The 144,179-nt window shown below is 32.4% G+C and overlaps 3 protein-coding genes across 6 annotated transcripts in view; 1 reads left to right on the top strand and 2 right to left on the bottom strand.

Annotated features, from left to right (window-relative positions):
- Positions 1 to 1,433: 1,433 nt before the first annotated feature.
- LOC143249641 (uncharacterized) lies at positions 1,434 to 60,437 on the top strand. Of its 4 annotated transcripts, none has more exons than XM_076499876.1 (11): positions 1,434 to 1,568; positions 35,263 to 35,506; positions 36,287 to 36,340; positions 36,890 to 37,002; positions 37,558 to 37,625; positions 39,074 to 39,240; positions 41,694 to 42,167; positions 44,714 to 44,896; positions 46,827 to 46,934; positions 56,178 to 56,294; positions 57,404 to 60,437. In XM_076499876.1, exons 1-11 carry the CDS (start codon positions 1,536 to 1,538, stop codon positions 57,574 to 57,576), a joined length of 1,734 nt encoding a protein of 577 aa, XP_076355991.1. In that variant the 5' UTR covers positions 1,434 to 1,535; the 3' UTR covers positions 57,577 to 60,437. The 4 variants fall into 4 exon arrangements, with proteins under 4 accessions (XP_076355991.1, XP_076355992.1, XP_076355994.1 ...); XM_076499877.1 differs by lacking the exon at positions 1,434 to 1,568 and adding an exon at positions 6,560 to 7,410; XM_076499879.1 differs by lacking the exon at positions 1,434 to 1,568 and adding an exon at positions 11,542 to 11,647.
- Positions 60,438 to 60,910: 473 nt separating this feature from the next.
- Positions 60,911 to 116,660, bottom strand: LOC143249640 (ATP-dependent 6-phosphofructokinase-like). The gene is made up of 20 exons (XM_076499875.1): positions 116,532 to 116,660; positions 115,895 to 116,038; positions 101,025 to 101,176; positions 99,089 to 99,278; positions 98,715 to 98,880; positions 97,083 to 97,127; positions 96,300 to 96,408; positions 93,003 to 93,098; positions 90,729 to 90,821; positions 90,506 to 90,631; positions 90,043 to 90,107; positions 85,597 to 85,684; positions 76,664 to 76,810; positions 75,885 to 75,955; positions 75,513 to 75,600; positions 71,265 to 71,417; positions 69,694 to 69,920; positions 65,934 to 66,045; positions 65,213 to 65,421; positions 60,911 to 64,921 (listed from the first exon to the last, which is right to left on the bottom strand). The coding sequence occupies exons 2-20, from the start codon at positions 116,028 to 116,030 to the stop codon at positions 64,756 to 64,758; spliced, it is 2,439 nt and encodes an 812-aa protein (XP_076355990.1). The 5' UTR covers positions 116,031 to 116,038; positions 116,532 to 116,660; the 3' UTR covers positions 60,911 to 64,755.
- A 27,138-nt stretch (positions 116,661 to 143,798) lies between these two features.
- The window catches only part of LOC143249642 (chromatin accessibility complex protein 1-like), a 5,345-nt gene continuing 4,964 nt past the window's right edge, over positions 143,799 to 144,179 (bottom strand). Inside the window, exon 3 of the mRNA XM_076499880.1 lies at positions 143,799 to 144,179. This exon is cut by the window's right edge and continues 271 nt beyond it. The gene's annotated coding sequence lies outside the window, so the exon portion shown is untranslated.

Raw genomic sequence — 144,179 nt, forward strand, 5'->3', positions numbered from 1 at the left:
TTATTCTTACGCCAACTAGAGAATTTTTGTAGAATGTTCAATATTCATACTGATGTGTTAGAAAGGTTTGTTTTTATTATTTATTTATTTATTTAGATAACTTTTTTAATATAACACAACAAAATAGTTTATTTCATGGGTTTTATGGTACTGAATTGTAATCAAAAGCAAAATAAGATTCACCAAGTTGTGTTTCAGCTAATCATTATGCCTATTTATTAAACTAAACTACGAATAGGCTCACCATTACTAGCATTGTAGAGTCACTGTTTGAATTAAAATGTTTAAAGTGTTGAATAAATATTATTTTCGTATTTTAACATGTCTGTTACCTACATGGCTTTAAAATATACAGGAAAATAAATACTTATTACTACCAAATATATTTTATCCTTTGTACAATAAAAAAAAAGTTGAAAATTTGTGTCGTAACGTCCGCACTATTGTTTTTCTTCTTTCCGACCTAGAATACAGCGAAAAGGCTCAAGGGTGCTTATTTAAGCATCTTTCAGAGTTCACACGTACATTTGTTCTCCATAACATTTCATTCTTATGCGTAGTTTTTGTTAAAAAATGTGATGATTAAAGAATTACTTCGAGACTGATGAAAAAAGTGAAGAATAGGTGCGGAGATACAGACAAATTCGTTTCAGTTAAATTCTATAATTTTCATTAATCATTCAACAACGGTTTTTGTCATTTTAGTATATGAATTATTGTTCTTCACACAACAACAAGACAGTAGAAGAGTTTTCTGTTTTGCTCACTCTCTTAAGAATCACAGAAAACAGAAAGAATTAGTTTACGTCTAGTAATAATTTTTACACGCGAAAATTATATCCATACCGTTACGTCAGTCAGTGTGAACTCTTTTGTTACTTCTAATATTTAGTCATTCACAAAGCCGTCACTAGGTGCTTAAAAGATTCCGGACTGACCAATAGGCATGGAATTTTGGGCGTTTCAGTGTGATATGGATTACGGTTTCAATTCTGATTTTTCGAGACACGAACTGAGTATTCAGTATTCTGAAACGTTAACCGCACTATATCTGCTAAACGTTATCTATCTTTCTTATAGTAATAAGTTCATTTTAAAGATGTTAAGAATTACTTAAAGACCTAAATACAAACATGAAATGCTCAAATTAATATTTACACGCGTTTAAAACTACTACTGCTCAATTACTGAGGTCGTTTTTTTTTTTTTTTTCAAGGACGAATTAATTGAACGAAATAACTAGTTTAACTCTTCTGAAGTCTTGTTCCGGGCCGGAACTTCTGGCGTTTTAGTGATTTAAACAGCACACGTGATTACAAACAGACGTGAAGCAGTACGGAGAATGATAGCTGTGTACAGTTATGATACACGTTTGTTTTGTTTGTTTCACCGATTCAGGATACTCATATTCTAAACTACATTTATATAAAGGTATTAGTGCTTCGTTTATTTTCGATAAAGAATATCAACGATATTTTATACCCAAGAAAAACGGATGTATAGATAGAAAACAAACAAACGCACTGGTGTACAATATGGTTACCCCCCTATTTTGCTGGCATGTAGAGGTAAGTACCCGAGGTTAGCGCACTCTACAGGTGGCGAGCGTGGTAAACAGCAGATGGTATGCTGAGAAGTAGTTAGTTGTCTTTGTTATTTGCCTTCTTTCAAATATTTGATTACATGGGAGGAATCACTACCGCAGACAAGAATTTGTCCCAGTTCTAATTCAGCACGTTGTTGTGTTACGGGATCGACTCAATTGCTGAAATGGAAAAGTCGAGAAAGTTTTTGTATTGAATTTAGCGCCATCTCCCAATAATTACTAAGTAATGTGTGACACGTTATAATATTTTGAAAAGTCCAGCTATTACAGAAGATCTACACATTTTGAGTGTTAAATAATTCCTTGACATCTACATAGATTTATATTGTTTGCCCATTGTTCTCATTCGTAAGGTAGACGTAAAACAATTGTGAACGTATTTGATTACATACAGAATTTTTCTAGTGTTGCAGACAGAGCTATCCGTGAATAACTATACCTAGTTTTGAAATGATTAACTAGAGCAGATATCTTCAGATTTTGTTTAGTGTTAGCGCCGTTTCAGACATTCTGAATCTGCGCAATCCCAACCTCTTCGAAACGGTATTTCAACGGCCTATTTGTTTTGTTTGCTACATATTACTCCCCTACTCCCATGCGACTCCAGTTTTAAGAACCACTGAACAAGAGAGAAGACAGCTATTTAACAGTATCAACAGCTTACTCTTGGACTGTTCTTGTCTGGCCAAATAGTGGGATTTAACCGTTACTCCTATTGCGCACTCACGACCCCTAAGTGCGGAAGAGTTTATGCGGCAATGGGACGCGGGCCACGAACACTCAGATTCACCATCTAAACAACCTAACTGCTAAGCAACACCAGGCTCAATTTATTCAGTTTTTTATTTCTCGCAGAAGGTATTTGTACATAATTAATTATCTAGTTTAAAAATACTGTATATTTAAATACATTTAAGAATAACACAAAATTAGTATGTTATTAAACAACGCATATTTACTTGGCAATCTATATATTTTATTGCTGTATTTTATAACAAAAGTAAAACAGCTGTTTTGTTGGAAGTAGCAGTAATATTTCGTTTATAAATTATAAACTCCATCTAAAATTAATCCTTCACTTTTTATTTAAAAAACAACAGTCTGTTATTTCAACCGAAACACGTTCCGGCATGGCCAGGTGGTTAGGGCGCTCGGCTCTTAATTTGAGGGTGTGGGCTCGAATCCCCGTCTTTATCAGCCGTGGGTGCGTTGTGATGTAACAATTAATCCCACTATTCATTATTAATAGAGTAGCCCAAGAGTTGGCAGTGTGTGGTGATGACTAGCTGCCTTCCCTTACACTTTTAAATTAGGGACGGCTAGCGTAGATAGCCCTCGTCTAGCTTTGAGCGAAATTCAAAAACAAACAAACAAACAACGGAGAAACATTTATTACTAACCACAGTTTACAAAAGTTGAAATGTTTGTTCCCGATTTGTGATCACCTTGATTTTATGATAGTAGTTTCGAGGGTATTATGGTTTCTCTGTCAGAAGGATTTTGAAATGTTTGTCGTTCGATGAGTTGTTGTTTACAGTTTAGTGTGTGTTTTGCTGTTTGTGTTAAGTTTACACTTTTGATGTGGATTCTCTCTCCTGGTGTCCTGGCTATCAAAGACCTGTGTGTTCTTATTCGTGACCCAAGCGTTCGTACTGAATACTCAATTCAGCCTTGTAAATAATTGATTCGATCTTTGAAAGAAAAAAGTTTTTAAGATGCACTAGATTCTAAAAACAGAATTGTATCTCAGAACCTAAAAACAGAGTTGGGTTTTAACTGTCTTTCTCTCTTTTTTTTTTTTTTAAATGAACGACATATTTCCTAGATAAGATAATACTAGGGCTAACTTCTTTTGTTGTATACATTGTCGCTGTTGGAAGGTAGAATAGTTTCATTCATCTGGGCGTTTATCATTGTGTAGACCAGACTGGGTGTGTGTGAGTGAAGGAAGGGGGTTAGGGATTGGAATTATTGCACAAATATTCTTCAAGTCGAAACAGTTCTTGGTTCAACACTTCTCTCTTCTTAGCCCTACTGTACTTTCGATTTCTAGCACGTTGACTAAGTTTTTTATTAAATATAGATGCAACATAACTATTTAAATGAGAAAACAGCCCCGTAAAAATTGGATACTTTTGTTAACCACAATTTAGGAAGTAGCACTGAGTAATATCTACTTTTTGTGCTTAGTCATGCTAGGTTATAGATCCTCTAATAATTTTCGCATGCCTTAGTCAGCATGTTTGTCCATCTCGAGCGTGATTTTAGTCGCAAGGATTTGCCCACCCTGAAACGCTTTTGGGCGAAACCTAAGCCTTACAGAGAGAGTGATCAACATAAAACAAAGGCGGTTCACCATCTACCAGTACATCTTTTGAAATGCGACTCCTTAAATAATAGTCGGTGGTTTTATGTTACGTTGAAAACTTGATACAGCTTTGTGTGAGATAAATAATGGTTTTCATTATTATGTCTTATGGTAAACTGGATTTATTAACTTACACTTGCTCTAGGATTGGAAATAAAGCGTCGTCTCATGTGTTGCCCCTCGCAACATGTCAAAAGAATTACCTTTTGAAATAGGTTGTGAAAAGTACACAGACAGATAAATTGATAGGACACACAATGATTGATATTTTAATAGAATTAGTTTTTTTAAATTTTCAATACAACAATAGACACAGTACACATTTTTACCCACATACACACAAAACTTTCTGAACTCAGCATAAATGTTTAAAGGTTACTGATGCGTGAATTTTGTGACTAATTTTACTTACACTTTAGATGCTAAAAATTGCGAATTTTGTGTGGAACGTTAAAGATGGTTTGTTTGTTTTTAATTTAGTGCAAAGCTACACTAGGGCTATCTGCGCTAGCCGTCCCTAATTTAGCAGTGTAAAACAAGAGAGAAGGTAGCTAGTCATCACCACCCACCGCCAACTGTTGGGTTACTCCTTTACCAACAAATAGTGGGATTGACGTCACATTATAACGCCCCCACGGCTGAAAGGGCGAACATGTTTAGTGTGACAGGGATTCGAACGCGCGACCCTCAGATTACGAGTCGACCGCCTTAACCACCTGGCCATGCCGGGCCTTCGTTAAAGGTTAGAGATAGTGGTACATAAATAGAAAATTTTTACATATTCGGGACAGTGTGCGAGCCCTTATATATCTTCAACTAAATAAATAGCCAGGTTGACTTACAGATAGACAGACACATCTAATGAATAACTTTCTTTGAAAGCTTTAAAAACAGTTAATACTGATTTACCTGAACGTAAAGTTTGTCAACTTTCGACTCGGATCATATCTAACTGCACCTGCAGGTAATTATACTCACGCTATGTGATTTCCTACGCAGATGCTAATATCTTGGAAGCATACACCTGTTTTCATATAGATGTAAATATAACCATATATTAATCTTATTGTCTACTCCGAGGTCAAGCTTCAAATTATGCTGGCAAGATGTTAGGGAAGAATGTAGGTCATGTTAGATGTACTGTCAAAATAAATTGCATAAATTTGCTTACCTCACTCATTTGTTTTCGAGCTTTCTTTATTTATTTTACATTAAGTTTTTCTTTTCTATTTTATCTAACAGTTTACTTTTTGTCATTTGTTACCTCCTCTCCCCATTTAAATGTACGTTTTCTTTCCTTTTTAACCCACAATTATAATTTTATTCATTTGTGTAGGATGGTCCGGCATGGCGTGCGACTCGTAATCAGAGGATCGCGGGTTCGCATCTCTGAAGCACCAATCATGCTCGTTTTTTCAGCCGTGAGGGCGTTATAATGTTACGGTCAATCCCACTATTCGTTGGTAAAAGAGTAGCCCAAGAGTTGACGGTGGGTGGTGATGACTAGCTCTCTTCCCTCTAGTCTTACACTGCTAAATTAGGGACAGCTAGCGCAGATAGCCCTCGAGTAGCTTTGCGCGAAATTCAAAAAACAAAACAAAAACATTTGTGTAAGCTGTGAGACAAAGTAGTTTTGTTTATTTACTTGAAGCTGAGCACAAAACAACACAATGGGCTATCTGTGATCTGCCCACTACGGGAATCGAAATCCGGATTCTAAGGTTGTATGGTTGCAGACATACCGCTGCGCCACTGAGGGGGGGGGGGAGACTAAGCAGGAAAAATAACTTTCTTATATGGTTGTAAGATTCAGATAAAACTGGCAGATAAAATATTTGTGTTTTAAAGCTTAAAGAAATAGTCTAATCTTGTTTCTTCAATGTTATTTGACTTCTGTTAACAGTACGTGTTTTTAACCCATAATTTTAACTGTACAAGTGAACACTTCGTCGTTTCATGTATGTTGCCATTCGATAGTGTTTTAATTTAGTTATATATAACATTTGGAACGAAAACAAGTCTCTTTTAAAATTATTACCAAATAGGTGCTATGAAACATGACTAATTAAATATATTTATGAATGAAAACTACAATTACAAGTGCTGATTTTTGGTGATTCTTAAATACAAGTGTGATGAAAGGATGTTTATTTCACTTTCTGTATTTTGAATATGTCTGTTCATTAGAAAAGTAAATCAGATTTGTTGTCCCTCACTTCACCATTGTAAATCTACAATCTTTCGAGTGTGGATCTTTATTCATTTTTTCTGAATTCATAATATCTGCTTTTCACCAGAAACGACTTGGTTTTTATTCGCCGGCCTTCGCTCTTTTTAGTAAGATATAAAGGAAAACAGCATATAAAAGTTTCTAATCCTCAAGCGACAGAAGAAGAAGAAAAAAAAGCCAACCCAATTCCCACCCGCAGGTATGGTATGTGCTTACGGCATTGTGTTAAGTCACTTAGAGTTACCCGCTTCTTTCATTGGCTAGAAAACGGGCCACTTGCTTGTTTTTATTGGTCAAAAGTTCCCGAGTTTTCGGCTAGTTCGAAGCGTCAAGTTTTGTGTGAAGTGGCGTGGTTACAGAGTCTGTGAGGGTGGAAAGTGACGCGACCTGACTCCATAAGTGGCAGTTTATTCAAACCAGTTTCAGTGAAAAAAAGCGTTTGTCTTAGATAAAAGACAGTTTCTGATGATAGAATTAAATGTTTGGTAGGGTAAGAAGTGCGTATGTGAATGTGAAATAGCGTAGGATCTCTCCATAACAGATTATCACCGCGTCAACTGTGGTCGCTGTATCCTTCTTTTGTCTAAGAATCTATAGGTTCATTTCTGTGATCATAAGTGTGCTACGTCTAAGTTGAATGTCCAGCATCCAACTTTCGTTAGGTGACCAGTTTTCTGAACACTTGAAATGGTTCTCGTCCAGTTTCGTTGAACAGTCAACAACCAGGTTACGGTCTCCAGTACAGTATAATGAACATTATAGTGACCACCATACCAAACCACGAATAGTTGTACTGATAATATTTTGTATCAAATACTCGGATTCAGTCCCTTCTGCTTGTTCAGTTAGATTACATACGCATTTGAAATATACTTAGTGAACAAATACAAGTTAGCGGTCGTAATGAGATGTGTATTCAGTGTCCTTTTTTTTGAGGGAACTGATTGTTGATTAGTATGTCGGTATTATATTAATAGTAAATATGTTGTATGAAGTCCTTTTCGCGATTTTTTTTTACATCTCTGGACGCTAAACTTACCATACTATAAGCATTGAAAGTTGTTGACAATGCCAGAGTTTACCTGTGAAAGCTGCGGAAGACACTGGTCAGTCTTAAGCCCCGATCTATCAGTGGTTTATACGGTTCCAGTGTGTTGCCAAATGACAAGAGCTCAGTTGTCAGAGGAAGGGTACATTAGTTCTGGGGTGAGTATTTAACATAGTTTTGGAGAAGAATAAAAGCTGTAATGTTTGAAACCAATGGTTATAGTTTAGTAAACCACATTAGATGTTACAACTGTCTTTAAGCTCTACTATTCTGTTTTTTACCATTTGTGTACCATTTTAGGTTTTTCTTTGCACAAACAAGTCAAGCCTATATCCTAAAGGGAAAAAACAAATTGATCACTGTACTACATAAATGTTAAAGGTGATTAAACTAGAGAAACGAACTTGTGTTTGTTACAATGAAAACGAAACGTACCATGAAAACTATTTAAGCTGACATCAGATTGAGATGGCGCTTGTTGTACGTGAACTTCTGTTTTAGACACTTACGTATACATATTATACCAGGAAAATTAGGACTAAAAAAATAAATAAATAAGAGGAGACCACGTGCTTAAGCCTAACTTGGATATATTAGAAGTATGATTTCGAGTTCCATTTTATTTTATTTTGCAGAACGTATAATAAATGAGTCATTCATGCTTCCAGAATCTAGTACAACTAAACTTGTGTGTTCGTAATACATACTTTTGGTACGAGTTAGCCCTGACTCAACCTGGTATTTCAACATCCTTGTAAACCATTGTTTTTGTTGTTTTTTTAACCCAAGAATCGTCTTTTCTATAGTTCTCCCAAATCGGAAGTGCAACTGCGTGTTTTTTAATATTGTTTTTAGTATATTAATATAATAAGATTTAGTGTCTGTGTCGCGTAACTTCACCTAAACGACTGGACTTACCATCTTTTAAGTAGTGCTAAGGAAATCGTCTCGGTCACGAGTTATGCTCAAAAGCAAAAATTGTCACCCAACCCCTTACAGAACCCAAGTTTATCACGAAAATAGTTTTACGGGCATTACCTGAAGGCAGTCACCAAATCTGGTATTGGTTTAAGTTAGTGCTCGTAAATGAGTAGGCCTACTAATTGCCGTCCGCGACTTGATTAACTTAAAGAAATTAAATGTGTATTACAGTAGCAATGATCATTAAACTTAAGAAAGGCTTAACAGTAGTCCAAGCATTAAGTCTGTTTTATAGCGTCTCTGTAAATGTGGAACACAGGCCTACGGGTTCGATAGTGTTTCTAATAAGTTTTATGTTCCTCCCCTTCACAGTTGATAAACGACAATCGAGAGAAAAATAGATCTTTTTCTTGATGGAACCATCATTAGTTATTCCTCTACTAGACCCAGTAAAAAATATAAAAATATATATACAATTTACAACAATTTGGTGCAGAAGTATCCTGGCAAACATTTAATTAAACACCAACATAAATAAGAAAGAACTGAAAGTTCAACGTTTTTGCTTAAGAATACAAAAAACATTTGTATGTTCCATCAAATATTCGTATTCTGGTTAAAAATGTCAACTGATTATGACAAAAAGTGAAATTAGCTGGTGTTAGATTATTAAATATTTACGTGGTGACAAAACACAGAAAAACAAGGACCATTTAGATAAACAGGAAATAAAGTTGATTTCACTGAAGACTTAAATCAGGGCAATCAGCTCCTTTAGAACATTTTTACGTTCATGGTACTTTATTAATTCAATCATTCGTAATAAGAAAGCAACAGAATCAGACAAACGTCTAAAATCAGAATTGTACTGATTCAATGTCGAATATATAAACTTTTCTAATTTAAGTATAAAATTGTTTGAAGTATTATATTGTATTTTGTTGTGTTTCATAAAAGCTTAGAACATATTTTTGCTAAATACCGAGTCCATTAAGAAAAGCATAATTTTGTTTAAGCTAGGGGGGAGGTCTGAAGATGTCCGGCGACCCTATAAGGACCAACTTAAATGGGTATAATTTAAATATACCGCCATTCTAGTTTTCATGTGGACAAGAAAAGTATAATTCATCAAGTATGGAAAAACCTAATGTAAACTGATTGTAACTAGATAACTTTGTCATAAACTACTAAGTAAATACTTACAGTTGGTGTGGTATTTAGGTTGACTGATATACAAATCAAACTACAAAACACTGTAGTAACGGGGAGGGAGATAAAAAAAACGTTTGCTTTTAGGATACTAAATTAAACTGAGTCCCAAAGGAAGACTCGCATACAAGCGTAAACCAATGAAAGTCTTTATTCACTATCACATACACAGTGTAATACACTTTTACGTTTTATTGCTTACAGGTACTGTAGGCGAGTTGAATATTAATATCTTTTTCACGAGGACTTTAACTAGGTACAGAGCACCTACAGGAAAAACAAAACTGAATAATCTACATATACCCAAGTAAAAGGGTATTCTTATTGAAGAGTGCACATAACAGTTTTGAATTGGTACATTCCATAGTACATGCATTAGAAAACTAAAAATATATCGTTTAAATTCTATTGAAGCAAGTGATTAATTGCAAATTAACAATTATCACATAATTATTAATTGATAAATATTAGCTCTGTATAACTAAGATAATATCACAAAATTTTTAATTTTTAAATTTCAATAATATAGCTGCTACAAAACCTTAAAACTTAATATAAACTCAAAAACACAGCAATTATTAAGCCTGAAATCTTGTTAACGTAAGCCCAAAAATACAGCAATTACTAAGCCTGAAACCTCGTTAATGTTAGCTACATGTATATAATTATCAGAAATCTCAAACTTTATTATTGTAATTTTCATGCATACAGTTATTGCAAACTCTGATTTTCTAGTTTAAAACGACTTTAAGTGGAAGAAAATTTATTTACTTGTTACAAGTAAATAATGCTTCAAACAACTGTTGTAGAGCTTACTAACATTTTACCTTTTGGCTTTGAAAATTTTTCACATTATCCTACGGTGTCTTAAAATAAAGCAACGTGTAGCAATAACCTACCAACCTACCTTTAGAGATTTGACTTCACAAGTAGCTATGTAGATGATGAAAGATTTGGAATGAGTAATAAATTTTTGTCGTAAAAAATGACTGGTTTATCGTTATTAGTGTAATAGAGGGAGCTAGTGACTCTAAGGGAAAATAAAATTTTAGACCACCACTCCACATTTCTACATGGTGGACAACATGGAAACAAAGATGTATTTGAAGTATAAATTCAGCTTCCATATCTAGATTCTTTCTGAGGTTTTCTAAAGAAAGTAAATTATGAGTGGTTTATCACTGAAAATACAAAATGTTATTGCCTGAAGATGTTTTAGTGATAAGTATACAGAACTTGTCAACTGAGAAACAAAGGAAAACTAATTTGTTGAAAAGAAAAGCAGTTATTTACTGTATCAGCAAAACAGCTGGATTCAGTACTTTATTCGGTATGTTTTTTACAGGTTCCTGGTTTTGGCCAGGTGGGTTAAGGCGTTCGACTTCTAATCTGAGGGTCGCGGGTTTGAATCCCTGTCACACCAGAAATGCTCACCCTTTCAGCCGTTATCATGTTATGGTCAATTCCATTATTTATTGGTAAAAGAGTAGCCCAAGAGTTGGCGTTGAGTGGTGATGTCTAGCTGCCTTCCCTCTAGTCTTAGACTGCTAAATTATGGACGGCTAGCGCAGATAGCCCTCGTGTAGCTTTGCGCGAAATTCCAAACACAAACAAACCCAGGGTTTTTAACTCCACTTTGTAAAATGTGAAACTAGGTTTGATGTAGAACTTGAAGAATGACCACACTCTTATCTGTGTCATCTTCTAAGTTTTCCAAAAATGTTACTGAAAAATGATTGAGGTCCTTTTTCATCAATCAACGTGTAGTTTGAATGGATTCGGTTCTATAAAAACTAGTTCAGCATGACACTGTTGTATTGTGCCTCAGCCGGGAAGTCTAACATAAAAGTAACTAATTTCTCGAGTCAAACCCCCAAGACGAGTGGATTGTGGTTAGAATTTCAACATAAATTTATTTTATTATTTTCTATGAAGTTGCATCCTTTTTGCTTCTACAACCAACATCTTTAATAAATATAATTAATGTGATAAAAATTATTAAATTTTGGCATTTGCCTGAAAAAAATAAAACTTTTTTTAGATATAATTGTTAATTATTATTTAGTGTAACAAGTTCAGCTTTCCACAGGTGACGTTAGTTTTCATCAATAGGTATGCCAACATTGTTTGACTTGGTTTGTTTAATCTACAGTACAAAATATTTTCGAACTTGAATGAGCTAAGACTTCAGACTAGTTCCAGGATATGAGCATCTCGATCAGTGAAACAATAATGATAGGTAAAATTCGAAGAATAAATAAATGTGTACGTTTGTATAATTTTTCTTATTAGAGAAGAATGTTAATGGTATAAATAGAGAGCAATATTTACTATTTTATGTTTTCATTTCTAGAAACTAGCAAGTGATGCATGACTTACTATGTATCACATAGTAATGGCTGTACTTTCACTTGCATGAATATACTCTTCTTTTTTTTTTAATTCTATTAGTTAAGCTTCAAATATTACATAGGCGATTTTTAATTTCTGTGTTGTTTGATGCAACTGACTGAGTTTTAATGTCATATTTAAATGCTGTAAGATTCGTTCTGCATAATGGTTCGAGTTTTTAAACGAATTACAGATTTTTGCTTTAGATGAGACAATAAAACAATAACGGTAAATTGATTTAACGTGATCTTTTTGGGCCGATGAAAAGTATGTTAAACATTAATGTTGTTCTAATAAATCAGAATTTACGATTATTTCCTTTAACATGTTCCGCAATTTGAAGTCGTGGATAAACGTTTTGAGCAAGTCAAATTCCATTGTTTGTTAAAACAAGACTTTGGTATCGTTAACTAGTTCTCCGTCTAGATTATAATTATCAACTCTAGTCTGTGTGTAGCTTTCTAGGAAATTTGGAAACATAAATCGTTAATAAATTTATATCAGGAAATTATGATGGTTATTTATTTTGTTTAAAATATATCAAAACGTTTCCGATTCTTCTGATATCACTTCTCTTCAGTTCATTTTTTAGAATTTATGATTTTCTAGTTTGTTTATTGTTAAGCACAAAGTTGCACAATACTCTATCTGTGCTGCGCCCACCATGTTTTTCAGAACCAGATTTGTAACATTATATGTCCTCAGGGTTAATGTTGACTCAGAGAAAGGAAACTTCCGGGGCCTATTCCGGTAGGAGTTAAAGAGCTTTAAAATATATATTTAGATTTAGAGTTCATTTAATGCATGTAAATTCAAGTCATTTGTTGATCTCTCTGCTGTTTCAAATAACTCTTGTTCATAACTATTTAATTAGTGGAACTGATTCAAAAGAGTGGACGGAAGACATTATGGTTATGTACAAACGGCTAAACATAAGTTTTTAATCTATTTTTTTACACAAAGTTATTCTTTATTGGAGTAAAGCAGTTTCTAAATGCATTTTTGAAGCATAAAACGTTATGTATTTTGGACCAGACTTTAAGTGCCAATTTTTCAGCTGGGAAGTGCAGAAAAAATCTTCTTTAAGTATGTTTTACACATTTCTTGAAAATATAACTAATAAAAAAAACTTATGCCGAAAATCTAGCATTCAGGCTACATTATGCCGTATCTTACCAACTTGATGAAGATGACTACTGCTTTTCATGTATTTTACTTTTACCATGTTATATTGTAGCGAGAATAAATACGAGGGCTGTTCAAAAAATACGCGGACTGTTTGAATTGCGCGGCTCCAGTTGGTTCCAGTGGAATCCGCTTGGTGTCGCTAGGTTTGCACAGATTAGCTGATTACGACGTTATTTCCCGATTGCAGATATCTTTATTTGTGTATTAGCTACGCGGTTTTAAGTGAAGTGCGATTTTTTCGTTTGGCGGATTTCAGAATGAATGACCTGAAGGAGCAACGACTTGCTGTGAAATTTTGTGTTAAACTTGGAAAATCTGCGACTGAAACTTTTGCTATGCTTAACACGGCTTACAGTGATGTTGCTATGAAGCGTACGGCATGTTTCAAGTGGCATGGACGTTTTAAGAATGGTCGACAGTCCATTGAAGATGATGAGCGTCTTGGACGTCCTTCCACGTCAACTGACGACCCACAAGTCGACAAAATCAACACCCTGGTGCGGGCAAATCGATGTTTGACTGTCAGGGAGCTTGCTGAAGAGTGTGGGATATCAGTTGGATCTTGTTACGAGATTTTGACCGAAAAATTGAAGATGCACCGCGTTGCTGCGAAATTCAGCCCTCAGAACTCGTGAGTTTTTGGCCAAACACTCGATCACTGTTCTTCCCCCCCCCCTACTCACCTGACCCTGCTCCTTGCGATTTTTTCTTGTTCCCCAAACTCAAAAGACCCTTGAAAGGAAGAAGATTTGAGACGATTCCCGAGATTAAGGCAAATGCGACGAAGGAGCTGGAGGACATTACAAAAGAAGCGTACCAGGACTGTTTCAACAAGTGGAAACACCATTGGGATAAGTGTGTGCATTGGGGAGGATAGTACTTTGAAGAGGTCCCAGACCTGTAACTTCTAAATAAAGTACATTTTGTTTTATGACGTCAGTCCGCGTATTTTTGAACAGACTTCGTAGATCCCTAATTATTTCTCGCTGATTTACCTTTGTAATTTATTAGTTGTTTCTTTTTAACCTAAATCTACCACTACTCACACCATTTGAATGTTAGCTATGCAGTTAGAGATACACACTTGTTTATGTAATCTCACATTCAAGGACTTTTCTTGCAGAGAAATGAGTTGATTTCTGACTAATACATTTCAAATCTACCCTACCATAATCATCGGCCCATGACTGAAATAAATATGGCGGGAAAAATTTTATGCCCTCTATATATTCCGTTTTGAAGCAAACCTGAAGTAAAGGAGCTCACGCAATTTTAAGTTCAGTGATTTTTATTGAAGAATGTAATCTAACTCTTACTCTTTCAGTTATCAATAACAACAACTGTATTGACTGTTGTGTATAACAACAAACAAAATGACGTAATTTGAGTATCTGTACTAGATATGCGCGTAAAGAAGATCGCATGTTTAAAAAATTATTATTACAATCTCTACATGAACATACCCAAAATATCACTTGATACCCTGTGTTTAGAGTGGGATTACATCGAATTATATACTTCCCGGATTGATTTTAGGGTCTAATCTTTTTATTTACTCAAACATTTGTAATTAGTATCTTGAAGATAAGCAAGTGTACAGAACATGATTATAGCAATATGTTAATTTAGATATTTTTTATATGTGAAAATTAAAGGGACAGCTAATAACAAATTTTCAAAACACAAATGCCTACTAATTATCACAATAATTACTTGAGGTATAACTACAACTTTTAACATGCTCCTTTTAACGTCTCACCATTGTTTATTTCCTTGGTTTGTTGGACGAACGCAAAACAAATTCAACATATTATATATGTTTGGAGATTTCTGTCCATCATGTATCATTCAGAAATTATATGTTTGTATAAGATACGTACTCGGAAAAAAGTGCCCCAGAACATTGGCGACATCGAAATGGACACTTGATAAAGCGTGGCCCGTTTTATATAGTCATGACAAATCCCATTCATTTATAACCGACGAATGAGGTTGTGCAATCGAGATATTCAAACTAGATTGACCTTCATTAAGTGAGTAGTAAACCTGATCGTTTAAGTTATTCGAATATTAACTTTTATTTTTGACTCCCGTCAAGTGGCACAATGGTATGTCGGCGGCCCTGTACTGCTAGAAACTGGGTTTTGATACCCGTGGTTGGCAGAGCATAGATAGCCCTCAGTGTAGCTTTGTACATAAAAACAAAACAAACAGTTTTGCATAACTTGTAGATATTTCAGTGTAATTTACCCCTTGAGTGAGAAGAAGGTATTACATTGATATGTACTTCTCATTTTCTTGTGCGTGTCTGTTGACGGAACGCATTAGAGAAAAGAAGCGAAAGTGCTCGCAAATTTTCCTTTCCAGTTTGAAGTATAACGTCTTTAATGCATGGTACGTTTACAAAAATTGTAGCCTCGATACCACTTACGTTATGAATTCCATGGTAAAACTAATATAAAAAAACAAACAAACTTCTATTAGATTATCACTTCCAGCTAAACCTGACGAGAAGTTGTTTAATCGCAAAGCTACATAATGAGCTATATGCGCTCTGTTCCCGTCGATTATCTAAACCCGGATCTTAGCGTTTTAACTGACATAATAAATTTAATTTTATAAATTGAGCTATTGACTAAAATAAAAGTAAATCAACTTGTTTTATTTTATAAATTACCAGGAAATCTGTTGCAGAGCGTAACGTGAATTTAAGTTAGTCCAACAAAAGTTCAGTTAACATGACTCCTTGTTTTATTGTAGAAACTCAGAAAAGAACCTTCTCTCATCCCACTTTTTCAAAGCATTTGAATGATAATATAGTAATTATTTAATTAGTGCCCTAAAAGATTATTTTTGCCGTTAAAGGTTAAATTTTGTTTTAAGAACTTTGCTCACCAACCAGTCACCTATGAACATAATACCCAGGACATCGTAACCATCATCTATTCCCTGAATGTCGCGGTTAATGTGAATGATTAGTGTAGCCTGTTAATTAACAACAGAAAATTACAGTTTTAATTTTAACCTGAGATAAACCAGATTTATACTGTTCAGTATTTAGGTAATACTGTTCTTTGGGTGTATTCTGATTTTGTTGAAATAGAATATACCTTAATGTAAGTTTTTATCGTTGTTATTGGATACAACTCACGACTATTTAGACTACTTTCACCAACACCCATCACATGCCACGGTTATGAATTACAGATTAGTATTTTCAAAAAGAGGTGGGTGGGTGTGTGATGGACACGTAAACAGATACTTAATTGTGCAAGTACGGTTTGGCAAATAATTCGAAACTAAAGGGAGATACACAAATGTCATGTTCAAAATCAGTTTTCTTCCAGCAATCTTAATAGGTATCCGACTCGACTCCTGTATCAGTTACGCACTTACATCCATACATTATTAAAATTATAATTAATTAATGGCAAAGCAACACAACTCTCACCCTTCATTTAGGTTATGCCCGAAAAAACACTGAGTAAAATCAACCACTGATTGGTAACCTTAGTTGGTGTTCCTTCAAACTGAATTTCCCATTTACGATTCGAATTTGTTTGGATGTGGGAGTTAATTAAATTTCATGTTTTACTATAGAGCCGTCCTTTAAAAGCACAATAAAATTCAACACGTCATAGAAAATCGTGCTTTATTCTAGTTAAGTCTTCTTCAGCGAACTGTAGAGTTTTTTCAAGTACTCTTAACAGCCTTTTAAAGCTTTAATATATAGCGTCATAGTCACGTCATAGTTCGAGCCTTTGGTGTTCCCTATTGAATCAGTCGCTGATTTTCTAAATCTAAACCGTCTTAAAACTTAAGTAAACAAAGTTAGTTGTTACCATGAGATACATCTATTTTTTTTCTTACTCAAACTGATAATTCTGACAGCAAATGCGAGAGAAACAGATAGTAAAAGGTACGATCTGAATTTCACAAACTGGATAAAGCTACGTATATTTCCCCCCTATTTATATTTATATTTATCACATTACTTGGTTGCTTTTAATTTCGTCTCGTACACAAGTTATATGTCTCTCGAGTGATTTCGTTTTTTCTAACCTATATATATTACAACTTTGGATTACTAGTTTTCTCTCCTTTAAGAATATAATTTCACTTTAGTTTTCCTGAATAAAATAAAATGTCTTTTGAAAATACGAACTTTACAGCTCACGGACGAGAAAAAGTTTTAAAGGAATTTTTTTTTGGTTAGGATGTTGGAGGGAGGGGTGACTTCAAAAATGTTAAATCAGTAATAAAACATAGAATAGAGGAGACAAACATTAATCAAGCTTAATTTCTAATAGGATTTTATTACGAAAGAAAGGGGAGGAGGCTAAATGTCGGGATTTTATGTTGTTTTTATGACAATATTTCTCGGGGGTCTTCCTCCAACACTCCTAAGGTATTTTGTGGGCCCCTCCACGACAAAGATTAACGACCTGCCTCTGATTTCTATCTGTGTACTTCATTGTTACACACAATACAGTGCATGAATCAGAGACCACTCATTCATTACCATTTATTTTAAATTCTAAACATGCTAAGTTCCTTTTGGTGCGGGTATTTCAGAACTTTAGAATGTCTGAAAGCAAAATGAATCGCAAATAAAGCAAGTGTTTAGATCATTTCTTCATTATTTTCTGTGAACACCCTTAGTTGAAATCATTGCTTGAAGCCGAAAAGAAATGCTTTCCTCTCTCTTTTAGAGATGCTCATTGGTAATTAAGTTCCAGACGTTTTAAAATACTGACTACAGTACCTTCTTTGATTTACGCTGTCTTCACAGTTTTTCTCTATTAAATCTTAATAGATAAGATATTGTTTTACTAGCTTCATTAAATGTTTGGGACTGGTATCTTAGAAATAAAAGCATGGTAAATGCATATTTGGCCCAGCATGGCCAGATGGTTAAGGCACTCGACTCGTAATCTGAGGGTCACGAGTTCGAATCCCTGTTACATCAAACATGCTCGCCCTTTCAGCTGCGGGGGCGTTATAATGTAACGGTCAATCCCACTATTCGTTGGTAAAAGAGTAGCCCAAGAGTTGGTTGTGAGCGGTGATGACTAGCTGCCTTCCCTTTAGTCTTGCACCGCAAAATTAGGGACTGCTATCGCAGATAATCATCGTGTAGCTTTGCGCGAAATTAAAAAAACAACAAACAAACAAACAAATGCGTATTTAATTATATGTGGGCACGTTCAGGACTCCACTATTACGGTACAGATCAACAACTATAGTTGTGATTCAACAGCCTCATTCTTCAACGCTACCTTCACCAAATGTAACTGAAGGTTGCATATCGTTTCCATTTAATATTTCACTATTCCTGCAATGAACGGACTAGAGTCTACTATTTCTGAAAATCTTTCACTTTGGCTCATCAGATCAAAATGCTCCATATACCGATTGTTCAAGTTTTTATGTTTTCACAAACTTAAGTTTCTTCTGTTTGTACTTTTTAAAACAGCTTTCTTGTTCTCGTGCTCCGTTTTATCCCTTTTTGACGCAATCAGGTGGTGTCAGTGGAAGGATAAACTTTGGTTTCTTGAAGTTTTGCAGCCAGACAGCTACTAGACTTATGCTCCTCTCTCCTGTGGTTCTGCTATATAAGTCTAAGGCTTATAACGTTAAAATTCTTGTGTCGATACCCGTGGTAGGAACAGCACAAACAGCTCATTTGTGTAACTTTGTGTTTTAATAACATTAACAGATTTACTTCCGTCTCTAAATGAAGTAAGCCTAGACTCTAGATTACTTAATATCTGGAAAGACTGGATGCTCTTCCAGGCCTTTTTTGTCATGATCAGTACCAGTTTCATTATGTGTTTTGATTATTTATAACCTCAGTTTCTGGTACTTTTTTGTGATGTTTTACTTTATCAAAAACTGTGCGTCTTGGAGCCATTTTTCGCATTTGAAAATAGAGCAGTTGTAATTGAGTCAGACTAAAGAAATTTTTATTTGCTTTTTATAAGACTACAACAGTAAATAATAATTCTAATGATAAAGGAAACTTTTTAATACTAATACAATAGAAAAACAATAAATGTATGGAATGCTGTTTAATGTTGGACGTCATTATTATCACAAAACCGAATGTTTCGGTTCTCATAAACATAACTGAAGTTAGTTTTGGCATTCTTACAATTTATTTAATTTAGAAAACCAAACGCGTAATCTGTAAAGTATTTGAAAAATAAACGATTTAAGATTGGCATTATTATTGTATTAACTTCTAGATACATTGTACAGATTTGTACTTGCATAGTTGGAACGTATAACGTTTAGAGAAATTGCCTTCATTTGCGACAAGTGACCCATAATTACCACAGGACTACTCTTGAAAATAAAGGTCGCACTTTTTCTCATCATAGTTTCGTAATATATATATATTTATTTGTATGGTGGCTTTTTTAACTAATTTAAATTTAATTTTATAAAATTATTTATAAATTTTAGATTTATAAAAGCTACTAGATAAGTTAAATAAATTCAATAAAAATGATACATTAAAATCCATAAAGATATTCCTATATAAGATGTCGTCTGTTGAAAAGAAACTTTTCTTTGTTGATAGTTGGCTGATGTAAAATGTAAAATCGTAGAAATGAACTTTATAATCTGTACCAATCATATGGGATTAGAAACATTTTTGAATTTTTTTTCTAGGATTTCTTTGTTATGTGTTTTCTCCAACTTGTTGATTAAGAAATGTCAATCGTTCACTAATAAGAGACCTATGAACAATATTTTGTGCAGTCTGGGTATGTCCAGGCATGAAGCTGTTCTGTGGAAGTATGCAGCCCGGGCATGCCTGGGCAGGCCGGAGCCAGCTTGACACTGTCTCAGCAGGCTATAAAAGTGGCTTGCACACACAGATGCTGCTTATTGGATTAATATAGACCTTATAGTGTGTACGTATTGTTTCAGAATATAGCATTGCTTCAGTAGCACTGTAACAAGTAGGTAGTATGTTATAGACGTTTTACAGGATGATTGGTGTCGGTCAATATTTCTTGTCAATGTCGTAACAGCCGCGATACATTCTGCTATATTTGTGGCGAATATACGCTTGTTCATCAGAGACGCTCAATGACTGCTCTTGTGAATAAAGCATATCATCTGTAGTTCGGCTATAAACTTGGTGATCAAGACCAGGAATGGGCGCCTCACATTTGTTGTGCGACATGTGCTGTCTGAGAGCTTGGCTCAGAGGCACCCGATAATAAGGCGAGAACAGGAAGACCATGTGACGGACTGTTGCTTCTGTTTGACTAATGTGTCTGGTTTTTTTGCCAAAAATAAGAAGTCAATTGAATACCCTAATCTGCCTTCAGCAATGAGACCCGTGCCACATGACGACAGTCTTCCATTTCCAAAACCACTAGAGGAATGGACCTTAGACGAACCAGATGAAGAAACTGCAATGCAGGGAACTGGCAGTGATACTGATCCGGATTTTGAACCGTGCTCCTCAGGCGATCCACATCTCATAACACAGTCAGAATTAAACGATCTGGTCAGAGATTTGGATTTGTCAAAAGCAAAAGCCGAATTGCTGGGTTCGAGACTGCAAGAATGGTGTTTGCTGTCACCAGGTACGAAAATTTCTGTTTTTCGAAGCCGCCAAGATGATATAACCAAATTCTTTGCACAAGTTGACAGTCTCTGTTTCTGTGTTGACATCGAAGGATTGTTCCCTGCTTTGGGTTGTGACCATGACCCGCAAGAGTGGCGTTTCTTTATTGATTCATCAATGTTAAGCCTCAAAGCTGTTCTCAATTGTGTAACAACACAATGACAACGTTCACCCTTCAATATCTGTTGGCTATGCAGCACACATGAAAGAAATCTACGAAAACATGGAAATATTGCTGAAGCACATTCAGTACAGCAAGTACAACTGGAATATCTATGGAAATCTGAAAGTCGTTGCTCTGTTACTGAGACTGCATCTTGGCTATACAAAGTACTGTTGTTTCATCTGTGAATGGGACAGTTGTGCCATTATTCTAAAATTATTAGTCACATTATTCTAAACAGAGCTGGCCACTCCGTAAAAAGTTAGTTCCAGGACAGAAAAATTTGGCGCATGAACCGCTTGTCGACCCAGGAAAGATTTTTTTGCCTCCTCTTTACATAAAATTGGGACTTATGAAGAATTTCGTGAAAGCAATGAGCAAAGAAGGCGAAGGTTTTCGTTATTTAAGGCAGATGTTTCCAAGAATAACTGAGGCCAAGATCAAAGAGGGCATTTTGTTGGCCCTCAGATCAGACATGTTATGAGTGACAAACGGTTCGAAGATCTGTTAGTTGGGCAGGAAAAGATTGCCTGGAAAGTCTTAAAAGACGTTGTTGACAATTTTCTTGGCAATTACAGAGCCCCACATTACATTCAGCTGCGAGACAAACTTCTCAAAGCGCACAAAACAATGAAGTGCAACATGTCACTCAAGATTCATTTCCTCCACTCACATTTGGACTTCTTCCCTGCAAATCTCGGTGCTGTCAGTAACGAACACGGTGAAAGGTTTCACCAGGGCATTGCTACAATGGAAAAACGATATCAGGGCAACTGGCATCCGTCACTGCTTGCTGACTACTGTTGGACACTGCAACGTGATGCACTGGACATTGAATACAAACGAAAATTAAGAGCTACACACTTTTAATTATGTTGAACTTAATAGCGTATTAGAAACATAAACGCAATTAAATACGTTATTGCCGGTAAACAGTTAACATTCTATTTCTCAGAGTTCCTACGTGATGAAGCAAAACCAAAACTATATTTGTGCATGCCCACCAAGTATCTGTCGCAATCAGCAAAAACTTTTCAGGAAGCAAAACTTAAAAAAGAAATTGTTGTGCAGTGTTTGTTTTATAGGAAAGCTACACTGGTTTATCTGCTGTATCCACCGCGGAAAAGTCGAACCCCTCATTTTAGTGTTGTAAATTCATAAATTTGCCTTTATTCCCCAGGAGACGTCTAAGTGATAGAAATTCAGTAAAGTACGAGAGATGTTTTGATAGAATATTTTGATTATTTACACGCTACCCAAAGTGAACATTACAGTAATATATTTTAAGGCTCACGCAATACGTATTTTACTACTGTCTTTGTCCCAAGCTGCTGTATGTTGGAATTTATTTTCGTTTCAATAATAAACGTTACACAACTGACTTTGTTCCAAACTATTGTAAGTTGGAGCTTAACTTTGTTCCAAACTATTGTAAGTTGGAGCTTAACTTTGTTCCAAACTATTGAGCTTATTTTTTAATTTTCCTGATGTGTTTGTTTGTAGTTAAAAGCGTAAAGCTACGCATTGAGCTATCTGTGCTGTGGCCACCACGGGTATCGAAAGGCAGTGTTCAGCCATGTAGGCTTCCAAACTTACTAGTGTACCACTGGGAGGCTTGCTGATCTGAGGTTCTTGCCTGATTTTATTTCAAACGTTCTATAGACGGCCATTTCTACTAATTTTGGTTATTTCTTTATGAGCAGATTCGTATTATGAGAATAATGGCGCGTGTGTGTGTGTGTGTGTGTGTGTGTATATATCATTTCATTGACAGCGTGGCTTCGCACTTTGGACTTGTAGTCGAGGCTTGTTTTCATTTTGTTGTTCTTTCCTAGAGCAAGACGCTTTACCATACTTGTTCCAATCTATTCAGCTATATGATTATATTTTCTGTGCGCTAGGGTTTAACTTGCATCTTGTCCGTAGAGAATGGATCACCAATGTTATCTACTTGTGTTGAAAGCTAAGTTTGAAAGGCCTTACACTCCTTGTAAAGATACTACAGGGATTTAAGTTCCTATATGCATACTTTTACTTTATGGAGTTTCACATAACACAAATATTTTAACTTCAAAATGTCAACATATTTTGTTTAATCAACAATAAATTGCTAAAAAGTAGTTTGTTCCATTTTATCATTTTTATAATATATATTTTTAACCGCTGTACCAAAGTGAAGGGAATTGGACAGGTTTGCTAATTTGTTTGCTTCTGCTAAGAACATTTTTAATATTCATACATTTGTATGTATGTTTGCATATTGTATGTATGTACGGTTGAGGTGATAATACTCAAGACTAAAAACACAAATTTAAAACGGATTTGGTTCATTTTTACTGCTTTAGGTGGAACATATGGGTATTAGGTAAGAAATGTTACTATTTCCTTTGGTATTATGTAATATCTGGCAACACATAAATAGGTTTCCTTATACAGATCATCACTGAAGTTTGAGCTAAGTCGAGTATAATACAAGTGATATGATACTGTGTACAGCTGATGACATACAAGAAACATGATACTGTGTACAGCTGATGACATGCAAGAAACATGATGCTGTGTACACTGTTCCCAGATACAAAAGAATCGGTCCGAAACTCTTGCCAGTTGTTTCATAATATAAACCTGCTCGACAGTAAATAAACAGCTGCAGTGTCAATAGTTAATTCGACGTTTGTGTATAGATATAACTATACAGTCACTGGCATGTAGGTTTATTTATGGAATTTAAGTGTAACAGAAACAGCGTTGAGCGAAAAAGTAAAAATGGGCAACGGTTGTGACTTCAAGAGTGAAGGAAATAGTTTATTTTTGTTTTATTTCTTTGTACGGATTGTGCTTTACTTGGATTGATTATTGTTCTTTTATTTTCCCATGTATTTAACTGAAACTTTATATTTTTTAAATTAAGGACTGTCTGCGTGAGGTTTTGTATTAAAGCAAGTGAATAAGAATATATAGTTTCAGGTCAGTTTAGAAACGCTCTACCACTGTAAAATGATTATGCTTTGAGAATTACGTACGATTATTAAACTGGAGCAACATTACGGTGTATATTTTTGAGTGGCTTAAAACTGTTTCAGCTCCTGGCTATTCTCGACTCTGTGACTTTAAGTAAAAGTTGTTTTTAGCAGACGTTTTGTTATGCTGAAATGATTCTCCATATTAATACGTCCTGTCGTGCTCTATCTGACGACCGTTTATCTTAACAAGTATTCAACGTAATTTCCATTGCAGAAGCCTCCGTCGTAAAACTGTCATGTTAAATTCTCACCATTCTTCCCTGTTTTTTCCTCAGTGTTCATTTCGACGATCCGAATGCAGGTATCTATAGACATTACCTCTGGCTGTTGTCAGGTACATCTTTATACGGAAAAACATTAATACTTGTTTCATTTTCCAGCTGCTTCAGGTGTAGAAAGGTTGGACAGATATGTCATTGAAGCAGCTTGTGTACATGTGACTTGTGTCGCTTTTCTAGACGGAGAGCTTTGTTCAATGCGTTGCATACTATTGTGAATGGCTTTTACTGCTGATATGAATTTTCGTATGTTCTCCTCTGTAATAAGACACCACATTTTGTTTTTCAATGGTGGAGTAAGATTTGTTATAGGTATTTTCCTGGATGGTTCTGGTACCCTAAGTTGAGCCATATTTCTTTGTTTTCCAATGTAATAGTACATAAAATATCCTCGTATGGATATTCTAAACCTCAATTTGGACATAGTGTTTTGGTCTGAGTATATCAGTATCGTTTGTTTGAAGGTAAGCACATTATGAGCGATTTGTGCTTTGCCCATCACCAGTAGAGAAACACGGTTTCTAGTGTTAAAAGTCCTGTACCACTAGGGAGCATTAGAGAAATGTCTTGATCGGAAAGGGATGTTACTTATATTTCTCAAAAGGTATTAGTTTTCGGTGATATCACAGTACTTAAAAAATTCCAAACAATGTCAAAATGTGGTTGTGCTGCTTTCTGTTCAACCACGATTTTATATTCGCTGTACTTGTCATGCCAGTTGGTTACTTTCATATTCAAAAGCGTTGTAATATAACATACTAAACCCTACAAACATTCTGTTTTCTGTACATTACTTATAGCAAGAACAGTAAAGTTACTCTGCTTGTCATCAGATTTTAAACTTCTTTCTTTTTGAAGAAACGTATTTCTCAGTTCTATCCATAAAGTGTCCCTTCCGACGTCTTGTTGGTCAATAATAGTATTTTCGTTTGTATTTATTATATCTATCTGTTCCTATCTTATCTGTGTATTTGGTGTTAAGAGGTCCCAGGCCTTCCTGTTGATTTTTTTTTATCCAGTTCTTTATCGCTTACTCGCAAATAAAATATGATTTATGAATTTTATTTCAAAGCAACTTATGTAAAGCATGCAATTGGAGTTTACTTTTTTTTTCTGTGCGATGACATCAGAATATACACCAATGATTTCAGTAGCCTAGCGACAGTTGTTAATATATATTTAAGACACTTGTATCTGATAAGATTTAGCTAATATTCATTTTAGTACATTTATTCTGATCTTATTATTTGAACGCATTACGGTTTTCATGACGTGTTCCCCCCCCTTTCTAACAGCTGTACACTTTCCAGTGTCACTACATTCGTATTCAAATGTGGCTTTAGGTTTATGCTTTGCTCAAGCAACTCGTTCTGTTAAGGTCCGGCATGGCCAGGTGGTTAAGGCGCTAGACTCGTAATCTGAGGGTCGCTGGTTTGAATCGCTGTAGCACCAAACATGCTCGCCTTTTCAGTCGTGTGGGCATTATAAAGTGACGATCAATCCTACTATTCATTGGTAAAGGAGTAGCCCAAGTGTTGGCGGTTGGTGGTGATGACTAGCTGCCTTCCCTCTAATTTTACACTGCTAAATTAGGAACTGCTAGCGCAGATAGCTCTCGTGTAGATTTGCGCGAAATTCAAAAACGAACAAACAAACATTCCATAAAGCATGTATATAGAGTACGAATGTTAAATGGCGCATGCGTATCAAACACTGTCTACAACCTGTCATGCGCGAAATAAACATATATTACCAGATTATTTGGTATGTCGGGCAGGAATGAAGCAGGTCCAAGGCATCATCTGAACGATGATAATGGCTACACTTCTTCATACACAACAGGCTTTGCATGCAAAGCTGAAGTGAGTACTAAGAAAGTATTGTGTACGGCTTCGGAAGGTTAGGTCAACGGTCAATTATCTGTGTGAAATCCGGATAGATAAAAGTGCGGTGTTTCGAAAGAAGTTATATGGTGAAGGTGAAGTGAGGTAAAAGAAAAAAAAAAAGTTATGTAAGCGCCTGAATACCTTGCTTTAGCATTTGCATCTTTACATACAGCATGTGCTAGATCTTAGATCACGGAACTCTATATTAAAATATATTTATTCCTCAAGCTAATTTACTGATGTTAGAAGAATAACTCTGTGAACTTCAGAGAACTTACTGACTGTGATTAACGTTGTTAATTACCAGTTCTCAACCCACTAAACCTGTGTACTGACTGTGATTAACGCTGTTAATTACCAGTTTTGAGCCAACTGAACCTGTTAATACACGTCGTTAACGATTTTTTTTATTCTTCGTTGTATGTTGTTTAACCTTTCAAGTTTCTTTCTTTCCTTTCTTATGGCCTTCGTTCTCTGTTTGTAGTATTTTGATTGTCTGCGTTAGTACGCGATCATCCATGAATTCAAACTGTGTTTAAACATAATTACTAGGGTAATTTGTCTCATTTTGTACAAAGCAAAAAATCGTAAAATATTAGAAAAGACAGTTATACGGCAGGTTTTACTTACAGGCAACGCTACTACACGAACAAAAGATTTAAGGGTTTGGAAATTTGGGCTCAATTCTCTCTCTGTAATCAGTGCACTAAAAACAAAATTTAGTGTTATTGAAAACGTGTGAAAGGCTTAATGAATTATTCGGTTTGTTTGTTTTTGAATTTCGCACAAAGCTACTCGAGGGCTATCTGTGCTAGCCGTCCCTAATTTAGTAGTGTAAGACTAGAGGGAAGGCAGCTAATCATTACCACCCACCGCTAACTCTTGGGCTACTCTTTTACCAACGAATAGTGGGATTGACCGTCACATTATAACGCCCCCACGGCTGAAAGGGCGAGCGTGTTCGCTGTGACGGGGATTCGAAATCGCGACCCTTAGATTACGAGTCGAACACCTTAACACACTTGGCCATGCCGGGCCTCTATCGTGTACAAGGTTATTTTGGTTTATAATGGAGACTAACTAATTAATAACTTTTATGTATGGTAATAGTGAAAAGTGAATAACTGAATGAATAATTTCTTACTCTTAATGGATTATGACTGGTTTATGTTTTATTTATCAAAGCTATTTCGTAGAAACAAATAAACCACAGATAATTTTGAAAGGATGTTAAAATCACTCATTTGTGAAGAGCTGTCTTTGTTATGAACGATTTGACTTGTTTTACAGCTTATCTCGTGATGACGAGAAACCCACTTGAAGTAAAAATGTTTTCTCGAGACGGCTGGTATGGGTATTAAAACTTTAATTGAAATAAAGTACAGAACAACGTTTCAGGTTAACAAAGAGCATTTGCAACTGACCGGTAACGGTCATTTACAAACTTTGTTAACCTGATGATGATCTAAGACGGATGAAACGTTGTTCTGTACTTTATTTCAATTAAACTTTTAATACCCATACCAGCCGTCTCGAGAATACGTTTTAACAACTTATTTGTTATTCTAATAGAATACCCCTCCCCCTCACCCAGTGGCGCACCGGTATGTCTGGGGACATTCAACGCTTGAAACCAGCAGATCACAAACAGTCCATTGTGTAGCTTTGTGCTCAACTACAACCAACCTGACAAAGTAAATTTTTGGAAGATATTTTATATAAAAACATCCTAATTTTTGGTACAAAAAAAAAGAGAATAATTAGGTTATTGAATCTTTTTTTTTTGTTCTGAAATTATTTGAGGTAAGTTAAATGTATATAAATAAGTGAATAAGAAAATTAAACAGTAAAATAGGCTTAAAAAGTGAAGTTTCAAATGTACAATAAAAAGCTGTTTCTAAATAGGAAAAGCAAATAAACTCTCTATAATAAAACACTTTGATAAACAAAGTATTAATGCATTGAACTTCGAATTTAACAAAAAAAAATAATCGAGGAAAAACCAAAGAATTTGTTTTTCCGACAAAGTCGATGCTGTAATGCGGACATAATAAAATGAATACATAAATGAACTATTATAAAACTATTGATTAGAATATTTGAAATTTTACCATACATTTACAGGTTTGTTTCAGTGCGTATGCCACTTTGCTCTCAGTTCCTTCTTTGATTAACTTCCTCAGCCAATCCATCATTAAACACAAAGTTAATGAATTTATTTCAAAAATTCAAGGGAACCTCAAAAGGTACAATAACATCATATAAGGAAAAACGCATAGTGAGTCTCTAAAATCATTTCAGTATAGCTTACTAAACCTCTATGCTATACTACACTATATATTTTCTTGTTCTGTAACCTATTTAGTCACATGTTTCATGCTGTTTATGTTCTATGTTATGTACGCCCTTACCTTTTATTATCGTGAACCAAACAAAATTCATTTTCATAAAATCATTTATGTATTATTTGGTTTCAATACAAAAAATGCAAACTTCACTCACAGTATTTTTTGCTGTAAACTCTTACGTTTTTATGAAAAGAGAAGTTATCACTATTTCCATAAAATTACTCGGGTGCTTGGATTTATATTTATTTAGATATAATTACATTCAATACATATATAAGTAATATGTTGATTATACCATAAAAATTATAGCTTGGCTGACATTTGTTTTCTTTCAATTCTTAAAACATAAAAGAGGCCCGGCATGGCCTAGCGCGTAAGGCGTGCGACTCGTAATCCGAGGGTCGCGGGTTCGCGCCAAACATGCTCGCCCTCCCAGCCGTGGGGGCGTTATAATGTGACGGTCAATCCCACTATTCGTTGGTAAAAGAGTAGCCCAAGAGTTGGCGGTGGGTGGTGATGACTAGCTGCCTTCCCTCTAGTCTTACACTGCTAAATTAGGGACGGCTAGCACAGATAGCCCTCGAGTAGCTTTGTGCGAAATTCCCAAACAAACAAACAAACAAATAAAACATAAAATGTTCGGCACTTGCCAAACTCAAATCTAGCGACGTAGTGGTAACTGATATAAGTAAAACACAAAACTATTACAGTAACTGTAAAAATTCTCGACCTTCAGCTATTGAATCCAAAAAGATACTTTGTAAGTATTGAATATTTTATTGCTTTAAGATTACACCTTGAAAAGATTAGGCGTCCTATCTTATCTACTTGTATGCCCTGTAGTGACGTGGATATTTGTTTATGCATTAATAGCTTTTGATTTTTAAAAGAGTGTACAGCCTTTAGAATTTTATTTTGAAAACTGTTTGCTTTTTATAAGGTGTTTAATACATTCTCACGATCAGATCGTATCTGGACGAATTCGTTAAAAACATGAGAAAACATGCTATCATAAACTCAGAATGTAAACCACTTACAGGTTCTGAAGGTTGTTACGGATGCTCATTGTTCAAGGTAAGCCCTGCGTTACTGATGCAAAATAAGAACAGTGTCAGTCCATTTTGATTCTAATGTTTATTTAGTTTTAGTTTGTGTTTGTCCTCTGAAGATAATTTGTCCCAGATTTGTTTGGTTACTAGTGATTACCACGTGGCTAAGATTTTCCACATTCTAAATAAGACGCAAGTTTGTATGTATTTCTGTAATTTATTGTAATTTAGAGTATTAGATTTAAGTACTTCAGTTTGCATTTTAGATACGTATAACACAAGATAAATTAATATATAACATTCATATCATTAAATACTAATAACTATGTTGGCCAAATGAGAAAGGCGTGGCATATCATCTCACATGAAACTTTAAATGGAATATTTCTGCGTTGGTGCTTTGAATATCACTAAACAAGCGAAAACTTCATTAGGTTTGTTTTTGGACTAAGGAAAGACAACACCACCAAATGTGAGAGTACTGTTCGACTATATATTATTAATTGTAATTATTATTGAAAACTTTTAGCACTGGTTTAAATTAATACTAATTGGCAACCGAAAATACAGTAAGTTCTCAAGTTCGATGGAATAGAATCAGCAGATAAATAACTTAAAATTTCTAAGTACAGTGATACAATAATTGTGAAGTTAATATAAGCATTACGCATACCATACACTAAAAACTTATGAAAGAATAATATATACAAATCAATAGGAAAATATTCAGCTAAAGAAACGGTAATCGGCTCTAAAACTTAACGTAAGAGTATATAGAATATTAATAAACTAATAATATTTTAAAATAAAGCTAACAGTTTTGAATAAGTAACTTACGTTTTTTAAGATTGCAAGTTTTTCTCATTAGTAATCAGTATGAGGTATATTGAGCTCTTTTCATTTTTATAGATGTGTAAAGAAAAACAGTAAAATAATATTCACGTATTTCTCTCATGAATAAGGACATTAATGAAATACTTTTAATTAAGTTTTGTTTGAAAATAGTCTACTTCGTTACTAGTCTGAGTGCAAAGTGATTTCATGTTATGATTAAAAAAAACTATTCTTCGTTCCGAAAACCTCAAATATTTATATTTTGTTATTTTCGGTACTTCAGCTATGTGGGGTCTGTAACTTGACCAATCATATATCCATCATAAAAAAAAAAAGAAATAAATATATAAAGTATTATTTTTTTCATGCAAAAATGACTACATATTATTTCATTTAAAATACAAATGTTTAGTCTAAGCAGCTTAAGTCTCAGCGCAAGATATTTATATGTTATTTTAATATATTGACTTTGCACTCATGCCCAGCTAACATTACATAAATTGTATTAACGCGGTGCATGTGCACTCATGTTACGTGTTCAGTAATATAAAACTGACCTTTAGTCGTCCCTAACTTGGCTGTGTTTTAGTGGACTAGTATTTTATAATATACAGTCCCATTTCAATTATTGCATGCCATATATATGTATAGAGATTATTACTATTTAGAAATAAATTACTAAACTTATTTTTCTTAAAATATCGAACAACAAACCTAGAAATAAAGCAAACAAGTATGTTTTCTTACTACGACTTTTGAACTCGGTTGCTGCTGGACAAAAGTTGCTAAGTCTTGTAAATTTCGCACTAGAAGGATATCAAACACTTTTTTAGGTTTTATATATGCAATTGAATAACAATAAAAAACCCATAACTATATTGATAATACGGATTTACACTATAGTTTGTTAAGCTTGGTAATTAAGATGTATTTAGATTTTTTAAAAAATATGTAACTTCGACCACACTAAAGACATAACCCATTTTCATGAATTCTTGGCTCGAAAAAACATGGTAACCTTTTTACAGATTAAAATGGATGACAAGACTACTCTTGGGCCTGGCATGGCTTAGCGCGTTAAGGCGTGCGCTTCGTAATCTGAGGGTCGCGGGTTCGCGCCAAACATGCTCGCCCTCCCAGCCGTGGGGGCGTTATAATGTGACGGTCAATCACACTATTCGTTGGTAAAAGAGTAGCCCAAGAGTTGGCGGTGGGTGGTGATGACTAGCTGCCTTCCCTCTAGTCTTATACTGCTAAATTAGGGACGGCTAGCACAGATAGCCCTCGAGTAGCTTTGTGCGAAATTCCAAAACAAACAAACAAACAAGACTACTCTGGAAACATTTTAAGCTGTTGATTGGTTATTTACATGTCATATAATGTAGTAAGAGACTGTTTCAAAAAATGGAAAGAAGTGAACGGATCCACCATGTTTGATTCAGTACATAAGCCATATCTCAGCAAAATAAAAAAGGTACGAGCATTTTATTTATATATTATAGCTTGTCAATGTTAGTAATTTAAATTTCTAATTTGTACAAAACTATAGACTTGGTACTCTAATATCACAAACATCTAATTTTAAACAGTGCTCCATTCAACATGCCACGTGACTCACTAAAATCTATATTTAGGTGTTCTTTTAATATTCACTTTTAAATCATCAAATTAACTCGTATATAATATCAAAGTTTGAATTATAATCTACAGCTTGATTTCAAACTTATTGACATAAATTTCATAAAATAGTAGTTTAATAAAATTTTGAATGGAAGTCAACAAGCATGATAAAATAGCGTTTGATTCGTGACTTGCCGCGAAATGGCTAGTGTAGTGTGGGATGATGGAGTTACAGAACAAAAGTTTTACGAAACTAACAAGTATTATAATAGACAATATATTTTGGAGTACAAATATAATGTAACTATCGTGCATTTTCTCTTCTTCAAACTCTCTACTAAATTTTTCAAACGAAGATAAATTTAATATACCTAATTGAAATAAGAGAACTTGCTTTACAAAGTATTTAATTAATTATTTTTTGTGTATATTACTAAAACAAGTCAATTATGTGAACAGCCTTATAAACACATGATGAAACACATGCAGTATTGTTCACGTAACGTTATTTTCCTGAATTCCATATCGGAAGTCCATTATATTTAAAAGTCGCAACTAATTTTTATCTGATACATTTAACTGATAATTATAAGGTACGACAACTTATTGCACAAGTTAATGAAACAACAAAGGAGGTATGTTATCGAATATCTACCTTTTTTTCCTGTGTAGCCGGTGGTTATCAGATCAAACATCCTTAGAAAAGATAAGCAAACAATTGAAAAAAAAACACAAAAAAAACGCACAATGATTTACACTAATACATCAACAACTGTCACTCCCTGAAATAATATTCACTTTGTGTCCTGAATTCGACTGCAAGAACTGTTTTCCCCCATATGATATTTTTGCGGAGAAATCGGGCTTTAAAGTCCGGAACTTTCAATATTAAGCTTGTATAAGAAATCCTACGTTACTTCTACGTAATCTAAAGTTGTTGTTGTTTTTTTTAATTTCGCGCAAAGCTACTCGAGGGCTATCTGCTCTAGCCGTCCCTAATTTAGCAGTGTAAGACTAGAGGGAAGGCAGCTAGTCATCACCACCCACCACCAACTCTTGGGCTACTCTTATACCAACGAATAGTTGGATTGACTGTCACATTATAACGCCCCCACGGCTGAATGAGCGAGCATGTTTGGTGTGACCTGCGACTCTTGGATTACGAGTTAAACGCCTTAACACACTTGGCCATGCCAGGCCGTAATTTAAAGTGGCCCAGTGGGAAAAGCCAGTGTATTTTGTTGTGCAGGTTCTAATCCACCTTGCGTTTCAAACATGTTTGGGTAACTTTTGTTTTTGCAACTTTATTTACTACGTTAAAAAATACTTCGTACATATTAAAAAAACAATAGCAAAGACACTGAAGTTGTGAAATTAAACATGTAAAAAACAACAGAAAACATTTGTAACAAGTGACATATGTTTATTATTTATCATATTTTATTATAATGTCACAAGGTAGCAAATATATGACAACTATTGACCAAAACTCTATACTAAGTTGGTTGCTTCAAGTTCCTCAGTGGCACAGTGGTATGTCTGCGGACTCACGCTGATAACAACCAGGTTTCGATACACGTGGTGAGCAGAGCACCGATAGCCCATTGTGTAGCTTTGTATTTAATTTTAAACAAACATGGTTCCCACGGATGCACTAAACACATGCTAATTAAGATTAACTGCTCTGATTGTAGTTTAACCAACAGAACAATTATCGTGAAACTCAGTTGCAGGAAAGATTGGGCAAAAGCAGACATTTTGTTAATCTGAAAATAAAAATCTGGTCGAGACTGATCTTGTTAACTACTGTGTAAAATTACAACAGGATCATTTCTCCTATAATGCATTTACCATAGCTACGATAATCGGTGACTTTACAGACTCTTCTGTGATACCAAATTTCGGTGTTTTTGTTACCTGTTTTTTTCATACTTGTATTCGGCACATTGAGCCTATGAAAATAGTTAATGAAAAGATACAATGTTTTTAACTGAATAAAGTAACTATTAAACAGCTCAGAATAACTCAATATAGCCTTTGTTGCGCTCCTTGAAGTTGGCTATAAGGCGGATTGCAGCAGGTGACATGGTGTCGCTTGAATGCGTGACTGGACTCGACAGAACAAAGAAAGACACTCGAATGCAAGTATATTCGGTTTTGCAATCGTGGAGCATTTAGTTAAAATAACTCAAGAGTGAACATGGATGACAGATGTTCACAAATTTACAACAAACGCCTGGTCAACAAGAAGTTGCACAAACAATTTAGTTATCAGAGAAGCACTTGTAGAAGCAATAATCAAATTAAAAATATTTTTCTAAATTAATGATATTCATTCTTTGTTAAATACATATTTCTAGTTTTTTATAAAAGTGAATTATCCTTTTTTTTAAGATCTCGTAATCTGAATGTTTCCTAATTTTATGATTTGGGAATATGGTCATCTTAACTGGCTACCCACTTAATTTGATCTACCTATAAGTAGAAATAGGGAGGAAATAGCCTTCAGGCATTCTTTAGTCTTTGCACAACCAATCTTACAACTATAAAGAATCTTCAAGAGATACCTTCCGTGAGAAGATTCGGGAACATCAAACGGAAAACGTATGACTAGCTAAAGAATAAGGTTGCTGCATTCGAAAGCCAGTTACCTGCTTGTTACTTAAAGTACACATGCAACAAACGTGTATGTGAGAAAAAACATTTGATGAAAAAAAATGTCCAAGTTTGTAAATTAAACAGAAAAGAAAAACCTGGTACGCTTCAGATATCATATAAATATACTTTTATGAAAGTAAGGCGGATAGCATTACCGTAAAGCTTTGGGAGGGAAACACGGTTCTCATCACCGAGGAAAAAAAATGTTGGAAGATCTACTGTTTATCTATTTTTATTTTAAAATATATAGTTATATTATGGTGAGCACGTGTTGTGTAGGCTTGGCATGGTCAAATGAATAAGATGCTTGACTCGTAATCCGAGGGTCGTGGGTTCGAATCCCTGCCACATCAAACATGCTCGCCCTTTCAGCTATGGGGGCGTTCTAACGTTACGATCATTCCCACTACTTGTTAGTAAAAGAGTAGCCCAAGAGTTGGCGGTAGGTGACAATGACTAGCTGCCTTCCCTCTAGTCTTATACTGCTAAATTAAAGACGGCTAACGCAGATAGCCCTCGCGTAGCTTTGTGCGAAATTCAAAACAAACAAACACTTGTGTGCTGAATATGTGTGTGTTTGGTTTTCAGCTTTTATACAGAAGTTCATTAATATCAGTGCATACTTACATAACAAAATAGTGAACTTGCTTTCCAAAAGTTACAGTTCTGCTGGAAGCAATTCATAAATAGGTCCATTTGATTTAAAATACCATTAGTTCTATGAAATTAATTTTAAGGAATTACTTTAATTGTAACAAAAGTTTACTTTCTTCTTTCATTTTTTTCTACTTCAGACAGCCAATCCAGCTTACCGTTATTCTCAACCATCACTTTCATCATTAAACAAAAGTTTATCGGGAAGTCGTAACATCAGCACTTCTTCTAGTGCAAGATTAAAGAAACGGTCTTCGTGGGCATGGACATTGTTGTTTGGAGAGCCGGAAAGCATCTCTTCCCGACAAAAACGCTGTGCCACGCTGTTTGTCTTGGTACTGTTAATTGGAGTGGGACTTGTAGCAGGCGTTTATTTCGTTATCAGTAAGTTTCTCATTAATTATAAATAGTGTAAACAATGACTATTAGCACTAAAAAAAGGACATACAATAGTTTTACTGCTGTAATGAGTAATTTGTAAGCAATGTACATATAATAATCTTATCTAATACCATCTATGCACTTTTTTTTTTTTGCTTTCATTAATTAATAACGCTAGCTTTAATGTCTATAATTGTCGTACCGACGGTAGAGCACTGTGAATGAATTTGAATGCATATGGTTCGTTACCTGATAAACGCTCTTCGCACTTTGGGACCAAGATTTCGTTATAATAATATGACGATTGGAGGTGGTCTGTTAGTTCAACCTAAAGGACTGCTGCAGTAGCCGTTTTGTAGTTTTATATGAAATTTCCAAACAAGCAGGCTACTGCCTAAACAGTGGAGCATATTTATAGATGGAGAGTCTGAGGTTAGGCTATATAAAATTGTAGCCACAACATCATCACAAACGTATCCAAATTACTGTACTTTCCGGGCTAAGTGTACGGACTTCGTTTCTTTCCTAAAAGATAAAATGCAAATGTTTGTTTGTATTAAAGCGTGATTCACTTATTCAGGCCAACATATATTTATTTTTAACGGCGCAAACGCATAAAACTTATTTGCGGTTATATAATGTATAGAACATTGATTTTGAAATACGGAATTATAGTTTATGTAAAAAAATACAAGAAAACATATGTTTTTAATAATTTGTTACTGTAATATTTGTTATTTTATTGTTTGACGAAATAATAATAAAAAGAATCGTTGTGTTTAGATCATGTCAAATCACTTCAGAAGAAACCTAACTGTGAACTGTTTGGACAAGGATGTAAGTGTAAAAACATTGGTATATTTTCTTTCACCTTTACGACCTGAGACATTTTAGCCGTACTTTTAATTGTTTTAGAATATACTGTGATTAATCTTATTTCAAGTCGTAGTTTAGTAATGTTTTACTAATGGGCATTATAAAAGTGCACATAAACTCATCTAACCGTGTATCAGAACTTGATTTGTAACTTGTTAAACTAGCATTTTTATTTTTTGAATTTTTTTAATGTTAATAATAATAGTTTTACAATTTGTATACGGCCAGCATTAATATTTATTTATTTTTTAAAACTTGGGTATTATTATTATTAATGTCTTGGTATCAAAATCTTATTCTATAAAGTAAGATTGGAACTTATGTCAAGAAATTTCTTCAAGAAGTGTTAGATTAGGTAATCGGGATTTCTACATTATAATACATCTATGCAAGATTGAATTAATAGATAAATATTAAATCAGTATTTAAATGAAGATAAATATTGTTTGTTAGGTGGTATAATTTTAATGTATCATTTGCTGAAAATTTATGTATTTGTGTAATGTACAGATATTAGAACAGTGGATGGGGAATTCAAGGTTATCAATAGAGAATTTACTTCTGAACTAGCAAGTGTTTCCAGTCAACCATACTTAATGATGGAGAGGGAAGTTTTGTACTATGTAAGTTTTACTGATATCTTGAAGACACTGTGCTCACTTGTCATCCTTCTACCTTTTATTTTCAGGAGAGACTATACATATAAAACATTTTGAAATATATCAGTATGAGTGATTTTTGAACAACAAGAAAATCATATTAGGGCAATCATATTTATCTTGTGATTATATTTGATAAAAGTATTAAACCACAAATATATTTCTGCTTCAGTTGGTATGTGTGTATCTTCTTTGGTAACTTAGGTTAGAAAAATCATTGTATTAATATATTTAACTGAACTGCAGTTAAACATGGAAATAATGATATTTCCAATATAAAGCACTTTAGAACCGGTAACACTTGTGAAAAATGTTTTAACAGAAATTTTCCTTCTATTCAATGATGTTTTCTGTTATTAAATTAAATTGTAGTTGCATGATAATGATTCAGCTTTATTCCTCTGTGTAAGTTTTGAGATGGAATTTTGCAGTACTAGTTTAAATTATGACCTAACAAATATTTATGCTACTGAAAATGTTCTTGACCTTCTGTAAATCATACACATGTGTATCCTGTAGGTTGACAGACTTTTTGAAGTAAGTTCCCTGGCAAGCAGGTATAACAAAACTTTGATTATGAAATTCAGGTAAATACTTTTATAAAAAATATATATATTGGTACATTCACAACATTGTACTGGTTCATTAAACACCTGAGATGTAAAATAATTGTAGTAGGAATTTACCAATGATCACTTCTCTTGCATAAAGTTAGAGAAAAAAGGGATTTTGTTTATTTATTTACTATTAAAAAATACAGTCATTACTAATTTTTTATTATCTTAGTGTTTATTGAACTATACAGATTTATTACTGAACAAGTTTATATAGTGGTCAATGGATGGTGGCAGGTCAAGAGGGTGTAATGAATGACATGATGGCTATCAGTAAAGCTATCTTCAGTTTATGAACCATTATTAAAAATTCTAAAAATGAGCAACTGCATTGAGTATTCTCAAGTTTTCATTGTGTTTCTACATCTTATTGAAGGAAATGTGTCATTTTCTACATCATCGTCATCAGACTGATTTTGTAATGTGAGACATCCACAAATGTATAAGCTCCATTCTAATATTTGATTACAAACTTCTCTAAAGATTAAAGTAGATAAAATATATTCGTAATGGATTTCTTCCTGGAAAGTCTCTTTGTTGTAGATGACATTTCGGTACACTTTCACTTTCATGGATCTTCTTCAGACCTAAAGAAAGCATGTCGAAATGCCATCTTCAACAGAGAAATCTTCCAGTATGTTTTCCTTCATAAATCCATTTTACTAATTGATTATAGAATGTTTATAGCATGCAGTTATTTAAGTCATTCACTAGGTGAAAGATGACAAAAGCTGGAAATGCCAATACATCCAATACAATAGAATGTTTAAAAAATAATACTATAAACATGAGTTAGTAACAATATATTATGCATGCATAATCTTTTTTTTTAACTTACTGAAATAAATGTTGGAAAGCAATTTTTTTGTTCACATAATGTTTGAGCATGATGGCAGAAACTATATCTTTTTGCTAAACTGAAATGTTTATGGATTTTTTAAAATATAAAGTTTTTAAAAACATGTTTAATTGATTTTCTTAAATATGAACTTTTAAACATTTCTGTTAATTTTAACTCTAAACAATTTTGTTTCCATTCACAGTTTTGAACTGACTTTTTATATTAATGTTTTCTATTTTTGTAATGAACTTTAGTTCATTACAAGAAAAATAATATTTTAAGTTTAACTTGTTTTTAAGAAAATAAATGAATGTACATTTTACCAATATTGCTAAATTTTGTAGTACTGAAATTATTATCATGACTTATTGCTAGTAATTTTGAACCTCGTTATTTGAAGAATTGTTTTTTATGTATTTCTATAATAAAACCTAATACTGTATCATTATGTCATTGGTATTAAACCTGAGAAATTATTCAGTTTGACTTAAATTTTAACAGTTTAATTACAATTCTTTATGGTTTTTTTGTTAGTGGGGTAAAGGGTAATGTTGAATGTTGTTTATTTTTTATAAAATAGGCCAGGAAGCGTCATTGTAAGTTGTCGTGTTTTCTTTAATGCTGCTCTTGATAATGCTGCTGATGAGGTGGGCCAGGTTTTCAGAAAAGTACTTGAACTGACCAATGGTTCTTTAGCAGGTGGATCACTGAAAATTGATATAGGGTCTGTGATATTTAGACCTAGTGGTGAGTTGCAGTATTTCAGATAAACATTTTATGTTTAAGATAAATTTTATTAAATAAGTGAAGTTTAAATATTTGCTCAAAATTGTTGAATGTGCTAAAAATAGTAGAAGAGAACAAATTTTCAAAACAGTATTTAAAGGAACAGTGTGTACATTCCTAAGTGAAAAGTGTCTTGATTTAAATTTTTTAATTTAAAAAATGTAATAGAATTCTATGGTAAGTACCATATTGGAATAATGTTTATAGTAAAAATGAAAATATCATATGGTTTGTTCATTATTCTAAAAAAACAACAAAAAACTGTAAAACTTGATGTATTCAGTAATTAAGTTTTTACATTTTTAGTTCAATTATGCTGTTGCTTAGAGGTGACAAATAAGGCACATATATGTGCAAAGGTTTTAGTAAAGCAAGCTGTTGATTAGAGGAAGAATAATATAAACTAAAACTGAACATGTTACAAGTCTATTAGCACCATACATGTATCTTAAGATGGTTTAAAACCATACTAACATAATGGAACAAGAGTTTTTAGTTGTGAGTCTTTTTATAGTCTTAATTGAGCATGTATGCTACCTGCATAAGTTCATATTCTGGGAGTGAGGATTTTAGGTTTTTAGTTGATTTAAAGTTTTCATTCATCACTATTCAGTTAACGTACATCATAAACAAGTTAAAAATTGCAGATAATGTTGTTTTTTGTGGAAATACTTTCAAAAGTCTCCAAACATTGTGGTCTTATATGACTGACACCCGAAGCTCTAGAATCACATCAACTTTGTAAACACCTTCGTTTTTAGATATATTTCCTGTTAAACACTACAATATCATCAAGTAAGACAGTGTAGCTGACATGTAAAGAGTTAGTTTGTTGGTTCTTAAGATTTATACAGATCAAAGCTTTTTTTTTTTTTTTACCTTAAAAATGAACCAGGTTTTAACATTCAAAGTGATTATTTAATGTAGTTGCAATAATCTATTATTTAACATTAAAACTGGCAGGTTTAATGATAAAGTATTCTAAACTTTGATTATGGTGAATAAAATATTCTTGTTCAAAACACAAAACTTGTCTTAGTTTATGCCAAATATGGTGTATACCATTGCAGCTGATAGTGCATAATGCCTTTGATTTGAAGCAATGCCCTGAAAATGCCTAATACTATATACCATTTTCTCTTTACAGTATGAAAGACACGTTGCAGAATGACATGGAGTATACACTTAAAAAGCTATTTGCAATCAAAATGTTTGAACATTTCAAAGTTGGGTACTTTATAACTGAGATATAGCAATAAATGATATGTGTTAGGTTAAAGTTTGGGGCAAGATTACAATACATTATGCTATTTGTATTAAGGTGCAGTTAATGGTGAATAAGAATTGAAAGTTGTATTGATAAGCCTGAGGATTAATTTGGATTTGTAATGATAGTTATTACTAAAATCATAACTTAATAATCACAAACAGATTATAATCTCAAATATGCTCCAATTAATATTAATTTTGAACAGTAAATGGCAATAATGGCATCTGAGAATCTGCTCATTTCTTTACTAAAGAACATGTCTCATGATATCAAAGAACCTGCCTGTTTATTCACCATGAAACATGTTTCATCACATTCTCACTGGGCTCTTTAAGACATAGCTCGTAAAGAACTGATAACTGTTTTTGTGGAATTGAAAGTAATTGCAAAAAGTTACGTATTAAAATTCTGACAAGATTAGGGCTTAATTCACAATATGAAATTCTGTTTGGGCTTTATTTTCTATAAATCCTCTCTCTCTCTCTATATGTTCAGAAAAACTGTGACTGAATAACAAACTGTGTTAGGCATTACAAGTTTTGTGATGTGCTGCCACCTCCTGCAGAGTTATAGATGCCAGATGCTATAAATTTATTTGATTTATCAATCTTACCTCTTCTGATAGCATGTACATACAATGCTATTTGAATATAGTAGCAATTTTGCCTGTTTACAAATATTAAACGTCATGTAGTTTTCATTCTAGTTTTAACTGGTATATCATTTCTTAGCATGCATCTTCAAAATGCTTAGTTGATATGCAAATATGTTTGTTACCATATTTGTTTGCACCTGTTGATAAATCAAACATATTTGCACATCATATATGTGTGTATATCTATATAGATACACACATGTTGTCATATTAAAACACATGCTAAATGCAGTAGTCCATCATAAATTATACAATGTTGAATTTTACAGTATGATCAAGAAACCAACAACTTTCCCAATCATGGAATGAAGTCTCAAACATTGTGTATTACACTTAAACATATAATAATCTGTACTATTAATTTTTTGATATTTTAAATTTTACATTTGTTTAGTCTTATTTTTCATGTTTTAGCACTTTGTTTTTCTATAAAGGAACAAGTTAAACAGTGTCTGTATATCTACTGATTTAAGTTTGTGTTTTGTTTAGTATCTTGGTCATCATGGAGCCAATGGTCATCCTGTTTTCGTAGTAACAAATGTGACCCATCCCTTGTTCGCAGAAGGTCACGCAATTGCCAAAATGTTAATGAAGTAGAGAAGGCACTTAGTCAAAATGTTTGCCAGTGGCAAGGAGGAGTTTCAGTTGAAGAAAAGAAGTGTGTTTGTTCTTACTCCAGTTTCTCAACTGTGAGATGGCCAAAACTGATCAACAGTACCACATTACATGCCACAAACAGTCCAACACCTGAAACACTGGAACATGTCACCAATGAAGCTACCACAGAAGCTCGACTTTTCAGAAGTACTGAAACTTTCACAACTAGAGAGACTCTCATTACTGCACAGGTTTCTACAACAACTGAAGCTACCACATATCATGTTACCAAAACTAAAGAGTCTACTGTTTTTAATTCTTTGTTTTCACTGAACAAATCTAGTGAGAATTCTGCTGGTGATAGCCGTAAGTGTCATTATAAATATTAGAAGTAGTAAATAAACTCAACTTTTAATATAGCAATTATAACTACTTTTATTAAAACTAGTAGTTAAGAAAAACTTGTGGGTTTTAAACGAAATGTTTTTTTCAGATAATTTCAAGTTTGCCAAATTTTTAAAGTATTCTTTTATTGATGATACCTTTTGAAGTAGAGAAAACTGATAATAGTATTTGGAACAGCAAAAATATTCTATCTTTCTTGATTATATGAAACTGTAAATTAAGCTGGTAATCAATATATCTATTTAAATATAGCCTTTCATTGTGATTATATTTATTAAACTAACGATGCAAAACAACTTTTATTATAGGAAGTAATGATATTTAATATACTACTAATATTAGAAATACTGTTGATGAAAGTAACAGTACAAACACTAGCTGTTGGTTTGAACCACTATTGTAGAAGTAAATTTCTTTGATAAAAAGTAACCTTAGTATATAATGCCTGTTTTCTTATAAACTCATCCTAACATGGCTTTTGATCAAAGAAAAGTTAAGCCACTTTTATAGGAAAGTGATATCTGTGATGTATATCAACACATTACCATTTAAACTGTAATGAGTTAGTAGCAATAAGTTTCCAGAGATATATCAAAAACTAATGGTTATGAATATACAAAATAATGAATATGAGAAAATAATAACTGAACTTTTCATGAAAATATAATAATGTTAAATGAACATAAAGAAAAACAACATAATAAACATGTTTTTAAAACCTTTAACAATTTGTACTGTTAGTATCTCTTACTACAAACACATAGATCTGGCTACAGGAAGTAATAAATAATGTTAAATATTCTTTAAAAGCCAAAACTGAAACACAGTAAGCTTCTAAGAAAGTTAAATACAAGTATGACTTAAAAAGAAAAGTTACAAAATTCATTAACATGCAAAAAATATCAAATACAAATGTAATGATACAATGTTGTACAATATTTTAAACTATTGTGTAGCTGATATTAACTATATATATAATCTAAAGTAACAGAAGGTCAAGCCAATGGTGGTCAGTACAATAGGGCTCTTAAATATCACCTCAAACAATATCCAAAAATATTATAATTATTTGTGTTTAAATTCTCAATGATAAGCATCAATTATACAAAATAAGAATGAGTTTATGACCTCTACCCACAGAATATTGTAATGGTGAACAAATTCTGTTGTATCTAAGTTTAAAGTAGTGAACATTGTAATGTAACATGTTTAGAATATTTGTGTGTGCTCATTTTACTGAAAACTTTAAACTTAAACCTTCTATTAATCAAGCTGATATCTAAATATAGATATTGTGCTTTGTTTTTAGTGGAAGAGCTTTTTGTCTAAAGTGAGCTCTGGTGAATAAATTTGTTGTGCCAAACTTTATAAATGGCTTACTTATTTAGGTTTGTTACATATGAAAATTCTAGACTGAATAAATACAAATCTGCCACTTGTGGGTTGAGGTTACCTGTATTATCAAGTAAAAAAACAACATAAATTGCAATATTTCTTTTAATGCAAAACAATTATAAATTCAATGAGTTACATGTTATATAATGTTCTATGTTTACTGACACAGAGTAATAGTTTACCCAAAGATTAGTGTGAAGATTAGTGAAACCAAGAATTTTTATTCTTATAAGTTCAATCTTTAATTTCTCTTTACATTTGATGGAATTAGTGATAATAATGAATGGATAAATGTTGGTTATCTCTCAGATAACAATGAAGGTTTTTTAACAAAATATTTTTTAATATGTTTCAGTCCACTACATATAAGAATTAAAAAAACTTTGGTGCTTTTAGTCCAGAAAATAAACGTATTTGTACAGTGCTTTATGTGGTTTGGGAATCCAAAATAATTTGGGTATAACATCATTTGGTTTGACTTAATGTACACCAAAGTCTGATAAAACTGTAATGTGTTTATTTTTGATACTTTCTATATTGATTTTAATGTGTTTATGCACTTGTTATGCACTGTGTTCAAATTAAAAACTAATTCTTTACATAAAGTTGTAATATAAAAATTTCTACTAATGAAAACAGTTGTTGACTGCTTTATCTGTGAGAGTAATGACACATCTACTCTGAAAGTAATCTTGTTGTTCAATCCTTTAAATTATTTATAGACAGTCTTCCTAGTGAATGAAATAATCTGATTTATAGGAAGTTCTATTAACAGTTCATATTTGTATTTCTGTGAAACATGTATAAGCATATTTAGAAGGCAAAAGCTTCCCTGTTTTTTAAAAACAATGAATGAGTTAGTTATTCATAACATTGTTTTGAAACAATAATTATACTTGTGATATTATTTAGAAGATTACATGTGAAAGTGTTAAAACTTGGTAGAAATTTAAATACATGGAAAGAAATTCTCAAGTTTTTAAAAACTTGACTTTATAGTTGTAAATATATAAATAAAGTAACTATTTGTACCAAAATTATGATATTCTTAATGTATTTGATCATGTGAATATACTAGATAAAGTTTAAATACTATTGGTTATCATTCTCAGGGCGTCCATGTCACGAGTGTTATGCTGGAGAAATTTGCCTTCTCAGGTTAGGTGAATTGATGCCTTACTGTGTACCTATCAAAGATTCTGGGGACTCCAGTTCCTGTGGAGGATGGTGTAATGGTCCATTTGAATTATGTGACAAACTTGACAAACTCACTTATCAGTGCATTGATCAAACAGGTGATAGCATGATTACTGATATTTTATTAATTTTTTCTGAAACTTTTACATTTTTAATGGTGTATGTTACCAGATTAGTAGGTGCAAAGTAGTATTTTCCCCATCAATTTTTTTTTTTGGGGGGAGGTTGTTTGGTTTGTTTTGAATTTCACTTGCAAAGCTACACGAGGACTATCTGCACTAGTCTTCCCTAATTTAGTAGTGTAAGATTAGAGGGAAGGCAGCTAGTCATCACCACCCACCACCAACACTTGGGCTATTCTTTTACCAATGAATAGTGGGATCCACCATCACATTATAATGCCTACATGGCTGAAAGGATGAGCATATTTGATGCGACAGGGATTCATACTTGCGACCCTCGCATTACGAATCAAATGCCTTAACCAACTGGCTATGCTGGGCCAGGGGGGGATAGGTAAAGGGATGCAGCCTCAACAAAGTAAAACTTAATTGCATGGAGTAAGGGACATTCATCTAATACTTATATAAATGTAGTGATTCCATCAACTCCTGCAGATGTCCGTAGTATGACAGAATGATTATTTCAAATGAAAAATGTTATCCTGTAACAAGACAGGAGTAAAGAGTACTTGATATTTAGTGATCAGTTTTTATATTAAAGTCTTTTTAAGAAAGTTATTCATTTTATTTTTATCTAAATGTTAGTTGTAAGTCAAGGATAAGTGGATAACTTTATTAATTGAAGATTGTCTGCAATAACCCATTTCACAGAAAACCAAAGTGTGAAATTTGATATTATTTATAGGGATATTTTATTATTTTCCTAAATAATGATTTGTATTTTATTGCAATGTTAATAAACATTTAGTTTGCTTTTGTTTTTATTTCTATGCCAGAATAACCAAAGAATGTTGTTGATTATAATTGTGTTAAAGAAGGTCCTCTTAATTTGGATATGCAATGTTGATTTTGTACCAGCAATGATGAAAGCAAATTAAGTGTTTCCAAAGTTCTTGACAAGTTTAGTATATTACTTTCTAATATTTTAGCTAGAAAAGGCTTATGTCTATCTTTCATGCTCTGTATCTCCTGAATGGATAATTGTAGAAACAAAAACTATATATCATAAATTCATTTCACGAGTACATTGTAGGAAAAATTATTCATTTTTGCAGTTCTTAAAATTATGTGTCTGCATTGATTCATCAGTCTTCATATGTACTGAACAATCAATTTGAGAAAAGTTTTTATTAAGAACAAAGTTTTCTTTATGTGAGGGAATTCCACAAAGAAACAGGACTTCTTCCATTGACTTATTGAAATAAATATTTTAGACTGAAGCATTAATGGGGAAAAAAATGCATGAAAAAGAAATGTATTTGATTATTTATTTATTGCTGTTTGATTTATACATATATTAATGATTTTATTGTACAATGCTATATAAATTGAAATGAATTGCCTATTTCTCTTTTGAAATTTCTTATATATAATGACAACTGTTTCAAAAGTGCTCACTGCCTTGACACTTATTATAGAAATGGCAACTGTCAAAAAGTGCTCACTTCCATAGTAGTCTTACCTTGTGCATCCAGAGAAAAAAAATCCCACTGGCTTCTTAGCAAAGCTTAAGGCTTTTAATATGCTGAATGCACTTATTACAAAGGGGGAAAAAATGCATTGTATTCAGTCTCCTTTGTTTAAAAACAAATGCAATGCAATTCAATTAATGGCATATCACATGAAATATTAAAAGACAGTTATGAACAGTCTGTTAAATGATTGTACTGTATACAGGCTCTGGACCAAAGGATTGGGTTAACTGTACATTTTATATTTATTCATTCCTGTTTCTAGGAAAATTAATGGTAATTTGCTTCAACAGGCACCTTCTGGTTTAATTATAATGTAACAGATATATCAATCATTAAAATTTAGTTTTAATATTTCTTTTTTTTTCCCTCAGAATGCTTGTTGACTGAATGGAAGTGTGGCAGTGGTTTATGTATTCCAAAGGAAAGAAGATGTGATGGCCACTTTAATTGTTTTGACAACACAGATGAACTTAATTGTGGTAAGTAATTGTTTAAGAGAAAAAAGAGCATTTAACTGACAAAATAGTTATAATCAAACCAAATTTGTGAGGGTCAGTATGCTTTGACCCCTATATATATTATAATATGCTGTGGCTTACCATATATCTGTGTTTCCTTTTTGGACTACCAGCAGTTGGATTCTCTGTGATGACAAGAAACCCACTTGAAGTAAAAATGTACCTCAAGGCAGCTTTTATTGGTATTAAAAATGTTATTAAAATAAAGTAGAAAACAACATTTCTAACTTCTTAGGCCATCTTCAGGTTAGCAAAGAGAGAGTTTGCAACTGACTGTTGCCAGGTACATGTCTTTGGGACAGGAGTTTAAATGGGTAAGGATTGTAGGAAGCTTTGCAGATAGACGTTAGATTATTAATTAGTATAGATATAAAGGTGTTTTTTTATATTGGTTCAGTTTTGGTTTTAGTTGTTGTATAAGTAGGGCCTCTTTGATTTTGCGTTTTGTTTATATTTGTTTCCTGACTTAGTTCTGGATGTTTTCTAGGGTTATGTTGTGTTTATTTGATCTGCAGTGTTCGAAAACATGTGAAGGTGTTGTTGTTTTTTTTGTGTTATTTTAATCTGGTTTCCATTTTTCTACTTGTTTCTCCAATGTAGAAGTCATGGCAATTGTTACATTGTATTTTATAAATAATGTTGGTGTTGTGTTTGTCAGTGTAGTTTTTACACACAATGGACTTTAGCTTTGTACCTGGTTTTTGAATAAATTTCGTGTTTACTAGAATGTTGTGTTTTGTTATAAGTTTTTTTTCTAAATGTTGGTTATTTTTCTCTAATGTCAGGAACATGTGGTATGCAGCAGTATAAGGTTTTGTAGTTTGTTGTATCTTAGAATTTATTGTTGTTCGTTTGTTGTTGATCTAGGTATGTTTGTATAATTTTTTCAACAGTTTTTGGAGGAAATTTGTTGATGTTGATGAAGTGTTGTTTTATTTTGCTCATTTCATTATTAATTTTATCAGGTGAACATAGTTTTGTGACTGTTTATTTGGTTTCTTAATATGTTGAGTTTTTGTTTTGTTTTATGTGCTGAGTACCAGGGAATTTATAGTCCTGTGTGGGTGACTTTTCTGTGGATTTCTGTTTTGAATTGTGTATCAGTTTTTGTGATCTAGAGGTTGAGAAATACTGCAGTAAAACTTGTCTAAGCTGGAAACTGCATAGGGCAGAAACCTGTACAAGCTGGAAATATCATAATTTTGCAGCATTATTTTAAGATTTCTCTTATAAAAGGTCCTCTATATGGTAGAACTTGCATAAGGTGGACAGAAAACTTATCTTTCACCTACCTCATCTATCAACAAGTAGGATTAGGACTCAGTAAGGCAGAAGAAATGTTTCTGATTAAATATTAATATCTTATTTAATTAATTTCTTTAAATATTAATAAATTCTTGGACATTTTGTTACAGTGAGTATTGGGTAAAAATACTTTCTTCTTTTTTCTGCTATCATTGTTCTGGAGGTCGCTATTCGAAAGAACAATTGACTGTACTTTTGGTCACATTTGCTGTTGAAAATCTAGAGAAACCATAGGTAATAAGTAAAAGTGAAAATCAGCACTGTTTCATAAATTAAAGGAAGAATCAACATCCTGTGGAATGGAAAGCAAATAATAAAGTGTGGATGATAAGTATTATATTAGAGGAATTTTTGAACAAATTAAACAAAAGAATAGAACAAGAAAATGGGAATATTCTACTTTTCCTAGGTAATGAAACTTGTGACCCAAAAGTTCAACTTTCAACTGTTTGTTTAGTCTTTCTACCTCTATGTACAACATCAGTTCTACAGCCACTAGATAATGGAATTATACAGTGTATAAGATTGAAATACAGAAAATTCATGCTTCAGCATATTATTGTAAACATGAACAACTGTAAGAGACCATCTGAATTGACGTGTTAGATGCAATTGCATTTTAAAGTTATTCAGTTAAATGCGTAAAAGTTAAATGCATAATAAAGTGCTTAAGAAACTGTGGATTTGTTCTTGATAATGGAAGAAGTTGTTTATTATGATGATTCTAGTGAAATCCAAACTCTGATTGAGAAGACTGATGCAGATGAATCTGTGAACGCGGAAAGTTTTGTTAACGTTGAAAGAATGTTTCAACAAAAATGATGAAATTGATTTAAAATCTATAATAGGATCACTAGATGGTAACAGTGTGAGAGATTCATAAGATGAACAAAATGGGAAAGATAGTGAGGAAATCTAAATTCCTACTTCATTGCAAGTGGTAAGTTATATTAACGCTATCAAATAGTATGAAAAAATGAAGGGGGAAATGAACTTCATGAAAAAGCTGTAGAATTGGTGTTCTCTTTTAACTGCATGGAAAAGTCCATATAAAAAAAAATATAAAAAGTTGAAATTGGACACTTTCTTCAAATGAATTTAAGATTTTATATGCTTATGTATATTTTGAATTCTATTTTTGTTCTTATTCTAAAGCTACGTCAGTTGTCCATGCAATGGACACACTTAAGAGTGGTAATTCTTAGTCATGATGCGTCGAGAATCGTCTAATAAATATGGCATAAACAGAATAATAACTTTATTTACGAATGTCTTACTTTCCTTGAGTCAAGCAAGTATAATGTTCTACTCAAAAATTATGTATAATTAAGGAAATGCATATTCACTGTCTAAGCCGGAAATTTTATTTGGTCCCATGCAATTCCGCCTTAGACAGGTTTTACTGTATTTGTTTAGTTTCTCATGTTCACGGCTGAACTTAATGTTGGGGTATATGGAGTTAATGTGGTTGAAAAAAAAAAACTGAGTGTGTGTTCTGTAGATGTGAATCCAGCAATTGTATCATCAACATATCTGTATCAGTATAGTGGAGGGTGTAAGGCTGAATTGATAACTTGAGATTCAAAGTGTCATGAAAATGTTGGCCAGAAAAGGTGATATGGGACTGCCCATCTTAAGCCATTTATTTTTAGTTAGTTTTGGTCATTGAACATAAAGTTAGTTTTAGTGGTAGTGAATTCTGTAAGGGTTGGTAATTGGTTGAAAGAGATGTGTGTCAATGGATTGGGTCTTAGATATAAAGTTTTAAAGCTATCTTGCAGGCTTCAGTGGTTAGGACTTCTGTGAAGAAGGAGATTACATCAAAACTGGCCATTAAGGCTTTATGATTAGTAAATTAAGAATGGAGTTAAAATTTCAAGAGTCTTTGAAAAAGGAGCAGGCTGATGTTACATATTTAGAAAATGCCCACACTATGTACTTACCAAGGTTGTAGTTAAATGATTCATAGGTCAACATTATGGATCATAGTAGACAATTGGATTTGTGAGGTTTGGGGGTGCCATATACTTGAGGTGTTGCAAGAGTTGGTTCTGCATAGGTAAGAATAAAGGTTTTTTGATATTGTGTTGTCTTTTTCATTTGTAGTAGTATTTTTGTTTTTGTTGGATTTGTGTGTATTAGTTTAAATTTGTTTGTATCTGATAAGATGTTGTTCATGTTTTGAATGTATTCGTTTGTGTTCATGAAAACTATGGCATAGCCTTTATCTGTTTTTCGAATTTTGATGTCTTGTTTTGGATTGTTTATAGAATTAATATTTTTTTCATGTGAGGTTGTTTTTTTAGTTTTCTGTGAAATTATGTTGATGGTTTTGTATTAAAATTCTTTGAAAAATTGTTTCAGGTACTGATTTGAATTGTTTTGGTGAAATAGATGTGTTCAGTTTTACCTGGAAAGATTGGTTATTGTTTGTCAATGGAATTGTTATTGAAGTTGTCTTCTTTCTGGTTGTTGTTTTTCATTGTTTTGTTGGTGTTTTCTATTTGTGTAGAATGGATCACTAGTCTTCCAGCTAGGTCTCAGGTCTCCAAGACAGGCTTTTATTTCGATGAATGGAATATTTCTAGGTTTTACTGCAAAGTTGAGTACTTTGTTGAGCAGATGTATCTCTTTGTTGCCTAATTGTCAGTCAGATCTGTTAATAGTGAGGTTGGTTGATGGTTTGTTGTGTTTTTTTATTGTTGCCACCTTAGTTTATCTATTGTTGCCACCTTAGTTTATCTATTTTTTTGTTGTGGCAGATCTTCTTTTCCTTGTCATTCTTACTGTTGATTTGATTGATGTTACATTATAGGAGTTCATAAATATCTGATTGACCAGCAAACCAGTTGGATTCCCTTCTGCCTTTGTGAACTTCGGATCCCATTATTTTTGTGGTTTCTCAACCTCTATTTTCTCTTATTTACCTCACATTATATTCCTTCCTCATTTTCTTTCCTTGACTTAACCTTCTATTTGAGGTTCTTCATCTGATTTGTTTATGGTGGAGACTCATGTCCTGTGTTATCATTTCTGACCTTTTCCTACACAATGACTCATTTGAAACCAGGGTAGAGTCTGCACATTTACAGACCTCTCTTTTCCTAACTAGCCTCTCATTTATCTCAACCACCTTCCGAACCTGTACCTTGATCTTGTGCTCCTCCTTCCTCTTTTTTGCCAGTACCTGCTACATGGTCCTCTGGGAGGAAAAAAACCAACAACTTCAGCACCTCTGTGGTCTCTGTGACTACATGGTGGGTATAGGTCTGGTGGGGGACAAACTTTTATGATTTATCACCATTTGGGAGACCTTTATCTCAAGACTCTGTGGGTTCTTTCTGAAGAGCTCATTCTTTGTTTCATTCCCCTTTATTCCATATTCTTCCTCCCCTCCTCATAATCTCATTTTCAGCCAACATCTTTCCAAGGCAGTTTTAGGTTATCTTCACAAGAGTAGCGTAGAATGGGTAGATCCTTTTCAGCAAGGTTTCCCTTCCTGTTTGTTTGTTTTCAAAAACACTAGGAACTGGTGCACCATGGTTGACCTCTCTTTCTTGAACTACTTCATTGACCTTCCTCAATTCATCATGGAGTCTTATCTATCTCTTTGGTGCAGTTTCACTCCTTGTCTTGGGATAACAATGTTAGATGTTTTGGATGCTTACCTACACATTCCCATCTCCCCAGTATCCTGGCATTTACTTTGTTTTGTTCATCAGGCTGTCCTCAGACTTTGATTCACTTCCGTTCACCTCTTCATAACCAGTCAGTTATGATCAAGTTCAACAGCAGTTGTATCGTATGTCACTCAGTAAGGAGTTACTCAGTTGCTACTTCTGTGGTGCTACACATTGGACTTCCTATTTTGGGCCCACAACTGTCACATTCATTTGTTAGCATGTGACATGGTAGGTGCCATGAATTTGGTTGAAGGTCATTTATCACATGCTGAGAAGATTCTCCCCATAGAGTGGTTCCTCGAATCACTGGTGTTCAGATGGCTGTGTTTTAGTGATGTACTCTAGAAGTAGATGCTTTTGCCACATACCTGAATTCCAGGTTTCCAAGGTTTTGTTCATGATTCCACATTCTTTGGCTGTGGCTGTTGATGCCTTCAGTCAGGATTGGGGGAGCCTACATCTCTGTGTCTACCCCACACATGTCTTTTTCCTTGTTTCCTCTCTATTATACAAACCACTCTGTGTCATGTAATCTTGGTAGCACCACTTTGTCCAGTGCAGCCATGGTTTCCATTTTTACACCTACTCCTGTTGACACTTCCTCTTTCCCTCTCCCTCACCTTCCTCAGGCAACCTCATTTGGGGATGCTACATCTTCCATTTCAACACTCTGTCTGCACACATGGCTTTTATCTTGTCCCTTGCCAGACATTCCCAGCAGGTTATTTTTCTGATTTCTTATTCCATTTGCCCTTTGTTCATGTCAGTCTACCACCATTGGTATTCTCACTATAGTTTTCTTTTGTCCTGTCCTATGTCTCCTGCACCTACTTTCTTTCTTACCTGAATTTTTGACAAGAGGCTTTTATAAATCCACTATTGCTGGTTATTGCATGGCCTTGTCAACTATTTTTCACTTCAAAATATTTGCTGTTTCTTCACTTTTCTGGTTTTCACAGTATTGTTTTATTCTTTCTGCCTTTGCCTTTTCCACCTGTCCTACTTTCTCTGATTGGAACCTAAATATCATCCTTCAATGCTCTTACATTTCCTTCCTTTGAGCCTGTGTAATCCTGTTCCTTATATCATCTCTTCTTAAGGACTCCTTCCCTCCTCCTCTTGGTACGTGGATGTCAACTTTCAGATTTGTTTGCTCTCAATATCTTGCACATTATATCACAGGATCTATGTTATCCTCAGCCCAAAACATCAACCTTCCATAAGGACGATTTTGTTTTCAAACCCATCTTCTTCCCTTCCATTTCTCACCTTTATCATCCTTCTGATTTGGATTGCCCATTGTGACCTGTCAGGACTCTCCACTGTTATGTGACTCGCAGTACTTGCTCCCTTCTATGGTTCTCATTTTTCCATTCATTGGAACCCTTCCCTTTCCTATGATCTTTCTACTATTACCCTTATGGGTTGTATTTGCCAGCTTATTCTTCTTTGTCTTCTGATGATTGTCATCTATTCCAAGTTACTTCCCATCAAATCATTCACCTTATGATGTCTCTGACTGCTGATTCCATTGTCCATTGGAGGATATATTATGTGCTGGTATATGGATCACTCTCCATACATTTATTTCACATTATCTTCATTGTTTGGCCATTTCCTGCTCTTTTGGTTACTGTCTACCTTCCTTCATCATCTTGAGCTCCTCAATTTCTCAAGGAATTGGTTAGTGCATTTTTTCTACTTTTTTTTTTTGTAGGTTCCTTTCTCTGATATACCAATCCCACTCAGTAGTGAATGGTGTTTGACTAAGTATACTTATTCTTAAATCTGTAGTGTACAACAACTATTCAAGTCAGTAATGCCCAATGACAGGAGGTGTTTTACTAAACCACTCGTAAGTGTTTTTGCATGATGTTTTGTGTCATAAATGTGTTTGCTCTTGACTGTATACTCATTAATGGAAATTTGTGCTACCCTTTCATTTGTCTAAATCAAAAATGGTTTACTTTTCAAAATAAGATTTCACGGTGATCCATTGCACTGCTTCTGGTGCTGCATTCCTCCAGACTCTCAAATGCATTTTTCTCCCCTTCTATCAGTGGGGCTTGGCATGGCCAAGTGGTTAAGGCACTTAGCTTGTAATCTGAGGGTCGTGGGTTCAAATCCCCATCACAACAAACATTTTTGCTCTTTCAGCTGTGGGAACGTTATAATATGATGGTCAATCCCACTATTTGTTGGTAAAAGAGTAGCCCAAGAGTTGGAAATTAAAAAAAAAAACCTGTCAGTGGAGTATAGATATCCTTACCATTTATAAGCTTTTAGCCACTGGGGTACTGTACCATGGAGGCTTCTTCCCAAGTGTGCTCAATTCCACTCAATTGAGAGTCTTATAGTGGTATTACAACAGTGTATAATCATTCCCCTCACCACAGATCTGACATACTATTCAAGGTGTAGTTTGTCCCTCCTTTCGACCATCACTAAAATGATAGTTTCCAGGGGTACTGGTATTGGTTAAAGCCACAAGTTTTTATGTGTGAGTGGCCTAGACACCTTTCTCCTACCATGGACTGAGTGATTCATTCCCAATGCCACCTGGTTCTGGACTGGAGTTGAACCACTATATTGTTGTCTACTTTTCTACTATCGTCCAGTGTTGGTTGTGTTGGACATGCTCACATGATGATGCAGATCCTGGAAACAAGTGATCTTCTTACCTTCCAGTTCCCATGTCTGAGGTGAATGGTAGAAGACACACTCTGCCTACCAAGGGCTGAATATTACTGTCATAGTCCTGCTAGTGTTTATTGAGGTTGAATACCCACTACAGTCTACTGTGCCTTAGTCACCCTACTCTAGGAGTTCTGCCATTTGATTCCACCCTTCTTGTTATACATCAGTTTAATGGGCATAAAGTATAGTTGGGTAAGAAATGGTGTGTTCTTCCCGTGGGTGTGTGTGTCTTACTTCTCTAAATATTGTTACACTGGTCCCTTCACCTGTTCATGTGAAATTCTAGCTATTTTGTGAAAGGAGATAAGGAATCATATGTGACATTAACATTTTTCTGAAAATGTATTTTCAATAGATTTTACGTTTTCTCACACTTTCAGCCTTTCATCCCCACTTCCACTGTCTTTTCTTTTTTTGTTGCTCAGTTTCTAAATGAAGCTGGACTAAGCTACACAGAGTCAGCTGTGCTTAGAATTGTATTGCACTACTATTGTGTGCTGTCATACTGCTGCCTCATATCAAACACTTGAGAGTAGATGGGGAATATCAAGGCTAGTAATAAACGAAATTTGCACATAACAGAGGGCAGTACAAGTGGGAAACAAAAAAGTTACTCTGTGAGAAGATGTAAGAATCCATCCAAAATATATTTTCATGTAGGAAAATATCAACTTTGGCGCAGTGTTAATCATGGGCAAGATTACAAGTAACATTTTCCCTGCCCCCATCTTTTTTTTTTTTTTCTGAAGTTTTGATTAAACGTAATTATAGTTCTGCATTGTTTATAGTCAGATGGCTACACAAATTACGCATATAATAATTTTGCATTCTACAGTCCTTTTTTTTTTTCTGTGATAGTGCAAAGAGGGTGTATTACTGTTTTGAATTTTTCTTTTGAGCAGTGAAAATGCTTGTCAATCTGTGGGGTATATTACAGACACAACATTCACAATAATGAAATCATCCCTCCTAACGGACACATTTGGGTCTCAATTCCCACTCGCAGTGTCAGTCATGCATATCTTTGCTATAATATTTAAACTAGGAAAAAAGTTTTTTTTTGTAAATATTTGCAGTAAAGTATTTAAAGTGATGGCACTATTATTTGTCTGTATGTTGTATGTGCAGCTTTTAATAATTATTTTCCTTTTCTTTTGTGTTAGTTTCAGTGTTATATATTTTAGTAAGGTTTATTATTAATGAAACGCATCTATTCATGGGTAATATTTTCACATATAAGAAGCTTATTAACAGTGTGTTTGATAATATTTTATGTATAAAAATAAATAGATGTACTATAAGATGATTTAATACTTTGTTTTTTGGTTAGTAAATTCTACATCAAAGTGACCAAAGTTTCTGAATACTTTTCTTTTAAGATTGATTCGATATAACAAATCGCAATTGAAAAAAAAAAATGTCACCATGACACATGACGTAAAATATCGGTATCATGTTGTATTAACATTTATATAACAATAAATACAGTTAGCACTCTTTGTTTGAAATCTTCCATTAGTGTGTTCTAAACAAGAGTTCCACTGTGGAAACTGGACCTCCTGCATAACACGTTCACATAGATGTGATGGTTACATTGACTGCTGGGATGGAAATGATGAAAATAACTGTTCTTCAGGTAATAGAAAAATAAAATGCTCATTAAAATATTTTATTCAATCTTTCTAAGATCGTTTGCTCCACAGTAGCAAATCTGCATACTTATAATGCAAAGTATTGGGGTTTGATACCAATACTGGACAGGGCACAGGTAGCTCATTTGTTTACTTTATTCTTAACAGCAAAGAAGCAGTTAGTTGATTATGTTTATAAATTTAGTACACTTTTTATTTTATATAAAATTTTTCTTATTTTCAGTAGTTCTCTATTTCACATATAGTAATATAAGTTTGTTAATGTGATAAGAGATATCTTATATTTGCATTCTGTAATCTTGATTTATCTTTGGCCCTTACTGAGCTTAGAAAGGTTTACTGTTTGAAGTACTCATATGAAAAGAATCAAAACATGAGGTTTATTTTTATTTGTAGATCCACGGTAGAGTTTTGGCTTTAATGGAGTGATCATGCTCATTTCTGGAGTAGGATAATGTTTTGGCTTCTTTATTGATGCATTTTTTAGTTCAAAGTCAAAGTTCTTAGTTATTTAGTGCCCTTTTGCTGCACAGTCCAGTTGATTTAAATTGCACTGTAAACTGGAACCACGTGGTAAAACAAGGAAAACTAAAGAAACCCTTTTCATCAAACCCACACTCAGCCAAAACCATAGTTTTGATATCAGCAACCTCTGGACCTCTCTTTCATAAAATCACACAGAATGAGTGTAACATGATACACTTACGGATATACCTACTTACATGGAGAAACAAGTACACAGGATCATGCTAACCAATAACTTTGACCTGAAGAAGGCCTCAATGTACAACTAAAATGTCAACCCATTCTACAAACAGGCAGCAACAGTATGTTAAAGCCAAAACTCTATTGTATATGCATTCCATAAAATACCATTAAAATATCTGTAAATACATTTTATTCAAAAAATTTGAAAGAAAAATGTTTATTTTGTATACTAGCTATTGTACATTTGTATGTATTAGCTTCATATTTAGTGTACGAGTCAAAGATCATGTTCTTCTGTCATACTTCCCAGTTTTTATTAACTTCCATGTTCATCTACTTGCATGTTTTTATAACATTGTTTATTCTGTTTTATTTCTACTTTTAGGTTGTTCAAGCAGCGACTTTACCTGTATGAATGGCAACTGCATCCCAGTTAGTCAATTTTGTGATAGGTATGTTGACTGTGCTGACCAGAGTGACGAACCAAATGGGTGTGATTTACCATGCACGCAGGATGAACATCAATGCAAAAAATGGACGATGCATATTATCACTTAATGTGTGTGATGGAGTTGATAACTGTGGAGACAACAGTGATGAATTAAACTGTGATGCAAAATACAAATCTTAGCTTTAAGAAATACCATTGTATAAAAACTGTCTTGCATAAGCAACTGTGACCAGTACTAACTAGGAAGTGAATCTGTACATAGAGTAACTTATTGTGAGATATTTTTTACTATGGTAAATAGACAGCACAGTTATATTTCCCAAGACATTTTTTAAAATGAATTGTGTGCAGGAAAAGCAAGTATTTTTATACATTTAATGCACAAAACTATGTGATTGTGCAAAACAGTTGATGGCGTGCATGAATAAGTGTAAATGATGCTGTTGTGTTTCCACATCTTTCAACAATATTTTGACACATACTAAAAAGTACAATAGTTATACATTAATCATTTCATGCAGGACTACCTTAGAGATACTTGTTTTTAGTTTTCAGATATTTTTTTTATTGTAATTATAATGACAGTACTTCATGTTAATTTTATATACACTATTATAATTAGAGCTGAAAATTCCAAATAACAGTATACAGTTAAGCTAAGTAATGTAATTCAGAAACAACTGAAATGTGTTTTAGTAACAAAATAACTACTATTATATTTGAACAATTAATTTATTTGTCAAAGTTAATAAATATGTTTATAGATGTTTGTGGTATTCTTGTGATCATGACAGTAAATATAAGTCATAGTTTAAGAATTTATCTTCTGTGTAAGCTTGTTAAAATAAACCTACTAGATGATGAAAAGACCTACACTACTTTAAAAATAGGATCATTTTATTTATTTACATGACATAAAAAATGTGTCAGTGAGATGAAGAAGTAAATTTGTGCAGGATTGACTTTTATTTAGTTAAAAACTCAAAGAATAACCATGGTGAAATTCAGATGAATAATGAAAATATGGATAAAGTTAAATGCAGTAGAAGATTTTGTGCTGCATTTGTTAGGTTTTAGTTTACAATTAAATTAATGAAATTTAATGAATATTGCTTAAAGGTTGAGATGGAAGAATACGTTTCATGTCTGGAGAATATGAAAGCCAAAAAAGAATTGCATATCAAATCCCTTTCATCTTGTAACCCAGCCAGACATAAAACAAATACACACATAATAGTCCTGCTTATTGGACAGTTAAACCATTAGATAACTGAGATATCCTATGTAATTAAAAATAAGTTATAGAGATAAAACATGGTATGCCTTTTAGTTGCATATAAGTAGAGGAGGTCTATTCAAGGTAAACTAGAACTAACGTTTGAAACTTTAACAAAACAAACTTTAATGTCATGATACACACACACACACACACAATTGTAGAAAACAGTTATTATAAATGTTTTGACTATCTTCAAATTGTATTTTTCATAACCAAGAGAATACTTTCAATTAATTCATTTTAATTGATGGTTTAACTTTCAGTGATTGAAGCATTTAATTTAATAGTAATTTGTATATGCTTCTGTTTTCTGGTCAGTATAAAATATCTGTCATTCAGAAGAATCTTCAAATACTAATTTTGTAAGAACTGGTTGAAAGGTAAGTTTTTGTTGATGTTGTTATACAAGACTAAAAGTAAATCTTATAATATGTTTGTAAGATAAGTTTACCAAAATCAATAAAGTTCTCACTTTTTTTTTTAGCTTTGAGGGGTAGTCGTAATGAATGGCCATAAAATGTAGTTAAATACTAGGATATTTTTAAATCTTTAATTTTTTTAATGAATAACCTTTCAGTTGAGATATGTATATATGATAAATTTGTACAATTTCCTGTGAATCTTGAGTCTTAGCTATTAAAAAGTTTTATTTACTTTAAAACGTTCTTGTATTAGTTAAGTTTTTCTCTTTACTTTTTTATATTCACATTTAGGTTTATAAAAATGTTTACAGTTGACAAGTTACAAAATGGTTATTTGTAGGAGTTGCAAAATGGCTGTGAAAAAAAATTGAATTTCACTTTACTTGAATTATTTAAAGGTAATAATATACTAACTAAAATTTGAGGAGAATTACTGCAGTACCAGTTGAAGATGCATATATTTAACCTATAGGTACAAATAATCGTATAACAAGTGCTAAAAATTGAACAGTTAGGTTTTACTCTATCAGAAGAAAGGTGGTTGTAAAATAAAAGAAACTTTTAACAGTTTCTAATTTTATAAACTGTATATTGTACAAGATCAGGTTCATAAGAACCTGAAAATATTTACATTTTTAATTGAATCATTGATTTATGGTTCAAAACTTCTACATTTTTATGTGTATTAACTAATTCAGAAAGTGGTAAAAAATATACTTTTTTGAAAATATATAATATACTACATTATTCATACATTGTTGTATAATATATAGCCATTTAAAATTTGACTTCAATTTTCAAAACAAAATATATCCAACATATTATGTAAGTTTCATGTGTACTATAAATTAAAAAATATCGTTTCTCTAAATTATGAGTTTACAACTGCTTAATATAACATTTCCTCTAAAAATTTAACTTCTTACTAATGTATTGTAATTATATGTAAGTAGTTCACTGTTACATGCAAGCTGTGATTGAAATAAAACTTGTGGTACATAGTTTTTATAGTTTTCACTCTTGCAGTAATTATTACAGAAAATTCTAAGGTATAATTAAAGATAGTTAGTGTAATATGTTTCAGATACTGTATTGTTACATTCATTTTTGTTCATGGGAAATGGATATATTGCAATCTAGATGTATAGTACTTATAACCCAGTTCATATGTAAATTATTCCATAATGAATTAATATCACTACTATAAGGCAAGTAAAGTGTAGAAATTGAAAAACCCTGAAAGTTAATAAAAATTATGTTAAACAAAGATATGTCTACCTCGTTTGTAACTAAAATGTTTACTTTTAAATTTTTACAAAACATTTACACTCTCTTTAAACAACTTGTAAATTTAATATTCTCGAGTGCTGATTTAGCTATCTTAACACTGTTCAAATTGTAATTCCATTCAGTGATCCAAAGTTGGGGCAATATGACACAGTTGTCGAATTAATGAGCAAGCACCAACTGAAACTGTTTTGAGATTGAACTGGAAAATGAATGGATTTTGCTAATAGATTAATTGACTGGTTCATTAATTGCTAATTTTAATTAAATGATTATTTTACAAAATTTATCCACCAGTTTTAAAAACTATTGAACTTTTTGTGCAATGAAGAATAATGTAGAATGAAACAACTCCCACTGATAATGTTTTTTATCAACAAAATTGAAATAGGAAGATCTAAAACTTCATACTTTTTTCTTTTGCATAATTAATAATTTTGATGACAGTATATCTAAAGGTACACTTGCTTTATTATGCAGAATAATAAATGATATTTTTCAAATACCATTACAAATATAGCATACACAGGACATATCAAATACCATGTAATACCTAAGTTTATTAATGGGTATAATATGATCATGATGTAATATTTTTTCATTTAAAATCAGAAAATGTTCAATATAAAATGCGATTTGTGTTGCTTATTCTCTACCTGTCAAGAAATCCACATATCAGACTTCTCAAAAAACCAATAAGCTACTTTACTTACTGTTATTGCAGGAAAAATTACACACTGTTTTGGCATTGGCACATTCTTAGTGAATTAACATAACATTATGGGGTTATTATGAATGAACAACAATAAATGTTGAAGTTAGTGATGGTCAGAATTTGAGGCACTTCTGATGTAACTGTTGAACATTCCATCCATTGTGTGGAGAAACAATGTTTATTCTACTTTTTGGGATAATGATCGATGCTGCACTTCTAAAATCAGAGGCAAGTAAATAATTTACATACATGTATAGTTTCATTACAAATATTTTCTAATAATGATATCTCCAGATCTTGTCCACACATGTTTTAAATCATAATAATAACATTAGTGCACCTTTGTGACTACTAGTTTTGAGATTCAAGAGAAACCACTTTTATACTGATAAAATACAAATATAGCTTTAAAAGGTTCTTTAAAATGGATAATTCACTCTGTTATATTAATTTATTTTGTCAACTAAGTATGAAAGAAAATATACACAAGGCATTTATGTTAATAAATTCTAGATCAAATTCATTTTTTCCTATATGTAGATATAATTTCACAAGGGCCTCAAATTATTAAAAAAAAGTGCTATTTCAAGTAATAAAGTAACAAGAAAACAATTCAATTGTTCTTTTCAGTAATTACAAACTTATTTTCCTTGGAAGAAATACTAGATATTTCATATAGTTCTGATTTTTGACACAAATAAAATACATACCTGTTAGTTACATTAATTAAATAATTCAACTAAAGCATTGAAAACGTTTCTGTTGTAGTTGACAGCATCTGTTATCAGATTTTTTATAATTATAAATGTATCTATAATTCCTACCAATATAAATAAAGTAATTCAGTTTCAAGTCTGTCAGGTCATTTGTTAAGTTACCATTGAATATACCCCAACAACACTGACCAGAGTGTTTGGTTGATTTAAAAAAAAAAAAGAAAGTATATATATTTGGGTATTGGGATAAATAATAAAAATTTAGGTTATCCTCCTTAAACCAATTTTTCATGGTAATAAAACTAAAAACCAAAAACCCTTTTTCTAAAAAAACTAGTCAATTTTCAAGGGAATAAATAAAATTTAACAACCACATTTATAAACATTAAGCAACTTAAAACTTTCACAGTACAAGTAATGAAAAGGTAAACCATAGTTACTATGTAGCTCAGATTATATTGTAATAATAACACTTTATTAATGACAGTAAGGACAGGAATTATGTCAATAAAATTTAAGTAGTTAGAACATTTACATAAACTTGTTTTGCTATTAGACAACCAAAGTAAACCTATTATAAGCTACCACCTATATAAATAATAAATATTCAATTTAATGAGAACATTCATATATGTATGATTCACTAGCTTCACAACCATCACAAAAACAAACATATTGCTACTCTAGCATGATACATACAATACCAGTTAATGTGTACAGGGTTCATAACAGTATATTTCAAAATAAGAAATAAATAACTGAAAGTAACTTTCATAAAAACTATAATTCAAGCTTCAAAAGAATGACATTGTTGCACTATTCAGTTACACAATGTCTATTTTTATCATTTATTATAAACTGCCATTATTTAAATTATTCTAATTTTCAACCTGCTTTTAATAAGTGAGATAAAACTTTGCTTTCACTAATATCAACATTCAAGGAAAATTAATGAATATTATATGGTGTGTTTAATTATCAAAATATTTGAAACTTAATGAGATCACAGATACTTTTCATAATTAAATACAATAAACATCAAATAATGACAAAATAATTACAAAAACAAGAAACAACAACATATTAAAAATGCCAGATTTATTAATCTAGCTAGTTAACCTTACATCACTAAATGTCATTTTAAGTTTAGGTAGGAATTTTGTTTTATATTTGGGATACATATCAGTCATTTTCACAAGAAAACCTATGCAACAATAAAATATAAAACAGATAAATAAATGATAAATTATTAATTATAATTCATATTAACTTCACCACATTTTTTAAGTTACTGATTTTTAGTACTAGAGTTTTTAAGAAATATATGGTTTATATATTCAGTGTTTAATTTTGAATAACATAGACTTAAGTATAACAAACTGACAGTTTTAGAAATGTATAGATAAAGTCTGAATTCACTCTGCAATTATTTATTAAGTGTAACAGGTAAATTGATAATAGAAGTTTGCAAAACAGTATTTCAACAGTTGCTTAAGTTAAGCATCTGTAGTTAGTTAAACTTGACTATTTCAGGGTTAGAGTCAGATAATTCATATTAGTCATTATCTGCAGAACTGGTCAAAGATTCAGTCACCATTGATGGTAAGCAATTCAATGTTAATAACAATAAGGACAACAGAAAAGAGAAGTAAATATGTAATACATTTAAAAAAATAAAATAACTTGATGAAGGAAGTTGAATTACTTGAGTAAATGCTAGGCAATTTGTTTTTTTAATTTGAAACATAACTCATTATACAAACATGTTAATTATTCTTTTTAACAAGTTATTGTCCTTTGTATCGTCAATAAATAAAACTCTTAAAAAAACTTAACAAATATATGAAAAACAATATATTAATTTTTTTTAAATTAATTTAAAATAAATGGTAAAAAAAGAATAACCTTTTGAAATAAGTAAGAATTGTTTTTCATTTACATTCAGTTATCTATCAGTCATATACCTGTTGGCCTTTAAGAAGTGTTAAACTTTATATATGAAAAGTGGTATGAGAGAGAAAGAGTACTCTAATGTTTATCTGTTTAAAATATAAGTAATGTACGAACTGCTAAGGAATATAAAACAATTCAGTTGAAGAACTTGTAATAAAACACTTGCTCTTTACAATATAGCATATTGTGCTACAAAATACTTAAAATGCAATAAAAACAACTTCAACAGTGACTAGTCAAACTTCTTTAAGAATGCAATCCAGCACCATAAGTAATACCTAAAATTTGTGAAAACTCTATTGCTAAAATTTCTTTCACTTGTTATGTTTCACTTTCCAAATAAAATCATGCAGTTTTAATGTTGTCGTCCTTTTGTCACTATTTTGTCAGACATGTGTAACGAAACCATAACAAGGATCTTATGAAACTTTATTGCTTGTGATATCATAATGGTATTAGAAGAAAAAATACTAACAGCCTTTTCTTTGAAAAGAAGAGGCCACTTCAGAATGTGATGTGTGATGGAAGAACATTTAAGATGGAAGTCTCTGCAATAAAAACTTGATTGATTGATTGATTTAGTGTTTTATGGCACAAAGCAGCGAGGCTATCTGCGCCACAATAAAAACATTTGGTTTTTTAAACAAAAACCTGAATAAGTTAAATTCCATACACAAACACTTTATGTTGTAAATGTTGTGAAATTAAGTAACATGAAACAAATTTTAAAAATATTTCGACAACTCATGTGGCATCATTTTTATGACTTAGGTAAAATGATTAATAATTAGAATCTAACTACCACTTTTCACACAGCCATTGAATCTGACAGAGGCACACACTTTAAAACAAAAAGGAAAAAAAGTGTAAAAGTGAAGCTGTTAACAAGCAGTATATAAACACAAATAACACTTTTATTCCATAGCTTCCCCAAAAGAATCAGTATCTTCAAGAATGGTCTTCTCAAACTGGTTAGGTGAAGGTGTTATACCCTGTTTCACCAAGTAAACAACGGGAGTGGCCAAAGCTTTCAAGAGAGCTCGTAAGTGTAACCACCACTGGAGATAAGGAAGGCGGTTTCTAAAATAAAATTACAAGCATTTTCTGATAAGTATTTTTAAAATTCAATATGGATACTTATGGGTGGTAAGATAAGATTAAGGAAGTTCATGTTAGTTATGCAAAAGATAGGAAACTTAGAAGTGTATCATTGACAGAAAGTTATATATTCCAGTTTTGTATTTTGGCTTGAATACCAGAAATGCCATATCATTTTATGTTACTGTACTATACCTTTGAAATTTAAAGTTTTATTATATTTCTAGTGCATTTATCTCGATAGAAAACAATTCACTTAGCTTTTTTACTTACTTGAAATCTGTCTCAGCTCTCAATGCTTGTACTGGAGTGTACCGATATTGTCGTCTAACTAAACCTAACAGGATGGCAGTGTCAGGGCTGTTACAAGAAATATTTCCACTGGCATCAGTGTTTTTTTTCAGCTGGGTGATCAACCACTCAGCTCCCTTAGCAGCCATCTTTGTACCAAAGTTACGATCAAACGGTGATGGGCTACCACCCTTTTAATGTAAACAATACATTTATTAATTTTTCAATAGCATTCATGTTTCTTTATTCCAATCATAAATGCATGTAACTAAACCATTTAATTAAAAAGTTTTCTTCCCAACAAATTAAATTTATTACTATTTAGTATAGGTAGTACTCAGGCTAACTTGCACAAATGTAGCATAACTTGAAAAATAAAACTAATCATCATTATCAGCCAGGACTGAAATTTATTACTACTGTTTCAGTTCTCGGCATCATCAGAAGATTTAATACTGTTATCTATTATTCACTGTTATTGAAAATAAGAAGCTAACAGTTGACAATGTACTTAATGAAATCATTAAAACAGCCAATTTTTTGGTGAACAATATATTTTACTCAGAACTGACTATAAAAAATTAAAATATTACTGTCACTTGTATCAGTATTCATTTCTAAATATCAGTGTAATATTTCTGTACAATACAGAAAACATTTTTTTAAAGTACATAAGAAGCTTAGATTTGGTAACAATACCTACCTGTTGCATATGCCCCAACACATTCATTCTTGTTGAGAATATATTTTTACCTTCTTCACTATATAGTTTGAAGATGAAGTCTGTTGTATAGTTGGAATTAGCATATTCATTTCTAGAAGAATTACCAAATATACAAATTATAAGATTGCCATGTTGGTGAAATACATGTTCTTTAATAAAGGGCTTAAAAATCAAAAGAGTAAATTACTGATCATATCATCCAGCCATTTTCTCTACAGTAATGATCAAACTATATGACACATTCATTTTTAATATAAACATTATTCTGAAATTGTACTTACCTCTACTCACAAGATTAGCTATTTCTGTTCAATGCTGCCATTAAAATGCAAAGATTTTCTTTACCCATGACACAATCCTTCCACTCCACCCTACTGAAACTGCAAGATTTTAAAAATGTCTCTCGTGCATCACATCCTCACCAATAGGAGCACAACATGCTCATATGATGCATGTGACTCTACACTCCTCAACTGAACAATCACTTCTTATTTGTCAGCATTTGAGTTTGGACTTGCTCTTTCATGTGCTTAATACTTCATGCTAGACTTTTCTCTTCTTATTTATTGACTTAAATTGCTTTCATCCAACCCAAATTCTATATTAGTATTTTTCAGTTAATGTGATTGTTTTATTTTTGAACTTGACTTTCACAAACCTTTTCTGTGCAATGAATTCTGAAGTTAATGTTACAAATTCAGGAGTTACACCAGTGACCAGTGCTTTTCTCAGGTCTTAGGTGCGAGCACCTGATGATGTATTTATCTGCATGGGGCATTTTTTCCCAGACATCACCTAGGCTCCTCCTGGGCTGGCTGATGAGAACTTTGACTGGTTCCACCTCCAGAGTTTGCTGTGTTTTTTTTTATTCTGAATCTATGGAGTCTACTAGGCCTAATTCTGTCTTTAAAGAGTTTGAGTCTCATGTTTGTTATGTTTTATTCCTTCCACCTAATTTTTATTCACCTCATTCTTTCTTTTCGCATGAACTATCTTCCAAATCCTTCTTGTTTTTTCTCCCCTCTCCTCATATTCAGGTTCATGCTGATCAATTTGCCTTGCAATAAAGTGAGGGGTTTAGCATGCACACCTCCCAGGGACTTGTGATTAGTTCAACCTTTCTCACCATTATGTGAACTATCAGTGCTTAGATCAAAGGTTGTTAGGTTCCTTGTTACCTATTTGGGGATTGACTTATGAATCAAATGTCAGTTTTACCCATGTACAATATTCTCACATGCATCATACCCTTACCAACCTCTGATGATATCTTTTTTCATATACCTCCTATAGAGGCTCTTCACAGAAATCGAGGTTTTTTTTTTTGGTTTTTTTTCAGACTCCCTTGCCATAATCTCCTCCATTTTAATTTGCATATCATCTTCGGCTTTGACATTACATATGTGGTTTCTTTGTTGTTGGGACCTTATAGGCCATGATGCCATATTGACTCTGATTTGTTTACCCTCGACATATCTCAGGGATGTATGTATGGCTCATTTTCTAAGAAGTTATGTCTTTGACACAGTCCTGGAAACTATCAACCCTTGGATGACGTTGGTTTACCAATAATCTACCCTTATAAATATTGTATGTATCCCATTGGTCTCATTCAGAACCTGAATTGTCTTCAATTTTTGTTTTATGTCCTTTACATTTTCCAACAGTACCAGTGAGTGCCAAGAGAGTTCAAAGCCAGTGAGGACTTGGCTGTTCAAATTTTTTCATTGCTGGAGTCATTTTGTTCATGATCAATGAGTGCTTCAGAGTCTGTCAGAAGGATTCATTGTCTAGTTTCTCCTTTCCCCATTTCTTTCCGTCATCCTCCAGATCCCATGATCAGCTAACATCTGTCAGAATCAGTTTGGTTATTGCTCATGCAGTGAGCAACCAAACCTTTCCCCATTCTTCCAGGGGTTTTTAATTCCTTTCTTTTCATTTTTCCCAAGTAAACTATGGATTTCCAGCTGGTTCTCACATCAACCACTTCATATCACTATCCAAGGTCACTATGGATTCTTTTCACACCCTGAGATGGTTGTGGTAGACAAAAGTGGATGTCTCTAACACTTACCTACATACACCAATGTTACATCAATCTCATCAATCTTCAGTTTGACCACTTGCAGGTGGTTCATTAATTTTGGGCCCTCCCATCTGGATTTGTCTTGGTACCTTAAAATTTTGTTTAATATTCCAGACTTTTGCATATCACTTCTTGTTCTGGGACTGTTATTTCACTATTACATGGACTACTGATTTCTTCTGGGTAATTCATGAACAGAAATTGGCCAGTCATACTTAGCAGATACTTTCTGTGGTGGCTAGGGTGGGCTGATTGATCAGACTGGAGAAATCCTTCCTCAAACCCACTCAATATCTTATCCATTTGGGGATATTTTTTAACATTATTATCAGTTGAGTACTGCCTTCTCCTTTATGACTTTGTTCAATGCAACTTTTAGTTCACCATCACCCCTCGGCTCAGTCACTTAGTGTTTGTGAGGTTCTATCACTTTTTGGAATGTTGTCTTCCATGAAATCACTAGTCCTTCTCAGTTGTGCTCATGTAAGATCTTTTCTTTGGGTGCTTCAGGAATGATGGAACCTTACTTGGGATCCTTTTCCCATCTGCATTTCCATTTCTCCTTCCCCATGAGATAACACATTTGTGTTATTGCATATCATGTGCCAGGTGCTTTCAATTACATTATGGATCCTTTTTCACACCCCAACCAGATATGTTCCTTGGAATAACTTGTGTTAATCTGCTCTTCAAAATATAGTTTTGTGGTTATCTGTTGCACCATCTCCAATGATAAGTTCCTCTGGACTCTCCACAGCATTGTCACCCTCCTTTCTTCAAGAGGAGTATGGGAGTCCCTACCACTTTCCAGTTTCAAGCCACTGTGGTGGTTGACCATGAAGACACCCTGCTGAATGTTTTCCACACAATAACCATTCATCTTTTGATCTTCTAATTGGAATCTCTCATTCTCAGGAGTATTATTGGACACTTCTGGGGGATACTTTTGTCATTCTTTTGGACCAGTCCCTTCTTCTTATCACTGTTGGATTTTAGGTAATCTTGTAAGAGGATGTAAGTACCATATTGGGAGTTATAATTTTCCTATACTGAAAATGCATTTTCAGTAGATACTTACCTTCTCTTATACTTCCCACCATTCTTCCCTACTTTTCTCTAGTGCTGACATTTTCTGCTAAACTTTGAAGTGATAGTTTGATAAACAAGTGTAGAGAGTGTCACATACATCACATGAGCATGTCATGCTCCTGTTGGTGAGTTTGTGATGCAAGATGATTTGCACAAAAGACATGCTGCAATTCCAATAAGGGAGAAAGCAGCTTGTGGCACATATAAAGAAAAAGTTTGCATATAGAGGGCAACACTGAATGGGAATACCTAATCTTGTGAAAAACAGTAAGTACATTTTCAGTATAATAAAATTTTGTTCTCCAGTAACTTTTGACCAATTTTATTTGCATTTAAAGAAATCACAGTACTATTCTTTCAAAATAAAACAAATTAAACAATAACAAAAAAGTTATTGGTTTATCTAAGTGTTATATTATATATTTAATTAGGCATATTCCATATAAACCTAATGGATTAATGATTCAATGCTTGCCATCATCTATACAAATGTTCAGTACAAGTTATTTGAAATCGATCATATGAATTACATTATTTACAACACATTTTTTGAGAAAAACACACCTTAATATAAGTCCTCTTTGCACACCCTCAGCCATTTTGGCCTGCATATGAACAACATCACCAATGAGATCTTTGATAGAGAATGGTTCTTCAAAAATATATGCTGCATCAGCACCTCCTGCAAGCCCAGCTAAAGTAGCAAGATATCCACAGTAACCACCCATAGTTTCAACAACAAAAACTCTGCGTTTGGTTCCCTGAGCTGATTGACGAATGCGATCACAGATCTACAGAAATTGTTAAGATACTTGGTTGACAATAAGATTAATGTATAGGAGACTAACAGTGGTCACAAATTATTAGATTGTTGTGAATTGTTGTTATATCTGTCTATCAATTCAATACATGTGCATGAAGCTAAAATAAAAAAATTACAAAATCAATGGCTTTTCATGAAAGACAAGAAAGGAGGCGATGCTCAAACACTTTGAGTAAATGTAATGTTTATTTCTTATACTGATACTCATTGTTTCTTTTGTTTTTACAATGAAGTTTTGAAAAATTGTATATTTTTAACACAAGCATCTAAAAATATTCTTTCTTGCCCTATACCATTCATTCAGGTAATATCTAACAGCACGAGGCAAAAATCTCTGCATCCTGACTTTTCCTTTTATCTGTACAATTTCTTTATGCTTTGGTGAAGATAGCCAAGAGGAGTTGAGCCCTTTTACCAAAAATTTTGAAGTTGGTGGCACACGTAATTGAACCAATCAGAATCTAGGTTTTAAAAAGTAGCCACCAAAAATCATCATAAGAAACATTTGCAACATTATGACATTAGCAATGTATGGTAGCTTGAAGTCACATGTAAATAGCACAAAATATCTAAAGTAAGTACCTGCTTCTGTTCTCTGTTTGTGTGGTTGGGCTTACAGTAACATCAGCCTACTCTTCAATATTAAATGTGTGCTACTACTGATTGAAACAGAATAATAAAACTAAATCAGAAACAGCATTTAAGTAATCACTTTAACAATAAAAAGTATGAAACATAAATTCCAAGTCACAAGACTGTGGAAAAACAAAGCTTTTCAGTAGTTCATGAAAAACACCTGCAGTTATATCAGTGTATATTTTTTATATATGGGGTCTTTATTTTAAAACATTAAATCTTTTGTATAATGAGCCAGAACTGATACTAGGTTCAAATATAAAGTCTCATCATAGCTAATTTCATTAAGACAAGAACATTTTATACACATATTGTTTCTAGAAAATGGACCAAAGGATCCTGTGGTATATTTATAGCACCACCACTAATTCTAGTAAGAAGCATGTCCCATTTCTGAAATAAATTCCATTAATAAGGTTTTAGCATAAAATATTAATCTACAGTCAAAAACTTTTCAAGCAAGGTTTTAACTAATAAAAAAACAACATTATTACTATTTTATTACTGTCATTATATAAAGAAATGATAAATACTTTAACTTTGAAACAAGAAACCTGCATAATAACCAAAAGATGGAAGCTAAAATTTAAGTATGAATCATATAGGCATATATTTAAAAAAAAACATACTGTGCTTATTACTTGAACATTTCAACTAACACACACACACAACTGACCTCTGTTATTTCATTGAGTGCTGTATCAGCACCTAATGAGAAGTCAGTTCCTGGTACATTATTGCTAATGGTGGCTGGTATCACACACATTGGGATCCTCAGTTCAGGGTACTTGTCTCTACTCTCAGCAAACTGCAAAACTGAATTGAAGGCCTGTAGTATGATAAATATAAAAATTCAGCATTAACATAGTTGCATGTATGTCATTACTACTTAGAAACTGTTGACCAGACCACATATCCTACTGAAACTAATACTTATTGCAGGATTTTTTTCCCCACCAACAGTTATACAAAATACACTTATGAAAAGTATTTATAAATTTCTACAACAATAGATTTGAATCTCCATAAAGTTATAATGAAGTAAAGTTAAATGATGCTTTTAAATTCAGAATAAATTTTAAAATCACCAAAATATTTTTTTTATAATAATCAATACAAATATATTTCATTTTCAATTAGAAAGTAAAGATGAGAAACAAATGGCTAATTTATAATTGAGTTAGTTATTCAAAAGTATGTACAATAAGAATAAAAGTAGGCCCAGCATGGCTAGGTAGTTAAGACACTTGACTCATAAGCTGAGGGTCATGGGTTTGAATCCCTGCCCCACCAAACATGCTCGCCCTTTCAGCCATGGGTGTGTTATAATGTGAGAGTCAATCCCACTATTCATTGGTAAAATAGTAATCCAAAAGTTGGCAGTGGGTGGTGATGAATAGCTGCCTTTCCTCTAGTCTTACACTGCTAAATTATAGATGGCTAGTGCAGATAGTCCTCGTGTAGCTTTGCAGGAAATTCAAAACTAACCAAACCAAGAATAAAAGTACGATAAAAACTAGTGAAAATTATCAGGATCTATTTCTTTTTATGACCATACACTATGAACATATTTTCCTGAAAGTATAATTCAGTAATGTGCCTTATCAACAAATACAAAGAATGCCTATGGGAGACAATGAAAGACAACTTCAACTAAATAAATGCAGATTTATATAAATACTTGAACTTGCACTTTCATGCATAACAAATAAATAGTGAGAAAGAAAATAACAAAATCTGGACATTAGTTACAGTTTATGATAGTTTTTCTTATGCCTGATTATCGATGCTTTCCTTGACGCTACCAACTAAAATTATTCACCACAATTCACTCTAGAAAGAAGCTCTTTCACTACAAACAGTGAACATAATCTTGATTTAGATATAAGTATCATTAATCAAACACTTAAGTTGAGAATGTTCATAAAAAAGAAATTTTCAATTTCAAAAACTTTAAATTCTGAAACAATAACTCACCTCTATATACAGAATAGTTATCTTACTTGTGCATCTGCCTATGATACTTGCATGCCTAGCCAGGGGTTAGTCCCCACCTAAATTCATGTTTTAACATGACTTGAGCTGATACATGATAATATCATCATATAAGAAAAGTCCTCTACCAATAGGAAGGCAACACAACCTCCATGTACAGTAACCCCTTCCTCTACACTTGCACTCGTGATAACTTCATTCTTATTCTTGGCATTGCACTGAACACAGATATTCAAAATTTCTCATCTGATTACAGTGTGACAAGATTTGCATTTGTTAATGAAACTTTGTTTCTCATATTTTGTTTTTAGTTCAAAAGTTTAATTTTTATCATAAATTCTCGTATGATGGTAACTTTTACTTCTTCCTGTGTGAGTGATGATATTATATATACAGCTCTTATTCCTACTATGACTCTTAAAGACTCTTTAAAAGCTAAGTACATTACAGCAGCCATTGATAAATGGATTGTGGACTACTGTATTCTTACTGGGTCTCCTACTCTTATCCTGTTAGCTTACATTCTTTCTCCTCAGTTGAGAATGATCTATTAGACTATTAATTTAACCTGAACTGCTTTGGGTGGTCTCTTACTATTCAAGGAATTAACTTTAGTCATCCAACCTCTTCATGGATTTCATTTTTAAATATTTTCCTTTCCTTTCTTCTATGTATTTTAACATTTCTTGTTATTTTATTTTATGATCTCAATTTTTGGAGTTTATTGTGTCTTTCATCCATACTTATAATTAAGGTTCCTTATTGTATTCCTTCTCTAACAGTTCCTCTCTCACACCCAAATGTCTTGTCCACTTCACATTTGTGACTCTTTTTATCCTGACTTGTAGACATTCTTATTTTCCATTCTCAATTCTCTGTTTTTGGTATCTATTTGGCCTACTTGAGGATCAGATTCTTTACTTTCTATTTTGCTCTAAGGTTTCCTATTTTTGACTCTTCCTCTTTTACTTACCACCCTCTTAATGTTTCCTTTCCTTCCTCTACCTTTTGTCCAAGAAACGTTATTGATGTAGAGGATTATTTTTTGGTCTTTTTTTGCAGAAGTTTGTTTGTTTCTCTTTGCCAGTGTAGCCTGTTTCACTTCTTCTATTCCATCACTCTTTTCTTTCATTCCCTGATGCTGAGACTCACTGGGTTGGGTAACATTTCTTTTCACTGTACTTCTTTTTTGTGTACATGGTCTTTGTTAGGATGTCTTTCTTTCTCCACATCTCTTCAGTGGTGTTCATAAAAGAATTCTGGAAATCTGAACTGATGTTGTGCAACTTTAGTTCTTGTTTTTTCCCACAACTTTTTCTTCTTTCTCAACCTTGCCCTTTACCCTTAAATTCCTCACCTGAAGCAGTCTACCCCTAACCTTTCTTTTCATGGGCACAGCCCATGAAGTAAATGCTAGGCTGTTGTCTTGAGATGTTTCTCATCACACCTTTACCTATACCAGACATAACTGAGGCATTGTCTGAAGAAAAACTAAGACAGTTTTCCCATGGAATTTTCCTCTTTGTCAATTCGTGGTCCAAAAGCTTGAAAATATTCTCTCCTGTTGAAGCTTCTTTCCATTCCACCATTGTCAAAAGAAAACAAACAATTTTTCCAAGCAAAGGGTCAAGATATCATACAACCACTGGATACAGTTTTGAGTCATCCATGTCTGTGGATCCATCTGTGGCTAAATTGTAAACACTGTTAGTAAGTATGCTTAAAATCATTTTGTCATCTTCACAACCCAACATTTGTACAATGGCTGTAGTTTTGGTTCTAGCACAGCCATATTTTTTCGCTATATCAGAGTCTGGGAACATTTTTCTGAATAGATGTCCTGCATGATTGGCTATAGCTAGGGATAAATTATGAGCAATGACGAATTGCGTGAACATCACTTCTGCATTTATGGTTTCATATTCTGAATTCTTACTCATAAATGTCATTATCTGCATTGTTTTTGTCTTTGCCTCAGCCTTTTGTTGGTGAGATGCCGATTTTGTATGTCTGGTACAATCGTTTATCCTGCCATGCACCACAGAAAAATCGATGTGACAAACTGTACAAAACGCATGACTGTCACTGACTTTTGATGCAATGACCAGATATTTTGCACTATACTCTTTCCTAAATTTTTTATTCACAGTTTTAGTCCTTTTAGATTTGCCAGAAACAAGACAATCTAGCAAACAAAGCCTCTTTTTTTCATCTTGTGAACAATCGCGTTGGTGTTTCTATGCCGTTTAGAAAACGGCAAATACCCATCTATGTGAGCACTGATTGGCTGACAAGCAGTGATGACAAAACTATGGATTACCCCACGTACTCAATTGGAGAAGCACCGCAATCAAACTATTGGTATATATCGGAGATACAAATATTTTTTATTATTTCAAGCACAAACATGATTATTGCAAGTAGCCATTTGAACTATGCCTTTTATTTATTATCAAAATTTATTTGTATCTTACAAGAAATTTTCTTTTCACCCCTTTCAAGCCCTGGGGCAACAATTTATCACTTTATTGTATAGGCCTATATAATATATAATAAGTTGGGAGTTGCAACAAGTCATAATATTTGTCTGTATGATTGTACAGTAGTAATGTATACACCAAAATCATAATGATTACGCTCAAATCATAATGGTTGGCATCTCTGAGATTCTTAGTACCAAACTTATTGTATATCACAATTTCTTTACTCAATATTTTTTCAATATCATTATAAAAATAGGTTGTTTCAGTCTAATTAACATGAACACTAACAGTCAATATTTTTATAACAATTTTCAAACAAAAACTTCTAAGAAATATCTGAAAAACCAACATTTACTTTGACCATTTTATACCAACTATAATACACCAATTATGTGCAGTTAGTAAAACAATATTCTCAAATTCAATTATTCATGAAATTAACTTACTTCAAATCCCCCAATTACAAGAAGTGCTTGAATCTTAAATTCTTTTAGACGAGCAACACACTTCTCCATATATTTATCTGGAAGGGTTCTGCGTGAAAAAACAAAACTACTTAGAATAGAACATTCTCATTTAGAAGATAAAACTTGTACTATTTTGAAGTCACAACAATAAACTAAACATAATAACTGAGTTTAATGAAGTATGATGAGCTGAAAGTCTTAGTTTGGTAAACTATAAAAGAAACTGTACAAATTATTTATCTCTTGTAGTACGTAACTCAAGTGACATAATTATTCACCTTGATCTTCCTTGTTCACTTTCTAATTATTAAAAAGATATCTATATGTTACTAATAATCAATATATACTGACCTCTTGGTACCTAGGAAAGCACCTCCTTGGCCAACCCAGCCATTAACTTCACTCCAGCCAAGAGGTTTAATCTAGGTTCATAAATAAGTCTTATTAACCATTTAGTTATTTTATATCAGTAATTAAAACCAACCATCGAAACATGGTAAACCCAATGACAAGTACCATTTAATTTTACATTAGTAATTAAAACCAATCATCTATAAATGGAAAACTCCATAAAAAGAGTTATGTAGTTATTTTATACCAGTAACTAAAACCAACCATCAATACAATGTAAACTCTATGACAAGTACCACTTACTTATTTTGTATCGACAAAATCAATAATTCATATACTGAAGACACCACAAAAAGTGCTGTGTAGTTATTTCATATCAGTTACTACAACTATGCAACCATGTATTATAAAGTAACAAATGTTGCATTCAGTAAATTCTAGTAATATAAACTTGTATTTCACATACACGTGTGCAGATTAAAATTGAATAAGTTGTTTATTATCTGTACCATAATCATTACATACATTGAAAGGCTGCTACTAGAATAAACAAACAGAAGCTTTCATGACAAGAACTTTCAAAGTGGTATCTTTCTGTTTTATTCACTAAAAAATTAAATCTTTGGCATAGAAACATTGATCTGATTTACATAAAATCTCTATAAAAAAATAACAGCAGTAAATACAAAAATGTTTTACATAGTTTCTTCAGCTAACAACTTTGAAAAGTTCTGACAAGCACATAGTTTGAAACTTACAGTTATTTATTATATACTTACATTTCCTTCAACTAAGCCCTCAATACCATCATGAATTCCATATACTTTATCCCCTCGAAATAAACAGTTTCTAACAAAGGATCGAACAGCTGCATTCATTCCACAGCAGGGAGCTCCAATATGGATCACACCCAAGATGTATCCTTCCTATACATGGAAAACAGGACATGATATCCAGCTACAATAAATCTTATGTCCATATTGTAACTGGTTATAAAAAAATGCTTTTAAATAGTGAAGAAAACATGCTACATTCTAAAAATGTAAACTAAATGTTAAACAATAATAAAACCTACTGATTCACATTAACTAAGTTGTGTTATGATTCCATTGTGAAGTCTAAAGCTAGCTGTTTCAATGGACTTGAAACCACATAAAAATGTACAGAAATAGAGTTGTAGCAAAATAACAGAACCAAATTTAGAAAAATTTATATTTTGTAACAAAACAACTTAAAACCAAATTTTGTGGTCTACAAAAACATCATCACTAATACAAAAATAATGTTAAGTAACTATATGTATTTTGATAAAATTAAGCGTAAATAAAATATCTAACATAAACATTTAAAAAATCTTATCCTCGAATATCAAGTATATCACTTCCAAGTTCATTCGCAAACAGTGCTGACCAAGAAACATTATGTCTATCTACAATAGTTTTAAATGTAGTGCCCATGGTAATGAAATCATATTATGCAAAATATTCACAATAGATGGACAGAGAATTAAAACATCTGCCCAAAAAACTTTAACTGGACAAATGTAAGCTTTCAAAACAGTACCATCTCTGTTTAGTGAAAAGACAACATGATACTGGTAGTTTCCATGTGAACATCATGGAATTTCTTATTGAAATCTCTCTCCAGTTCCTTCTAGAATCATAGAGCAGGAAAGTGAGGTTCAAGTCTCTTTCCTGATGTAGTTTGATATGTGTAGACCCTGAATGAACACAATTGTTTTCTTCACACTAATTTTTTTTGCATACTCAAAGTTTTATCAACAACAATCCATGCTTACATCACAGGAGAAATCATTGCTATTGACACATAAACAACCTGTGTAATTTTTGTGCCCAAAAGGCAAATCCTTACATTAAATCCTTCTTGGATGATACAATATCTGAGCCTAAAGCTTAGCAAGAATGAATAACACTTACATATTGGAAGAAATATCTTCATTTTGTACACAAAACTAAGAAATAAAACATTTCACAAAGAAACACTGTGAAATCCTTGAAGAAGAAAGTTAATTCACTGTGTTTTCTGAAAGTAAAATATATAGAAAGTAGAATATGTCATATTAAAACAATTTTGAATATTTAAACCAGTAATTTATGTGAAAACCAGTCACTATAATGTGTCAGTGGAACAAAATGTACCAAAGTTATAATTTGACATTTTTTTTATATTATATTGGTACTCTGATACCACACCATCAAAAACTGATCACTTTGAGAAGGATATTTAACACTCATTTCCAGATGTGATCAGATTGGGAATGCAGAATTTCCAAGACAGGAATATTCTTTATACATAATTACATTGGAAAACAAAGGAATCTGAATCAACTTGAGGATCTAGAATAATCTAGAAAGGAATATGAATCAACTTGAGGATCTAGAATAATCTAAAAAGGAATCTGAATCAACTTGAGGATCTAGAATAATCTAGAAAGGAATCTGAATCAACTTGAGGATCTAGAATAATCTAGAAAGGAATCTGCAACAAAGCAAAGTGGGACATCATGCAACATGTGACAATCCATGAACATAAAGGTCAGTGATAAAAGCTGTTCATGTGTCCCAGCCAACAATATGCAACATAATTCAGATGAAACTCTTTCTAGAAAAGTGACACAAATTCATGTACATCAGTTTCTTTCATGAGATATCAGTTCAATTGTTGCATACTTTAAGCACCTGAAGAATGTTACTCCATACAAAAATAACTGATAAAGCAGCCAAACAGAGTGCCTATAGATTTCTATGTTGAAATGGGCACTTGAAAACCATCACCATTCATGCAGTTTATAACCTTGTCCATTAGTAGGAAGTAATTCAGATTCTTAATGAAATATCCCATTATTTTTTTCAAAAATTCAACCCATGTATATTTAATCACTTATTCCAACAATTAAAAATTAATGCTCATACATAAAACAATTCATTTGGCAAAAAGCTTATTTATTTTCTTTTAAAAATAATATACTGCTCAAATTTTAAATTATTTTCATCTCCTTTGTAGAAACATATATAGTAACAGAAATTTTTTTGTAAATAATCCAAGATGCACAATAACAATAAACTCTTTGCTGCCCCATAAATTAAACACACATAAAATATAACTATTCCTTTAAAAAAATATAATTTACCTATGCTGAAAATGTATTTTCAACAGGTATTTACTTTTGCTAACATACAAAGTTATTCTCATTCAGTGCTACCTTCTATTTGCAAAAACTTTTTTGCATGCCACAAACCTGTCACTCCCATATACCCCTTTGATTCACTGATTCTTGCAAGAAAATTATTATAAGACAAATCTCCATCAGTAGTAGTGCCACACATCATAGGACTCCCTTTACACTAATATACCTAGCTACCACTACAAGTTTAGGTAGAAACATAAGCATTGACTGACAGTGGGAAGTGTGATTAGAAATAAGTACCTGTCAGAAATAAATTTTCAGTGCAGAAAAATTATAACTTCCAATAAGGTAACTTACTTCCACTCACATACATGGCTAGAATCCCACACTGAACAGGTGGAGAGACTGGTGTAATAGAGAAGGTAGAAGCATCCTCTGAAAGCATCCAAAGGGCACTTTAATGAGGGAACCTTCCAATAAGAGGATTATACATGGGAGACCACACCACCTCTGAATCACTTGCCCAAATGGAGAAAAAGTGTAACACACATCCCAGTGGGAGAGAAAATGGTTGGACAGTGATCCTGACCACAATATATATACTATAATTTCACTCTCTCTGTAGGTAAAATAAGGGATGTATCCCAAAATGTAGGGCAGCTAATGCACAACAGACTACGCATGTTAAGTCAACTGCATCCAAAACTGGACTATCGGGAACCAACATCCATGCAACAATAGGAAAGAGGATCATTCCGTCTTCATCTCAAGTTCAACCAATCAGAGGGAGAAATCCCACCACAGATTTGTGAACAGTACACACACAAGCAAAGTGAAATAATATATATATATATTGCATTCAAATTAAACATACTGGAACCACTTTAAATGCACTAATATCCTTGCATAAAGACATTGAAAGGTAGTGCAAAAGGAAAGAAGTAAAGCAATCAACAAGTGCACATATTGTGATCCACAACATTGAGTAGTGCACTTAAGATGAATGGAGTGAGGGACAAGGGATACTTAGTTTAGCTCTACATCCAAAATGTAACTGCTGAGAACTGAAATCCATGTGGTAGATGGATTGGAAATTCCAAATGAGGAAGTGAACTGCATTTATGCTGACATACTACATATGTGAATACCTCATGTTGATTGGTTCAAAAACTCGTATGCTGGGAACCAATATCCATGTATGAGGTAGAAGGAGGAATAACAATTACATGACATGTGTTGAGGACTATTTTTGAGAACATAAGGTAGCACAGAATGAGAATAGTTGTGTACGTAAATGGAAGTAAAGTATCATATCGGAAACAACATTAAGTATTGGTATTCTCACAAGAAGTTGAACAGGTAAATCAAAAGGACAGATACGTATTGGATATAAAAGAAATATAATACTGGTACTATTTATAATGCAAAAACACTAATTAAACAGTTAAAATAGATTTCACAACTGTGTAGTAAAATAACACTACTATGGCACTAAAATTCACAAACATCAAATAATGCTACTGTAACCACAGATGTTTTAGAAAAAGGTCCTACAAAATAAACTACAGTCATATGGTAAAAACACTTATGTTTATATTGCAGAAATAACAGTTGATGGAATGATTTCCAAGTAGATGAGCCATGAATACATTTCATGCTGTATCAGCAAATGCAATTAGACCAATAACAGTGTAAGTTAAGCATACATAAATAAGAAATTTAACAAATTTATTAACTTTAACTGGGTGAAGTATTCAGTAATTGTTCATTCTAAAGCATGATGTCTTATAACTTTAACAATTATCTCCTCAAACTTCTATGAGTTCATAATTCTATATTTAGTTAATCAGCAGTAATGTATTCCCATGTCTCATCCACACTGTTATGTGTCTCAGTGAATGAGACAAGACAGACATTAGTGCATTACAGTAACAACACTACAGCACAATTACAGACTACATAAAAAGCATAAATAAGATAACATTAACAGGCCAAACAACTAAAAGCATGTTCCAAGAGACCCAAATCATTAGATATTCACTATTATAGATACAATGCATTACACATAATGATGGTCAGAAAAGTCTTACTAATTCTGTTAAAACTAGTGATGTAAATTATTCTTGTGCTTGGAAGAAACGTGTTTTTCAGAATATTGAAGTGGTTCACCTTTAAACAAAATCAGACTACAGTCAGAAAGATTTGTTTGTTTTGTATTAAGCACAAAGCTACACAAAGATCTATCTGTGCTCAGATCATTACAGGTATCAAAACCCAGTTTCTAGTGGTATAAGTCTGCAGACATACCACTGTGCCACTGGGGGCTACAGTCAGAGAGAAACTATAGGTACTAAAAGAAATAATTTATAGATCATATGTTTAATTATAGCTAAACACTTAAGGTCCTGGCACGGCCTGTTGTTATGGCACTTGACTCTGTGGGTCATGGGATAAAACCCCATCACCAAACATGCTAGCTTTATCAGCTTAGGATTGTCATAATTTGACAGTCATTCCTATTCAACTAGAGTAGCCAAAGAGTCAGTAAGGGATGATGCTGACTAGCTGACATCCTTCTGACTTATCACTTCAAAATTAAAAATACCAGGCTGAGATAGCCCTTAAGTACCTTAACGAAAAATCTAACAAACGGAACAACCAATCCCTTAACAAAAGCATTGGTATTTGAAGTATGTTTTCCCTTCTTCATTGAAAACAACCTTCAAAGAAATTAAGAAATTTGTGAGTTTTTGGTCAGTCTTTAAAAATTTTACCCTTTACATGGTAACATTTTACAAACTAATAAAACTGTTATATGAGAAAAGTATAAAAGGAAAATTTGCTATGAGAAATCAAACAACAGGTAATTTTATATTCAGGAACAATTATGCAAAAGGGTCAAGAGAGAATGGGTGGCAAAGAAAACAGATATTACGCAGACTTCCTAATTTAACTGAAAGCCTTATTCTACAGTGGGATTTGCATGTATGTTAATCTATTCTAACTACAAATTTTTCTCAGAGAAATTGTCATCTTAAACTTTAGGGAGTTGCCCCTCCCACAAGATGATACTACTACTTACACTGATCATTTATGTTTAAAGGGTTGTCTATTGAAGTGACTTTCTATAAGCTTTGCTTGAAATATGCGTCTTTCACAAGCTAAAAACATGACAAAGTGCACAACATTATCAAAAGCAAAGAAAGATACAACAAAAATGCAAGCACAGAAGGATTAACTCCATTAATAGGATAATTCTTACCTTCCTTTGCTGCTGGAAACCCACACCAGAGGGAAATAGAAAGAAAAACAAACTTGGATAAGTTTGTGGAAAAGTGGAATTTGTAATTAAATCAGGGAATCAAGTAAAATGCTAGGAGAGAAACACAGGAGTTAAAATGTTCACTCTTTTCAGTCATGCTGAAAAAACCTTTTCTCAGTTACAAGCATTTTAGTAAACCAGGCTGTGTAAAAAAAAAAAAAAAATTTGGGTACTGATAGACTATTACTGTGTAAACCTGCAAAATCACTTTTGCTTTTACAAAATTTAGTGTCTTGCTTTAATTAAAAAATTAGAAACTACTTATGCTACATTTTCATTTTTGTTTCAGTAGGTTGCAAATGTGCAAAAACCTTAAAATACAAAAGCGCAAGTAATAGAAATATCAAACTGAAATTTAGCCAGTTATATTTATTATTAATAACTACTGCACAAATTTATATAGCTTGATTTATTAAATATTCATTCTCTTATAAATGATCTACAATAATGTTTTTAATTACTTTTCTAAAATGAAAACATGACTTATCTTTTAACTACAAACTGTAGCAGAATCTCACCAAACACAGGTGAATACTGGGTGCATTTCAGAACTGAATAGTTACAGCACTCAGTTTATACATCTTATGAAAACCAATAGTTTTGATAATACTCTTAAAAAACTTAAAATTTACATTGATTAAAATGAGAAAATCCATGCTCAATTGGATATGGGTATATAGTTTACATACAGCCATCTTTTTGTCATCTGAATGATGTATGAAGTTGTACTTATTTTTGACACCTTTTGTACAAATTGGATTAAAAATCATGTTTTATAACCAAATTCTAAAACAGAGAAATTATTACATCTCCATTAGGAAAAAACATTTCTGAGTAAAATGAAATGAATATTCTAATAAATGTAAAATTTGTACATTCTAATTAATTTCAAATTGTACTGAAACACTAAAAAGTTATGAGTTCAGATTAAAACACAGTAGAAATACTCAACCCAGAATGATCATAAACAAAAGCATTTACTATTTAAATAAGCAAATATAAGCAGGAGTAAATATGTATCATTATTATATTTTATAATGAGTATTTAAAAACTTTGGTTACTGTCCAAAAATATTTTGTATATGAAAACTAAATCAACTGTAGTAAACTGAAGATCCAATTATTAAAACTTTAATTACTTATTTTGATAGCATTTTCTTCATAAAAGACAGAATTAAAAAAAATGTGGTCTGTTTATAAGAATTTTCTTATACTTAATTATTTATGTGGCCACCGAGTTCATCAACTGATGACTTGACAAAAAAAAAGATTGTCAAAGCATACTAAGTGCATCTCTTGTAATTAAAGAAGTGTATTTGATGTTTGCATAATTTTGTTCATTAAATAAATAAAACCTTCAGTTAATTAACTGCTTAGAAAAACTACTTTCTACATATCAATGTAGCCTTTATAAAATTGGATAGTTTCAGCCCAGGCTCATTCCTGGGACTGACTTGTTACTATTTTGTGCTTGTTATAGTTTTCATGATATATCTTTTAATTTAGTTAGTGTATGTATGTATAAATAAGGTTCCTTTAAAATTTTCAACGTAAAATTAATCTGACCAGTAGTTTTCACATTTTAAGCATCAGATACAGAATGCTATCCAAATTTTACCACTCAAAATATGCTGAAAACCTTATGTGAGTTTGATTACACTATCAGTATTGTAAGTTTCTAATGATTAAATTTATTACAATGTTCACCACCAAATAAATGTGGTATGCAGACATATTGTGCATTTTCTACCTTCTTATTTTAATTTACAAATTTTCTAAGTGTTTTATTTAAGTTTACACAGATTTTGCATAACATGAGATCCATAAAACTGTTGACTTTGTTCTTTTGTTATCCACCAGAGATAAAACCTGTTTTCTACTTGAGCATTGATGCTATAATGCCACACACTGTGCAAGAATGTAGATGATAGCACTCTCCTTCTATGGTAGAACAAATGAAAACTTGAGGTTACTACTTCACTCATGATGAATTAAAAGGACAGCCATGTGTGTATTGCTAGTCTCTACAGGTAAGTCTGACATATTCTATTAAGTAAGAAACATCATATTTAGATAGTCTATATGGAAACTACAATGAATTAGTTGCCTGATTGGCATCTTGAAGGACAAAATTCAGTTAATCAATTCACAAAATCGTTGAAAAGTGATGACCCTCCAGTGTCCAATGTAAGAATGCATACTATTGTGGAAGTGAAAGGCCTAATAGTCAATATGTTAGCATGAGATTGATAATTTTGAAATAAATAAGGAGCATAAGTTATCTCATCAGAGGGTGTTCTGAAGTAATTGAGCTCACATGAGTGGACTTGACAAAATACAGAAGATTATTGGGGTATGGAAAAAAAGAAAAAAAGAGATAAAGTTCAGGATAGAACTGCAATAAGTCAATGACAATGTAAGTGTACTACACATGGACACTGCAGTGACAAGGAATAGAGAAAAATAGTTCAGCTTATCAACTGAATTGAACTTTTGGCAAGAAGAGAACTGTACTGTTTAAGATACAACCACAATCTCCATGGTGTAAAGAATATTTGTATACATGTTTAACTTGTTTCAAATATATACATGTATATTAAAAAAAAGTGAAGTGTACTGATCATTTATTACCAATGTTATTGTCACAAACACCTACCGTAGAGGAATCCTTAGCCCAGCACACCCATATATTTAACTTACTATATACACTATTAAATAGCAAGTTCCTGACAGTATAGTTTCTCAGGTTTTAAAAAGTTAATACTACACAGAAGGTCCTGTAATTCTTAAACATATAATCTGACTAAATGTAAGACAATCACATTACAGTAATGAAATAAATATATCTTCATGAGTAACTATCTATTTTATTATTATATTAATTAGATAAATATTCCTGGGCTATATTTTCGGATAATTTAGAATAAAATTTCCTCAAATACTGTTTGCAGAGTCATTGATCATGAATCTGCAAACACAAATATAAACAATAAACAACAATATAAAACAAACAGTAGCAGTAATAAACTCGGAAAATAAATGAATGATAACAATTGCATTCCAAAAATATATCAAATAAAACAGGAAAATAAAACTCAGGATAAACTTTAGAAGTGCACAAAATCAACAGTGCAGAGGTTTAAGATTTTTAAGTCAAATTACAAACACCTTAAAGTTATTTAAACTCTGTGAAAAACAAGTGTAAATTAAAGAAAAATTTAATTCAATAAAGTTCCACTTACAACACCATGTCCCTCAGCATCAAATGCAGTCTTTGGAGGACGAAGCCTTGTTAGCATTTTGTACGTTATTAGGTTTCTTTCAAAGCTCCTTAAAAAAAACATTCAGATATTAAATGTGGATCTTATTTCAAAATAAATCATAAACATAATAATAATAGAGAACTATTTTCTAATAAAACCTAAACTTGACCAGCTTAATATTTGAAATAATTCTTAATTTTTCAATTTTATGAAAATCAAACAAACTTCAATGTATCCATATATAAAATCATTAAGCTACTCAATTGTGAATACTATCATATATTTTTGGTATCTACACAGTATTTCCAATAATATGAAACCATAAACATTTTGCCAGAAATTTTACACTGATAAAAATCATCAACTCACTGACTAATAACCATTCAACTGTTTTGTTTATATTTTGAATACATGAACTACATTTTTGCTAGATTAGTTTGAATAATTCTTACATTTATAGTAGATAATATAAATGCTTAGTTTTTCATACTCATGCAATATAGCATACAGCTGCAACCAACCTTAATAATCCAACCATTTATATGCTTTATTATAAATAATATAATTCTTTGTCTTTTTAACCTTAAAAAACTTAAATCAAAAAGTGTTTTTGATTATATTTTAAATCACTGGGCACTTAAAGTTAGTTTTTGTATCTTTTATTCCTCACTGTAGCATCAATACAAGATACTTTACATTTTCACATAATCTGGGATTATATTATTTTTATACTTAATTGTACAATTAAATTTAGTGCCTCAAAAAGCAATGCACTGCAACCACTTAGTTTTCTCAGATCTTTGTACTGGTTTAGATAGATGTAACAATTAGCATTCTCCTATCTTTGTAACCCAATATGTCTTTGAAAGTAATTTCAAATAGAGGATGAGAAAACCAGTAATTTTAATTGTATATCAGATTTCAGATACATAGCTCCTTAAATCAAACAGGATTTGAATATTATCAGATCAGATGTAGCCATATATATTAAAAATGTGCTGCAGGCATCAGTCACTTCATTGTACTATATATTAAACTAATTATTCTGTCATTATTTTTGAAAATTCAATAAAAATTAAAAGTTTCTCATAAGTGGCCATTGCAGGCTCTAACTCTCTGTTTTGACCATTTGTACTACCCTTGTAAACCCCACATAATCATAAAACTAATAATATTATAACTCTGTACTGTGAAATGTAGTACACATTACCAGTATGCTGTACACAAAAAAAAACTATATTTTTAAAGTAAGTATCTCTACTAAAGATTTCTTTGTGAATTTACAAAACCTTTACTAAGTTAATTTGAGTGAAAGGAAGTTTTTATGCTAATTTTTTTTTACCTTACAGATTTCACAATTTTCTTGCATACCTATGTAGAGCCTACTAAATGAAATTACGTTTTTTCTTAATAAAATTCTGCACTATATTCTTTAGTTTCTCTAATCTAACACTAACTGTAACAAAACCATCTGTGTAAAAAGTTAAAAATATATAATAAAACACAAAATATTTTTATAGAATGACTTAATACTCTAACAAACAATTATAAACATTTCCCTTGAGATCTTCAAACCTCTTATTTGTCCACATTGCTTTCATTTAATGGTATTTTTTATTACTCCTTCAACTAAGTTTAAATGCTGTGACAAGCAGTAAATCATGAGGTGGGATAGTAAAGTAAATAAACCAATCAGATTACACTTTCCGCAATTAATTGTTACATCCCTTGAGAAGTGATGATGAAAACCTTTTTAACTTATTTTTTTCATTTAAGTTTTCTTATCTAACAAGTTTTTAAAGTTTACGTTTTATTCAATTTTGGTAAAAAATACATAACAACAAATAAAGGATGTTCATAAAAAACAAGGAATTTATAATTTACTCTAACTCTAGGCCAGTTTGCACTGAGTACCAGTTTTGGTAACCTTTTCTTCTATGATGGTTGTTCAGAAAATAATTAACGTAGCCTTCAAATGTATATTTTAGAAAACCAAAAAATGTATCACTCACTTGATTAGATTATATAAAACTACTCTCATATACCTGTCTTTTTAACTAACCTATAAACAGATTTTAAAAAATCAATTACTTCTTGAAATAGCACCAGTGATTTACATAGTGTGTAATTTGTTCTTTCTATTGATTATAAGTAATCCAATAAAAATTGTAAGAATGAACTTTTCAAATTTTTTGAAAGACAGGATGGGTCAGGAGCAGCATGGCAGATTATTTTGATTTTCTAGTTTATATTATGACTTAGCAATACATACAGTATGTGTAATTTGTGCCAACCTCAGAAGATTATGTAAAGAGAAAATCTAAAATGGGCAATTTGAAACAAAGAAGTTACCACATGATGCAGAAAACTGAAAACTGAAAATGTATTTAAATATTTCTTTTTGAAATTTAAATTTGAATTATATGCTATGTTTTAATGCTAAGTTTATTGATATACACTGATAATAAAGTTGATTAATATTTTTAATGAATCTCTGCAAAACCTCACAATATGCATACTTTTGTCCCCATTCCTTAGCCATACTTAAGAGAATGTTATATGTGGTGGTATGATGCATTTGCTTCACATCTCTAACCTCCAGTGATGTTGAGAAAATCCACTTGTAGAGAAATATACATGCAAAACCAGCTCGTTTTTGCATATATATCTCTAACCTCCAATGAGACTGTTGCTTGAATTGTGTTTGTTATTGCCACAACCATACCACTTGTAACATAAAGAACCAGTGAGCATGAGGTTTATTTATAAAACATACTAACTTTCTACATTACAACTACAACAGCTCTAACTCTTTAATATTATTGAAAATGCTACTATGTTTAGAAGCTAAAAAAAGCAACAGCAAGCTAGATGATGTGATCCCCACTAAGTATGATGAACATGCTAGTAGTGCCATGATGTGTTATTCTGAAATAAAGTATTAATAGAAATGGTGTCTGATTATCCACTTAATTGGAAAAATAAATATCTGATCAGCTCTGATTTCATTAGATAGTGGTATGTCCAATAAGTTTAAATATATCTTCTAACCCTAGTAAGGGTCATTATAATCTGTGCTGAAATGCAGTAATGTATACAAAAACTCTATCTGAATAGTACATGGAAAAAAGAAACTATTTTTATTTAAATATTTTTCTTATATTCTAAAACTATTCTATGATGTTGAATTAAAGTATATCCAGGTTATTTCAAGTTTGTATTAAAGAAACTAGTAGGTCAATAAATATCAATATTGATGCAGTTTGCTTCATATTCAACAGTAAAAATAAGTTTATTTGTTTATTGTTAAGTTATAATGCTGTACAGTGGGCTATTTATGTTGCGTGCCTACCAGAATGATTAAGCTCTGATTTATGGTGCAGTAAGCTTTCTAGCTTACAGCAAAGCCACCAAGGGATAACATGATAGTTACCAAATTTTGTATTTGGTGAAAAATGAAAAATACAACTTTTAAAAATAATATCTTTATAATAAAAGCCTTAAAACTCAACAGTACAAAACAACTGAAGATTTCAGTAAAATGGATAATGATAGTACATGCACAATACAGTATATGAATAAATAAACAAGTTAATATTTACAAAATTTAAGATATTAAATTATGCAGTATGCCTCTGTTTGTTTCTACATCCACAGTCACACCTGTATTCTGTGCAAGCATACATAGAAACTGCTCTAAGGACTTCATATTTATTTCCATAGCCACAATTAAACTTCTTAATGACTGGAACTAATTCTCTCAATTATGGTAAGCTTGAATGATATGTATAGTGATAAAAGAGTCTGTATTTTATCCCTAATTATGATAATAATAACAATTTATCATCATATGATAATATTTACTGCTTTTACAAAAATCATATGCTTTACAACTGTATATGCCCCTGATGACTCGGCAGTAGCTTGAAAGTTTAAAATATTAAAAATTTAGGTTTGATACCCATGGTGAGCATAGCAGAGATATCCCACTGTATAACTTTATACTTATAAATCAAAGAAAGATCAAGATATTATGCTTGAATAGAAAAATAATAATAAAAACATTCTGTTAACCTTTCTCAATGTAAATTAGCAGCAAGAGAATTGTTATTTCCTGCAAACACTTACATGCAAGTTCACATTCCTTAAAACATAAAATAAATGTTTCCAACAAACCAGTTTAAAAATCAGAAGAAAAACAAAAGTATACTCCACACATGCACTGAATTATCTCATCTATGTAATATCACTAAAGAAAACACTGCTGTATACAAAACCTTTAAAATATATGAAAGGTAAAATATTCATAAAAGTTTCAAATTTTATTTTGAAAGATCTTCTGCTCTATCATGGCATGCTCACCAAAATGATGTTATGAAACCAAAGAATACTTTACTGAATAAATCTTTCAAAGTTTTGCTTTACCTCCCACGGAGTTTCACTGCCTCTTCCCATTTTTTTTCTCTCATATACTTTGCTACATCTTGAGTCTATTAGACAAACATTTTAGTAACCTTTATTTAATGAATAATGTAAACAACTAATTGGAGATGTTTCTTATTTATTTTACATGTCAATAATTTCACAACAAAAGCCAAAACTAATTCTAACTGGTTAAGAGTATTTTTTCTGCACTGATCCTTAATACAGGCATGTTGCTGTACACTTTTTAAATTATTTATGTTCCACATATTATATTAGACATTATTTAAGACACTCACATCTTCCATGTTGGTTTTATCTTTTTTTAATTAGAAAAAATTTGTTCAATTCATTTAACTGACTACTTGTTGTTAAGGGCTCAGTAATTTTTCCCTACAGATATTACTGTAACAAGTAAACATTATCAGTAAGATATAATTTTTCTGAATAATAATGTTGTGAATACCTTTATAACACATTCCATTAGTGGTACTCTCACTGCCTGGTTTCCATCTAGAGAAACAACACATGCATCAGAGTCTGGTGTGGCTTCAAACAAAGCAAGAACAGCTTCAGCTCCCATTCGACAACCCTGCAGCGATAAAAAGGACATTTTTCTTACTAATCTCGAATGTTTTGTTAGGTATTTAAATGTGGTACAGCAGAAGGAAATCAACAACCCAACTTACTAGGATTCTGTCAAAAGCTGAAGGACTTCCTCCACGCTGTACATGACCCAAGACTGTCACTCGTGTATCTTGCTTCAGGTTGTCAACAACCACCTAAATGTAACATATATATTTATTATTCACAGATTTTTCAGTAATGCACATGTGTACTGTAATATATAAACATACTATGCATTTACACTTTCTTGTTTTAATATATTATTCTAAGTGTATTAGTTATTCTGTGTATGTGCAGTTTTCACACTGTGCATGGTCAAGAAAATCATTAAGTTAAACTTATTCAAGCAGTCTTTGTTCCTTTGTAATTCTCTAGAGATAACATCTTTTCTGCTCATGGGAGATATGACTGTTATGCTACACAGTATGTAAGAATAGAAACAGCAGTGTCCTTCAACACAGTTCAGATTATATGTAACAGTTTTGATTTCCTCCGTGTTTCAGTGGGATTGAACAACAGCAACACATGGGATGCACATTTCCTGGGAATATACTATTATAGAATTTGGTATGTAATACTGTGATCTCTTAATTAGCTCTCTCTCATTCAACTCCAAAGTCTCAACTGATTAGTGAAGTTTGTCATTTATTTGAAAATAACAACACTGCTAAAGTTTGATATATAAAAATACTTAATAACAATTAATGTTAAAGTACTTTTGAGCATTTAGAGTTATAAAGTAAAAGCAGTTTCCATTGTCCTATACAAACACATAGTTTTTGATTGAGCTTGTTAGTCTGAATAAATATTTCTTCATTCTGTTCTTGTAAATTTCTATTCAGTCCTTTTCAGAGAATCAGAGGATTCAGAATTACTTTACAATAAATATCTTATTCAATCCATATTTATTTACAAATATACTTATTAAATACTTGATGTTTTTACTATAGAAAATAACATTATACATAGAAAGTTTAGAACCATTAATTAACTTTATGAATAATATAATACTATATCATGTTTTATTAAAATATGGTCAAAGAAATGATGTTAACAAAGCACTGGAATAAATTTAAAATCAAGTGTAGTAAATTCAGTGTTATGTGTATGGCAAATAAACTGCAGCTATTGATATTCTAAGAGCCACCTGAAACTTTATAGCAAATTTAAACTGCACACTGACATGTAAATCTTGTTAGAAACAGAAAGCCAAATTAAAATTTAACCTTAAGGAGGAGGTGGTACAAAGTAGTGTGAAATTGTGAATTTAATAAATAATTCATATACACATTCTCAATGAATAAAACAAACAAACAAAAAAAAAGTAGTGCTTTTAATTAACAACTTCATTCACACAGAGAAACTCACTTCATGTTATTTCCAGTGTTTTATATGTTAAAAGCTCGTTTTAGACCATGGTGATAATGTTAAACCAAATTATGTTAACTGTTTCTAATTTTGAAGTGACACACCAGAAAGAATGCAACTAGTGAACACCACCCATTACTAAATCTTGTCAGACAGAAGAGTCAGATTTGATGATCAATCTTATAACATACCCACAGCCCAAAGTGTAGATCTTTTTTTTTTTTTAAATAAGGAAAACAGAATATGTAACCTAAGCTTTAAAGTCTGGAATGATAAACACCAGGTTGCACTCAGCCAAGTAAAATTAATTCAATTAAAATTATGAAAAATGTCTTGGGATCCTTAGTTTGTTCATCCTTCTGAGGTCACTGACTTGTATGGAAGTTCTGTTAAACCATTAGTTAAGTGGAAATCTTAGGTCCACAGCAGGATCCAGGGACTGAGTTTGGGTGAGAGATAAAGGAAATAACCTATTTTTAAACAATAGACATTCTAATGAAAAAGGACTTTTCTGTAAGTATGCAGGGAATTTTTAATTATTTAAGATTTTTTCAGTGTTTTGAAATAAATATTATTATTTAAATCATTTTATATCAAACACAGAAAAAAAGGATTGAAATATTCTTGAATTGTTCAGTTACTTTATACAGTAAGTGCTTATGGTTAATCATTTGTTGTTAAAGGGTTCGTTCAAATGCAGCTAATACATAAATTCACAATCAAACATGCACTTGCAGTCAGACTCTAAGTTGATCATATGAAAGGGCATCATCTTTATTGGAATAATTTTTTTTATGTTAACAATAAACTTAAGAAATATTTAATGAAAACAAAAACTCTTAAAAGAAATGACGTGAGAAAATAAACAAAATATGTCTTATGCAGTGGCAGAAGGAATAAAAGCTGTATTAATATGAAGTGACAGAACAGCATATTTCAGTTGTTTTTTTTCTTTACTTATAACTAACCTTCTTTACTTGCTCAGCAGAAATGGGGCTACCATTTCTGTCAATGGCTCCTTCTGCAATAATAATGATGTTCAAACGTTGGCCTGCTTCACGTTCCTAATAAAAGTTGAAAAAATGAACCCTTGTACAATATGATATACATTTCACCATTACAATAAGCCTACTCTATTTCCAACTTGCCCTTGTCCAGGAGTACTAGTCAAGAATGTAATTCCATAAAACTGGTATAACTCAGTGAACAAATGGTAAACTGCATGGTTGGTCTTTATTTCTAGTACTTTAAACAGGATCACTATGGTAATTAAAAGACAACCAAAAAACATCATACATATAACATACAATTTACAATTACAACAGGCTTAGCTATTTCTTTTTAATTTGCTCTTATTCAGGGTTACTAATGAGATGTAGAATTTTCAGAAACCAATATAACTGACTCACACGGGATAGATCAAATGATAGATTTAGATTAATGTTTAGCTTTAATACATTATATAACTGATGCTTACTTTACAAATACACAAGAAAGATGCATTCCAATAGAAAAATAATGTATCTTTCCTGTTAAAAAATGAAAAGAAAAAATAAACATTGTAAGAGTAGTAAACTGCAAGCCACACTAACTTTTGGATACATAGGAAGAAATATAAAAACATATTGACAACAATGTAGTTGTGAAGTACAAAAATGTAGTATCTAGGTTAATTAGGACTCTCTATGAAAAAAGAAAAGTTTCATTATGAGAAGGCTCACAAACCTGAAGCAAGATGCATGGGGTCACTGGCAAACACAATCCAGGGGAGTTTGCAGATGAAATCCCAGCTGCTCTTGAATTTACAGCATTTTAGAGCATAATAATGACCTCTCAGGTAATTCATTTTCAAGGCAAAAAGAGTAACTTATTATTTCATGAAGTTCTTTCTTTTTATAATTTTTCCTCCAAATTTTAAAATTTCTTTCATAATAAAAAGTTTTTCAACTGATATTTAATAGAAAAAGCATATATTTTGAATCACACATATCAAGAGAAAAAACATTCTATAGGTGGCACATCTTTGTCAATCATGAAACTAAACCCAATATCAGCTTACCATTGTCTCTTTCCTCAACAAAATTATGTTTGTGCCCCAGTTCACTCTTGCTTTAAACTTTGTGGATAGGAGCCATAGTAGTGTCTCTGCACTACTGTTTGGCTGTTTAAAAAATTACAAACAGAGGCAATTGCAAATGACTATTGTCTAATGATACCATGAGCCATGAACAATCAGACAAATGGCAGGTTGGTTAAAGAAGCTGTAAAACAGTAATTAAAGTTTACATATTTAGAATTTCAGGTAGATATTTGCCTATGATGTGCTGTAAGCTTTTTCTTGTGATCTTTGGTACTGAATGTCCCTGAAACAATAAATTATATGCATCTCCTTATCCCAAATTATCCAGTCTCCCATATGAAACAAAATTCAATATTTAGATAATTGAGTAGATCATAGTAAGAAAGATTGGCAGGAAAAGCCAATTAATTAATAATGCTGAAGCAAGATTATGAATGAAAAAGACAAATTAACAGTGAGAAACTGTATTTAGACAGGCCCAAATGATATGATTTAAAAAACAGTATTTGGTGTAACTTATCTTGGCTAAAACCAGATAATGAAGATATAAGAAAGAGTAAGGATAAAGTAAGAGGTTCCCCCAATTTTAACAAAAGGCACATGCTACTATTATTGCTGGATCCAGAAACAGAGACAACCTGAGAGAATCGTGGATGTCCACCATTGGGAGGGCATCAATCATAGGACAACTCAGCCATTTATAAATGATAAAATGTCAACTATGTAAGAAGAAACTGATGATCTTGGGAAAGATAATCAAATAAAATGTTCATCAAGGAACATGACATACTTAGAGAAAAACATACTTAGACAATGGATCTGTAATCAAATACCACAGAGAAGCAAGATCCTACTGGAGGTACTGCATGCAAATATAACCCAAGTAAAACATATCATGAAAGCATAAAGGATGTCTTTGGCAGTAGATGTAAAAGACAGAAATTTGCACACACAAAACTTCAACATTTGAAGCATCACAGGAGAGAGCTGAAACATTCCCTCAATTGTGTTGATCTACAACCCCAGATGGACTAAATATTTAGTTTGTACTAATAGCAATTTTATGTTGTGTGTGAATCATCAAAGAGACATTGCAAATTGAGTGGTTTCAACTAAATTTGTGCTAGAGACTGAGCTGATGATGGAGAAAGAAGAAGTCAATCTTCCACATAAAAATGGTAAATGATTTTTGGTGAATGAAGATTACTAGAAAAATATTCCTTTTCAAAGTTGGCACAAGATATCCATTGCTGAAGCTGAATCTAGGATGGTAGCCCATTAGACACTTTAACTACTCAACAGAAAACATATGAAGCAAAAGCCAGACAAATGAAAGAGCAATGAACTACAAACATGGTAAATTAGATGACAGATGAACTGGGACAAACAATGCAAGGAATGTGAAAAAAAATAACATTCTGCTGATTTCCAAATGCATAAGCAACATATCAAATATCAAAAATTAAATGACCAACAACAAAGTGTAACAAGAATAGCAGAAACTTCTTCACAGTTATGACTAACAGAAAAACCATGCTCTTCAGGCAATAGATAGGGCTTGTTCCCCAACATAATAAAAAAGCAGATGTGTTGCAAGCTGAGCATCCACATGATTAAGAAACTTAACTGGGATATCAATTTAGCACTAAAATATGCTGATTAATGTGAGCTAATATCGCAACCAAAATGCTTCCCTGAACACTAGAACGTTGTGTGGACAAGGTCTCAAACAAATCTGAAGCAAATTTTTTACATTAAACAAATTGTTACTATAAGGGTTAACAGTGATACCATAAATCATGAGCACAGTAATCAAAGGCATAAAGTATACAGCATAACTGTCAATAAGAAACATATCTTATGGTTGGAAAGCTGAGTTTATGTAGTTCTCTTAGCACCTGTACAATAAGTTATATATTAGGTGAGAAAGAGGAGGAGTTTGGGTAAATTGATGCATGTTCTATACTGAGTGAGGGTTTTGACAGAGATAATGACTCAACAACATGAAAACCTTATACTCTTTCAGAGGTAAGCTTACTTGATTTGATATGATCTTTTTTTTTTGGCAAATATGGTTCAAAACAATTAAAACTTAGTAAGAATTAAATACATATAGCCATTATATCCACTTCAGGGCTATGCAGGACCATACTAACATTACTTTCTATTATTCCAGCATTATTACCTGCTTGAGCTTGTTGCACAGTTTGTCTGGCCAGTCAGGCTCTGGAGGCCACTCTGGTATGAAGACAAAATCAGCTTCACTTGCTAAAGCAGCAACAAGTGCCAAATACCTGGAAAAAGAAATGGAAAAAGCACACAGTATTTCACACCTTATAAATATATAATATACCCAAAATAAACAGTTTCTATTCATAAGTGACTTATGTTGCTTAACTCTCTCACTATAGGTTTGGTTCATTCAACTGAGTTCATAACCTCAAATTGACCATTACAGGTTCCAAACTATAGTTTTTAAATATGTTTTGTGTATCTTCATGAAATCTTTGTAGAGAGAAAAAAAATGTTTAATGGATTATTTTTACTTGACTGTTGACTGCTCCAAGAGCAAAGTGATTTTAAGAGTAAAATTATTTTTTTATCATCTGAAAATTGTAAAATTTCATTTGCACAATCTCTAAAACCTCCTAAATAAATATCACACTTTTTCAGTAAACCTTTACATGTTATTTTCATACCCTAACCCTGTGTGCATTTCATAAATTTTACAGACCTTATAAAAAAGTTGATTTAGTGACTGCAAGATGGTTTCAAGTTTATTCATATAAAATGATAATAATGTAGTTTAATTAAAGTTTGAATATATTTCTCTAAAAAGTCATGACATACGTACTTTGACCTAGCCATAGCAAGAGGGATTAATGTGCAACTTCTAAATTATCAATAAATAATGAATATATGAAATATTATCTTTTCACTTGATTAATGTCTTTCAAACAATACTTACCCACAATGTCTTCCCATTACCTCCAAGATGAATGTTCTTTGATGACTAAAAAAAAAAAACATATATACACACATTATAAAACAAATATAAATATCTTTAAGTATGTTAACAATGTGTGGTACCTACTGTATCCTGTAGAAGAACAATATTACCATCTTTTTCAGAAAATGAAATACACAAAATAATAAAAATACATAAAGCAAAGAAAGTATAAAGTTTCTACTGACCTACAGTATATCAGATTACTGTAAAATCTATTACTATTGGAAGACGTTGTCCTCAGGAGATCAAATGAGATTTGTGTTATTGGTTCACCTGTAATGCCTTTTTTTATATTTCTTAAGAATTATAAGTTTGAAAAATAGGGCCAAGCACAATATATAACATAGCCAAAAACAGACCCCATCCCACTCCTGCAAACATGCTAGATTAATATTTTTTACTAATACAGTGGAACCCCTCTAAGTAGCCACCCCTCAGATTCGGTCACCCCTTGAAAGCGGTCATTCAATCACAGTCCCTTTTTTTGTTTACATAATCCCTAATTATATACAGTGGAACCCCTCTAATCAGGCCAGTTCGTCTCAGTCCCAAAGGTGGCCGTTTTAGAGGGGTTCCACTGTAGTAATTATTACGTGTAGCTTCTGAGACAAAACTAATACTGATGTACATGATACAAAATTTATTTTGTGAAATTTAGGGATAGTATGTGGACAAAATAGACAATAAAAGTCACAAAGCATGAAACAAGTAACAAAACAATGGAATATCAAAAAACAATAAAGTCCAACAGTTTTCAACTAGAATTAGAATAGCAGCACTGCAAATAGACTTATACTGTAATAATGATGTTACGTAGAGTCATGAATGTCTGCATGGATGGGGAAGGGAGAAACATAATTCTTTTTCTTATTCATTCAGCATGTGTATATGAATTTCCAAAGTTTTTATTTACTTCATAACTTCACACTATTGTTACAGTTAATTTTCAGTTTCAATAAAAATTGTCAGGTATGTCAGCAGATTTACTTAAAATTTCTAGATACTTATTCTGTAGCTAAATATCGAAAAATGCCACTATCACAGCAGCTTCTTGGATATCGGACATCACAGTTTTCATTCAGATCATCAAAAAGACTGATGCAGTCTTGCTGCTGTCCCTTGGGCCTGGACAAAATGTGATTGGGATCAACCAGTTGACACCTACTGGTATAATACCAATAGCAGGCTATCGAACAAATTGATGCAGTCTTATGGACATTCCATGAGACAGTGCGGTCAGGGTCAATCCAAATGTACTATTATGGGAGTTCTATAACTGCAAGTCTGCATTAAAGCTTAAACTAACCTTACAAATATCAAACTCATCAAACTGACTGCAAGAGCTTCCCTATTCTCTTGAATGCAATTACAAAACTTTGAAGGTGGGTCCACCATCCTTTGATTTTACCCCCTTCCCTGGGAAAATCTCTGCAAGTGCCAATATGCAGAGTACATGTTTAACATACAAGTAACTCCAGTACAACAGAAATACATTTCTTGTTAAGTGAACTCATATTTCATCTACTTTAGAAATAGAAATAAAGCACAAATAACCTGGAAAATATGTATTTTGAACTGTTTTTTACCTACCTAGATGCAGTTGTGACAATGGCATCGATGGCCTCAATGATACGATGTAAAGCAGAGTCTGTACCAATAGTCATGTCAGTGCCACAGAAATCGTTGTCGATTGAACCTACCAGTCCTACAATGTTTAAGTGGCTGCACTCTGCACGTAGTTCGGCAGTAATTTCTCCTGAAGATTAAAGATTTAAATCAGATAACAAGATTTAATTTAAATAAAGTCCACAACATATATATTATTCTAACTCTAAATTAGATTGATAACTTTTATAAACAAACAACAACCAAGTTTAAAGTTTGCTCAATTTGACTCTCTTATTATAAATATATTACTGTATTATTAAGTGGAAGTTTCTTATTTCTGTGCCAGTTTTACTCACCTTTTTCAACTAGTTCTTCTAATAATGAGCTCCACTCTTGGCGGAAAAGATTTGCACCAGTCAAACTACCATCACCACCAATAACTACAAGATTACAAATCTTACGTTTCACCAGATTAGCTGCTGCCCTGAGTCGTCCAGGGCGTTCTCTAAAATCTTTGCATCTTGCACTACCAATAACAGTGCCACCCTGGAAGAACGTAGGAATATAAAGAAGAACAATTAAACCTCAATAATTTAAAATACAAAAAAATGTCACAACAATATAACCTCTCATATCAACCAAAAACATTACAACAAGACATTTTTGGCAATAACATCTACCATTTTCTGGAAACATTACACCTCAATATAAATTCAATAATAAATGTCATTGGTTATATACATGTTTTGCAGGACCTGCTGTAAAACATGTGGCTGTTTCACACATTTGCAATGGGAAGATTAGCAGCAACATTTCATCTTCAGATTGATAACCTGCTTTTTAGGTAGGTGCTTTAAATTTTAGTATTTTTTCATATAATAATGGAACAATGATGTATGTAGGTTTCTGACAGAAGCTTATTAAAATGATGAAAGAAAGATGGCCTCTACACTAGACAGTCTGGGTAATTTTTCATTTAGTGACTCAAGAGTTCAAGTTTGAATAGATAGAAATGTTAAATGTGACCATTTTGATATTAGTTCAGTTATGGAAATAAAAAACTAGGAAAAACCCATGTAGCTGGTCTAGAGATCCTGTGGTAGAGGCCAAATAATTTATTTCAAGCATCCTAAATATAACACTGAATTCTGTAAACAGAATATTTTATATTTTTTATTTACAAAATCACAATTCTTCAAAACTAACATTTTTGATAAATTGATTCAAAAACAGATATGCTCTGAATAGGAAGCTTAAGAAAGTGATTTTTCATATTATTACCATGGCTGATTCAACAGTAAATACAGGTTAAACTACATGATCTGTTGAGATTGTGCTCTTACTTTTATTAACTCTTTCAGTACAGGTTTGTTCCTTAGGGCCAGCCTCATAATCATTTATTGCTTGTTATAGTTTTCATGCTATAACTTTTAAGCATACGTTTACAAAATTTGGAAAATTATCAGTAAACATCACAGAGCATTTGAATTCAAAATATCAGATTTTATTTTAGTTAGATTACATTTAAAGATTTTTAGGTAATATTTTTATCTAACATGCAGAGTAATTTTTATTTTAAGATTAAAGATACTTTTATAATTTAACAAAATTTCAAATTTCACATGCAAAATCTTTATAATCTCCAGATAATTATCAACCATTTTAAAAAAAAACTTCATATTTTATCTGTTATTTTCACTACCAAATCTCTGTAGTGTTCAGTGGATTTGACTAATCTCATGAACACAATAAAGAATATGAAATAAATATAGTTATGCTTTTTTCATTATAAAAAGACTACAAACTGTCAGATGAAAACACAAATGTTTAGTCAAAATAGCCTAAATCTCATAACATTATACATTTATATATCTTTATTATATTGACCTTTCAGTCATGCTTGGCTGATGTTACAAGTTACAATGATGTGGCACACAAGCACTCATGTTATCGTACCTAATAATATATAGCTGACCTTTACAACATGATCTGTCTCGGTTGTGTTTTATGACTGTTTCATTAAATGTATGCAATTGATAAATGTCATTCCTAAAGCAATCTTTAATTTCATGTTTAATTTCTTGACCTTTAACTTTCCAGAAGTTTATATTATGTTACATCTGCATATATATAGGATCACTATATTTTAAATGTAACTGACACAATTAATTAAAACTCATTTTGGGTGCTTTTTAAAACATTTCATCTATAAGTTTATAAGTAGTTTTACTAGCAATTTTCTACACTTGACAAATTCTACTAGTTAAGCTCCTGAGAAAGTATCAAACCCACCTTATGAATTATTCCCGATACGCTCACCCATGAAGCTTCTTGAATATGATCCCCACCATCTACCATGCCTTGGTAACCTTCTTTAATGAAGAAAACCTTGGTTCCAAGATACAGACCCATCCTTACCACTGCACGAACAGCTGAATTCATGCCTAATTGGATTAAGAGTGTAATATTAACTCTGAAAGTTAAAAATCAATATGGTTAAAACATTACAATTACTTTTCAATGTCTCACTCAATTTCAACTCTCAATGCTCACACACACACACACACATATAAAACTGTATTTTCTGTAACACTTTCAGTTTGTGAAAAACAAACAGCTGAAGGTACTCACTCAGAACATCACCTTCTACTGTGAAGAATATCTGAGTTCTAGTAATGTAAAAAAGAAACACCTGTCTATCATTGATATATCAACACAAATATAATATATCACAAGTTGTATGATCTATATATATCTTTAGCAAGAGACAAACTTCTACATATAATAACTTCTGATCAAAGCAAGCACAACTAAAAACATACTCAGTTATTAACATAGCTAGTTAAATATGCTGTCTAAACTATCTTATCTATTAATGATTAGAATGCACCATTTCACAACCCTTGCTTTCAATAGTATTTTCAGCCATGTCATTCTTACAGTAGCTACATAAACTAAGAGGAGGTGTTAACAAGAATGGCTAAAGTCACAAAAAATTAAACAAAACAATCTTCATTTATGTTAATGATTCTGCCCAGTAAAAAGTGACTTATAAATATCAAAGCAATCATGCTTAAAAGTTAACTGATAACCATTTGTACTGGTCAGTGGTGAAAAGATATATATTATGAACAAAGTAAATATTTTCGGGATAATAAATTACTCTCAGTAACAGCCTGATGTTACTAAAAGTGGATAAATGACAGACAGATTGTATTATAAACATACAGTATTACATCAAGTCTTTCACTTTAGTAATTTCAATAAATATTATAGTTCATCTGAGTTCAATTAAATATAATTTAATTAAATGTTCTATGAATTAGCATAAGCTGGCTTATAATTATTTATATCATCTGAGGTAATTAAATCCAACTATTAGTCTAGGTCAGGGATTGGCAAACTGCACATGGCTTTTTTAAAAAGACTTGTGTGGCTCTCAGGCATTCTGCTGTGTCCACCAAAGATAATGGAACACTTGGTTTTAAATCTGAATACTTACCATTGTTCCACTGGGGGACCTTTTTTTCTTAGGTTAAACCATTAGGGCATATTGCAGCTCTTAAAATGTTTTGGTGCTAGACAAACAACAAAAAATGGCTATTCTTTAAATGGTTGCCAACACATAATCTAGGTGACTTAATTGACTAGCTGTTCTAAACACTGTAATGTTTGTTCAAAACTTTCCAACAAACTCTAGAATTTTGATTGGTTTTGGCAACCCAAGGTACAGTTGTGATAATGTTAATGGTTCTGGAAGAAATTAAAGTCTTAATCTGCAATACTATCATAATATGACACTAATCTAATAATGTGATCATAGACACTGCCTAACATATTTCAACATTGTTTGTAAAAATACTTTCACTAGCTGCATCTCAAATAAAATTTTCCAAGTTCATAATTAAAATGCATCAACACTATTCTATGGACAAAAAATATAATTTACTTAGTTATAGCAAATATGAGATGCAGTGTGTGGGAGAAATTTTTCAGCAATAACTTGGTCTTTATTTGCAAATAAAATTCTATGTTATTATACTTTGTAAGGAACTCAATTACAATATTCAAACATTGCAACCTTCAAGTATCTCTGGTTATACTTATATTAAAACCAGCTGGAGTAATATTATCAAAGAACATAAATCTTAATAGAAGATACAGTTGATAAAAATTTTAACAACAGTGTAGTCTCCAAGTTATTCTGGATCCCTGAACTCCAAAGTGACCCTATAAATACAGATTCATAGTTGAAGTCACAAAACCTACTATAAAAATGTATCCATTTTAATAAACAGCTGAATGAGATCAAAGAACACATACAAATACTGTAGCATTGCAAGAGAAAGGAATGGAAATGTTTTCATATGTAATTGAATAAAATTTTATGGAATGCAACAACAGTTAAGATCTTTCCAAGGTAATTGTATTAAAACCTTTGACTTCAGCAGCCTTTATACTAATATACCATTAAACAAAATAAAATAAACTTTAAATCTGCAATTTAAAGATCTTTTCATAATGCTGGTAAATTACTGGTTCATTTTTTTGATAACATTCATTATCAAAATTACCATTCTTTTACACTGAACAATTTCATACAATGAATTCATAATTTTTCACTAACACATTTGTATGATTAGGCTAACACATATTTTAGCAGATACAAGGAATACCAATGGGTAGTAACTTTAGTTTGTAAGTAGGAGTTATTTCATTTTCATTTTAGATTTAAGTACATCACACAAATTCTGAAAAAGGACTATTGTAAAGCTTTAGAAATTAACAAAGCATGCAAATACATCAATGACATAGCAGTACCAAACCTAACAAATTTTCTTGACAAACATAACCACATCTACTCAAAAGATGTAGTTATTTTGAAAAAGTTCAAATTATGAAAAGGAAGCAAACTCTTTTGATTTAAATGTTAGTGTTATTAATTTAACCTTTTCCTTCAAAGTTTACAATAAAACATTGTTTGTTTGTTTGTTTTGGAATTGCGCACAAAGCTACTCGAGGGCTATCTGTGCTAGCCGTCCCTAATTTAGCAGTGTAAGACTAGAGGGAAGGCAGCTAGTCATCACCACCCACCGCCAACTCTTGGGCTACTCTTTTACCAATGAATAGTGGGATTGACCGTTACATTATAACGCCCCCACGGCTGGGAGGGCGAGCATGTTTGGCGCGACTCGGGCGCGAACCTGCAACCCTCGGATTGCGAAGCGCACGCCTTAACACGCTAGGCCATGTCTACAATAAAACAGAAGATTTAAAGTTATAAATTTCCCATTTCCCAACACAAAAATCTCACACTATAACATATCTATCACAATTCATTAGATTTCCTGGGATTTTTTTTTCAACTTGGAATATTTTATAGATATCACTTGAACACTAACACAAGCTTTTGAGTAGAGTAATTCCTTTAACAACTTACACATGGCATTTTTAAATTCTGTAGTAAGAACTAAAATATATAACAGTGACAAACTTACTACTTTTTATAAAATTTTCAGTAAGCATACTTTAAAGAATGATTTTACAAATTAATATATAACAATTATAGATTATACACAAATGTCTTTATCCTAGTCTTGCTTAATCTAACACAAATCTAACCACACTCCATATTTCAAAATTATAATTTTATCTAATACTAGCATAAATTATAATGAGTCAATTTTTTTTCCATGGTATAATTGTTGACTCAGTAAAAAAAGTTACAATTTATTTTTCTATCTGAAAATGTGTTTCTGATAAATACTTACCTCTTCACATAAATGATAGGTACTATCTACCATCACTGCTAAAAAGATTTTTGCACATGAACTAAGCCTTGAATTAAACTCCCACCCCTACATGTATTGTTTTCTGCATCAGTATATGATGCAATTATCATTATACTATAGCTCTTCACAAACAGAAGGATGATACATCTTCAATGTACAGTAGACTCCAAGAACACCTTTTGCATTAACAAAGGCTCACTCTTGATGAATCAAAAGAAACACATAGGGTAGGGACAAGAAGGATAAAAAGTTCTGAGAAATCACTAGTATCTATCTGGAATGTATTTAGATGTAAGGAAATATTAATTTCTGGCATACTATTTGTCTCTCCAAAGAAATGATAAATAAAATCCTGTATTGCATCAGGAAAGACTGATGAAGATAAAGAAATTGAAATATGAGCTCTTTTCAGATAATGCAGTGGAAAAAAAAAGAAGAAAATTCTTGGGGAATGCCACCAACTAGGGAAGAAGCTACTGGGGCATCGCTCACTGGAAGACTGTATCTATTTTATACATTGAATAATCTTTACCCAATAAAGGTGTTAGAGCCAAAGAACCTCCAGTACTTTACTAAAGTGTTGGATAGATGGACAGAGTGTAAATACTGCTTTATCATCCTGTATATCTCAAGATAATCAGAGCATGTATAGGTAGTGTTGCTCGGTCAATAAGTCAAGACATACATTATTAGAGAAATACTTAACAGAATAAGGAGATACAAGGAGGAATAATTCTAGTTTTACATGCTGAAGAAAATACAAGAGCAATATGGCTGGCATAACAATTAGGGAATGATCTGGATAGCCTGTGCCACACACCCAAGTGAACTCCCAAGCACTACTTTTAATCAAGTGATGTCTCCATTTGGTCTTATACCAGTGGGATTACATGGAATATTCAGAGAAGTTATAATTCTTAGATACTAAAAATGTATTTCTGGTAGGTACTTCCCTCTACTCAAAAAAAAAACTATTCTCTTCCATTGCTGCCCCCTACATGTAACCTTTTTCTTAACACATGCCACAAGCCTTTTGCTCCCTCCTATTGGAATCAAGTAATTCCAAAGTATTTTTCATGTAAAACATCATGCATCACTTCTCCACCAATAGCAGCATAGTATACTCATGTGACACATGGGACTTCCTCTATACACCTCTACAAAACTATCACTTTGCTCTTTGGCAGAAGATGAAAACACCAGAAGAGTGTGAAGAGGAAAAGAAGAAAGTGTAAGCAGAGGGAATTACCTGTCAAAAATATATTTTCAGCACAGGAAAATTATAACTTCCAAGACAGCACTTCCCTCTACTCATAACAGCTAGAATTGCACATTGATTAAAGGGAGGGACTAGTATGAGGTAAGAACAGATGTAGCCCTCAAAAATGTCCAAACAATACTTCTGTAGATGAAAGAGTCTGCTTTGAAGATCTGAAGAGGGAAACTGCACCATTTTTTACCAGGTATACTCTTTGTATACATCCAAGTGGGAGAAAATTGAAGAAGGATAATTATCCAAAACTTTAAATAAATATATACCAGTTAATCCCATGAAGCAGAAAAGTAGGTAAATAAAGGATAAGTCCCGTCATGTGGAGTGGTTCCGGCACAAGAGACCTGACTCAGCAAGTCAACTACATTCAAAACCCGTGTTGTTTGGAACTAACATTTATACAAGGGTGGGATGAGGAGCATACCATCTACACCTCAAGCCCCAGGGACCTGAAGGAATCTAGAACAATTCTAACCCTAGGGCATGATACATGTGTTACTTGAGAAATATCTCAATCCAGGTACCTGATATTCAGCATCAAAAGGAAGTCCATGTAAATAAAATCTACTCCCCTAACGGCAAAACTGCCTGAAACCATCTGATAAGTAATATCATCCTTGAACAAATGTATATATATGGGATAGCAAAACGATAGAACCAGACAATTCCCCTAACCACTGTGGTGACCCACAACACAGGGGGAGCACAAAAGACAACCTCAAATATGCATGAAGATTTATGATGATTGGTCCATATTCCATTTGAAGAAAGGAGGTGAAAATGTATAGGATAGCCTAGAGGAGCATCATGACCTGAGACAGTGCAATAGGTGATCATGAAACTACTTTAAAAGTATACCATACCAATTTATTGAATCAAGGTATGGCAGGGATGAGCAGCTATCTTGTTCTGATTTACACATGAAATCCCCGGGAGGTATGGTCCAGAACAACCAAGTTTATGAAGAACCAATGTGAGATTATTCACTTCTAAGTGATATTATGAAACACCCTAACTTGAAGATGAGCATGCAAATCCATGGAAGGGAAAAATGTGAGTTAACATAACTGTACTGTGCAGATTTCGAATTGTAGGTACCACTTACCATAAAGCAGGATCTATGTAATAAAGGTAGGAGGGATGGGCCTTGGAAATAAAAGAAAGCTTTAATTGAGACAAACCCATTTTTAAAGTTACACTGAAGAAAACTGGTGGAAGATGAAAACCTGAGAAAGTTGAAACTGAGATATGATGTAAATAATGCGATATGAATGTGTTAAACCTGGTTCACATGCCTGATTGCAGGATTTCCTTCAACAGCTGACAAAGACAAGAAGCAAGGAAAAAGACAAGGTGTTGAATTTAAAAAGATGTTACTCTGAACAAATTTCACTGGGAAGGGGACAATAAGAAATAAGTTAAATGGATCAAATGACAAACCTCATTGATGAGGGTAATAAGGGATAGAACTCTAGATAAAGAAGACTGCTGTGAGATAAAGATTTGGGAACAGGAATCACTGAAGGCAACCATGCAGGTATTATATCAAATCTATCTGGATTAAGACAAGGGTATAGATGAGAGATAAAGGGAAGGGAAATAGGCAAAATGGAAGAGTTACCCCTCCTGAATGGTGGTAAAGTGTGTGTGTAATGTTGATGAGGAACAAGTCAGATCATCAACAGACCATGAGTAGAAAAAAATACACTTTAAGGAAAAGGGGAAACACAAAACATGAGGAAAGAAGTTTGAACTAAGGTAAAGTAAAGGAATGGAGGACCACATTAGCATTCCAGTCTGGAAGAGTAGGTTGTCAGTGAAGATGATGAATCAAGAAGGAATGCATTAACATGGTTAGGAAACAGTAATGAAAAAGATAAAAGGTATAGGAAAAGGCTGCCCAATAACCAAAAACTAAGGACCCAGTCAAAAAGTCATCTCAAAAACTTGGACACAACAACCACAGTATGTTAAGCAGCTGGAAATCCCTGAGAATGGAAGCACATATGAAATACTATCACCTTTGTTGATATATCTCCATGAAAGAAGGATATGTGGATGGAGCCAAGTGGAAAGCTACAGAATGGGATAATCCCAATCTTCTTGCCAAGTACTGGACCAATCTTGGTTGAAAGCATTGACAGCAAAAGCCTGAGGATAAGGTACAAGGGGCCAAAAAAAAAGTAATTTGTGAGGAAACATATATATAAGACCTAAGGAGTCCAGTTGTGTCATGGAAGGCTACATCCCCAAAAGCAATAGAACCTTGCATGCAGAAAGTGAGGAGGTAGACAGTGTGTGGGGAACTAACAATTCCATGAAATGAAGTTGCAGAGGACAAGGCTGAGCCTGAATGAGGTGAGTATTGTAGAAGGTACCCTAATGGAAAAGGCATTGGGTAGGACTTTTCCAATTTGTTTAACTAGCTCAACTGAGCAGCAACTTGAAGAAGCTGATGAGTATGACTGACCAACTTCAGTTCAGAGTAGACCAGAAGAAGCCAGTCATCTATATAATAATGGAAATGCAGCACATGAAGATGAAGAGCAAAAGCTCTGACTACTCAGCAGGAAACATTGGGTGCAAAAGCAAGCCCAAAGAGTAGGGCAAAAAACTAGTACACCACCTTGTGATGGACAAATCAAAGATATGGTTGAGATTGTACAGAGATGGGAATATGCAGGTAAGTATTACTGATGTCCATCTTACTTATCCATTAACCTGGAAAAAATGCTCACTAAAATGTGAGTAGAACACCATGGGAAAACTGGTAAAGTGAACAGAACAATTGCGACAGAACAAATCTATAACATGTTTCCAGTCCCTGGTTTTCTTGGGAACAACAAATAGTCTAGAGTAAAAATCTAGCAATTTATAAGGAATATATCTTATATCCTGTCAGGTGAGGAGGTCCTGTATCACCTCTGGCAGATGATGACAAACAACAAAATACAGAATACCAGAGTGGAGGGAAGGAAGTGGGTACAGGAGAGAAGGATGGTGTGGAAAGACTCGAAATTTCAAATTCTACTGATAAAATTTGAAGAATCCAAACATTTTTTAAATGAAAAGGAGCCACTAATGGACAAAGACTGCAAGTCTAGCTCCTACTAAACCAGAACTCACTGGGTTGTCACATGTATACTGGCAATGTAGCGTCCATTGTCAAAAGAAAAACAATGAGCTGTGGCACCTCGAGAGGGGGGACATGTAAGAGTTAGGAAGTGGAAGAATATAAAACCATTACAAGTCCCATACATGGCTCTGACTTAGATAAACAAGATACCAGATGGGAAACTGTAGACTATTTTTGGACCAGGAAAATGCTGTAAAAACAGGGTCATAAGTAAAAGTCTGGAGATAAGGCATAGGTAAATGGGCTCTCAGTAAAACAGCATCTTAACCCAGAAGGTCCCAACAACAGAGAAACATCCACATGTAATGCCAGAGCTAAAGATTACAGACAAGTCAATGTGGAACTGAACAGGGAGAAGATGTTCCCAAAAAAACTGAGTAGATTTCTGTCAAAAGCCTTAGATAGGAAGGAGATGAATAGTGAAAAGATATCACAAAGGAGCTGTGAGGGTAAGAAGTAGGTGAAATAACTGGGTAAGGGTTAAACTATGATCTCAAATCATAATTCTAACACTAGCTTTCATAAATACCTGAACTTTTCATAATTTTAGTTACATTTTCTCAGAAAAAGTGTTATGCACCTGCTGTAGTTTGTTAGATCTTTTCATTCCAACTTACCTATAAAATGGTCAAACAAGTTTCTCTGAAGTTGTACAGTTGTTAAAATAAATCTCACAAATAAGACAATTGATGTTATGGAATGGCCAGGTCAATCACCTGATATAAAATCCATTGAAAATTTAGAGGCAGAGTAAGCCGATTAATGAACAGTTACAAGCGAAACACAGAAGACAAACTTTCTGAAGTACTCAAAGGATTGAAGTGAATCACTCAGGAATACCTGCACAAACTCATTGAAAGCATGCCACATCAATGTGAAGCAGTACTGAAATGCGATGTAATGCCAACTCAATATTAACTTGTGAAACTGGTTTGTGTTAAGTTTTATTTTTATATTCTTAATCACTATAAAAATTAAAAAATAAATATAAGTTACATTTTTATTGTTCTAGAATGACTACAAATTAAAGGCAAAACACACAGTCTAAATAGACTAAATATTATAACATTATAAACTCATATATATAGTTATTTTAAATTTATTAACCCTTCAGCCATATCTAACTAACATTATAGAAGTTGCAATGACACAGTACACATGCACTCATGTTGCCATATCAAACAGTATAAAGCTGGCCTTTACAAAGTGACCTGTCTTGGATTTGGTTTAGTGAACCAGTATTATATAATATACAGTCATATTTTAGTTAGAATACATTACACATGTGTGTGTATGTATATATATATTTATATTATTACTTTATTTCACATTCTCCAAGTAGAATTTGATAAGTAGAAGAGATTATTGTTTTCTATACTTTATTTGCTATTCAATGTTTTAAGGATATATATATATGCATATATATATATATATCTATATGCATTTCAAAACAAAAAAAAATAATCATAATTAACATACCAACACCAAAGAATTGCAGTGTAATTTATAAGGCTTAGTAACTGAGCTATATTTGGGTCTAAAAAGATATGATACTTTGAGCCCTAAATTCTCCTTACCTTTCTGCTTTGATTCTACCATGAAAAAAAAGGTTTTCCTGTGTAAAAACTTCACAAAGGCTGAGAAAATTATGTGAACATTCTAAGCTTTTGATTGGTTATACAAACATCAAAACAAAGTAGGAGTTTGTAAGCAAGTATTTCCAAAAATGGAAGAGGTGAGTGAGGCAGTCATGGTTGATTCACTAAATGTAATGGTACCTCAGAAAGTAGATACGATAGAAGATTCTCATTTTATATTCTAGTTTATCAATATTGGTAACTGGAGCTTCTAATTTGTAAGAAACCACAGATTTTGTATTTGGACATCACAAATGTCTAATATGAACCAAAGCTGCATTCAATGCATTACATGACAAACAAAATTCAATATTTAGGAATTTTATATTAACTATTAAATTAAAAAATAAATTACTGTATAATACTAAAACTTAAAACTATAATTTACAATTTGTTACCAAACTTATTGAATACATTTGTAAAATAGTAGCTCAATAAAATTTTGAATGTAAGTCTACAAACATGATGACATACCCTTTGACACTTGACCATAGGAAGACCCATCAAGATAAGGTTTAGAAGCCACAGAAGAGATATGTAAGAACCAAAGAAAGAAGAGAAGAAAGGCCACTGATGAAACTGTTCTATGTATGTAAATAGTATAAATGGATAATTTGCCAAGAAAAAGAGATAAAAAAATGGAATGAGAACAGTTGGACAACTTTAAAGAACTGTCAGAAAGTCATCGATGGCAAACTGACAATTTACATTGATAAATTGCAAGGGTGGATGGCTGACAAAAGTGAGAAAGAAAACAAATTGTTTTCCACAAAAATTCTGCCGAATGTGACGGGGACTGGGCAGAAGCAACTCCTGATGATGAAGATGTGGAAACATGGTGAAATAAAAATAGGATCATCAAGTTGAAGAGAAAGAGATTCCTGGGACATCAAAAGGCAAACTAGTGAAAATCATGGCTGCACAGGACAAAGAGGGTAAATGAGATAAACCTGGCAAGGGGTGTCATGAATAATAGATAGGATTCTTGAAGAAGTCAAGATGGGAAACAGGCAAAGGAAAGAGATTGGATCAATACTGACTCATAGCATCTACTACAAAAGCAGAAGAGTTCAGAACTAATAACCTAAAGAGTGGAAGCTTGGTGTTGAATAGAGTTGCAAAAGCATTGATAAGAGGACTCTCAAAATGGAATTTAATTCCCTGACACATCAGAGAATGTAAATACCACTCTGTGGGAAGGAATCTGGTCTAGATGATATAGTCAATATGTCACTATGCTCAAAGCTCCTAAGTCATGAGAGGCCAATAATACCTTAACAGGATGATCATTAACCTAAATGAGAAAGCCTAGAATAAAAAACAGACCTTTCAAAATTGAGTATCTTCTTGTCTGTTGATGTACCAAATAACATTTATCTTTAAAAGATGATCAGACAGATGATGAGCTCATTGAACAACAAATATCTTCCAGATGTTGTTATGAAGAGACCATTCTTCTGCAGATCTGATGCCAGAAATGGTGTAAGTTTCCAAAACCATACTCTACCTAGACAGAGACACACTGGTAAACAGAGGTAAAAAATAGCCAAAGACGAAGGAAAATGGATGCAACATGCACACATGAGACAACTTGCTAGAACATGTCGCATATTAAATAACTTCACATTACATATGCTTGTATATTTGGTATATTAAATTTAATTATTTAATTTGTATTTTAGTTATTTATGGTAATAGATAGATTTCATATACAACACTGAATACCATAAAATTAGGAATAAATAGTGTACAATGTATGTAAAGTACTGGTGACTGATTACCAGCATCTTTGAGCCAACTGAACTTTTGAGAATTTTGCCTAAAGATTATACATTGATGCACCACGAAACAGTTTATAGAATACTGTTTGGCCACTAAAGTCAGTACATTATAAGACTCAGAAGCTATAACTGTGACAAAACTACAGATATTTTACCATAAAGGTTTATAGATTTCAAACATTACAAACTTCAGTGAAGTTAGTGTTTCTACGAGGACATCAGACATTTTTGTCAGGAAAAAAAATCTCACGTGTGACAAATAGAGCTCTCTAGCATTCCTGTCAAATGAAGTGCATTAACATAAAAGTAATTTGTGCCTCATAAACTATCGACAAAGTATTCAGTTCCAGACCTGATAAGAGGACTTAATATTTGTAAGTCTGTTAAAATTTTGCACATAAATTATAATTAATTCACTTTCTGTGAACAAAATATTCAGTTCAAGACCAGATTGTTTGTAAGTCTATAAAAGTTTTATATATAAATCATTATTTGTAATAACTGTTATGATAAATTATACTGTTGTTTATTCATTAAAATATATTTGTGTTTGGAAAGAAAACAGTACATTGTGTATCAAACTTTTTGGCAAATATCATAAATTTGATACATATCAATGTTCAATTAACTTTTAAACTCAAATTCAAGTTTCAGGTTATTTGAAATTGTAATACATAACGTACTTAACATAATAAACTGGAGACTTGTCCAAGATAAATCATAATATGTAACACTACGCTGGCTAAATATGATAGACATGATACATGAAGCTTCAAATGTTACATTTCTTCTTTAGTGCTTAGAGGTAGATATATTACTTGAAGACAGGGTAACAATATCAAATAAATTGTTCTTTTAAAAATACAGAAAATTTCATGGAGTATGTATTCTCTTATATCTAGGCAGCTGAAGTTTTAATACAGAAACAAACATAAAAATTGTGATTATGGAAACATTCAGTTTTTTTTTATATAAATAAATAATAAGCACAAGTTCTGAAAACGTAATTTCAAATTTGCTCTCAAGAAATTGTTTTTATTTTTTTAAAAAGTAGAAATACTAACTCATTGATTAGTTTGCCTTATCATTTGTGGTCTATGCTACTAGTATGGGTTATGTTTAACATTTCATGTCTGAGCTCATGCTATTTTTATAAACAAATTGAACAATAGCTTAAAAGTTGAAGAAAACAGGCCAAGTTCCTGGTCACCACTGATGCCCATTAAGCTTATGTACATATATTGTCTGACATATTGCTATTGTGTCTCTTAGACAACTGAAGTCACAGCTGGGATACTGGCTTACAGCCAGGAGGGTGAACCAAGATATTTAGTTAACACCTACTGCTTCCATCACTGGAGCACACTTTGCAAGCTGAAACCAAAGTTTTCTATTTTAGTTCCTAAAGTTAAAACTGAGAACTAACAATGCAAGCTTCTTTGCTCTGAACATTTCTCTGCCAAATCCTTTCAAGAAAATAAGAATAACCTTGAACCTCTCAAACAGTATTCAAGAAATAAAACACTGTTTCTCCAAAACAATTCACTTCCTATAAATATTTGTAGAAGAATGAAAGTGATTCCTTGATTTTTTATATATAAAATGTTCTTACACATGTCACATATCATACAGAAAAAAATCACCCTTCTTTAGAAACAATAACCATATATATATATATATATACACACATACAAATTTCATATTGTTCTTTGCTGAAATTATAAGTTTATTTTTATTATGTATCAACAGCTATATCTAAATTCATTAATAAGTTCCCATGGCTTGAATTTTCCTTTTTAAAAAAGCATAACTGCACAATTTGAATGCTGTTAAAATATCTCAAACACTATGATAAAAGTTAATACTTATTTCATTCCTAACAAAACATGTTATTACCAACACAGTGTAATGAAATTGCTACCACATATTTCTATATAGTAATAAATATACAATGATATCTGATGGTAATAAAGCTACATGTAATGTAACCCTATTTCAGAAAATGTATGATGAAGTGTGAAAATTTGAATGCTCACATAGTTTCATCAGTTTTAATTTAATCAGTAATGTTGTACAAAAAATAATTCTGATTACCATTTATTTTATTTTTTTCTCTCTTCTTAAGAAAGCAATTTCAATGAAAAGCTGACATCCAATATTCCAAACAAGGTATGGATTACAAATATTGTTTATTTTCTTATCTTATAATTAAGAATCTACACTGATTTACACATTCATTAGAGGAATTATGTATCAGAATAAACAATATGAACTAAGTAAGTGCCCATATTTTTCCTTATTTTTGTTGTTTATTAGAATAAAACTCATCATTTTATTTCAAGTGATCATATCTTATTTAAGACAAATATATGTATTTGCACAAACTTGATAAAACTTCCTGAGCCTAAATGTACACCAATTTATCATAATAAATAGATGATTTATGAAGATAAATAAAAAATATTTCATATTTTTTTCCAATTAATTATAAATCCTTATAACTCAGCTGACTCAAGTTATTAAGATTGGATATAAGACATTTTGAAAACTGTAATAACTCTGGGTAGCATCACTCTAAATGTTGAATGTCATGTAAATATATTCATAGTGACATTTAAAACTGACTTTCAGTAGAAATACTTTTGAAAACTAGTTCAATATATCTGATATATTGAACATTATATTAAATATATTCATAAAGTATATATTACTAGCAACATTCTTAAATGGTTTCTTCTTTTGTGACATTATGAGATTGAAATAGCAATGTTTGTGAAATGAAACTAAATCTAGTGACAATTACCTTAGATGGTATATTTGAAGAAACTTTATTGTGAGCCAATTAATTGTTTATTATATTAATATTGCCTGGAATCTTCAATAAACAATGTGAAATTTTGGTGTAAGTCTTAAGATTTACATTTTAACAAGTTTTCATATTGCGTACTCATTTACCATTAATAAAAGATGAGTACAAAAACTTATTTTTTATTAATCACATTCAATATATGCAATAGAAAACACAACATATATCATTAATGTTTTACTGTTTATAAACATACAATTATAGTAAACATATTTTTATGAATATTATCTACTTTACAATAACACTTAATTCCATAACATTATGACAAATATACTTGTGAACCTCTGATTTAAAATTAAAGGATACATTGAAACATCATAGAAATAAGTAGCAAAATGCTCTGAACAAACTAATAATTTTCTCATTAATAACCAAACTTACTAGAAGACTTGCTAAAAGTTAGAGCATTAATTCTCAATTTAATTGGGAATACATACTTTGAGTTTAAAACAATAAACTATGTTTTTCACTATATTACCTTTTTTTTCATTGTAGAGCACCACATATCTCTATAATAATCTTGTTCTATTTTGTGAATCACTGTAAACTTGAAAGTATGTCTTATTATACAGAGCAAATAAATATTCCACATAACTCACTTACTGTAATATTGGAAATTGTCATTATATTTCTTTTAATATTTTGTGTACAGTGAGAAAAAAAAAGTGTTTTCAAACCTTGTGAATCACCGCCACTCGTAAAAACTGCAATTGCTTTTCCTGTCTGTCCTCCTTTCATTGCAGAGGTGCCCTCCTTACAATTCAAATGTTTCTCTTCTAGCGATGCAACCGGTGAAGGAGCTGGGTCAGACATGGTTTAACCTACGCACGTCAAATAAAAAAGACATATGCATATAACCACATTTTAATATATGCAAAGATAAAAGCCAGTAGGTTGCTTAAAAATTAATCGTACACAAAACCTCATGTCAAATTTTAGTATTATGAATACGTTTGAAAATATTAACCCATAAAAGTTTTCTCTTCATCCATACATAACTATTCAAAAATTTAGGATTTAATTTCTTACTTACGAGATCCAACATTATTTTCACTTTGATTTTACAAATCACTTATTGTAACAACAAAATGAACAACGAAACGTAACAAAACAATTGGTCAATTTTTGACGGACGGAAAAACTAAATTATAAAAACATTTTTTAATTTTAAATTTAATGTATCATGATCTTAAAAGTTAGATTACTATCATTGATGTTATTATGCCGACAAACTGACAGTCTTTTAACAAAAATACTAATCCAACACTGTGATTGCTAACATTATATATATTTAACGTATGTGCTTTCTTTTACCTTACGATTTCCTCGTACTACCCCACCTATTGTCGTACAATCATCTAAAACAACATGCCCTGTTCGACCTTCACAGCAGACGTTACAATAATTAGCGCCACCGTGTAGTAGTAAAATGTTATCTGAAGTGTATAAATACTAAGATAGAAAACACTTTCCAGGTTAGCTGTTTAAAATTACAAGAATTTGATCATTAATATGCGTTTAAGTAAATTAAACTTGGAATTTAAAGTTTTAAATTTCAACAATATGGAATTTTGGAATACCTCATTTTTAACTCCTAAAAATAACAAGAAATTTTTGCTACGATATTTACAGACATATTCAGAACTTGACTCAATTATCATATATTGTTATAAAAGGAAACACTGTATAGTCGTAGTGACTTAATGAGAAGATATTTAACATACCATTTTGATGAACAATTCGATCCATCGGCATACCTACTTAGCCAGCGTTAACGTCTCCCTGATTCAGAGGAAGTGGTTATCTTGAAACAGAACATTACACAAGAATAACACAACACAAATTACACTTCAAACAATATATATTATCTTGCCTAACACGTTCCTCTCACTATAAATCATTTAAACAGTTACAAGATAAGCTCATCTTCGCACAAAAACTATCAACGTCTCTCTGATATCGTTTTGTAAATGTATGTTGAAAGTCAATACCAAATGTTGTTAACCTTATTTTTTATATTAAGATTTAAGAAACTTGGGAAATTAAACATTTCCCTTTGATGTACTTTGGGTTTACTCAAAGCAATGAAAACTAAAGTAGTACTATACCATTTAAAATTTAATTAGGTCTACTATATACAATATTAGTTTTTATTTCGTAGCTAATAATAATATTGTCAGGTTTTATATGTATGGATGAGCAGAATTCTTTACAGTAGGTGTCTGTGATTTGTTAGTGATAAATTTCAATAATAAACAAACAGCACAAATTTCACTTATTTCAAAATATTATCATAAAGCAAGTCAATCGTGCATGCAAATGTTCGTTACAGAGTAAATTATCAGAGTTATATCCAGAGCCTTAAATAATCGTCTATTTTTTAGTTAAAGACGACACACGCTGATTTGCTTAGTTTAGAACACAACTGACAAGACAAATTATTATTCTATAGTCTGTTGTTACAATATAATTTGCGAAAATTTCACTTAAAAAAGCACCACTATACGTTCTTTATGTCGAAACTCACAAACACACAAGTTGTAGACTGAGCTCAAACTTTACTATAGTGATCGTAATAGCAACACTGATCAAAAGCAGTTGGTAATATTGTGAAGTATTCAAGAAAACAAAGACGTCAAATTCTGCATATTGCAATCAGTTTTACTGTGATGATTTGTAACAGTAGCTCGGTTTAAAAATAATTATTAGTATTGGAAAGTAGGCATTGTATAAAAATGTTGCATAATTCATTGCTTTATTAGTGTTAACAGCCTGAAGTAATTCAATTGTAAAACATACTGTGTCAATTGAGTATAAATCTCACTGTTCCAATAGTTTTATGTCCGACATAGCCAGGTGGTTAAGGCACTTGACTCGTAACACCATGTAACAAAATTTTTACTTTTTCTTGTTCCTGGGCAGAAAGTGTTATTTCTGAATCGCTTATGCCTAAAGTAAAGGGAAAAGACCTATTTTTCTCTTCAAACTTTGCTTTTGTGACCTGGGTAATGAAATTTTCAAACTTACCCATTTTCCAGAACATTCCAGATAGATTCAGTACTGAGTAGCTGATAAAGAATTTTTCGAACTTAAAAGAATTTTCAAGAACTTTCTAGAATGTTGTAGAACTTACGAGAATTTTCAAGAACCTTTTAGAAGTTTCTAGAACTTTCCATAGAACTTTCTAATATATATACAGGGGCTCACCACTCACCACTTCAGTTTAGTTCTAGCTGCCTAAGTGAACACAAAGACCTATCTGATTTTATCAAAGATGGCATCAAGAAACTGCAAGCATTCTCCAGACGCATTATGCTATGTATGTGGCTAATTTATAAAAACAAGAACGAAAAAGTACTCTGTGACAGCAACTGCTAAAATGCGTGAAGTCTACAAGGAATATTTCGGCATGTCTATCGGGGTTCAAGACAAACCCTCAGCACCTCATTTTATCTGTGAGCACTGCAAAAAACTCTAAAAGGTAAGACGAACAATTTTTGTTTGCTTGAATAGTAAGATTTTATATTATACAAATTTTAGATCTTTTAAATTTAACTATTTTTCGGTGCTCCTCAAAGAAAAATACGACAGTGTCAAGACCTTGCTAAAAGCCTTGAAGTATGATGAGTATGGCTGGGATGTTATCAGAGAGTTCAAAATGGTGGCATCCCTGATGTGTCTCCAAGGAGGCTTTACTAAGTTTCCCTATTATCTTTACCTTTGAGACAGCAGGGACACTGCAGTGCACTACAACAGAAAGCACTGGTCACAATGGGCCAAATTCTCTGTGGGGAGGCACAATGTCAAGTGTGAGACACTTAGTGAATGGACCTCCAGAAGGTGTTGTTCCCACCATTGCACATAAAATTGGATCTTATGAAACAATTTGTCATAGTTCTTGATAAGGAGTCTGCAGCCTTCAAGTACCTTTGAGACTTCTTCCCTAAACTGTCTGAGGCAAATGTCAAAGCTGGTGTTCACATTGGACCACAATTAAAGAAGATCCTGGAGTGCACAGAATTCCCCAAGAAGCTCAGTTGGAAGGAAAAAAAAGCTTGGGGTAGCTTTGTTGCAGTTGTTTGGGGCTTCTTGGACAATCACAAGGTCGAAAATTATGTTGTTTGTTTGTTTGTTTGTTTTTTGTTCAAATCCCTGTCACACCAAACATGCTCGTCCTTCCAGCCATAGGGGCATTATAATTTGACAGTCAATCCCACTATTCATTGGTAAAAGAGTAGCTGAAGAGTTGGCAATGGGTGGTGATGACTAGCTGCCTTCCCTCTAGTCTTACATTACTATATTAGGGACGGCTAGTGCAGATAGCCTTCGTGTAGCTTTGCAAAAAACCAAACCAAACCAAACCAACAACCTTACCTGAGTCATTATGACTATTGCATTGTTTAAATGTTATTGTGCATTATTTATGACAAAGTAACTGTTTAGATTGGTAAGTATTTTACTGCATAATCTCTGTGTCAACAAGTACAAGTGTTTCTATACTAATACAGCCTCGAGTGCCAACAGTTACAGATGCTTGTATAGTGATACAAGTTTTTGTCAACAGACACGAAATACTTCTATGTTGATACTAGAAGTTGTGCCTCTGTAAGCGTGCCTTAGCTGTCGATACAAGAAGCCGAAGCTATTATATGCATACCTTATTTGTTGCCATTACTGTATAATATCACTATATAAGCACATGTACCTATTTCCAGTAGAGACTATGCTACCATATAACAACACATATCTGTTGGCACTAGAGGGTGTTCCATCATAGATATAAATCGGATAAATAATATATCGGTATTAGTGGATGTGCCAACATGAATATAAGCACCTGTGCTTGTTGTCATTAGAGGATGTGCCAAAATGAATATAATTACCTGTACCTGTTGGCACTAGAGACTGGGCCACAATATAAGCACCTATACCTGTTGTCATTAGAGAATGTGTCAACATTGATATATGCAAATGTACCTGTTAGTACAAAAGGCTATGTCACCATATAAGAACCTATATCTGTTGTAAGTAGAGGTGTACCACTTTATAAGTAAGTACCTGTATCTATTCACACTTGAGGCTGTGTTGCTGTATAAGTACTTGTACCTATTGATACATTGGCTATATGATTTTGGAACCATACAGCAATTATGTCTTTTCAGTTAATACAGTTGTGGCACTGCATGCTTCACATTCAGTTATCACAATCCATGTTTTACTGTTCTATTAGAGTGCCTGCTTCACAACATTAAGGAGCTGCTGTTAATTATTTGTGGTAAAGTTGAATGCAATCTGCAGAATATTAAGTCTTTGCTTAAGTTCATCTCTCAAAACACTGAAAGCATAAAAAGTAAATGTAAATTTATTATATCAAAAATTTACAGTGCTCTGTTGAAAATCACCATTTTCACTTTCAAAAAGTTAACATTTTCCTAAATTCAAAATGTATTTCTAATAATACTTATCCCTACTGACATTTACCACTATTGCTTGACAGCCAAGGTTTCTTCTTTGACCATTTAAGCATTGATGCAACTTTTTGTGCACATGCTACATTCTTTTATACATCACTCAACTGGCCTTGGTGATATTTGTCTCATGATACTCTCCATCCTCAACAATGCATTCTACATCAAGTTAATGTATATAAGCACCTCATTCAGATAATTATATCACTTTTTTGAGATTGATACTACAGCACTTTCTAACACTGGCTCTTAGTGGCAAGAGAATATCAGTGGTGGTAAGTATTAATGGAAATACATTTTCAATTTAGGAAAATGATAACTTCCAACACATACTTACCTCCATTGCCACTTAAAGGTAGAATCCCACACTGAGAATGTGGAAGACCCAGAAAGGGCATTATCCATACAGATCATGGATGTACCAAGATAACAATGGCACATGAGTGGGGTACACATACTACATCCATAACAGGTAAGCTCTTCACCCTGAACTCAGTTCCTGTATGAAGGGTAGAATTGTACATGAGTAATCAAGGCCAGCCTAAACCAGATGGCCAAAGATCCACTACTCAAGGTTGGAATTAAGGGTTTTTTTGTCCATGTATCCTATACTGGTGGCTAAGGCAATTGGACAACAATGTTATATATAGGTATACTTTTAATTGGATTTCAATCTGTAGCCATAGGGCAATGTATTCCAAACCACTGGAATCATGATGAGAAGGTAATAATATCTAAGTACACAAACCTTCTCCACCTGAAGTAGCCCAAAAGGCAACTTCCCAGATTAGGTATGACAGAAAAACATATCTGGTCTGGAATTATGAACATTCATTCTCATTCCCCAATCTTCCACTTACCACTTGAATTATGGGGATAGCATGAAACAACTGTGCTCAACCACTGTGGGATTACTCCACATTTAGAATTATAAGAAGACAAAGGACTTTCTTCCATGAACAATGTACCAAATTGATACTCATAAAAAGAAAGGCCAAGCACATCCTAACTGGATAGATGACCATCTATTATTAACTGGTATTACTAGTAACAGACAAAAAAAGGTAGGGGGGTATAAAGATGCATTCCCATCCAATCTTGAGTGAAAGCACATATTGCCAATCATTTGAGTCCCCAAATGAGAGCAACTCTAGTAGACAACCTTCCAATAGAGCATTCATTCAGTTGAGGGTATTTAGTTGAGCTGAGACAGGTGGTCTGCTATTAAATTCCTCACCCCTGTAACATAATAAGCCAGGAGTGAGCCCAATAGTGAATTGCTAAAGTTTGAAAACAAAGGTCAGAAGAATGTGTATCATTTGACAGAAAATGTAAGATACCATCTTGGAATTATTGGAATAAATCATGATGACTTTCCCTTCAGTAGAGCTAGTCATTGAACCATTACCTATTTGACAGCAAGGAGTTCTAAAATATTAATGTATAAGGAAAATTTACCCTCCACCTATAGACCCTGGAAATCCTGACAATCATTACACATACCCCATCCCAAAAAGGAGGCATCCATGAAGAGATGAATCTCAAGATAAGTAGACAAAATAGGAATACCAATGGTAGTATTGGTCCAATCCAACCACCAATCGAGATATAAGATATTGCTCCTGAGTAAGCAGGCTGAGTGATCCAGAGGATTGCAGTACATGATCCACTGGCCACATAGTGACCACTTAAGGTGACTACATATGTGCTTGTCCTAAAGGAATTAGAGATTAGAGGGATGTCCACATCCTAAAAAAAAAGAGAAAAACCATTCACAAAGTAGGAAAAAGAGACATGAATGCTCATTCCACAGTCTAGGGCTGGATGGAAGTCAGCTGAGCCTGGCTTTAAACTTGTTGAAAATGACACCCAGATGGACAATATATTGAACTGGTAAGAGAATAGGTTTCTCAGCTCTGACAAGGCCAGTCTTGGTGGCTTTTGAAAGGAGAATCTGGGTTTTGTTCCACCAGCCAACAAAATGCTGACAGAAGTAATCAGTTAACCATATAATAGTATGTGTACAGGCCCAACAAATGAAAATCTGGAGGAAAAGCTACTATGACTTAGCAAAAGACATATAATGCATATGTTAGGCCAAAGAGAAGAGCCCTAAACTGCAAAATCTGACTCTTGTGCATGAAACACATACAGTAATGGGATGACTTCATTATGAGAATGCAGAGTTATGCATTGGCAACATCAAACTTGGTCATCACTAGGTATGGTGAAAAATGCCAACATAGGTTGAGAAAGAACTCCACTGTGAACCTGGGAGGATCTAAGAATTGGTTGAGATGAAGAAGCTCAATGATTGGAAATCAATCTCTCATCTTCCTGGGCACAACAAATAAATGGAAATAAAATTCACCAGGCATCATTTTTCCATCAACAGAAGCATGATATACTCATGTGAAACATGTGAATCTCACATTTAGAAGGAGAGGGGTCCAGTGCAAAGGAATAACAGAAACACCAGAAGCATCCAAAGGAAATCAATGGCAATGAAAGAAATAGATCCAAAGATCAGAAGAGGGGAACCACACAACTTCTGAGCCAGATATACTATTTTCCCATATGTATAACTTGTAAAATACAAGGGCAGAAATTGTTCTGGTAAAAATTAATTTATGTGTCATATGGAAGCACCAAGCACAAAGGAAAACATTTGTAATCAAAACCTACCAAACAAGAAGTGAAGGTTTTGTGGAGGAGTGCAGAGTCACATGAGCATGCTGTGCAGTTATTGGTTGATAGATGGTGCACAGTAATTTGCAGGAGACATACATTTAAATATTCTAATTCCAACAAGTTGGAGAACAAGACTTGTGGCATGTGTAAAGAAAACGTTTGAATATAGAGGGCAGCACTGACTAAGAATAGCTAATATTTTGAGGTGGGGAAAGTACATATTGAAAAATTCTTTTTTTAGGTGCATACTTCATGTGGTATAAGATACATTTATACTCTTTTTTATGATGATTAAATGTCTTGATTTTATTACTTCAATAAATAATATGGCAAAACTTTGTTTTCAAACCTAAAGTGTTTCAAACTTTGAATAATAGTAATAAATTCTAACATTTTTACTATGAACCATGAGATTGGATCAGCTAAACTAGTTGCAGTTCAGTTAACTGATGCTTCCAGTATACACAACGTTAGTGTAAATTTGTTCAGTAGCTATTTGCTGTATTATAAAACAAAAACTTTAAAGATTTCGAAATATGAAAAACAATTCGCCTTTACACTTTGTCATGCATGTTATGACAAAATAGCTAGTACTATCTTTAAGCAACAATATACTTTACTGTCACACGACATTATAATAAACATAATACTGAAAATTGAAGTTCAAAAGGTTCCTCATATAAAAGAATGGAAAATATTACCATAAATTGACAAAACTTGTAAATGTGGGCCTATACATAGTTCAGGCCAAATGCAATAATAAAGATTTGATAACAGAAAACTTCATTTATGTGAACATTCCTACTGATAGTTCCATTACAGATGAAAAGCTTTTAGTGTAAATATCTTTTTTTTTTTAAATAATGTGTTAGCAAAGTTCTTACAGACCTTTGCCCTTTCTAAGTTTTATAAGATGTTGTGCCCTACATTGGTCTATTGAGATGTAATGAAAGCATTGTGTCAAAATATTGATATTAGACAGGTATTAAATTGTTTCATACAGCTTTTTATAATTTATTTTATCCAGTATTTAACAGTTATTTTTATTTAACACTAATATTACAGAAAATCTCATGTACTGATTTCTGTTAATCTATTTTTTGCAGTTCATTACATTTACAGAAAAAGCTTGTCTCAATTGTTCTAAAATGTGGGCCTGGCATGGCCTAGCGCGTAAGGCGTGCGACTCGTAGTCCGAGGGTCGCGCATTTGCGCCCGCGTCGTGCTAAACATGCTCGCCCTCCCAGCCGTGGGAGTGTATAATTTGACAGTCAATCCCACTATTCATTGGTAAAAGAGTCGCCCAAGAGTTGGCAGTGGGTGGTGATGACTAGCTGCCTTCCCTCTAGTCTTACACTGCTAAATTAGGGACGGCTAACACAGATAGCCCTCAAGTAGCTTTGTGCGAAATTCCAAAACAAACAAACAATCTAAAATGTGATTAAAACAAAGTATGGCTAAATCCTAACAAAACTTCTGAAATAGCAAATGATAATTAATGAAAGTATATCATTATTTAAAGGTTCTCTGAATAAAATTATGCTGCCACTAACTTCTACTGAAATATTTACATTATTTATGTATAAAATATTTTATTTTATAATATAGATATCTGATTAGCTTGTAATTGTCTTAGAAGTTTGGTAAGCATGGTAATGTGGTGCCACTGTTTCATACTCTTTATTTGACTTCAATTAGTTAAGCCTACAAACAAGACAGCTAGTTAAGAGATCAGATTAGTCAGTCAGAGTATTAATTTTTTCTCTCTAGACATAACTAAAATTATCTTCTAATTATATTTCTTCTGATTGACATTCCCTTGACACACTTCAATTTTAAACTTTTATTATTTCATAAAACTGCTCAGATTTTGTGTGGTTTTATTTCAAACTTAACTTCAGTTACACTGGTGGAAATTACTTATGTAATATGTAATTTACAGGCAACAAGAGAACTATTAGTACCCTTAACTAAACCTTAAAATAAAAATAGTTCAAAACCAGCTCTTATAATTCAAATATTTATCAAGCTTTTCCCTAAAATCCCTTTCATTTACTGCATTCACCACATCTGAATGAACCTATTCCAAAGGTCAACTATCCTGTTAGAAGAATAAAACTATCTTACCTGAAGATGACTCCTACCCTATCAAAATTTATACCCTTGTCTTGTAATCCTACCATTTTCACCATTGAGTAAGAGAAAAAAAAAGATGATGCTTTAAAACATCCAGCTCCCTTAACAATCTTAAACACCCAAACTATATCTCTTACAACTCCTTTTTCAAGATAAAACAATTTCAAAGATTTTAAACTGTACTCATATGTCAACCTTTCCATCCTAGGTATCACCCTAGTCCCTTTTCTTTAAACCATTTTCAACAGTTCAATGCCCTTTCAAAAGTATGGAACCATGATTAAACACAGTATTCCAAATTTGGTCTAAGCACTAATCTACACAAAGAAATTATAACCTTCAACATTAGTGTATTTATCTTGCCACTAGCAGTAACATATTGCTTGTATGGCTTAAGAAACTTATCGACCAATATACCAAGATCTTTTTCTTCCATAACACTGTTAAGATTATTCCATCAAAATTATAAATTAAATTATAGTATTCCACACACATTTCTTTCCATTAGTTATAATTAAAAGTCATGAGAAATTTGTTCACCCAATTCATAAAATAATGTAAGTCATTTTGTAAAGGAACAGATCGTCCTCACAACCAGCAACATCCAAAATGTTAATCATAAGAAAATATTAGTAATCAATTGATCATTTCTTCATTTATGTCACTGATATAAATGAAAAGAAATTGCAAAGATCCTTACTCTAAATCCTGAAGTACCATAAGAATGACTAAACTCCATTTATAATAATCTTCTGTTTTCATCCATTCAGTAAATTTTCTATCCAGTGAGCAAAAACATACTCCACACCTACAAAGATAATTTGTTTTATTAAGAGGAAGCTTGTTCAATGCTCTCCAAAAATCCAGATAGACCACATTCATATCTGAACCTTAATCCATGTAACACCTTAATGTAATTATGCAGTTGTATTTTTCTTCCCTCTAATTGAAAATATTTTATAGTATAAAATATGTGACAGTTCTTAACCAAACCTCTGACATATGAATGTAAATGTATATAAATAATATAGAGTAAATTAAAAAAACACTTCTGCATAAATAAATGAGCATGTCTCACCATTCTCATACAGTTGCATTTCAAATGTAAGTAAACTGTTATTGATTTATGTCAATACATTTGGCATCAATATTTAATATAACATAGATTTTAATTTCTAAATTTCAAAATGATTGATTGTTTTTTTAATTTCGCACAAAGCTACTCAAGGGCTGTCTGTGCTAGCCATCCCTAATTTAGTAGTGTAAGACTAGAGGGAAGGCAGCTAGTCATCACCACCCACCACCAACTCTTGGGGTACTCTTTTACCAACGAATAGTGGGATTGACCATCACATTATAATGCCCCCACAGCTGAAAGGGCGTGCATGTTTGGCACGACAGGGATGCGAACCCACGACCCTCAGGTTATGAGTCGCACGCCTTAACACGCTTGGTCATGCCAGGCCTTCAAAATGATATAGTCAAATAAATTCTCAATCTTTACTTTTTTGTATCATGTTACATTTGCCCTCTCTGAATTTATTCTTTTGAATCCTATTTGATCTTCTGAGTTTTAATACAAATTACAAACTTATGGTATGGATATTGCATAGTCATAACTTAACTTCAATAATAAAACATATATGAAAAACAAATAAAATTAATTTTGCACTATTGAATACTTTGTTTTATCAGAAGTGGAGATATGTTACATATATTTGATCAGAACTGGAGATATGTTACACATGTTTATGAACTGGAGATATGTTACACATGTTTAATTAGATATAGTTTCAAAGAGCAATGAAACAATTAAACAGAAACAGTTGTAAATTGTTACAAGTCTGACGCTCTTAAGATAAATAATTGCTAATTTTCATTGCAATATGTACTAATTCTAGAGACAGAGAAAAATGAGTAATTTGGATTTGTGTTGTTTTTTCTCATAGTAATAGCTAGGTAAGTCACATAATATTATAATAGAAAAAATGAGAGATAAAATATTGTTTAATTGAAAAAGCTTGATATTCAGTTAGAAGATTCTCAGACTGAAGAAAGTATTCTTAATCTTAACACAAAAATTACTTTGCATTCAGACTACTCAGGGTCTGAGTTACACTATGACTTAACAAATTCATGGACAAAACCTTTGTTAAGATAACTAATTAAAATTGATTTTTGTAAACAAAAGACTTACTTGTTTACTAAAAGCTTGCCAAATGTGTGAAGGTACATATACTACATTACAATTTCACATATAATTTCATGGTTAAATAGTGGTAGCAAGGTTGAACAAAATGACTAAGGCTGTATAGAAAGAGTTAAAAATGATTATACCCCAAACATTATGTAATACAGAACTAAACATTACCACATGTACATTGAGTCATAAAATTTAGTATTGAAAGTTTGTACATAATATGGGTTGTTTCTTAAACCATATTATGTGCTTTTCTTCATTCTTGGACAGCATGTTAAACTTATTCATAAATGAAGCAGCTGAAACTTTTTATCTTTTCTAGATGGTATTCATTAACTCTGCAGTGCCATACACAATGACACATTTTGTTTAAATAACTAAATTTATTGTTGATAGACAAAGATGAGAAGTAAAAAAAAACAGCTATATTGTGAAAAGTGTGGCCGAGATATGTGATACACATACTATATCCAGTACAATTATAATAAAACTTATGATTCTTGGCATGTCTCATGGAAAATTTAGTTTCTTTAAGACAAGTAGTTTTTAAGGTATAATTACTTTAAATGTTTTTTGTTTATCATCCCCTTATTGTTCTAATGCCAGAAATTCTCACCAAACTTTAAAATGTTCTTTCAGTTTGTCATCTGCAAATGTAAAAGTTAAAGGTTGTGTCAGCACATGGAAATTAGTTTTAATTTGTATTTATTTGCCATAACTATTAATATGCAGCCAAGGTTAAATGTATCAACCAATATTGTTATGTACTTGAAATAAGAATATTAACATAAATTTGCAGTCTGAGGAGAAAAAATACACTATATTAGAATTTCTAGTGTATGCTCTAGCTTTCAGTACAATCAACAGCAGCAATGAAAAAGTATGTTGTAGATTTTGCTGTTTACTGATACTATAAAATTTCTATTTCTTAAACTGTTTGGTTTTTTTGGTACTATATTTGTGTAAGTTATGACTGTTATTTTGCATGTGTTGAACATTTAATAAAAGTTTTTTTAGCCTTTGGGGATTGTAAAAAAGTGAATGTCAGAGAGCAGGGTAGGCTATATGAGTAATTCGGTGTGACACACATGGTGCATAAATTAAATAAAACATTTTTAAATAACTTGTAAAAAGTTACAATGCCTCTGTACAAAGCAAAAATCAGTAAACTTTGAAAACTCAAAATGAAACATGATTATGATATCATTCACTGTGAAAACTCTGTAATTTGCAGTACTTTAAAGAACTATAATATGGATCAAGAAAATTTATAATTGTTGATCAGAAAAATATATTTTTTTATTTACATTCATTGGTTAGAATGTACACAAGTTAATAAAGGATGATCTTATCATTCACAAATTTGTGGCTGTGCACTTTTGAACCAGAGTTGGAAAGAATATTAAAGCTCATCACAAGGGCAGACATTGTATTCCTAGTAAAAGGAATGGTACTGCTAATGTTTGTATTTTTCAGAAAGGGAATATGGACAATGACTCATGAGGTTTAAGAAAAAATGACAATGTCTCACCTAAATATTTTTATTACTTTTTTTGAAGACATCTTGAAAGTTTGTTTGTTTGAAATTGGGAATTTAATAAGGTAGGTAATATGGTAATTATAGCTTTATTTTTTCAAAATGAGAAATTACACATTATGTCAAAAATTTGGCACTTTGTTGCATAAAATTGGTGTCTCATTAGAAAGAAATAACTCTATTTCAATAAAACAATTGTCAAACACATTTTTTCCAGTAGAATAAAATAGACTAAAATTTTAAAAAAATGATTGGAAAATACAAAAAACATACTTATTTGAAAAACAATTTTGTCTGAACACAAAACAAAAAATAAGATGATTAAATTAATGAACAAAAACTTGTTTCAATTGTGAGCAATTGCTTTATCCTTCCAAAAACTTCTTGAATATTTATAAAAATTAGAGAAATTTTGATAGTCAACTTTATTTGATTACTACATTCAAGTCTTATAGTTATAACTGTTCATGAAATATCCATCTTATGCTTTATCAGAGTAATACCAAATTCTTGCAACAAAGTACGAAATTTTTGGAAAAAATCTCTATTTATGAATGGAAATGCAACATCAAAAGTTTGTTTGTTTTAAAGTAAGAGTCAGTAACCATGGAAGTGAGGCATTGTTCTGGATCACTCAGAAAGTGGTGTGGATCTGTAAAATGCATGTTTCACAGTACCTTTCAATGAAATATAATAAGCTAAAAAAATTTATAGACATTTGTCAGTTTTAGCATGGTTTAAATCTTTTTTTCCTGGAAGCATTTTAGTGATTTCTGAAAAATGAAAATAATTCTTTTGCCCTTTTATATATTTATAGGCAAGTTTTAAAATGAAAGAAATTTTTGCCATAAAATAAGTTGTATGTTGTCCAAATATGTACACATTTTAAATATACCTCTACTGATCTTTAAGCTTATGTCACAACTAGAATCCACCTTAAAATATAGTTAGGATCAAATTATAAACAGGACGTTTTGTAAATCAACTGTCAAAGTAATTACTTCAACTAAATGGATGAATCAAGTAACAAATAAATGTTTCATTGTGATGGTTGGTAAAAACAGTATATTAAGTAGTCAGTTGAAGGGCAAGTTAAAAAAGCCTAACTTCTCGGTATAATTACCGTGTTAGAAGGAAATTCGGTTTGAACATTACAGTTAAACTTTGAATTAAGTAAAACAAATAAAAATTAAATTTTCATAGCATTAAACAAAAACACGATATACTTGGTTTATTTGAAGGTATGTGATCATGAAATTATTCTGATGCTTTCAACTTCTGTGTCTGTATTAGATTCTTTCCATTAGGGGTCTGTGACTTGTTGGTGTTGAATTTCAGCAATAAATATACAGCACACAGTCTACCTGTTTTAAAATAATATATTAAAACAAATTCAACATATACAAATATTAATTACACTGTTGTTAACACAGTTATATCAAAAACTTTAAATAATTGTCTCTTTTTCATCTAAGACCACACAGACTGGTTCAGCTACTTTTGAGCACAATTTGACAAGATGAGTTATTCTTCTCTGCTCTGTTATTACACTACAGTCTTTGGTTCACTTTAAAATCACCTTATAAATTTTGGTTAACACAGTTGTATTCAGAGCTTTAAATAATTGTCTCTCTCACTTTCCTTTTTTTGTTGTTGTTAAAGTCTACACAGGCTGGTTCAATTACTGTTGAACACTATTGACAAAACAAACTATTCTTCTATGCTCTGTTATTACAATACAACTTGTGATGCTTTTACTTAAAACTGTTCATTATATATGTATATATAAATTTGCTATTTATCACTAAACTAACAATCAAACAGTAGATCTATAGTACTTAACTAGCTCAAAAAACATTCTGGATGTGTATTTATAGTCTAATTGAGGCCAAGAATGTTTCACACACTACAAAATATAATGATGCAATAGTATCACAAGCACCAAGTCACAGTAACTGAATTACAAAATGTACGAGTTGCACAGTCATGTAAAAAAAGTTGTGATAAGCTATCAACTGTAAAAAATAATAATAAATAAATTTACAACTTAAACTTGCTTAAACTATTTATGTCATAACAGTTACATTAAATGTAAACACTCACATATATGAAACAGACATAGGAACTAAAAGTTTAAAGATACATTTGTACAATGTGTATAATAAAAAAAGAGAACTCTACATTCAATAAACTACAAAGAAGAAATAATCCCAGCTTCCATACAATACGTTCATGGTTATGTCAGCTTTACTTCATCCACACCAAATTTTAATAAAATCTATACCAAAAATACATTTTAAATCTAAGAATTAAATCCAAACCTAACTAACTAACCACATAATTCACATTATTTTACAGATTTATAACTTGTAATAATTAAAAAATTTCAAAACAATTTTTAATCTCCATTCTTTGTCAATTCAATGAAACAGAACATTTACAGGAAAAGTATTTAATTCTTATAGCAGTTTGAACATCTTAAGTATCCTGTAATTAGCCTTTCCTTTTAAGAAAACAAGTTAGGACCTTTGAAGCTTCTCCTTGTAGTTTACAGAATTATAACCCAGATATATTTTTAGTTGCCTTATTGTGCATTAAATCCATGACTGATTTTGGTACTGTAAGCAAAATATTCATCTAGATCAGTGATTCTAAAATTATGATATGTGGAGCTAATGTTGATGGTATATGATAGAAACTAATGTAAAGGTAAAGAAATTTATAGTATGCTCAATTTGAGTTTTCCATAAAATGTATACACTGATATCCTTGCCCTCTATATAAACTCACCAATGTTTTGCTCACTTCAAGGTGATAAAATTTGCACCACATCACATATTATTCAATTGTGCCAGAAAAAATAAGTCCAGTCTTCAAATTAGTGTGTAAATGATAAATATACTAATTTTTTACTACAAGATTTTCTTTTACAATTAGAGCTGGGTTTCAGTTCAAAAACGTTTAAACAAAGATTAATATGCAAGCCTGAGAAAACTACTGATCCAGGTTATTAAATTTTTCTGTAGTTTGTACTTGTTGGAACTAGTCCATTTCTAAAACACTATTATTTTATATTCTTAATACCAATCCTATTTCTCAGACATGCATTCCATACTGTGTAACAAGTATTGAATTTCCAGTGAGCAAATAACATAACTTAATCAAGCTTTTCAATCATGGGCACTCCCATACTCTGGTTTAACTGTATGATATTTAAATGCTAGGGTGGGTTTTATATTTATTTCCTTTTTTTTTTTAATAGAAATGTTTGATTTTTGTGATATTGTTTTACATATTTAATTTGTTATTGCTGAAGATTTGTTATTATGTTGCTCATTAACCCTCTTAATAAGGGTAGGTAAAAATGTGCATGTCACTGCCTTTTTAACAGAGTTACAATCAAAATCTAATTAAATTAATTTACTATTAATATATGTAAATAAACATGGCATCTAACAATAGTTACTAATTGACATCTTAATAAGATGTATTGGACAAAATATAAAGAAACTTGATATTTATTTAAGAGATTCTAAAGAGTATGCAAATAAAATCTGATTACTAAGATGAAAAAAATATTTTTAATCTTCACACGAAAATCACCTTTCAATCAGACTCCATAAATTAACAAATAAGTATTAAGTAAAAATACTTAATTAAAAAAATTGATTTTTTATGTACAAAAGACTTATAATGCTTATAAAAAGCTTGCCAAATTTTTAAAGAAACACACATCACATTAAAAGTTACATAGTTTCATGGATGCATAGTTATGATTGCAAGATTGGTCAAAATGAACAGTCTTGTATAGAGGGTTAATCTGTTTCCAGATACTACAAATGTGTCATAAAATTGCATTAAACTCTTTCATCTTCTGTCAGCATGAAACTTAATTTCATTAAAAATTGCAAATATTAGTTACTTTTAAAGCCAATACAATTTATCTTTTCTTTGTAAAAATATCTAAATAATCTTGCTTCAGTGCATTTTGTTAATTAAGAAACCTGACATTGTGGCGTGCTTAAGTTGTACTTTTTTACACTAAAAATCTGACTTATTTGCCGTTCGTGCATTGTCTCTGTTTCTTCATATAAATCAAGTATTATCCTTGTGACTTCATCAGGAAAGCAATAATTGCAAATGTAATATTTGTTGTAAAGAGTCTATACTCTGCTTTTCTTAAAGTGTAATTAATTTAAATGTGCAGGTATGACAGAAAGTTGAATTAAAATAACATTGTCTGACTGTAATATTGGATAAACTGTTGTACAAAAACGTTACTCCTAATTTTCAAACATGGGTAGAAGAGTTCTAAAATAAGTAAAATTTGTAATGGCAGTTTTGGCAACTATGAAAAATATTTTGCAATGAAACAAATTGAAGAACTTTCAGACCTGATTTGTTTCTTATGTTGTTTGTTTGTTCTATATGTCATACTCTAGTCATCTTTCAGTATATTTGTTAAAATACTGAAGTAAAACAAAGTAAATTAGTTCTTACAGTTTTAAATCAAATAAAAGTTTGACCCATTCTAACACCTTAATGGATGAGGTTTTCAGAGAACTATACATGCTAATCAAATTACTTATGATAAATAATAATTTTTTTCCTATTAAGATACCATGATCTGCACATCAAGGCAAAATGTAATGTCTTCAAGAACAAGTGTATGTTAATGGAGTTCATTCATATGAAAAAGGCAGAGAAGATGAAGATGATCAGGTACAATATTACCATTAATTATTGGTCCTTCAATGTTTCCCAGCTGTTACTGTTTTCGATGCATCATGCCCAATTAAAAAAAAAAAATTGTTTGTTTGTTTGAATTTCTGCAAAGCTACAGGATGGCGATCTGCACAAGCTGTCTTTAATTTAGCAGTGTAAGGCTAGAGGGAATGCAGCTAGCCATCACCACCCACTTCCAACTCTTGGGCTACTCTTTTACAAATAAATAGTGGGATTGACCATCACAATATAGAGCCCCCATGCCTGAGAGGGCGAGCATGTTTGGTGAGATGAGGATTTGACCCCTGAAACCCTTAGATTACGAGTTGAACCCTTTAACCAAAAATGAATAATAATAAACTTTTAAAATTTTCTTTGCATTGTATTACATAATGCCATACATATTAAGAATTTTTACAGTAACTTGTGAAACTGACCAATGGAGATATTCTTGTTTTAAAATAGTTCAGCTTTTAACAGAATAAAAATCTGTGATGTCGAGAAACCCACTTGTTGAGAAATTTATATGCAAAATGGATCGTTTGGGTTGAGAAAATATTTTACATAGAAGAGCGAACAACGTTTCGACCTTCTTCAGTCGTCATCAGGTTCACAAAGAAAGAGGTAACTGACCGGAAGCTGACCACATATAAAAGAATAAAAATCTATAAAGATACAACTATATATTGATATTATATATATAAACATACACATATTGGTGATCACAATTTTCACAATAAAAGGTTTCAATAATGAAAAAAGTAACCACAATAGGCAGAAGGTAAAAGGTGTGAATGAAGAATTGTTTGTTTGGTTTTTATAAATTCGTGCAAAGCTACACGAAGGCTAATTGTGCTAGCTGTCCCTAATTTAGCAGTGTAAAGACCAGCAGGAAGGCAGCTAGTCATCACCACCCACCGCCAACTCTTGGGCTACTCTTTTACCAAAGAATAGTGGGATTGACCATCACATTATAATGCCTCCAAGGTTGAAAGGACAAATATACTTACTTGGACTGGGTTTTGAACCCACAAACCTCGGATTACAAGTCGAGTGCCTTAAGCACCTGGCCATGCCGGGCCAAAAGAACTGTTACAGAAGAAGAGGAGACAATCAAGAAATAAATTGATTTTTTGTCTGGTGTTGTAATAAGGTATATAATAAATTTCATTTGAATTTTAAGTTGTACTGTATTTTAAAACGTTGAAATTGTATATATATATATATATGTGGAAGGTCCCTGAAGAGTACCACCTATAGTGAATAAATAAAATTCAAACTTCCATACACCAATTACGTTTATCAATTAGACCATGTACAAGCTTAACATTACTAATTTGTAAACTTGTCAAAACAGTTTTAGTATGAGTAATAATATAACTATGCATCCAAAGCCATTTGTATTGCTACACAATGTTGAATGTTGCAAAAACATTTGGGCTAATTTGATAAAAATAAGTCAGTTGGAACTAAACAAAAAGACAAGTGGTTTAGGATAATATTTGCACGATTTCATATGAAAGGTTTAGTAGAATATAAGAAAACAAGTTGCTTTATATTTGAAAAATGTAAAAAGGCTGTCTGCAGTCTCTTCCAAACATTGCATGGGGCTATCAGCAGGCTGATGTCATATCTATATTCTTCATGGACAAAACTGTACAATAAAAAATTAATTTACATGGACTGAATTGCACTGTTTTTCAGTTAAGCAAACCTGTGGTCATATTTTAAAGGCAAAGTAAGGGTAAGAGGGAAATATGAGGCTTGCTACATTAATCTGATGGGCAGACAAAATAACAATCAATAAAACTTTTTTATGCAGTAGCATTGGAAAAAGTTATAATGTTGATCTCCATAAAGTCTGGGATATAACGTCTTTACTAAAATTGTGTGATAATTACTCTTCTGTAACTTACAAAAGTAAAATGGTAATTTTTTTACTGGGAAACAAAACATTGATTTCACTGTTTCTTCAACAAATTAAGGCATAAACACAGAGTTCATAAAAAAATCAAGTTAATTTGAAGAAATATACTTTTCACAGTTATTTTTGTTCATTAAGATTCCTTGTTCTGTGTGTTTAACTGTGAGCTAGTGAATCACATTGAATCAATAGCCTCACACACATCATGTACAGAAGAATCATCTCCATCAGCAGTGTCAACATCAGATGATTCCTGTTTAATAAGTATTTGAAAACAAATCTCATCTGTTTCAGCCTCACCATTAAATCTATTACACATGCTAGAATCAGAATCACCCTCATCATGGTCTCCATTGTAATTTAATTTTTCATGACTAATTTAATTGTACCTGTCTGACTTCCATTTCTTGGCTGAACATTCTACAGCCATCAGTGATGTCGAGAAAACCCCTTGTAGAGAAATATATATGTAAAAACGGCTCGTTTGGATTGAGAAAATATTTTGCATAGAAGAGCGAACAATGTTTCGACCTTCTTCGGTCATCATCAGGTTCACAAAAAAAGAGGTAACTGACCGGAAGCTGACCACATGTTTGGAAGGGGTTGTGTAACTGAGTGTCAGAATGTAGAGGGCAATGTTAGATGTTTGAATATATAATTTTATTTATTTTATTATATTAATATAGGTATAAAGGGGTTCTTTTATATTGGTTTATTTTGGGTTTAAGTTGTTGTATAAGTAAGGCCTCTTTAATTTTGTGTTTGTTTATATTTGTTTCTTTGACTTGCAGTGTTCGAAAACATGTGAAGGTGACTTTTTATGTTCTTTGAATCTGGTTTCTATTTTTCTACTTGTTTCTCCAATATAGAAGTCGTGGCAGTCATCACATTGTATTTTATAAATAATGTTGGTGTGGTGTTTGTTAGTGTAGTTTTTACATAGTATAGACCTCAGTTTTGTGTCTGGTTTTTGAATAAATTTGGTATTAACTGGAATGTCATATTTTGTTACTAGTTTTTGCCAAATGTTGGTTATTTGTCTGCTGATGTTGGGAATATATGGTATGCAGCAGTATATGATTTTGTGAGATATATTTACTTTTGTTGGTTGATTTTGCTTTCTGTCTAGAGATATATTTTTCTTTTTGTTGGTTGATTTTGAAGTATTGTTTTATTTTGTCTTTCATCGTCTGGTGAGGATAGTTTTATGGCTGTGTTTATTTGGTTTCTTATTATAATGTCGTTTTGTTTCAGTATGGGTGTATAGTTATGGGTGATTTTGATTTTTCGTGGATTTCTGAATTGTGTATCGGTTCTTGTAATTTTGAGGTTAAAAATAATATTTGATTGCTTTCTTCCTGTTCACATGTGTTAATGTTGGGATGTATAGAGTTAATGTGATTGAAAAAATTAAGTATGTGTTCTGTAGATTTGAATCCTGTAACCATGTCATCTACATATCTGTACCAGTATAGTGGTGGATGTAATGCTGTGTTAATTGCTTGTGTTTCAACTTGTGTCATAAAAATATTGGCTAGAACTGGTGATACTGGGTTGCCCATGCTTAGGCCATTTGTTTGTATATAGTTGTGGTTGAACATGAAGTTTGTCTTTATCGAGAAAACACTCAAATGCTAAATAAAGAAACAAACATAAACAAATGCAAAATTAAAGAAGCCTTACTTATACAACAACTTAAACCCAAAATAAACCAATATAAAGGAACACCTTTATACCTATATTAATATAATAAAATAAATAAAATTATATATTCAAACATCTAACACTGCCCTCTACATTCCAACACTCAGTTACACAACCCCTTCCAAACATGTGGTCAGCTTCCAATCAGTTACCTCTTTCTTTGTGAACCTGATGATGACCGAAGAAGGTCGAAATGTTGTTCGCTCTTCTATGTAAAATATTTTCTCAACCCAAACGAGCCGTTTTTGCATATATATTCTACAGCCATATTACAAGGACTTGTATCAAATTTCCTTTTCTCCATAAACTTCTTTAAGGCTGCTTCTAATACCTGTTACTTTTCCTCATGTGTCTTCACAAAATAATTGGTTTTAATCAACAGCAGGTTCTCCACTGCTGTATGTTTTAAACTGAGACTTTGATCAGTAGGTACATAGGTAAATGTTATCTAACAACACTAATACTAAGCCCTATGCAGAACATTATTTTCATCAGCATACAAGTGTTATTAAATTCCTTACTTCCATACAGAACCAGCCACTCTAAGAGATAGTTTAGATTCATGTCGTGGTGAACCATTTTCTCGATTTCTTTTCTCCATTCCAAGATTATCTTAGTTTTTACAAAAAAATGTCAATTTTAGTGTCTCATTAAACATTTTCTGTAAGTAAATTTAAACACCCATTTCACCTGGTGTTATTGCAGTTTTCTAGATTTATCCAAAACACGTTGACAAAGTCCCCTAGCAAATGAGAATCTTGGTTAAACACAAGCATCTACAATTGGAATGAATGTAACTTTCAGTTTGGCTACACTTTTCTCAGCAGAGTCTATATTGTTCATTAGCCTGCAGTTGATGCTGACAGTAATGTATTCTGTTTTATTTATTTGGTGCCCTGTTTTAAGCAAAGTGCCATTAAGATGCAAATAACCTGATTTCATTTCCAGTTCAAATTTGAACATTTTCTAAAGATTTTCATAATGTAAACCTGAAATGTATTTTTTCTACTACAGGTAGTACCTGATAGCATAAAATCTTTACTTTTTCAAATTGCACAGAGAATAGAACATGCATCTGGCACACCTTTGTGCAAGCAACATTTTGACAGAAAAGTGAAGTCTCTCATCTTTTTAAGAATCCATGAAATTTAACTGATACTGCTCAATCCTTGCAGCTGGCAAGATAATTTTCTATTGTCAAGTAAAAATTACTCAGAAATTCAGTAAATAATTTACTCTATATCTTATGTGTGCAACAAATTGGGCACCATGCACTTTTGGAAAATTAAAATTCTGCATACCAAATGCACTGGCAAAGTGCTTTTTGAGGTTTCCAGATCATTTGAATAAGTATTATATATAGTTATCATACAAGTCTTTCATAGTAGCAAATGATTTAAAAATGCTATCTTTCAGTGCTAGTTCAGTTGTATGGGAAATGCCATGAATACCTAAAAGCCAATGATAGTTATCACTTCTCAGTTTTATAAACTCCAGTACAAGCAAATACTCCATCAGCTATAACTGATACTACCATAGAAGTGTATTTACCTCCTGAAAGTGAAACCTTTCCATCTCCTTTGAATACATTATCAATGGTCTGCTATAATACTTGCACCTCCATCACCAAATTTATCAATGTACTTCATGCAACATGGAAATAAACTGGTATAACATGTTTGTCTGTTCTAATGAAAGCAGTTCTTTTTTGAAGGTATTTTTTCCCTCTAATTTCTATAAATAAGCACTGAAAAAGCTATTGCTAAACATAATATAATTAATAACTAATTTTGTAATAAACTTAATTTCTCACTTATGGATGCCTGTATAATACAGTACAGTTTGAAAACATCACATTACTCTGCTTGTGACATTGCTAGTCTTGACCAATTAATGTACAAGAATTATAGTAGCCAACAGCATGAAGTAAAGTCATCTGTGAGCTCCTCCTGTGTAAAAAACAAACAAACCATATCTAATTGCATGAACAGTAACAATTAGAATGGACTTGAAGAGGGCTATTTACAAGGCCTCACAACTCATATTCCGCAGACACTTACAAACATCAGTGCAATGGTGATGGCCTGAATTCGAGCCTCCCTATGCTGTTACAGGTCATGTTGCCATGTACAATCATGTTGTATTTGACATCTTCACAATAGTCCTGCAGAAAAGTTTCTATTGTAATAACCAGAATGAATGTACTTCCCATTTTGTATAGTTTTCTCAGCACAATCCACAATAGCTCTAGTATATGAAGATGATGGTTTCCCAGCATATTTTTCAATGGTCCAAACACAAATAAATTCATAGGTACTACAGTATGCACCTTGACTGGTATGCTTTGAACATAAAAGCAAAAATACACATTAATTATCTAGCTACTTGAGGTATACAACTCAATGAGAGGTATGACTGGAAGCCTTAACTTGGCAAACCAATATCCTATCCTACTGTTCTTGTTTCTGTACAAAGTCTGTATTTATGTGTGACACAAAGGGTTCTGATCATCAGTCTTATAGTAAGTAAAGTTAATCTTGATCCTGAAATAGTATCCACAAATGATTGTGAATCATTTTAAAAAAGATTTACAACAGAATTTGTACCACTTGAAATATTTTCACCAATTGATAAAATGACTTGAGACTGTTACAGATGTCAAGATACAAATAAACTGTTAAGCATTACCACACACTACTATTTCTCTTTGGCTAGATACCATTCATACAACCTTCAGTAGCTGATCTATTTTTCCTCAATATGTCACGTAAGTAACATGTCAAGTTTTCATTCCTGGGGGCACATGTATTCTCCCTTGTCACAAGATGTTGCATTTTGATTACCAGGGCTGTGATTAATTGTTGCAGGTCTCTTCCTTCAGGGTCTTAATGCCCCCAAGGTGATCAACATTCCTTTGTTTTCCACTGCTATAAAGTACAATAGATATCAACACCTTGGAAATTCTAAATCCTTGAACTGAACACATCTTTATAAACAATTTGAATGTTTTGTGTCAGAAAGGATTGCTATGTTCCACTTCCAAAATTGATTACATTTTGGTGTTATAAAACTAGTTACTTATCAACATATCACATAAAAATGTAGTTACAATACTTGCTCTTTCACCATTGGCTGTGTTTGTGATGTAACTTGCTGATTCAAATGATTCAAAATCATTTCAGTATAACATATTCAACTTGCAGCTCTTTGAGCACCAATTTGATATCTAAACAGACAACTAATATAGCAGTAGACAAAGCACTGACTTGATACAATTGGCTTCATATATTTTATACGTATGGAGAGATAAATTAGTGATCCAAGGTGTATCTGATGACAGCAAAATCAAGTAAACTTGTGCACTACAAGTGTGCTTAAAACAAAATTTAAAATAAATTATTAGAATACTTATACTACACTAATACATGCTTAACTAAACTGATATCACTGTCCTATGTGGGAAAAAGAAAAATATATTCAATAAATGTTCAAATTCAGCCTTGTCTTCTCATCTTCTGATGGCACTTAAACTCGTAACTGTGGCCATTTCCAAAGCAGTGACATGCTGTAAGATTATAAAAAGGTAAGAGCTATGTAACAAGCTCCTTATGAATTCTGTAAAGAGGAAGAAAAATCATGCAGGAAAACAAAAATGTGGATGATTATATTCTTAAGGGATAATATACACTTCAAAACAAGAAACGCAAAAGGATATTTTTGTTATTTTAAAGAGAAATATATGTAATAACGTTACAAGCTCAGAGTATGTGATGTTACATGTGTTAAGGCACTGATTGTCAGACTAAAATGACAATAAAAGTTGTGTACTTTGAAAACGGAGGAAAACATCAGATTTTTTGCCAAAATGCATGTGTCCAATAAATTTGTTTGAGAGATCTGCATGTTCTGCAAGTGCAACATGTGCAAAATCCCTATAAAAGTGACAGGTTCTCGGTTTCCATAGCTCAGTGTTAAGCCACCGACATGCAATACAGTTACGCCAAGACTGACTGAAGCACAACGCAACAACGCCATTGGTCGCTTGGAAGCAGGTAAATCTCGATCAGATGTTGCCAGAGCTGTGAATGTCCACCCAAGCATCATCACAAGGCTATGGAATCATCACCAACAACATGGATCAACTCGAGACCGTCCACGATCTGGCAGACCTCGTGTGACCACGCCCGCATAAGATTGCAACATCCAGTTACGTCACCTTCGGGATAGGACCACCACTGCGACATCTACTGCCTCAACCATACCAGGGTTGCGTGGGATTTCGATCAGACCGTGCGTAACCGTCTCGAGATTCTTAGGCCCCATGTGCAACCCATCATGGTGAGCGTCAACGGCGTTTTTCAACATGACAACGCCCATCCTCACACAGCCTGACTCACTACTGTCTTCTTGAGACACCACAACATCAACGTTCTTCCCTGGCCCTCCAGATCACCAGATTTAAACCCCATTGAACATCTTTGGGACGAGTTGGACCGACGTCTGTGACGGCAACAACCTCAGACTCTACCTCAGCTTGCAGCAGCTCTGCACAGCCATTCCACAGGATGTGATTCGTCATCTCATTGCTTCCATGGGCAGGAGATGCCAAGCAGTTATTGATGCTCACGGGGAACATACTCGCTATGGATGCTGAGTGACGTTAAACTTCACCTAGTGAGCATGGACTTTGCCTTTGCAGACTTTGGATGTTCAGCAGTGAATGTGCAAAGTTTCACACATGTCATACAGAACTACCTGGAATAAACTTGTTAACAATTTGTCTCATATTTTGCCTTTTGCGTTTATTTTGTTGAAGAGTATAGTTTGTATTTTTTTCATTTTTGTTTATGAATTATATTAAGTTTTAAAAATGACAAAATATCAGTTTTAAAATAATTTTTGTGCAAACAATTACTGGAATAAATAGCTTTGTTTTGAATTTATTTACTGATTACATATATATGTTTTTACAAACTACAGCTTTTACTGTAAGAAAGATAAGTTTTTAAAACATGAAAAAAAATTATGTACTTCAAATGATCAAAATGTCACATCTGTTTTAAAACAAATCTTACTTACTGTAAAAGCTGTAACTTGCAATACATTTATTAGGATAGTTTCGTAAATTATGAAAAGTGACATGCAGTTATGAACTCCACACCAGAAAAGTGTTGTGTTTACATCTTATCAGACTTTGATATCAGAATATTCTGAGTAAAACATTGGCTTGTCTACTAGTGAAACTGTTTCATCTAATTATTTATCTGACTGTTAGTTTATCAGTGCATGTATGTGTATTAAATACTTTGAGAAGGAAACTAAACTGCTTTCATTAATCAGTCCAAATCTGTTTGAAGCAGTCTCTGAAATAATTTAGCATTACATTTGAAGTGGAATAATCTATCTCAGATATTATTCAAGTCAGAATTCTTCACACAATAGAAAAATACTGGGGATAAATGTAGATTGAACAAATAATGTAACTTTCAAATACAATATGAACTTATGTTTCACTGCTTTTGACAAGCTAGACATAGGGCAATTCCAATGTCTGGTTCAAGTAATATAAAAATCTCTAGTTTTCATACCATTTAGACATTCCTGATTTTCAAGCTTTAGATGGTTGAGTTGATAAATTTCAAGCTTGTTAATCAATGAAAAAACCTTACATTTGTGAAGAAGGTATATTTGTTTGTAGAGTTATGGTAACAATATTCTTGACATTGTCTGGTTATTATCCATCCAATATTTTAAACTACAACAAGCAAGCCTTTTCCTCTGCACTTTGCCAGACAAAATTTTAACATAAAAATAGAAATTTTTTTAAGCACTGAAGAAGCTAATCATTATGTTGGCTTATAGAATTTCGTTACCTACCAATATATTTTAATGCATGCAAATTTTACAAGTTCGTTTAGATTGTGGTTTTTATAAGTGTGCCATAATTAAAACTTCTCTTGTTTTTGTTTTTTAACTGTATATTTCTAACACTTCAACATTTCTTTCTCAACCTTGTTTCAGTTCAATACAATATTCACTACTTGATGAAGGGCATCTATACAAAGCATTGCACAAGAGAAATGTTTTATTTAGATGTGTTATTTTATCCAAATTATTTAAGTTCACATTTTGTGGAGCAACAGCCACTCAAAAATTAATGATTTGCCTAACTTAATAAACACAAATAAATATAACCTTTCTGTTAATCAGCTTTAATATTCAGATATTTTCTATTTAAATGCTGTAGAAGACAAAACTGCATACTTAAAATTTACATTTTCTTACAGTACACACCAAGATATTAAATTCACTGTTCAGCAAGAATTTTAACCCTAATTTTAATTTAATCATTAAACCAGCCACCTTTTCCCTAATCTCTAAAAATGTAGTATGGATTTTAAATAACATGAACTGTTTTAAACAGATATAAAAAGAAACAAATAAAGAAAATCTAAAATGAAACTAGAATGAGTTCTTGAAAGTCTTGTAAGTAGGAATATTTTCTAACATTAATAAATACTTTTGTTTCCAGTTGTTCCTAATAAAATGCCAGAAAATATTCATAATACCCATTATG

Source organism: Tachypleus tridentatus, chromosome 4 (assembly GCF_004210375.1).
Source record: "Tachypleus tridentatus isolate NWPU-2018 chromosome 4, ASM421037v1, whole genome shotgun sequence".
NCBI classification, from domain to species: domain Eukaryota; kingdom Metazoa; phylum Arthropoda; class Merostomata; order Xiphosura; family Limulidae; genus Tachypleus; species Tachypleus tridentatus.

Bases quoted from the DNA above. Each gene is read 5' to 3' on its own strand.
- LOC143249641 (XM_076499877.1), top strand. From the start codon at position 7,273: ATGCCAGAGTTTACCTGTGAAAGCTGCGGAAGACACTGGTCAGTCTTA. The intron at 44,897-46,826 runs GTGATAGCATGA...TTTTTCCCTCAG, and splicing joins TCAGTGCATTGATCAAACAG to AATGCTTGTTGACTGAATGG. The intron at 46,935-56,177 runs GTAAGTAATTGT...ATCTTCCATTAG, and splicing joins CACAGATGAACTTAATTGTG to TGTGTTCTAAACAAGAGTTC.
- LOC143249640 (XM_076499875.1), bottom strand. From the start codon at position 116,030: ATGTCTGACCCAGCTCCTTCACCGGTTGCATCGCTAGAAGAGAAACAT. The intron at 99,279-101,024 runs GTGGGTTTGATA...ACGTTCTTCCAG, and splicing joins TATCGGGAATAATTCATAAG to GGTGGCACTGTTATTGGTAG. The intron at 75,601-75,884 runs GTCAGTATATAT...TTTTTCACGCAG, and splicing joins GCTTTCCTAGGTACCAAGAG to AACCCTTCCAGATAAATATA.